Source organism: Doryrhamphus excisus, chromosome 4 (assembly GCF_030265055.1).
Source record: "Doryrhamphus excisus isolate RoL2022-K1 chromosome 4, RoL_Dexc_1.0, whole genome shotgun sequence".
Classification (NCBI taxonomy): Eukaryota; Metazoa; Chordata; class Actinopteri; order Syngnathiformes; family Syngnathidae; genus Doryrhamphus; species Doryrhamphus excisus.
Genome location: NC_080469.1, coordinates 450,838 through 575,376, shown reverse-complemented (window position 1 = coordinate 575,376; position 124,539 = coordinate 450,838). Strand labels below are relative to the sequence as shown.

Here is a 124,539-nt window from a genome sequence, read left to right as displayed (position 1 = left end):
CGTGAAGAGTCATTTGCTTACTTATGGACCCAATCTGAGATTGATTTGGAGGAATGGAGGAGAGGATCTGGCTCTTGTTTGCATCTTCAAAGTCAAACCAGGATTTAAAGTGGATTGACTTTGTTCCTAAAGATGTCAACCACATGGTCTACTGTACGTTACCATATATGAAGGAACCCACACTCTTAATATTTATAACCTTTCTTCGACCTCAAAATTGCTTAAGCATAAAAGGATATTTTCACACATGATGTTTCTGTCTTTGGATCAAGAACATACCAAACGTCTACAGTTTATGGGGGGTTGGGGGGGGGGGCAAAACAGGACAATTCATCAAGTTCATCAAGTCATTGAAGAAGGTTAGCACAATTCCATGGCGATGAGATACTCAAATGATTCTTAGTCTTTACAAAGATGTCTCATCATTTGGATGCATTTCCAATGTGCCACCTGACTGGAACCTTGGTTAAAGTACGCCCTGGTTAGCAGCACAAAAACACAACATATGCTGGTCATGCCGGTAGCTGGTCTCCAGACCTGTTCCTGGCCCTGGGCGGAGCCACAAGACACACCCGCAGCCTCTCTGCATTTGCCAGTTTGTTGCTCCGTTTGAGTCGTGCCGCGCCTTCCAGACCTCTCTTCCTGCACGCCGTCCTCAGTTTGAAGTGTGCTAAGCGTTTGCTAAGCGCTCTTTGTTTTCTCCTTGTTTGTCCTCGACCTTTGACCTGCGGTGCCAGTCAAATAAACTGAATTCAGTGTGCATTTTATGGTGTTAAATGTCGGACAACCAGATGCAGTCATCCAAACAGCCACATCTGGATCTGGAGCTTCCATGCCCTTGGGATCAACGGACATTTGAGGTTACTTTTACCATGAAGACATGATTGTTCCCAGAGACACCGTGTGATAGCGAGATCAACACAGACACCGCCTTCCTTTTGAACTTGGAGATATTTCTGCAGCCATGATCAAAAGTGAAGCAGAGACTTGAGTTGTGAAATGATAAAAATGTGTTTTATGGTTCCAGTTTTGGCTTTCTGGAACGGTCTTGAAGTCAGTTGTGGCACACTCGAAAATATGGCGTCCACATAGATTTAATTTAGTGTTTATTGAGATAATATACAATTTGAAAGTGTAGCGATCATTAATAGTTGTAAAATGTGATGGTTCTATGCATTACTGGCATTGGTGGAGGTGGATTGGCAGTTGGTGTGAGGCGGAACCTTTGTATCTCTCCAGTTGCAGCCGGACTGCTGTACGGAGACACTTCCTGTGTTGCGTCAGACGCAATCATCGCTCATCGTCGTCACTTTGCTGTTCTGGCTGCATTTCTATTCAGGTCGCTAAATTGTCCATGAACAACAGGATAAGTTCCTACGAGTAGTTGGTTCATGTTAGGATGTATAATGTGAAATTAACCGCTGAGTTGATTTGGTGACACAAGTGAACGTTATAGAGAAAGTTTGTTGTAAAAACATCAAAGACATAACCGCCACTCCGGCTCCTGAACTCTTGGTTAGATCGCCACCTAGTGGCAGTGCGGGGTATTTCAATGGTCATACAAATGGTGTGATTTTGTATAGAAGTGTTACAGGAAGTTACCAGGATTTATCATCATATTCTTCAGAATTGTTCCAGTAATTTGTGGGATTTTCAGATATTTCAGCACAAATGTGAACATTTTTGATGACATGTCAAAACGTAAGCATGTTGTAGAATGCCTTAAAAGGTACAGTACTGTACCTGGTAGTCTTCATTGTGGGCGAAATTTCCCCACACAACACAACAGAGCTTTTGCTCAGAGGGTATCGAGCTAGCTAGCTAGCTAGCCGTGTGATGGACGGACGCATGATGTCCTCTCATTCCTGCTCATGACTCTTTTGGCAAAGACCCCCTGGAAGAAGGCTTCCCACCATTTGAGAACCCCTACTTTGGTGTAACCCAAATGGGGAGATGTTCAAGGCATGTACGGTCTGCAGGAGGCCTGGGGGAGAACCCAGGACATCTTGGAGAGACTAGTTCTCTGGGCTGACCTGGGATCCACCAGGAGGAGTCTGGGCTTGTCTGCTGAGGCTGCCGCCCCCATGACCCAACCTGGGATACTCGGAAGAAGATGGATGGAGTATAAATGACCTTAAAGGATGTATGGATGCATCTTGACGATAGCTCCCAACAGGGAAGGGAATTGTTTTGGAACACATTCCTATTCTTCTAGTGAATCATTCCGCAAATGTCCCCATGCGCGTCTCCTTGGTAAGGGGCCCCCACCTTCTGAAAAGTGGCCAGTGAGTGCTCCTTGGTAGGGGGCCCCCACCTTCTGAAAAGTGGCCAGTGAGTGCTCCTTGGTAGGGGGCCCCCACCTTCTGAAAAGTGGCCAGTGAGTGCTCCTTGGTAAGGGGCCCCCACCTTCTGAAAAGTGGCCAGTGAGTGCTCCTTGGTAGGGGGCCCCCACCTTCTGAAAAGTGGCCAGTGAGTGCTCCTTGGTAGGGGGCCCCCACCTTCTGAAAAGTGGCCAGTGAGTGCTCCTTGGTAGGGGGCCCCCACCTTCTGAAGTGGCCAGTGAGTGCTCCTTGGTAAGGGGCCCCCACCTTCTGAAAAGTGGCCAGTGAGTGCTCCTTGGTAGGGGGCCCCCACCTTCTGAAGTGGCCAGTGAGTGCTCCTTGGTAGGGGGCCCCCACCTTCTGAAAAGTGGCCAGTGAGTGCTCCTTGGTCGGGGGCCCCCACCTTCTGAAGTGTCCAGTGAGTGCTGGTGCAAATGGAAGTACTGCCGTGTGTAGCAGGCGTGTACTTCTAGGCCGTGTACTTCTAGGGGTTTTCCCAATGACATCATCACGGCTCTCAGACTCAGCTTGCTCTCTGTGGGTGGGAGGAAAAGTTACTTCATTGGGTTCGACTCCCGCCCTTCTCGTTGGCACCCACGGAGCACTGATGAGGCGTTTCATTAGAACACGTCTTGGAGAGAAACAATACTTGGTAGAAATACCCGTACATACATAATACATACTGTACATGGCCTCTATATGATTACTGATGTCATCATGTATTATATATTTATGTACAGTGACTGAAATACTATATTAACGGACTAAACTGTAGTCCATGAAGGTACCAGCACCACAGACTCCAACCAAGGTCTTTTGGAACCAGAGTGGAGAACGCTGGGTGTGGATCTAAAAACCTGGACTGCCAACTCTCGTGGCTCCGGTTCATTGGCGGGTCCAAGCGGCCCTCTGAGGGCCCCCAATGAACCCGAGATGAACACCCCTGCTCTCCATGCAGACGCGTGGTCTTTGTAGGCTTCAGTAGACAATGTGCAGCTGTTGTGGTCATGTGTTGTGTTACCCGGGGAGGGGGGGGGGTGGTGATGGTTGTAGAACACGTTCCTTCTTCATCAACTTGAGAACAACGTAAATGCCCGTGGAGTTTCACGTCTGAGTTTTTGTGTTTGATGGCTCTTTAGTGAAACCAAAATGTTTTTTCTGAACTGCAAAACCTTTGTGTTCCTCCCTTAATGTCAATTAATACGAAGTACAGAAGTACAGAAGTACAGAAGTACATAAGTACATAAGTACCTTCACCCACCAGAGCAAGAAAATACATAGAATCCATTGGATTGACTGCTTCCTGGTCCGAGAGCTCTCGTTAGCATCTGTTGGAGTGTTTCATGGAGTTCTTCTGTTGACCTCGTCCAACTTTGCTCCTTGGACGTTTTCTCATGAATTCAACGATCTTTTGGAGAGTTTTTGTCCAATTCTGGTGCTGGAATTGTGAAACTGGAAAAGGCAATGAAAGGCAGCATAGCTGGTGGACAAATGGAGCCTATGCAGTAGCCACGCATTATTCTGCATTATTCTACTGTACGTCTGCGCTCAGGTTAGTGGCAGGCAGGGCTGTAGCGGGGAATTCATCTGAAATGATTAGATGACGCAATATCTACCGCAATATCTACCGCAATATCTACCGCAATATCTACCGCAATATCTACCGCAATATCTACCGCAATATCTACCGCAATATCTACCGCAATATCTACCGCAATATCTACCGCAATATCTACAGACATTGCGTGTGAATTCTTAAAAAACTGAACGCTTTGAAAAGGTGCCAAAATGGAACTTTAGAATGAACGTAAAGTTGGACTAAAACGCTCATGAAAAAAAAGGATGGTATTCGTCCAATGTCTCGATCTCCGCTCACTTTTGTTTTTGTTGGAGCAGACTACTTCCTGGAGGAGCTTCCTTCCCTTCCCTTTTCCTCAGCTGGAGGCAAGCGGAGACTGCATGGTCCTTCTGGACCAGAATCCCATGATTCGTGTTGTCGTACAAAATAATCCAACAAACATCGGACATTTCAGATGGAGTTCTAGTTTTACAAGAAAGACCAGTAATAAATTAGAATTGTTTGTGTCACGATGCTACGTTTGCTCCCCTTATGCCCATATTTGGGGGGGGGGCTGGACGGCTTTCTTTGTCGTTCTTTGATCATTTATTGTCCATTTTGTCTGTAATTCACTGTTTTTGGGAGTCGCTATCCTTTCATTTTTCCATTTGCTCTGTTATTACCATATTTTGTCCATCTTGTACGTTGGGTAGGTCGTACTGCTACTTCGTTAGCCTTCTTAGTATATTCATTTCCAAACACTTATTAAACACAATGAAAGTATGATGAATGATAATGGAAGTTGCCATCCGAGCCCTCCAGCCGGGAGACCGACAAAACGTCAGAAAATGTTCTGGCACATGGAGGTTTGGGAGGTTTGGGCCATCTCCTGGACCAGGAAAGCACAGTTGAAGCGGCCGCCGCCAACACGAGGATTGAAATCGGAAAAGTGTCATTTTCTGCCAAACGTCCGTGTGGCCTTGTTGTTGCCACAAGAGGAGCGTTCTCTTCGAACATTCATCATTTCCATTCGTCACTGACAAAGCATCTTCCATCACTTTCACAAGTCTGTGCTGGTGCTCCGCCATGAATGAAGACCAGTGTGAGGGAGGAGGTCTGATTGGAGAAGAAATGAGCCACGGCTTTCATCCTCCAGACAACAGCTGTCTGTGGGATCTGGAGTGGTGGCACTTGACAGAAGAAGAAGATTGAAGCGTGGCCACAATGGCCGTATTCTTCATAGGCTGAGATTGCGGCTGCTGTCACCCGGCCAGCATTCCTCAAAGCTCGGCTGGATGCCAGCTTTGTGCGGAATGTCGAGGACGTCTGTGCTCACATGGGATGATCCAAAGGGCTTTGATGGGAGACCACATGCACCCTTTCTTTCATTTCTTTTCTTTGGTAATGGTAATGGTAATGGTAATGGTAATGGTAATGGTAATGGTAGTGGTTATGGTAATGGTAATGGTAATGGTAATGGTAATGGTAATGGTAATGGTTTTATTTCATTTGAACATGCATCAGATTCCAATTGAGTGCATCCCATAATCAGTTCCCAGTTCCACATGTCCAAAAGGAGTAGGAAGAAGCAAAGCTTATTAAATCCTACCCCTCCATCTGGTACTTTTACAATCACTAACTCTTACATTTGTTCACTTCCTGCTTTCCATAATACAGTTTAACGTTTTTTTTTAAATAATGTACCTCGTAGTGAAGTACTGGGTGATATGAGCATCCAATGCCATAATGTGTACCATAGTGCGTGTCAATATAGTGATATATATAGCACATCATGACTGGTTCAAGACTCTTCATCCTTGGATTTAGCAAACATCAACTGCTTGTATTGTTTCTTGAATTGGCTCATCGTTGTGCATTGTTTGATTCCCTTACTCAATCCATTCCATAGTTTGATTCCACATACTGAAATGCTATGGCTAGCATAACGTAGTCCTAGCATAGAAGTGTTTCAAATGTACTTCTTCCCTGAGATCATATTTCTCCTCTCTTGTAGAGAAGTATTGGATGACATTTTTAGCTAATTGCTTATTTTTAGCCTTATGCATTATTTGAGCTGTTTGAAGATGAACTATATCAGCAAGTTGAAGTATTTGTCATTTTACAAATAAGGAGTTAGTATGTTCTCTGTAGGCGGCATTATGAATTATCCTTACTGGCCTTTTTTGCAGTACATTTAGCCAGTGAAGATTGCTTTTATAGTTATGATCCCATATTTCCACACAATAAGTAAGATATGGTATCTTTATTCTAAACTTGAGGAAAACAGTTTCAAATGGAGTGGGGACGAAGGACAAAGTAGAAAGCCAAAACCTTACCACTTCCACACAGAATGGGAGGAAAACATCTTTTCATTCTATCATGTCTAATGTCATTGTCACGATCGGGCTTCACCCCCTCGTGACAGCTTTCTTAGTTTTCGTCTTTTTTCTCTGTTCCTCATTCGTGCCCTTATTTTGTATTCACTTCCTCTGTTGCTCTGTTCTGTTTTCCGTTCCTTTGCATTTTCTCCCGCACCTGGTTTCAATTTGTGATTGCTATTTAGTTCAGGTGTGCGCTCCCTTCGTTGTCGGTTCGTTGTCTTTGGTTTGAGTTTGTCTTGCTAGTGCGCCATCCTGCTGCACAGCGACAATAAATATATTTTTACCTGCATTTGGGTCATCATCTCTGCATCCTGGGGTCCAACCTTAAAACTCTCAAGCCGCACCGTGACAGTCATGTCTCATTACTGCTGCCTCGTGACCACAACAATCCATTGTTAATGCTAATGCTAATGCTAATGTTGTGTCCTGACAGAGCCATCCTTGCACCCTCATCTGTAAAGGCCTTCATTGTGTTTTGTACAAAGGCTTTCTTTGGCTTGCCCCCCCCCCCCCCCCCCCCGTGCTATCAATAAGGAGTATTATTGAATGGCGGCCAGCTCATAAGAGCAAAAAAATGACAGTTGAAAGTTTGTTGTATTATTATTGAGTTATTGAGTCTTTTGTTTTTCCGTTCAGTATTTTTCACATGACGTTGCATTCGGAGGAAAAGACTAAACTGTCAGTCAAGTGGCGTTTTTATTAGACAGGAAGTTACTGCAGAGTTGTTGTCTTTGCCCGCATCCTGCTCTTTTAAGACCACCGAAGGACGCGGATCACAGCGTCTCAGTTCAGGTCACACGGGTGTTCTTGCAAGAAGACTCCTGCAGCTGCTTTCCGTGCCATGCGTCACGAGGCGGCCATTTCTAGCTACACAAAAACACCACACTGGCAGGAATACACACTAAATACAAATACAATACACACAAAACACAGTTTGTGTATTAGTTGAAATATACCCACATTGTCGTCTGACAGAACCAGTCTCTGTGGTGTTTGGGGGTGGGGGGGGGGGCATGCCAAGCATGGATTGGGCCATGCATGACAGTTCTATGAGCTTGTGGTTGGCTGATGAAAAATATGGTATTTATTCATCCACAGCAAACGAACGTAAGAACAAACTGTTACTGTCCACCACCTTTGGTTGCCATTTGGGTCGTACCAATTTATCCTTCCTGATGCAGCCTCATCGAAACTCATTTTGAAATACTCCAATTTACCGGCAATATCAAATTTGGGGCCTTCACTGTTTTTCGAAATGATATTAATGAATAAATCATTCCGTTTTGAGGTTGAAAACATGCTATTAATAAAAGAAAATGTGCAAATTTGAGCGTTGTTTACACATTTTTCAAGCATAAAAAGTCTTAATTATGTCTTAAATATCTTTAAGTAAGGTAAGTAGCGCGTAGAGGTGACATAGGGGTGTTATTTCACATATGGAGGTCTCTAATGATGTTAAAAAAAGCACATTTCCAAGGTTGTAAACAGGTTTTCGGAAATGAATGGCTAAAGCTCGAGTTTGTGCCACGGCGAGGACATGAGGATGAGGATGAGGATGACACGATGATGAACAAGCCAATCAAGTTGAATGTGTTAAGCAACAGGAGAGCCTTTGTGATGAAGTGAGGCGCTGGGCCTGCGGTGGCGTAGGTCATGTGAATTGTCAGTGTTCATCATTCCAGCTGCGACGGACGCCATTGTTTCATGACAACATGTCAACATGGGTGACGGAGTTCATGAATGGTTGCACCTCCGTGTTATGTTCATCAGATTGTGGAAGGAAGATGGCAATGTGGTCTTTAACCCCGGTTGGTTGCATCTGTGTCGCCATGGTAACGGCTGTGTGATGTTTGTACATCCAATAATGTCTTTCTGAGCCCAATGGATGCCCAATGGTTTCAGAGGTGAAATAAGGTGTGCCGATCCTCATAAATGAAGACCACATGGACGGAGCCCCCACACCCGCCGCCATTCCACTCTTGGCTTGTTTCGTGCCTCTCTCCCGAGTCGCATGGAACGGGATTTTCCAATCCTTTGCCAGGAAATCCCAGAGCCATGCCTGGAAGAGATCCTGCAGTGCACTTTGGATCCAAGATCAAGCAGAGCTTCATGCCAGCTCTTGCAGGGGGTGGCCCCATTCTGGGAAACCCTCGTGCACAGGAAGTTACCCAGCATGCCTTGCAGGTTATAAATTCCAATAAGATAATATTGTTTTGCATCCATAGTCATGTCCACCCATCCGTCTTCTTCCAGCAGCCTCAGACAAGATTCCGTGCAGACTTCCAGCTGCTTTGCTTTTTCGGGAGAAAACCACAGACTCGGACTTGAAGCTGCATCAGGCAGTCCAATGCCTCGTACTCCCAGAGCACCCCCCCCCCCCTCCCGTGTGTCACTGTTTATTTCCATAACAGCATGTTCCACTGCTTGTTATTTTTGGTTGCACTGTGAGCGAGGGAGTCCTTTGGGTTGGTTTGTGTTGTGTGAGTTGGAGTGAAGACGTCAAGCTCATTCACGGCAAACATCAGACATCGTTTGTTGCAGACTTTATTCAAATGACTTGGGAGTAAATGATGGAGAGCTAGCAGAAGCAGATGGCTGACAGCCTTCGAGGTCCGGCGTGTCACGTTCAGGATGAAGCTGAGCGACAAGAACCCTCCTTTGTCCCTGATCCTGCAGGTCCGATGGCTTCTGGCGAGGCAGTCCATGGTCATGGGAACACCGTCCATCCTACACACCGGCCCTTTAAGGCTACACGGGTCTTGACAGTCAAATATTCAATATTTCCAGTCAGCTTGTGTATATACAGTATAATGCCATAAATGCCGTCATACTAAATGTTCAACAATATCATAGTAATCGTCAAATGAATTCACGTTATAGAAAACAAATATAAACCAAAAAACCCATACCTGTACACACAGTTTTTTCTTTTTAGCGACACGTACGGCCCGTTGTCACGTACGGCCAATCAGAAGACAAAATCCTATTGGTGGAGTTCAATTGCCGGCTTTAGAGCCAAAGCATTTTAGCTGTGTGAAATGTTGGCATCCGTTTTAAAGGGAGATTAACGACTCGGCTGCAAGAGCGGCTGCTGGGCCTGACCAACGGCAAAAACGGGATTCCTCCAAATAGATTGTGGCTGGGAATTGGAGAGTGGAAAGTGGAAAGTGGAAAGTGACCTGAAGCCACTGCTTTTCATCATGAAGCCAAGGAAAGGAAAGGAGGAAACATCATTGAAACACCATGAACAATGTAACACATATTGTATGTAATATCACACATCTGACAGTAATTAGTAGCATTTTACAAAAATCATCCTAAATGTATTCCATATACAGTAATCCCTCGTTTTTTGCAGTTCATCGATTCCAGACCTGACCATGAAAAGTCAATTTCTGCCACTGTACGATACTTAAAAATTGAATATTTTTATACTTGCAGCATAGAAATCCTGTTTACAACCTTCTAAATATGTTTTTTTACCTTATTAGAGCCCTCTAGGCATGAAATAGCACCCCTATAGTCACCTTTACACTAATATTAGCCAATACACATCCGTCCATCCATCTGTTTTCTATACCGCTTATCCTCACGAGGGTCGCAGGGGTGTTGGAGCCTATCCCAGCTGTCTTTGGGCGAGAGGCGGGGTACACCCTGGACTGGTGGCCAGCCAATCCCAGGGACAATTTGGAGTGGCCAATTAACCTAGCATGTTTTTGGAATGTGGGAGGAAACCGGAGTACCCGGAGAAAAGCCACGCATGCACGGGGAGAACATGCAAACTCCACACAGAGATTCGAACCCAGGTCCTCTTGATGTCCTGACCGTGTAGCCAACATGCTAACCACTTTTATCATAACCAGGATCAACAAAGTGTCGGTATCGTCAACAACCTTGGATTGGTTCAAACATTTGCCCACCCCCAGTTTTTACTTGGTTGTTTCCATGTGGTAGGTGGGTAGGTAGGTAGGAAGGTATGTAGACAGTTAGGTAGGTAGGTAGGTAGGTGGGTAGGTGGGTAGGTAGGTGGGTAGGTAGGTAGGAAGGTATGTAGACCTTTAGGTAGGTAGGTAGGTGGGTAGGTGGGTAGGTAGGTAGGAAGGTATGTAGACAGTTAGGTAGGTAGGTAGGTAGGTAGGTAGGTGGGTAGGTAGGTAGGTAGGAAGGTACGTAGACAGTTAGGTAGGTAGGTAGGTAGGTAGATAGGTGCGTAGGTGGGTAGGTGGGTAGGTAGGTAGGTGGGTAGGTGGGTAGGTAGGTGGGTAGGTAGGTAGGTAGGAAGGTAGGTAGGAAGGTACGTAGACAGTTAGGTAGGTAGGTAGGTAGATAGGTGCGTAGGTGGGTAGGTGGGTAGGTGGGTAGGTGGGTAGGTGGGTAGGTAGGTGGGTAGGTAGGTAGGTAGGAAGGTAGGTAGGAAGGTGGGTAGGTGGGTAGGTAGGTAGGTAGGTAGGTGGGTAGGTGGGTAGGTAGGTAGGTAGGTAGGTAGGTAGATAGGTGCGTAGGTGGGTAGGTGGGTAGGTAGGTAGGTGGGTAGGTGGGTAGGTAGGTGGGTAGGTAGGTAGGTAGGTAGGTAGGTAGGAAGGTAGGTAGGAAGGTGGGTAGGTGGGTAGGTAGGTAGGTAGGTAGGTAGGTAGGTAGGTAGGTAGGTAGGAAGGTAGGTAGGTCGGTGCCGTGGATGCTTGGGTTTGCCCCGCCCCTCCTCCTCTGGACCGCTTTTCAGACCACCAAACAGCTGAAGCGGCCTTCAGTGGTTGAGTTCTAAAATCCCAGCCTGGAATGGCCTTCAAGCAGCTCATCTCCAAAGGCCAACGTTGCTGTTTATGTATTTATTATGTATAATAAATAATTATGTATGATTGTATTTATCATCCGTCCTTGAACTACTCCTTGAGTTTGCCAGCCTGCTGACATTTCACCAACGAAGATTTACCGACATGAACTCCACCTGTGGACCACGAAGGTGACGTCAGTGAATACGGGGTACTGGTACGAAGAGTTATGGCACATAGTGTTTTGGGTCAAACCGGCGGTCAAACAGGAAGCACCGTGGGTCCATACCAGCAGGACGACGGCGAGCTGACGAGATGTCGTCACTGGTCAACAAAGTTGAGTCGATAGGTGACCTGATGGCCGTTGTCCCAAGCGTATAAGAGCTTCTCCTTGGGGTTGTAGTCAAGCTGCGTGATGAAAGAGTACTCGTTGGTGAAGGCCAGGCGTGGGACGGCCTCCGTGTTGGTGTGCGTGTCGTAAGCATAGTGGACCTCGCCTTCCTTCTGGTTGTACGCGTTGACGGCATACAGGACACCGCAGATGATGAAGCAGTTGCCGTAAGAGTTCCTCTTCAGACCGGTCCTCCAGGTGCTCTCCTTTCTCAGGGACAGGTCTCCGGGGTCCAACTTACTGATGACGATCACTTCCTGCTGGTGATAGTCGTAGTCCACTGAGGGATAGATCACCCACAGTCCGCTTTCATCCACGGCAAAGTCCATGTCAGAGTGACCCCTCCACTTCCACGGGGTGGTGTCCTCATACACCACGTCATGTAACAGCGTCCAGGCTGCCACGTACCGCATCTTCAGATCGTACTTGATGATGTTCTTGGTGAAGGCTCGGTTGTAGTAGAAGGCTCCGTTATAAACCACATGACCGGTGCCAATCCAGTTGTAAGGAAGTTTGAAAAGGTTGCTCCATCGGCCTGGGATAAGGAAACGGGAGAAAAAACACTTCAGGCGTGAACTTTCAACTTTCAACATCAGGATGGACTTGGACGTTTTTGTCATCCGGAACGCCCGATTCTTTTAACGCATTTGTACTTCTTTTAACGCAGCTCAGTTCCAAATGGGAAAATTGGGAATAGATCATGGTCTTATATTTGTAAATAAAATATTATTTGATGTAAAACAACCAATTCTTTGTGTTGTTTATGTTGTGGTACATACTTGAGCTGTCACAAAAGGAAAAACATATTTGTGTAAAAAAAAAAATCAGTTTTTCAGTGGGTATTTCCCAGATATTTCCCTGAAACTTAGCAATATTCTACTGCTCATTACTAAGGAACAGAAAAAGTGGAAAGTCACGTTTTTTCTTCTGAAAGATGGAAGTCAAGCCATTGAACGCAACATTCTGTGTGCCTTGAAAATGGCTGTCTAACATGGCCCGTAATTAATGGTAATGGTAATGGTAATGGTAATGGTAATGGTAATGGTTTAATTTCATTTGAACATGCATCAGATTCCAATTGAGTGCATCCCATAATCAGTTCCCAGTTCCACATGTCCAAAAGGAGTAGGAAGAAGCAAAGCTTATTAAATCCTACCCCTCCATCTGGTACTTTTACAATCACTAACTCTTACATTTGTTCACTTCCTGCTTTCCTAATATATATATACGTATATATATATGATCACATAGCGAAGTACTGGGTGATATGAGCATCCAATGACATAATGTGTACCATAGTGCGTGTCAATATAGTGATATATATAGCACATCATGACTGGTTGAAGACTCTTCATCCTTGGATTTAGCAAACATCAACTGCTTGAATGAAGGTGTCGTCTTTGGAATATGTCTGGGATTGAATGAGTGAAATGCAAACGTTTAATATCATTGTGGAGTTATGGATCATGGCGGCGTCTCATTCGTGTTTCAAACTATTCACTAACTTACAGGCCACTTTTCACTCTTCTCTCTTCACATGCTTCAACAGTTCCATTTGGAAGGAAGGGAAATGTTTTGGAAAATGGAAAATTCTGGTCTTTCCTGAGAATTCCCACCAGCAGGGTAGGGCGGGGATGCAGTGTGGGTCACGTGCGAGGTGGAAGAATACAGTCAGCGCCTCACACCGAGCGAGGAGGGATAACGTCGCTTATTGTGGGACCGATGAGAGGCAACCGCAGTAAATTCCCAAATTTTCAAATTGTGTCATTTGAGAATCGTCACATTCCATTTCATCTCCAGATTGGGCATCAGTCATGGTCTTCTGGCTGGAGTGCCCAAAAGAAAAGCGTGGGATTGAAAATGAATGCTAACCGTTGGCCACACTTGTGGTCTGAACCACTGGGCCGTGGCGGCCATGTTAGGTTGAAGACCCTCCTGGCGACGGTGGTGCAACGCTGTAGTTTTACTGGCGTGCACACTTTTATGTCGTGGGATCACGTGACACTGCCACAGTTTGTTTACCAATATATTATGGACGTCTGGGGACACTTTGGAATCTGGGAGCATCCGGAAGTTGCACAATACAAAAAGTAGTGCAGTGGAAGACCCCCACCACCCACATCACCAAAGACAAGCCACACTCCTAATCCCTTCCCACTGAGCCCCGTTCAAAGGGGAGGCCAGACCACGTCAGAGAACAGCAGGCCTCACCGCCGCTCGTAAAGACAGCAAGTCATCCGCACACAAGCGTGAGCCCTCATCGCCGCAGGACGCTCGTCCACGGAAGTGAATTTCCAGAGCAGATTGTCCAAACAGATCGACGTCAACAAGCCAAATCCCGCAAGAGGAGGTCATCTTGAAGTCTTTTAAAGAGTATAATCCAATTCCCACAATTCCTCAGTTGTTGGAGATGGAAAAGGAGTTGATGTTCTTCCCCCCGGAATTCCTCAGATGCCGCCCCTTTCTATAGCGCCGGCCCAGAGAAGCTGACTTGGATCGTGGAAGTGCTAAACTTCACACACGCTCGCGTTCTTGAGGCCCACAACTGGAAAAAGAAGGTTTTGCTGAACTGGTTGAAGCAATTTAAGTAGAAATGTGAAAGCTGAAATACTGAAGATGAACCAAAATGTGGAATGAACGTTGAAATATGGAAATGTGTTGACTCACCAACCAATATTCACCAACCGAGGATGGAACCAGCAACCATCTATGATCTTAGCCGGGCCGCCGTGAAGATATGCAGAATGTTACATGCCTCATATTAAATGTCAAATTCATTTCCGTCAGTAGGGGGGTGACGTTGAACTTGCGTTCATTTTCACTGGTGAAAATGATGGAAATATGGATATTCATAGATATTCAATCTTGCTAGATTGCCTACTTGTCCTAAATGAGATGAACATTTTGATTTGAAATGCTGGAATGTCAAACTAGAGAATGATTGTTGTAATTCTTAAATATGTTGAAACACGAGAACCGAGAATAGCACCAGCAACCATCCAATGATGGTCATGGAAAATGGAAAATGTTGGCAAGTGAAAATGCAGACTGAATGCTGAAAAGGTGAAAGAAGTTGAGGGAAGTTTGGGAAAGTTGGAAATAATTTGGGACTCAAGCACTCGGAGCCACGTAGAGCAAGCGGAAGGTTACGTCGTGGAAAATGTCAAACGATTGTTGACCAATAGGGGCAGCAAATAACTTGCCCCTCCTTTCCGATTGGATGACTGTCACACCAAAGTGAAATGACAGGAAATGTGGAATGTGGACTCCTGATCGGAAGCCAGCGTGTCCTCAATGAGCTGAACATTTTAACCTTGGATTTTTTTGGAATCCTTTGGAAAATGTCAAAGCGAATTATGGAAAAGTGGGACTTTTTGGAAGGTGGGAAATTGTTAGCCCAATGTCCTGAATGAGCAGTTATGGCTGAACTGGGTGGGAAATGTAGGATTTGGAAAAACTTTTTCCCAATTTGGAATTTGAATGTAAGGAAATGTGGTGTTTTGACAAAACCTTGAATTTTTTGCAATGTGAATCCTTTGAATTTGGAATGGTTGGAACGCTTGGAAAAGGTGGAAAATCATCGGCGGTTCAAAGGGAATTGAGCAAACCAAACACACCTTGCTTGAAGTTGTCCAGGTTGCGGAACTCCACCAGATTGTTTCCATAGTAATAATTTGTGACGTAGATCTTGGAGTCTTTGGCCAGGGGATCCTTCATCCAGGCTCCCTCGTTGCGTCCGTAACTGTGCTGCTTCTCCGGCTGCTCGATTGACGCCAGAGTTCCTTCGCAGCTAAGAATTTTACCTGGCAGACACAAAATGAAGGAAATAATGAACTTTGCTTTGTTTGTGTACATTTTCCAGTTATTGTCAGTGTGTTGTTGTGTTATTAATACGTTGTTAACGGCGTTAGTCTAACATTTGTAATAACGAATAGATTGAAGTCACCAATCAGCTGTCTTACTATTCTTCTCACCTTCCTTAGCAAAAACATTGACTGGATTTGCTTTCCTCTTGCTTCTCTGGAAGTGATGTCATGCACGTGGCAAGGCTCGTTTTCACAACAGGACAACTCATGCGTAGCAACACGGGGGGGGGGGCATTTTTGTAACCATTATTTTGAACAGGAGCGGCCAATCCATTAATCTTCGGTCATTTGGGACTGGTCGATCGCGATGCTAGCAAAACTAAACTCCTGAACACATGGGTGCCTTCCCCTGCGGAGAGACCAACAGCATGTTGACACGCCCGTACGCCTCGCCGCTCACCAGGCACACACCCTGGGCTCACACCGCCACGCCCTCGCCAGCAAGAGCTGCACCTCTAAAAAGAAATTGCGGTGACACGGGTCATTAAGGCGGACTGTTGTAAAACATCAAACTACTCCAAGCGCCATCCCTCACCCTAAACAGTACGCCATCAAGCCGTGTAGCGTTGGGGTTTGCACACAGAGCTGAACCCTGACAAAGAACCACAAAAGCAGGATGTGCTCAAAGTCAAAAAGTCAACCAAAATAGAACAAAAAAGCTGAAATGTTGCAGGTCATCGCGATGCCACATGTATGGAACATGTATGTAGCATGTATGGAAGACAGGGCTTCCCAAGGGTCGATATACGTCAAGTAGGGGGCACGTGAATACAAATGAAAAACAATTAGCGCCTAATACTTACAATTACGCATGCACCTGAACGCCTCACAAGGTGAGGAGCCCGCACAGGAAGGAGTCAGAGTGGTTGTTGTTCCTTTGTGTTGCTTTGTGTGCATCGTATCAACAAATACGTACGTTTGAATCATTACTTGTGTTTCATCTTGAAGATCTCATTTATTTTGGACTTCCAATTCATCCCCGTAATTACCAATTACAAATGAAGGAACCAATCAATTATCAAGAAAATGAACATAATAAAGTTGATGTCTTTAAGTGTGCAGGACTTGGGGTCAAATGTCTGAAGGGGTACGTGACCACTGATCTCAGACCACCAAAACCATCAGACCATCAAAAAAGGTTATTATCATTTCCCAATTGTAGTTTCACATGCATAAAACTATTCTAAATGGATACAAATGATGAATAAAAGGGATGAATTCACGTTTCAGGTCACTTTTACCTTCAGTGGACACACGATGGAGACACCTTGGTGTTTTACGATGAGTTACTTCTTGAATTTAATAACGTTTCTCACCTTCTTCATGAAAATGCTGACTCTTGCAACTTTCTTCCTGTATTTTGGATTATTTTGCAGCCGTGATCACAAGAAAATCAAATCCTCCAGTTGGGAATCACTGCTGAATTCAAGAAATAACTCATAGCAAAACCCCAAGGTGGTGTTCTTATCCTTGCCCGGTCACATTGTATCTTTGGCAACAAATGTATGTATTTATGGATATGCTTTTTGAAATGAATTGGCAGAGGGTCCATCATGGACCTGCGTATTGCCATTCATACAACAATAAGTCACGGCAGGCGTGATGTCAAATATACCGTATGTCAAACTTGAAGGCGGGGAACCCTGTCGGCACGGGATGTGGTCATGTGGTCATGTGGTCATGTGGTCATGTGGTCATGTGGTCATGTGGTCATGTGGTCACGTGGTCTGTGCGCATTCGACACGTCACCTGCTCTGTGAAGAGTCGGCCGACTGTTGTTATTGCTGTTGTCCAGCAGCAGCACGATGGTGGGGGCCGGCCTCTCTGCAGCCGCTGTACTTTGGCTGCTCGTCCATGCCGCGGTCGCTGATGGTGCCGTGGCGGCGTTGGTGGAGACGGTAGGCGCTACGGTGGTGTGGAATGCAGCGGGAGTGGTAGGTTCGGCAATCGTAGCTTCCGCCGTTTCGAGAACCATTTCGGCTCCTCCGTCCTCAGACTGGGTTTCGGTGACGTGATGACGTGCGTATGTTTTGGCTGGGTTGTCTGCAAGGATCAAAAACATCGGCGAGTCGGTCTCGGTGACATAAAAAGACGAGGCCAAGTCGAAACATATTTTTAAAACAGACGAGACGGTCAAGTGAGGTCAGACAAATGTCTGCGTAGTAAGAAGCCACCACTGACTTGAGAACAACCTCCACCTCTCCTGCTTTTTAAACACGACCCGTGTTTAAAAACCCACTGATTGTGGTGGGATCGGTGAGCCTGTATGCACACTCTATAATGCTACACAGGCAAGCGCTTTTGTTCCATGACTTACACAAAATAAACACAGTTAGGACACAGATAAATTGCTATTTACTGCTTGCTCTTGTGACTTTGTGATGTCACAACGAGTGTTAAAAAAAAAAACAGTGAAACCGAGTGCTCAGAGCCCCCCCAAACTTTTTTCAGGGCTCACTTCCAAATGTACAAACCCCATTTGGCATCGTTTATCGTTTAGAATAGAACATTCTGACAACATTTATCAGTTGAAAAAGCATAATAGGTCCCCCGTAACGCTAACCAACAGGAAGTCATCAATCAAAATTCCTCTTTTGCTCCCTCACAAATAACACAAGGTTTTTGTTAGTCAATAACGTTGCACACTACCTACGATTAAGAAGTTTCCAGTAGCATGTTGGGGTTCTCTGCATGGTTTGTAGAGCATAAAGAAGAAGAGAATAAAACAGAATAAAACAATAAGTATGCTCATAAAGCAGATGCTACATGCTTACGTTAAATAGTGGTTGCTGTCATTCTTAATGTGTGCGACACTAAAAAAATCTGCGCCTATCTTCGCCTGGGGCAAGAATAGACCAGGCTGGCAAGCGCACCAGACAGCGCACCTTTGGTGCACAATTGTCACTGTGCCAAGCTGAAAATGTGGGCACCTCCCCTGGGCCGCCGCCACGCCCATCTCTGCGCAGTCCAATTGACCAAATTACCAAATTGGCTGCGCACAATGGTGCGCCGGACCAAACTATTGTATTTGTAGTCGACTTGCATTACTATCGCAACTGTAGTTGATTCAATTGTTGTGAACTATGGCCGACTAAAACTGCAGTCAAAATGAATTCTGCCAGCAACCTTGGAAAAAAAATCCTTTTACTCAAACTGAAAATGTTGGTGTCATAAATTGGAGGGATTTCAGTGTCACGCCCTGTGTGGGTTCCCACGTGGCAGGTTGTTTGAGTTACCTTCTGGGCTTTGGTTTCCGTTTTTGACACTGACTTTGTATTGGACTTCCTGTTTTGCCTCGTCTTCCTTCGTTGCCATAGTCACCCACACCTGTCCCTCATTTGTGTTGGTATTTAGTTCAGGTGTGTGCTTCTCCCCGTGTGGGATCATTATCATCATTATCGTTTGTCCGTCACCTCATGAGTTGCTTTATCCCGCTGCTGCTAATATTGCAAGCAATAAATATTTTAACCTGTATTTGGTCCTGCTGTCTGCATCCTGGGGTCGAACCGTGAAGCAATCAAGCAAACGAGACATTCAGTATATTCATGGTTGAATCAACAACTTGTAGTCAAGTTAAGTGTACACATTTGTTCCAGGTTGGACTTGGCTTTAAAAAAGACAGTGAGGGAGGAACCGGACTGGGAACATGTGACATCTGTCCCAGCTGGATTTTGACCGACGATGATCCCATCCGTGGGCGGCTATAATTTGTGGCAATGATATTTTTATATAGATAGGTAGATATATATAAATATAGCACCACAAATTGCAGCCTCCACTGCCACTAACGTAAATAAACACCTCTGTCCAAGCCCTTCAATAAAAACACAACTTCCAAAGTGCGGCCCGGGGTCTATTTATGGCCTGCAGCTCATTTTTTACAGACCCTTTGCATATTCATTCATTCATTCGTTTTCTACTGCTTTTTCCTCACGAGGGTCGCGGGGGTGCTGGAGCCTATCCCAGCTGCCTTTGCATATTCTAAAATGAAAATGAAATCGTGATTGGTGAGACATATTCATAGATATTACACACGTGCTTTGTCCGATGTAAGACAAAGCTAAGATGTAGATGTGCTCAGATTGTTTAGCATTGGATTCATTTTAGCATCTCTAATGAAAAAAATGTATCAAAAGTCGCCTCCCTGCCTCTTCCAAATGTTCTCTGTCCCGCGGTCGAAAAGGTTTGGACACCCCCGATATAGAAAGTATGTAAAACTACTTGCAACTATGCCTGCGAGCCCCAGCTGTTGTGGTGGCCGTGTGGTCAAACAGATTACTTTGGTCGCGCTTGGCAGCTCTGAGAGTAACAGTCAGAAATAGCTTCTACGCTAACGTGCTTCCAACCTACAAGTTTCTTTTTGCTCTTTGCTGGAGATTATGGACATGCAGGCAAACGCTTGGCTCATTTGACAGACACGGCTGAGCACTTTGAGCTTCATCTCCGTGGCAGAACACCCGCCCTGACAGCATCGTGGCCAGCATCATGGCGGCAACATGGACAGCATCATGGTGGCATCATGGCCAGCATCATGGCGGCATCATGGCCAGCATCATGGCGGCATCATGGCCAGCATCGTGGCCAGCATCATGGACAGCATCATGGCCAGCATCATGGCGGCATCATGGCCAGCATCGTGGCCAGCATCATGGACAGCATCATGGCGGCATCATGGCCAGCATCATGGCGGCATCATGGCGGCATCATGGCCAGCATCATGGACAGCATCATGGCCAGCATCATGGCCAGCATCATGGCCAGCATCATGGCGGCATCATGGCCAGCATCATGGCCAGCATCATGGCCATCATCATGGCGGCATCATGGCGGCATCATGGCCAGCATCATGGCCAGCATCATGACCAGCATCATGGCGGCATCATGGCCATCATCATGGCCATCATCATGGCCATCATCATGGCGGCATCATGGCCATCATCATGGCCATCATCATGGCCATCATCATGGCCAGCATCATGGCCAGCATCATGGCCAGCATCATGGCCATCATCATGGCCATCATCATGGCCATCATCATGGCCATCATCATGGCCAGCATCATGGCCATCATCATGGCCATCATCATGGCCATCATCATGGCCATCATCATGGCCAGCATCATGGCCAGCATCATGGCCAGCATCATGGCCAGCATCATGGCCAGCATCATGGCCATCATCATGGCCAGCATCATGGCCAGCATCATGGCCAGCATCATGGCCAGCATCATGGCCATCATCATGGTGGCATCATGGCCAGCATCATGGCCATCATCATGGCGGCATCATGGACAGCATCATGGCCATCATCATGGCGGCATCATGGCCATCATCATGGCCATCATCATGGCCATCATCATGGACAGCATCATGGCCAGCATCATGGCCATCATCATGAGCGTGTGCCCTGTGCAAACACAGCATACCTATTCACTGAACTAGACTTAAAGGGGGGTGGAAGGAGTCAGGAAATGTTTTCTCTGCGTAGTGGAGGGTCCCTCTGGCGTTGTTGTGAAGAGGGAAGCTGAAGCATGTCCCGGCCGTGGCAGTGCTCCATTGACACGACATTCCATTGGCTCCATTATTTTGTCAATAAAGGTTGGGGTTTGTGAATATGAACAGCATATATGCCACAATATAACACAGCCATCCTAACCTGCCCTTCCTCCATTCCTCCACCAGTTAGTTGATGACAAACTGATGGGTACGTCTTAGTTTTGGTTGTTGGTTGTTTGTCTATATGTGCCCTGGGATTGGCTGGCCACCAGTCCAGGGTGGACCCCGCCTCTCGCCCCAAGACAGCTGGGATAGGCTCCAGCACCCCCACGACCCTGGTGAGGATAAGCGGTAGAAAATGAATGAATGAATAATCGGATACCCCAGGATTGTGCAGTGCTGTGACAGCCCAAATTCATGCAAATTCTAACAATTTTGCCCAATCACTACAAAAAAACAACATTTTTCTTCTATTAGTCTTTTGTGTTATGAAATGATGAAATGATTGATGACATACTGTTGTTGACTTCATTTGCCCACTAGTGGCCCGTGGTGGAAATGTCTGTAAAACTGGTTCACTGAGCTTTCAGCTGACATTGTACGGTTGCGTAGCCGTAGTACAACATATGAATATTGATACAAGCAATGCGTAGCAACCAAGACGCAGCCCAGCTGGAACAAGAGTGGCAGGAAAAACAAAGCAACATTCCAAGCATAATGTTTATTTTAGCTCACAAAGGCTCGGTTTCAATCAAATGAGCGTTCAGGATAAACACTCACCTCCTCTGACCTCATCCTTGTCCGTCTTGGCAGCCTTGTAGTACGTGATGCCCCTTACCACCCCGGGCTGGTGGCCAACCACCTTGCTCTTGGCGGTCGGATTGGGCTTCACTGCTTTTTCAGGTTTAATGATCTCCTTCTTGGGCTTGATGACTTTTTCTTTGGCTTTGGGAGGGGGCTTGGCCACGGGGGGCTTTTTGTTGGGTGGTTTTAAGGCCCCCTTGGTCCTCTCATCGGTAGTGACCTAAACATGAACATTTAGGTCATGTCAGCAATCGCGGGTAAACACGGCAACTTTTCATTTACGTCTCAGCCAAGAGGCATGAAGCAGTCTTAAGTTCCATAGTTCCATCCTTATTGTTATGAATGGTACGCCATCATGAATGGTACGCCATCATGAATGGTACGCCACCATGAATGGTACGCCATCATGAATGGTACGCCACCATGAATGGTACGCCATCATGAATGGTACGCCACCATGAATGGTACGCCACCATGAATGGTACGCCATCATGAATGGTACGCCATCATGAATGGTACGCCATCATGAATGGTACGCCATCATGAATGGTACGCCACCATGAATGGTACGCCACCATGAATGGTACGCCATCATGAATGGTACGCCATCATGAATGGTACGCCATCATGAATGGTACGCCATCATGAATGGTACGCCACCATGAATGGTACGCCACCATGAATGGTACGCCATCATGAATGGTACGCCATCATGAATGGTACGCCATCCTGAATGGTACGCCATCATGAATGGTACGCCATCATGAATGGTACGCCATCATGAATGGTACGCCACCATGAATGGTACGCCATCATGAATGGTACGCCATCATGAATGGTACGCCATCATGAATGGTACGCCATCCTGAATGGTACGCCATCATGAATGGTACGCCATCATGAATGGTACGCCATCATGAATGGTACGCCATCATGAATGGTACGCCACCATGAATGGTACGCCACCATGAATGGTACGCCACCATGAATGGTACGCCACCATGAATGGTACGCCACCATGAATGGTACGCCATCATGAATGGTACGCCATCATGAATGGTACGCCACCATGAATGGTACGCCACCATGAATGGTACGCCACCATGAATGGTACGCCACCATGAATGGTACGCCATCATGAATGGTACGCCACCATGAATGGTACGCCACCATGAATGGTACGCCACCATGAATGGTACGCCATCATGAATGGTACGCCATCATGAATGGTACGCCATCATGAATGGTACGCCACCATGAATGGTACGCCATCATGAATGGTACGCCATCATGAATGGTACGCCATCATGAATGGTACGCCATCATGAATGGTACGCCACCATGAATGGTACGCCATCATGAATGGTACGCCATCCTGAATGGTACGCCACCATGAATGGTACGCCATCATGAATGGTACGCCATCATGAATGGTACGCCACCATGAATGGTACGCCATCATGAATGGTACGCCATCATGAATGGTACGCCATCATGAATGGTACGCCACCATGAATGGTACGCCACCATGAATGGTACGCCATCATGAATGGTACGCCATCATGAATGGTACGCCATCCTGAATGGTACGCCATCATGAATGGTACGCCATCATGAATGGTACGCCATCATGAATGGTACGCCACCATGAATGGTACGCCATCATGAATGGTACGCCATCATGAATGGTACGCCATCATGAATGGTACGCCACCATGAATGGTACGCCATCATGAATGGTACGCCACCATGAATGGTACGCCACCATGAATGGTACGCCATCATGAATGGTACGCCATTCTGAATGGTACGCCACCATGAATGGTACGCCACCATGAATGGTACGCCACCATGAATGGTACGCCACCATGAATGGTACGCCACCATGAATGGTACGCCACCATGAATGGTACGCCATCATGAATGGTACGCCACCATGAATGGTACGCCACCATGAATGGTACGCCATCATGAATGGTACGCCACCATGAATGGTACGCCACCATGAATGGTACGCCACCATGAATGGTACGCCACCATGAATGGTACGCCACCATGAATGGTACGCCACCATGAATGGTACGCCACCATGAATGGTACGCCACCATGAATGGTACGCCATCATGAATGGTACGCCATCATGAATGGTACGCCATCCTGAATGGTACGCCATCATGAATGGTACGCCATCATGAATGGTACGCCATCATGAATGGTACGCCATCATGAATGGTACGCCATCATGAATGGTACGCCACCATGAATGGTACGCCATCATGAATGGTACGCCACCATGAATGGTACGCCATCATGAATGGTACGCCATCCTGAATGGTACGCCATCATGAATGGTACGCCACCATGAATGGTACGCCACCATGAATGGTACGCCATCATGAATGGTACGCCACCATGAATGGTACGCCACCATGAATGGTACGCCATCATGAATGGTACGCCACCATCATGTTTGATCATTTATAGATACAGTAGAACCTCGGTTAGCTTAGGAATCCCTTCCACAATGTTGGACTCTAACCGAAACCTACTCTAACCAAATCCATCCATCCGTTTTCTATGCTGCTTATCCTCACCAGGGTCACAGGGCTATGCTGGAGCCTATCCCAGCTGACCAAAACCACTGCTGAGCAAACATTAAGGCTAATGTCATAGTTGCCAGAATCTTTATGACCCCCAAGACCCTGGAAAAGGTGCCTGGTGAATCTGAGACCAACAATACCTCGGCTTCAGTCATCCTCTGGTGACGTTTTGTTGACGTGAGGAAACAAAATGAAGAAAAATCTGATTGAGTTCTATTTGTGTTTCGAACCTGCACTTTAGTCTCAGAGGAATCTTTTTGAAGGAGCTGCAGACTGAGACCGGAGATCTCCTTCTTGATGCTCATCATAATGTTGGAGTAGTTCTCGTATCGCTTAAACTGGTTGGTCAGCGTTGCCATGCTGTTTCTGACAAATTCATTGTCTCGCGTCAGGTTGGTCTTGATCGTCTGCGAAGGTAAACATTGTTATTCTCTTGGAATTGGCTCATGAACCTGTTGGAGATATTTCTCCTACCTCCTCCAGGGTGTTCATCTGAGAGACCACCTTGTTGATGTACGAGTGGACTTTCATCAGATCCATGCTGTAAAGTGTTCCCTCGAGGAGGTCCACCATGGATTGGAGCTGATGGTTGGTGCCATAAAAGGAGCGCAACCATTAATCATGTTCTTCAAAGCAGAACATTTACATGAGTAGAACATTTAATGGGCCTATCATAATTAAAAACATAATCATTTCAATAGCCAGACGATGGGCAACATAAAACAGTGTCGTCGTTCATATAAATGATGTTATGCTGAGTTATGCATAACAAGATTAATGCACTTGCACTGTTTTGAGTTATTGCACTCATAAAATGTTTTTTGTCCATTATAATATTTGATTTGACTAATATTATCTATAATTATGCACTAACGTACTGTATGTTTTTCTGTTATGATTATCTGCTCAAGAAGCTCAACAAGTCCTCCATGTGCTGTACACCTGATTCAAATAGCTTTTTCCTGTGAGGGCCACACACTGAAAAATGAAAGGATGCAAGGGCCACTTTGGTATTTTGTAAAGCATATGCTAAGTGGTCATATATAGAAAATAGAAAGAAAATAACAGTTTCTAACGCGGTGAGCCAGACTTCCTTATATGGGCGTGTCGGGATGCAAGCGGCTAGCTCAGGGGTCAGCAACCCGCGGCTCCAGAGCCGCATGTGGCTCTCCAGCCTCTTTGTTGCGGCTCCCTTTGCAATGCTTGAATATTTTTTAGCACCCGTGTGGTGAAAATGCACGTCTTTGTTATGAGTTTACAAAAATCCAACTTTGTGTGAGACCATGAATGCATCCTGACTGAGTTCTGACTGGTGACTGAATGAGCAGACAGGATGCTATCCAGTTCTCTCTGACAGGTTAACATGAAGGGAAATGAGTAATACTTTGAGTTATTTGAGTTATTAATTATTATTAATGAGTTATTTGACGATTCTAAAAAATAAATTAGAGCTCATTTAAAAACAAAAGTTTATCTCCAGTACTAGCAAGAGTACTCCAACTCGTCTTTTTTTTTCCCTCCAATGTTGTTTTAAACATACAACGTTTTGCGGCTCCAGGCTATTTTTCTTTAGTGGGCAAGTGGGTGAAATGGCTCTTTTCATAGTAAAGGTTGCCGACCCCTGGGCTAGCTGTACAACTGTGACCAATCACAGTGGAGTGGGCGTGCCTGGAGGCGGGCTGTTGGTGGAATTCATTTCCAAAAATGTACTTTTATTTGTTTTCAAAATATCACTACTTTTAAAAAGTCTTTCTTTAATATTTCAACTTCATGCTTCCTAATAATACGTATGTTATTTTCATAAAATTCTTTACAGGTTTTCATTTCTTCCACTCATTTTTGTGAAATGCATATTTTTGCTGCTGCTGTTTTTGTTTCTATATATTTCTAGAATATGCTGCGGCCAATCAAAATCCAGTCGCCACAAGAGGTTAAGCGCACTGCAATCCTTGAGCATGACATTGTCTGGGATTCGAACTATTGACATCCGGTCGGGTTCATTGGGAGCCCGTAGAGATTTATTAAGCTGCTCTGTAGTTCTTGGTGGAGTCGGGTCAAACATCTGGAGTTGTACTTCGGCTTGTTAGGAGTGAACGTGTGCCCCGAGTATGTTGCATGTCACCGATACACTCCACGAGGAAGATGATTGGGGGACTTCCTCCTTTTCGCCTTTGGAAGTAACAGATGACTGAGTTTGCACGATAAAAAATAAAATAACAAAATAAAAAATGGGTATTTTTCCTGGCAACTACAAAGCCCGTTCACGGAAAACACCAAAATCCCAAATGTCTTTTTGGAATCTTTTCCTCCGTGTTGCCAGGTGTGATACATTTTATCTTCCAAGCTCCACTTTGTTGATGATTTGCGTGACAACTTTCATCTCCTCACCTTTAATAACTCGGGGGCCTGTTTCTTCAGCTTCTCCATCTTCCATTCGTTCTCACAGGGGTTGAGGGAGGACGGCGGCGCGGTGCAGGAGCATTTGCAGTCAGAACCAGAGCTGACGGTTTCTACCGTGTAGAAGTCCTCCACGCGCACGCTGCCACTGCGCAGCCGCAAACACGCATCCCTGCTGAGCGGGCGCATGATGCACTTGCAGCGGCAGTCCGAGCCCTCAGACACCATTCGAACCGGCTCCGTCTCTCCGAAGATCTGGAATGTCAACAAGCAACAATTCCAAATGTGCTCTGCTGTGTGGCAGGATTTAGAACATAACCCTAACCCTAACCCTAACCTAACCCTAACCCTAACCCTAACCCTAACCCTAACTATAAGCAGCAAGGTCTGAGAACAATTAACTATGACAAACAAATTATTACTGTGTTGGTAAATTGTTGATGAATTGTTTTTGTTTCCCATATTATAATAAGGATTAACAAAGTAAATGCAAAATCTTGAAAAATTGTAAGTAAAAAGTATACACATGTTCATACCTATGGTATTTTTGCTGGAAAATAGAATTGGCTTTAGGTTTGTAAAAAAGCATATAAGTCGTGTTTATGATTATAGAAAGAAAAACGTGAAGGCAAAATGTTTGTGATTAAAGCCGATGGTCATGGTATGTATCTTCTAAATATGTCAGCTCTGAGTGTGGTGTATGCTGGTCCTTCTTCCAGTGGTGTCATCACAACCATCTACGTATCTCCTGACTAATAATCCATACTTTATTGAAAGATAACAAAGTCATTCCCGGAGGAAAAAAAGCATGCGTTTCCCTTTTTTGGGAAAATCAACTGAGCCTCAAAGCCTGAAATCAAAATAAAGCAAGATGTCGGACGGGTTTGGCTTGAGTGGTCGTGTGGTGTGTGAGCTGCAGTGACGTGCGTGCAGGGTTGATTCCAATCATTTTCAACTTTTCCTTCAGTCCAAATGATGATTTGTCATGGTCTGCATTGGCCAGTTCCTGTTTGCTCTGTGGTCGCTTCCTCCTCTCTACTCCGTTTACTTCCTGTTGTAGTGTTGCTTGATCGCTTCCACGCTAGACTTTCTTTCCTATTTTTGTTTATTCAGTCTTTCTTTGCTTTCGTATGCTTTGTTGGTGGACGGTTGACTGTTGTTTGGACTGCCTTGTTGTTCCTGTAAATCGGATGCCTCGCCAGCCGTGACGCCCCCAGCACGCCACTGGTGTCAGCTCGGCTTTGGCAGGCCAGAAGGACGGCCTTCTGAACGACAGGAAACATGGTACGGCCGCCTCGCCAAAACGCCACTCGTCTGTCTTGCTTTTTGTCATCGGGAGCAATGAACGGATGGCGCTGACCGCACGGCAGGAGGGCAAACATGATCCTTGGGATGGGGATTGTTTGACTTGGAGAGTAGAGGTGCAACATACAACACAACATACAACATACAACATACAACACACAACATACAACACACAACACACAACATACAACACACAACACACAACACACAACACACAACACACAACATACAACATACAACACACAACACACAACATACAACATACAACACACAACATACAACACACAACACACAACACACAACACACAACATACAACACACAACACACAACACACAACACACAACATACAACACACAACACACAACATACAACATACAACACACAACATACAACACACAACACACAACACACAACATACAACATACAACATACAACACACAACATACAACACACAACACACAACATACAACACACAACACACAACACACAACACACAACACACAACATACAACATACAACACACAACACACAACATACAACATACAACACACAACATACAACACACAACACACAACACACAACACACAACATACAACACACAACACACAACACACAACACACAACATACAACACACAACACACAACATACAACATACAACACACAACATACAACACACAACACACAACATACAACATACAACATACAACACACAACACACAACACACAACACACAACATACAACATACAACATACAACACACAACATACAACATACAACACACAACATACAACACACACACAACACACAACATACAACACACAACATACAACACACAACATACAACACACAACACACAACACACAACATACAACATACAACATACAACACACAACACACAACACACAACATACAACATACAACACACAACACAACACACAACATACAACATACAACATACAACATACAACACACAACACAACACACAACATACAACATACAACATACAACACACAACATACAACACACAACATACAACACAACTTGGATGACTTGTTGAAATACACGGGATTGCTTGTAGCAAGTATTTTTACTTGTGTTTATTTTCTTCAAAGCAAAGAAACAACCGTTTTGTCAAAATTGACACTTAAGTAGTGTCCAGGTTTTCACTCAGTCTTGTTACCCTAAACATGACCCCCCCTCTAACAAATTTGGAATATTCTTACAAGTCACATGGTCCACAGGAAGTTCCATCATTCCCGATACATTTGATTACATATTTGATATATACAGTCCTGTTCCCGACATTTTCTTTACAGGGGACCTAGTGTGCTCATTTCCACTGCTGGTGTTGAGTTGTGGACTCCGATAGAGCAGCTCCACACAATAACTCGCATGGAAACCTTTTTAGATTTTGCAGAATCTGCACCGATTCCTGCTGTATTTCCTTTGCTTTGGGCTTCTTGCCCCTCTGTGACATCACAAAGGTGCAGTTTTACCACACATTGTGAAAGCGAGCGTTTTGAGGCATCTCAAATTTCTTCCAGTGCTGACTTCCAAATGCATTGCAAACGTTGTGTTTTACACAACATTGTGACAATGTGTGGCATTGTCTTCTCATTCATTGTCTTCTCATTCATTCATTCTCATTCATTCATTCTCATTCATTGTCTTCTCATTCATTGTCTTCTCATTCATTGTCTTCTCATTCATTCATTCTCATTCATTGTCTTCTCATTCATTGTCTTCTCATTCATTGTCTTCTCATTCATTCATTCTCATTCATTGTCTTCTCATTCATTGTCTTCTCATTCATTCATTCTCATTCATTCATTCTCATTCATTGTCTTCTCATTCATTGTCTTCTCATTCATTCATTCTCATTCATTCATTCTCATTCATTCATTCTCATTCATTGTCTTCTCATTCATTGTCTTCTCATTCATTCATTCTCATTCATTCATTCTCATTCATTGTCTTCTCATTCATTCATTCTCATTCATTCATTCTCATTCATTGTCTTCTCATTCATTGTCTTCTCATTCATTGTCTTCTCATCCATTGTCTTCTCATTCATTCATTCTCATTCATTCATTCTCATTCATTCTCATTCATTGTCTTCTCATTCATTGTCTTCTCATTCATTGTCTTCTCATCCATTGTCTTCTCATCCATTGTCTTCTCATTCATTGTCTTCTCATTCATTCATTCTCATTCATTGTCTTCTCATTCATTGTCTTCTCATCCATTGTCTTCTCATTCATTGTCTTCTCATTCATTGTCTTCTCATTCATTGTCTTCTCATTCATTCATTCTCATTCATTGTCTTCTCATTCATTGTCTTCTCATTCATTGTCTTCTCATTCATTGTCTTCTCATCCATTGTCTTCTCATTCATTGTCTTCTCATTCATTGTCTTCTCATTCATTCATTCTCATCCATTGTCTTCTCATTCATTCATTCTCATTCATTGTCTTCTCATTCATTCATTCTCATTCATTGTCTTCTCATTCATTGTCTTCTCATTCATTCATTCTCATTCATTCATTCTCATTCATTGTCTTCTCATTCATTGTCTTCTCATTCATTCATTCTCATTCATTGTCTTCTCATTCATTCATTCTCATCCATTGTCTTCTCATTCATTGTCTTCTCATTCATTGTCTTCTCATTCATTGTCTTCTCATTCATTCATTCTCATCCATTGTCTTCTCATTCATTCATTCTCATTCATTGTCTTCTCATTCATTCATTCTCATCCATTGTCTTCTCATTCATTCATTCTCATTCATTGTCTTCTCATTCATTCATTCTCATTCATTGTCTTCTCATTCATTGTCTTCTCATTCGTTCATTCTCATTCATTGTCTTCTCATTCATTGTCTTCTCATTCATTCATTCATTCTCATTCATTGTCTTCTCATTCATTGTCTTCTCATTTGTTCATTCTCATTCATTGTCTTCTCATTCATTGTCTTCTCATTCATTGTCTTCTCATTCATTGTCTTCTCATTCATTCATTCTCATTCGTTGTCTTCTCATTCATTCATTCTCATTCATTGTCTTCTCATTCATTGTCTTCTCATTCATTGTCTTCTCATTTGTTCATTCTCATTCATTGTCTTCTCATTCATTGTCTTCTCATTCATTGTCTTCTCATTCATTGTCTTCTCATTCATTCATTCTCATTCGTTGTCTTCTCATTCATTCATTCTCATTCATTGTCTTCTCATTCATTGTCTTCTCATTCATTGTCTTCTCATTCATTGTCTTCTCATTCATTCAGGTGGCTGTTGGAACGTTTCAGCTTCTTTCCCTGTTTCAGCAACGCTTTTTGAAATTCCTGTTGGTGACCCTAACGATGATGACTGCTGTGGTGTTGTTACTTCCATACATCGGGATGGGATGCGAGGATCTATGGTGTTGATATCTACATCCACATCCTTTTTGGGAAGAAATTGGCTATTTGTTGCTTTGTTGAAAGAACATCCTGGTTCTTCTCTGTTTTGGACTGGCCTCTTTTTTGGAGTGCTGTGATCCATCTTATTAATTCTATCTTTCATTTGTTCTTTTCCTTTGCTTCTTTCTCTCCCTCCAGAGCGGTGCAGAGGACAACGTTAACTTGGAACCTAATGGAGCCTTGATATCATCCTTGATATCATCCTGGATAACCTTAATATCAACCTTGATATCATCCTGTATAACCTTAATATCATCCTTGATATCATCCTGTATAACCCTAATATCAACCTTGATATCATCCTGTATAACCCTAATATCAACCTTGATATCATCCTGTATAACCTTAATATCAACCTTGATATCATTCTGTATAACCCTGATATCAACCTTGATATCATCCTGGATAACCTTAATATCATCCTTGATATCATCCTGTATAACCTTAATATCATCCTTGATATCATCCTGTATAACCTTAATATCAACCTTGATATCATCCTGTATAACCTTAATATCAGCGCATCAAGTTTCTTCCATAGCAATAAAGCAATGCTTCTAACGTACGACACGCCCCGCTTAGCTGTTTGAAAACCATGAAGCGTGTTGGCAATTTGTTGCCTTCCTGTACACACGGGAATCCAGAGACCGTCAGAAGAAAGACTGTTTCTCTCCAGCCAAACTGTATCTGCAGAGCGACAGCAGGCTTAGTGGAGGTCAGGGGGAAAAGTGGTGTTGGGGGCTCATTAGTGAAAGAATGCAGGCTGAATGATGGGGGAAGGTGCTCTGCCTTTCCTCCATTCCTGTACAAATACCGGGGCTCGGGTACATCTGATGCAGGACTGAAGCGGGACTCCGTGTGGACAACCAGACCCAACCTGACCCGTGTCAAGTGAAACCACAGCAGGTTGACAAACGCTACGACCACATGAAAACACAGTGGATTAGCAGATTACGCTTCCTTTGCAGGGGCGATGCCCACAGCCCCGCTGAGCAGTATTGTTTTACCCTAGACAAACATGGACTGCCCCAGCACCTGTTCAACTTGTTTTCATGTGGACTAAACCCAGCTAGGCTTACTAAGTACTTCACGTTTTGTCTCCATGACAAACACTCGCTTAACTTCAACTTTACCGCAACGGCTTGATCCTCTCTCTCCCAACCTTCCAGCCGAGCCCAAACCAAAGCACCCGGTTTGCTTTACTTTGAGATTCACGAGATGACAGAAGCCGAAGAAATATTCGGTATTGGATGCCGTGGCTGTTTTTGTGGGACTCTTTGATCTGACATCAGATGCGATGGGATAATTCATACAAAAATGGACGTGCTGGTTCAGACGGTTGCATTAAATAGTGCTGTGATTGTTTATTGCATTGAAATGTGCCTAACACCTGCGTGTGTGGTTTTGGTGTCCTGCGTCCTTGTCAGAAAATTTACCACAATTTACCACGTTTCGGGTCAAGACCAAGTCGGAGGTGACGAGCTTTCAGCGCACCTGGAGCGCACTGTTTTATCATGTTTTATCATGCGACCCTCGTGAGGATAAGCAGTAGAATATGAATGAATGAATAATGATTTGTTTTTTTTTACGTTTTGTTTTTCAGCTGACCTTTTGGAAAAAGTAAAACCTTGGTACCAGTGGATATATTAAGATAATATAAATATGAGTAGTGCCCTGTGATTGGCTGGCCACCAGTCTAGGGTGTACCCCGCCTCTCGCCCAAAGACAGCTGGGATAGGCTCCAGCACCCCCGTGACCCTCGTGAGGAAAAAGCGGTAGAAAATGAATGAATGAATGAAAATATGAGTAGTTTTGGAGCAACACGTCCAAAAAAAGTGAGTTAGTTCCAGCTCCAACAACAATGTGGATGTGACTTCAGTCACCGTTGTTACACAGGAAGCTAAATAGCAAGTCAGCAGCTCACGCTCATTCTTAGCCCGCTAGCATTTTATTACTGGCTCTACCTGGGATATGGTTCCATGTTGGATTTCACTTCACTTTCACTTCCTTTGTTGCTAAGAGACCCAAATGGCTCTTTTGATACCAACACATTACTCAATTCATTGAGACACCAAACTTCAGCTTTTTACTCCAACATCATCTAAGCAGACTTTGTATTGGCAGAGACAAACGTTGGTTATGAGCTTCTCCATCCCACGGTTTAAAAGGTTAACTGGATGTCTCCTGCCAGGCTGACCTAGCAGCATGAAGACGCTAGTAATGAAGAGTATGGTGTATTTAACACACCCTTTGAGTCTTTGACTTTGACCTCTAAAGTGCTGTCAAGTACGAGGTGAAAAGGAACAAGGCTCAAACGCTCAAACATGAACCGCACAATGGGAGGAAAACAGAGCGCCACAGAGCGCCATGACATCAACTGCTGCACATTTTACCTTTAACATTTCTGACAGCCATGACGGGAACTTCCAATAAACGACGACATGCGTTATGTAATGCATGGTGCATTCACCAGTCAGGAATTGAATTGTGCCGGGCTTTGTCCGTACAACCGTGGTGGTGTAAACAAGCACATCTCGCCTTTGGTGCTTTGCCAACACGTAATTAGGAGGACAATCGAATGGCAAAAGGCGCGTCGGTGCTGCTGTTGGACTGGGACAAAGCTCAAATGCTCTGCTGTGTGAAGCACAAGAGCTTCCTTAAAAGTCACCATCACGTTTTGATGATTGCTTCAGGATTGCCAGAATCCAACTTTAACACTTCTCACAGAAGTCCAGCCCAAGTTTGTCCCTCGCTTGACATCTAAGGATGGCTTGTTGAATGTATCAAATAACCTGGAAAGGAGGGTCTTCTGGAGGAGCCATTGTTGTACCACCAATGCGAAGACAAAGAACTCAGTCATTGACACTGGGATGCTAATTAACCCAACACAAAGTATTTGGAGCCCTTGTTGTATTTCAAAGTACACATCTACATTCCTCTTCTTATTTGCTCCTAACGTTGTATTTATTGCCGATTAAAGCTAAAGCTTGCTTGGCCGCCATATTTGCTAATGCCGTGAATTTGTTATGAAAATGTAGCACCAACGTGTGACAATGTACACGCAGATCATTCATACCGACATACCGCTGGAGATTCTTCCAATGATGAGAAAGTGACATATACAGGTATACAACATCAACGTAAACAACCAAGTTGCTGACTGGGGATATGGTGAGGGGAAGGAACGTTCGTGGGAGAAAGTACCTCCCGACCTAAACGGAAGACAGTGATTTTAATCTTCTTAAAAGATCCTGGGGCTATGGAACGGAAAGGTCAAGCAGTCGACCCCGAGTGTTAACGACATAAAGAGCTGGATGACTTTTTACTAGATAAGTCTTACTAGATAAGATATTTGGTTCCAGATTGCATACATGATTTATATGATATTTTTCCAAAATGTTGTGTGTAATCTAAACAAGCAACACAGATGCATGCATAACTGGTCACCTGCCATTTATGATTGGCAGGTGGTAATGGTGACAATCCACGCTTGAGACAAAGACATCTGCAATGTCCAGCTTGGATAACGATGCTAAAATACACAACCATGAATGTCCACATGGTTTAGTACCCTTGCTGTGTTCTAAAGGATAGATAGACTCCCTTTATTGTCATTGCACAAAAACACAGGAGTGAAATTGCCAACGAAACGTCGTTGCCTGGCTCCCATATAATATATAATATAATAATAACAGACACAAAAGAAGATAAGTAATAATGGGGTCCAATTAGCCATTTGCTGTGTTCAACTGTACTAATGGGGTCCAATTAGCCATTTGCATCCCCGGTGTCATGTGACTGCTTGGTGTTCCAAGGTGTTAGGTGTGAATGGGGAACAGGTGTGTTGGTGTTGGTGTTAGCGCTCGAAGTCACGGGGAATTCAACATGGCACCGAACTCGGGAAGAAAGAATGAAGAATGAAGGAAGAAAAGAATGGTCCTACATAAAGAATGAAGGAAGAAAAGAATGGTCCTACATAAAGAATGAAGGAAGAAAAGAATGGTCCTACATAAAGAATGAAGGAAGAAAAGAATGGTCCTACATAAAGAATGAAGGAAGAAAAGAATGGTCCTACATAAAGAATGAATGAAGAAAAGAATGGTCCTACATAAAGAATGAAGGAAGAAAAGAATGGTCCTACATAAAGAATGAAGGAAGAAAAGAATGGTCCTACATAAAGAATGAAGGAAGAAAAGAATGGTCCTACATAAAGAATGAATGAAGAAAATAATGGTCCTACATAAAGAATGAAGGAAGAAAAGAATGGTCCTACATAAAGAATGAAGGAAGAAAAGAATGGTCCTACATAAAGAATGAAGGAAGAAAAGAATGGTCCTACATAAAGAATGAAGGAAGAAAAGAATGGTCCTACATAAAGAATGAAGGAAGAAAAGAATGGTCCTACATAAAACAATTTGAGGCTATAACAAGATTGACAAGAGCATCCAGCGCTTTAGAAGGACAGTTTCTAACCAGAACAGGAAGGTCGAGGTATGAGCGCTCAAATTGGTCTGTCGCCTCAGAAGGAAGCCAGCAAACAGTTAGCTGAAGATAAACTAAGATAAACATATTGATTGACAAGTGTGTCGTGTTTACAAGAATGCCGACATGTCTTGTAACATACTGAAGCAGAGCATGATGCCTTCCTGTGGTAAAAGGAGGCGCACGGCAGCCAAGCTGTACACTGACTTCTTTACATTGTAGTGTCCTTTCTCTTGAAAAAAACATGTACTCTTATTTATGTGGGAATGTAGCTACTCGCGTTTCACAGTCTAATAATATAACTAAGCATCTACAACATCTCAATACACCAGGGGCCTCATATCTTTCTCGTCCAGTCCGTGACCGAAACACACACTCAAGACAGTTGTGGACAGAAAACCCCCAAAACAGCTATTATATAGCTATTGTATATATATATATATATATACAGCTATTTGGATGATCTAATGTTGACATATAGTTTGTCACGCACATAGCTGTCTCCATTTACAAAGCAGAGCCAAAAGGCCCGCTTCCAAGGTCCACACAGATGATGCCTGGGAGAGATTTCAGGGGATTGAACCATTATTATCCATATTATTATCCATATTATATCCATATTATATCCATACAGCGTGGCCACAAAGTGTCAAACAACGGACAAAAATGTATTCCAAAAGCAACTGATGAGATATGCTCATCAGATTGATGGTTATTAATGCTTTTTAATCACCCTAAAAAATGGCTGCTCAAATGTCAAACTGAAATCGGACATATAGAAGTGTGTTTTTTTCTTTCCAAAAACCAGGACAAAGTGAAGCCGTGAAATTTGAAGCATTCAAAGTGTGGAGGGATGACTGTATGGGAAACACTCATTTCCCATGGCTGACAAAGCATCACGCCTTGGTTAACAACCCTTGACAAGCAACAGAAATACAAAATGTCCTTTCATGCACGTTGGCTCTGATGCCAGGCAGAGGAGAACTTCTCAGTTGGCGTGTTTAATGAGGCCAAGTGTTTGCCGCGGTGCCAAAACACCGGACCAGCAGACTGAGCAACTGTCTCTCTTTTATGCCCCCCCCCCGGCCTGGCACCGATTGTCCTTGGTTTGTTTATGGCCAACCACGAAGCAGGTGCCCGCACTGGTTCCCACAGTGCTCGGTGGTGCCGCCCTTGGGCTTTGTTTCATGTGACCGGCACGAGTACCAGAACCAGCGTGGATCGAGGCAATACTGTACCAGTTGGAATCCCTCAACGGCAAATTGGATTTACTCTCCGGTATACGTTGTGCTGCACACCACACATACCTCCTTTCCAGCACAGCGGACTTAAGTCCTGCTGATGGCTGAGTTGGGAGGTAGAGTCCGGCCAATTAAAGCAGATCACACACGCAGGCATGCAAGGAGACGTGTCAGGTTGAGGGGGCGCACAAAAACCACGGTTTCGGTGCCTTGCTCAAAATACCTTCATAGTCACTTGCGAGTCCTTATATTCTGAGCTCCTGCCACCCCCATCTAATATCTATATCTATATATATATATATATCTATATATTATAGCAATATGCAAATCTAAACTTGTCTTAAACGCTCAGACTTTATCTTTTATTCTTTGTGCACACGGGTGGAGTCACGCTTGAACAAAAAAATCACTGTTTTTCAAAATTGATGAATTCATAAATCATGCTGTTTTGAGGTCGAAAACAGTCTATCGTTAGTCAAAAATGTGCATATTTAGGCATATCTTACATATTTTTGTCTAAATTAAGTGTTTTCAATTGGCTTATTGAAGTAAAAACCGAGGCATTCAGAAGATGCATTGTGACGATATGTCGTATTCTATGCTACTCACGAGGTGTCAGTAGTGCTACTGTAATGTAAGACACACAAGCACCAGACTTGATCGCCGGAACAACAGGCTTTTATTGCAGGTTTGAATGATCTCACAAGCAACAGTACTGTTGCACCTGTAATCCATTGGCAAGCTAAAACTCAACTCTGAAGCCAGATGCCACTTCCTGTCTGCCCCCCCCCCCCACATTTAAAGCAACACACACAAACATGAGTTTTATTTATGTTTTAAATGTTTTACTTTCTCTTATTATGTCTACCATATTGGGTAATAGGAGTGTAAAGGTGACTGTTATTTGCCAAGAGTGCTCAAATAATGGTAAAACGTGTATTTAGAAGGTTTTCTGTACTTTAACTATGAAAATATTCCATTTATAGAAAAGGATTACTACTTCTTACTACATTTTCTGTATGAATCCTGTACCTTTTGGAGATGAATCCCACTACTTGTGTGTTTTTAAAGGTGTAAAGTGACATTTTACACGGTGTTAAAAAACATCAACATGTGTAGCACCAGAGCTATGTGGTAAAAAAACCAAAACAAACACGCAGACCTTTGAAACAAATATTTGCTGGACTGTCCGAGAGGGATTTACCCCCCTGGTAAGTCACAATTAAAAAATGCCAAGAATGCCCACTGCCTTGCATGAAACACTTGATGAGGTTTTCCACCTGGTTCCTGTTTGAGAACACCACCATCCACCTTTTACAGACTCCAGGCTGGAATCTAACATGTTTATGTTTTTAGCACTCAGCAACCATTGGCAGCTAACATTTACACCATTGGCAATTTCAAACGTGGCCTGTGGTGTGAAAGCAGAGGAGCAGGTGCTGTTTGTTGTTTCTGTCCTCCGGCTGTTCCTTATTTTTCACAACACCACCCCACCCCCCACCCCACCAGCATCATAGTCCAACATGGCGCTCCCACAGTTTTAATGTACGGTGGAACCTTGGTTAGCGTCATTGACTTGTTCTAACTCTCTGTATGCTAACCAGATCCTTTTTTCACATAAGAACTCATGTCAATCTCATCAAATTGTTCCAGTTTTACAATTTCAGTTTGCATGAAAATGTAGACGCATATAAATGATGAATGATAAGCATAAATCAACATCTAAGGTTCCTTTCACCTCCATAGAGGACGTGTTTGTTGCCAAAGACGCTGCGTGACAGCAAGCTAGCACGGACACCACCTTCTTGTTTTGCCGTGAGTTATTTCTTCACCTCAAGTTTCTGCTCTTCTTTTGATCACGGCTGCAAAATAAACCCACATGGGGCCAAGGAAAGCGCCGGCATTTTGACAAAGAAGGTGAGAAACACGAAATAATTCATAGAACACCAATGTGCCGTCCGCATTGATCTCGCTGCCACACGCTCTTTGGCAACACATCACCGGGTCTTCGTTGAAGGTCAGCGTGACCTTAAATATTCATTTATTCTGTTCATTCGTCATTTATGAAATGGAGAACACACTACACTAACTGGGCATACACTAACCAAGGTTTGACTGGAATGGAATTGACATTGTTTCCATTTGAGTGTGGTGGTTCTCCATGCTTTGCTGTCATTCTTCTACACGACATGGACATGAACCATGAGAGAACTTTGTGCAGGCTTTGGGTGGAGTGGGAGACAATGGGGTTACTGGAGTCCAACAGCTGTCAGACATCAGCAGCGCCATCCTTCACCCACTCAAGTGCCATCAAGTCTCCACACACTTTAAGGGTTGTATCTTCTCAGCATCGGAATGAATGATACTTGTGGTAATGATGGCTTTAAAAAGGCTTGGGGGGGTTCTTACCTTGCTCTGTGACGCCGCATCTTCACACAGAACCAGCAGGCACGCAAACAACTTGGTGTATCTCCACATACTTCCTTCCGGGAACCGCAGTCAAAGCTCAAGCTAAATCCACAGAGATGTTTGAGATGTGCATCCGGCCCATAAGGTGAAGTCCAACTACTTCATGTCTGTTTCAGACGGGGGGGGGTCACAGGCAGTGGATGGAGGTTGGTGTGTGAAGCCGAGCGCTCCTCAGCACCACGCTGGTGGGGGGCCACGCCTGTTGGTGGACATCACCATCCGTTGTCCTTCTGCTGGGAGGGGCACATACCACAATGGCGGCCCCGGCTGCTCGGCGAATGCTAGATGAGCACTTCGGGTCGGCGTCCGCAACAATAACAACACAAAACAACACAAAACAACACAAAACAACACAAAACAACACAAAACAACACAAAACAGGACAATGGGGTCGCTGTCCTGGAACATCTGAACTGGAGCAGATCACTGGCGCCATCATGTGGTCATTTGTCATATCGCTGGTTCAGATGAGGTCCCAGAAAGACCAGGATGGCCTTCAGCTGTCCATATTTGGATATTATAGGTTCCAGGTGGAAACAACGCTTGATGAAACCAAGTAGCCAAAGTGAGGTGTTGTGTTGTTGGCCCACTGATGCTGATATGCCAACATAATACAGCCCCCCCTCCCACTGATGCTGATATGCCAACATAATACAGCCCCCCCCCCCCCCCCCCCCCCACTGTTGCGTGTTGTTGGCCCACTGATGCTGATATGCCAACATAATACAGCCTGTCTAGAGGACTCTAATAATGATCCCAACCATACATAGCGTTCTTTGGACAGGTAGTTACCCCTCTTTCATCCATATTGTGTATCTAGCTCACTGCAGGTTCTGTGCCCACTATTGCCTTCCCAAACAAAGAGCAACTTCCTTTCCAGCAGCCGATGTGCCTCTGAGCATCTCTTCCCTGACTAAGAGTCTTTTAGTTCTTTTATGAATTGGACGTGAAGGAAACACTGACATCTGCTGGTCACAAAGAGAACAACACCCGTGGCTGTGTTGGCTTACACACTACACATTCACACTACTAGTTTTTTTTATGAAAACATTGTTTTCTAACTATATAAGCTGCACGCTAACCACTCGACCACTGTGCAACCAATACAAGTCTTCATTTGGCTAAAATATGCATAAATCTAGAGGCTTTTGCTTTTCATATAAGCTATTTGTATTTTAAAAGTGAAATGATTTATTGCTACTACGACCTGGAGAAGTCTTGGAGAAGACTTTTGTCAGGAACTGAAAGTCACGTCAAGCTAACTCATTTTAAGGCAAACATTTTCCACTTTGTTTTGGATGGATTCTTTCAAGAAATACAGCGAGAAATCAGGACGGGTGCAGAAGTTTGTCTGTACTACTGAGTCCTGGATCAGATCAAATCAAATGGTAGTATGGTCCTATGACAGGGGTGGGCAAACTACGGCCCGGGGGCCACATGCGGCCCACCAAGCGTTTGAATCCGGCCCGCCAGTTGCTTTTTCCACCATGTTCTTATTCATTGTATGTTGTCTTTTATCTTGTATTTTATATTGGTGTTTTTTTTTATCTTCTGTACAGCGACCTTGGGTGTCCTGAAAGAAATGTATTATTATTATTATTATTATTATTATTATTATTATTTTAACATACAAACTGGCAACATGACTTGCAAGTTGGATGTCTTATTTATTTATATTAGTAAAAAAAAAAATTAAAATAACATAGTTTGATGTGGTGTGATGTTTAAAATGCTCCTGAAAAAAGGGACATTAGAACATACAACTGATATAACACTTTTACAGACAAAAATAGACAAATAATTCAAGGAAAATTATAAGTATGTGTGTGTGTGTGTAAAATATATGTTCTGGCCCCCTGGACAATTTTGTTCAATCAATGCGGCCCACAAGTCAACATATTTGCCCACCCCTGTCCTATGATTACCTGAATTGGTGGCTGGTACGTGACATCCGTCATGTCACCAACTCGGGTCATGTCACCAACTCGGGTCATGTCGCACTCGGGTGGCATCAAATGATTTTTTTAAAACACAAAAATACTGGTCAAGCCTGAGGTGGGATGAAGGGGATCCAGACCTGGTTTGTGACTGACATCATTAGCTGGCTTTGGGTGGAGTTGAAAACCTGCATCAGATTCCTACAACCAGCATCTTAATGAATTAGAATATTTTTGAAATCTTATTTTCCAAAATGCTGGCACTCGCATTTTCCTTGTAGCTGTGAACAAAATTAAATAAAAAAACTATTGGATTCAAGGAATACCTGTCACATGGTGTCTTTGGGATCACATCACAATCATCTTCACTGATGGTAAAAGTAGCCTTCAACGCTCTTTTATAACTTTCATTTGTCATTTAAAAACTATAAACTGTCAAACTATAAAAACATGTTTTTTGGGGGACCAATTACTTGGATTTACATGATTTCTTACTGGAAAATTTGACTTGGTTAGAGTAGGTTTTGGTTAGTATGACTTTCTTGACGCTAACCAGGGTTCCACGGTTTCATAAATCAATGAAATCTGACTCACCATCACCAAGAGAAACATCAGGTTTTTGGTAATATTTGTGGGTGGTTACTTAAACAACCATTAAACAATTTGCTAAGCTAATTACCAAACTTACCAATTACCAATTGGTTCATCAGCTAAAACGTAAACCAGAGTATACGTACGTTCAACAGGAAGGAAAGAGGTAAGTCCGACTATCGCACGGGCCCTGAACGCAGCACGCCTGGGGGTGAAATGGTGAGCTCCCAGCCCGGCCGGCAGCAGTCAAGCATGGGACGCCGAGCACCGAGTAGCCAGGAGGCTCCGGACGGACGCTAACGGTGCGAGCAGCTGCAAAGACCGGCTTGTCCTTCGGCGTCTTTGGACGATTTCAGGTGGCGGAAAAAAGGAAAATCAAAAGCAGCGCGGGAGGATGGAGGTAGAGAAACGGGCCAACGGGTTCGACTACCCGGAGAGAAACAACGCCAAGTCCGTTACCGGTAAGCTAACAACTCCGTTAGACTGGCTGTCATTGAACGCATCTGTCCTCGTCATATTTCCATCTGTTGTCAAATGTGACACTTTGTGTTTATTATTAGGCATTAAAGTTCCTCCCTGTTGAATAGCTGTCAGCCCTCCGGCTTTAGCCGAGAAAATACCCTTTTTGGACATTCTGGAATCAATTCTCCAATAAAAATAGTACATTGCTCCAATTTTTGGAAAACAGCTGTTGACGATAGTGATGGTATTATTATTAATTATTATTATTATTGATGACTTTTACCATGATTCATGTGAATAATTTCCAAACGCCGATGGCCGGTATGTGCTAGTGTTGCTGAACAGAAGTAGGAATGTTTTTATTTGGTGGTCAGTCAGGATCTGGGAGGTCGTAAAAGGTGAACTTTTGAACTTGGAAGAAACACTGGAGCCATTAGTGCTCAAATCCCGTCCTGCAAGCCGCCAAACAAGATGGTCAGGATCTAAATCAGGGCGGACTAAAGTACTCTTGGGGGCACGCTTTTTTATTGAAAATAAATAAAATGGTGACGTATAGTGCTGGTCTATCTCCAGAGTACTCAAAGCATGTATTTGATTATTGGCTATATTTATTATATTTCATATTTCATGAGTGATGTGGACCCTGACTGACTGACCCAGGAGGAGACCACCATTGTTGTATGGAAGTTCTGTGTCGTAACGGATAAACGTCATGGTGTTCAACTTTAGTCTGTTATATATTATAATATATAATATATATCATATTTTCTTGTCCTTCACTTTCTTCCTTCTTTGTACTCGCATGGCGATGGAAGCTCATTGGTAACGTAAGCGATTCCTCAAAGCAGAAAAAAATCATCCAAAACTCCAAGGTACCCCAACTGTTGAAAGAATTGGTTTTAATGCAAGAAACGATGAATCCAATACCAAAATATGTTTTGATTGATTGTATTTTGGACACATTGATGAATCATTGATTTGTGGATGAATGATGGTACAGTTAGCTGTCATCTCCTTTGTGAAATGACACTTACACAGATACTGTACATATTAACATGTCTTCTTTTTTTAACAATACTTTGTCGGACATGATTGATTGATTGATTGATCTGACTTTTTAGGTGTATTGAACACTTGATTGGATCCTGATACTTTTGTCCTTATTGCTGCAGATGTTAAAGTCCATGTGGTTAACCTGTCACTCACATTGTTTTGCAAACAGAGCAGCGACAATCGTGCCCCCCCCCCCCCCCCCAAAAAAAAAAATCCAACTCCTGATGCAGCTTTTCCACTGAGAAGCTGGTTTATGAATATGATTTGTATTGATATTCGTCACTGAGGAAGGACCAGGGTGGGTAGAAGGCTTGCATGTCGTTTGGTTGGCCCCTGGACTGTTTGCGGACGCCATCGTGAGGCAGGCAGGCTGAAAGACAGAAAGTGCTTTGTCAGCTCTTCTCTTGGCTCCGAAGAAGCAGGCTGCAGGGTCTGTCGCGTCCCTCGGGGCAGGATGGACGGGGCGGCTGGCAGTGGGTCGAGCAGGGACAGGAAGCGCCCATCCTCCCTCCCTCCCTCCCTCCCTCCCTCCTGAGATGCTTGAATTGACCATTTAGGGGGAGTACAGTACAAGGGTCGGGGGTAGAGGATGTGGAAGTATTTACTCGGCAGACCGCTGAGTCGTGGCACAAAAACCCACGGACCAATCCCCTCCTAACCTAAACGGGTTGCATTGGCAATAAAGTTGGCTTTACTCACGCTTTGCAAATGTGTCATAGCCAATTTAGCAAACTTGACGATAATGTCGTTATGCCCCCCCCCACTGCTTCACGAGGAAGCAAAGTGTCATTGAAATGTTAATAAAATGCAGCGTTGCTGAACGGATGAAGAGATTTTCCTGTGATGGAGAGGTGCGAAGGTGGAATGTCCTTGGTTTTACGTCTCTGTTTCCTGGCAACACGTTCGTGTGTTTTGCCATAATGGGGTCAGATGGAGGTGTGACCACGACAGCGGCCATACAATGGTGCCTTAAACCAGTTTTTGTTCAAGGTTGTGTTCCACATGTGACACTACTGTGCTAGAACCTCCTTTTCTGCAGTCGACGACCGTCCCAATAATATAATATAATCATATTTTTGAGGTGTGGACTACAGTACTACAGTTTTAACCTGTGGGTTTCTTTAAATCCCAAACTGTACAATATGTGAAACATACTTCTAAACATATAATACAGTAATCCCCCGTTTATCGCAGTTATTAGTTCCAGACCCGGCCGTTATGAGTGTTCTGCTAAGTTGGGTTCCTGATTTAGAAATGGAATATTTTAGTCGCCAAAGCAGAGAGAACCTGTTGACAAGCTGCAAAATAGTTTTTATTGATATTGGGGGCTAAAAAAAACAATATCTGATATATGAAATAGGAGTATTGATATATACTGTATCATACCCAAAATATGATTCAACACAAAAAAGCAGGAAGCTAATAAATAAAAATAAGAAGGGGGCTGTCAATCGATTAAAATAAATTCAATTGATCCTGAAATTTCCCCAATATCCCTAACTCTCTGGGAATGATGTAAATCCTCCTTGTTGTCGTTGTGCGAGATGGGGTGTGACGCGGGGGAGGTGCTATGGAGCGCTATGGGAACAGTGACCAGAGTCGGTGGGATGTTGCTCTTGAAGCATTAATGGCCTGCAGGCCATGGTCTCTGCTGACCTCCATGTAACCCAGGAAAGTATTTACAGCCTCCACTTGATCCATGAGCGACACGCTGCATGGCGGTGAAGCCGCTGGAGGCGTTTGGTCGCTGCGTCCTGGCACTTCCTGAGGCTGGCGTAGCGCCGGAATCGCTGCTCGTGTGTTGCATCGGAAGGAACCATATTTAGCATGAACATTTGGTATCTAATGCTGGCGAGGTGCCGGCTGTGCCTTTGTCAGGCATCTGTGATATTCAACATCTAAGTTAGCCAGAGGCCATAAACGTCCTCAGTTTGGGCTTGAATTTGGGGGAGGATGAGTTCACAGGCACCTGTAAAACACTGAACTTGGTATGTCCATTAGAATCCCTGTGAAGGTTGCTGCACGGGTGGATACACTTCTCACGAGATTACAATGGACCAGCCAGGTCCACATTTTGGCTTTGAAGAAGTGATTGACTTCCAGGTTTTGGTTTCATTCCGTGTAGGTGTAGACACGCGTGTGCCTTACAACACGCCTTGGCAGTCCAAAAAACACTGATTTCAAGATAACGCACACGTCCTTGGTATAACGCCCTGTTGATGCACACGTCAGCTGCGGCTGTACTGTCACTCTGAAAGGCTGTTGGTTGCTGGTTGAAGGCCACGTGTCCTCCCATGATGCCAACTGGCTGGCAGACAGTGGAGGCACCGCCGTCATTCCACAGCCAACAGAAAAGACACACAGAGGACATACATTGACTCTTTACAAGAATCTGCTAAACCATTTCCTTCTAATTGCCGTGTTACACAAACACAAACACACACACACACACACACACACACAGCCATGAGCTCAGTGTTGTGTACTTCCATGAAAGACTAATTAACATGTACAAATAAATATACATATAAATATGATCCATTATTAATGGCACTACATTCATCTTATCAAGACCTGAAGTTGGTTTCCTTATTTTAAAATGGAATATTTTCAAATAAAACCTGTATACAACCTTTACAAATACGCTTTTTAATATTAGAGCCATGTAGACATGAATTAGGGTTAGGGTTGGGGTTGGGGTTGGGGTTGGGGTTGGGGTTAGGGTTGGGGTTAGGTGGGCATGGTGCACACCTCACCCCTAACACCTTAGCAAATACAGTAGACCGGAAAATAAGACATTTAAGACCCAAGTCTCATACTGATGTTAGATTGGTCAAACTTCATGTCTGACCCAACATGACCATAACGCACAACACCAAGTGGCCAGTGTGGAATACTACATGTAGGAATGCATTTGAATGCATCGTCTGAATTTCTTATATTTGTATTTTGCTTCATTTAGCCATTTGTATGCTTTAAAATGCTAGATTTGGGCAGACAATATATACAGTTTGCTTACGCAAATTTGCAGATTTTTGGTCAATTTTTTTCTATAATATAATATATATATATATATATATATATATATATATATATATATATATATATATATATATATATATATATAATAATATATATATTTTTTTATTTATTTATTTATTTATTTATTTTTGACAAAAAGAGGCTGCTTTTTCTGCAGAAACCCAACTCGTTCACCCGAAGTGGGTAGAAATTGAAAACCTAAAGTCAGTATAAAAGTTGTTTGGTAAATCACTGCTTATAGCTTCCTACATGCCAAACTGATAATGTTTATAACAAGTGTGTGAGGCATATTTATTATATTTATGGTATTTATACATGTATGTTGTATTTCTTGGGGATGCAAATGGCCCCCATTGGGTGGAATGACCCAGCTACAGTAAACATTTACTATAATACACACGTCATCCATGTAGGCCTTGTCGATGTGGAGATAAATGTTATTTAATTTGGCTATGTCTTATTTTGGCGAGCCTCTCAAGCCCTGGGTTGAAGAGGTTAACCCCCCCTTGGCCCCCCCCCCACACACACACACAAAGAAAAAAGCTTAAGAGTTGAGCTGTCATGACTCGATGCCGTCACACAATGGAAAGGGATATTCCATTTGGAACAGGAAACAACATCCTCCACACATGATGGCGGGTATTTGCTGTTTTGATGGTTGTTGGGTATGATTGGCAGGTCGGGTATGATTTGTTGGGTATGAACTGATGATTCCAATCATACGGTCGCCGGAGCTTGAGTTTGCACAGCGCTGTATGCTGACTGACTCGGTGAGGTAGTAAAACTCTGACCCCTGGCATGATGAAAGGGAACTTGCTCCTTTGAGCGTGTCAAGTCGCAGTGAAGGAGCCCCCACCCCCGTGACCACAGCGTGACCCTCCGCCGGGACGCCCGCCGGGATTAGGGCAGATAAAGACATACATTCATTAGCTTAACATAACATTCGCCGATGACGGCTGAATGTGTGACTCTGGGGGCTAATAAAGTGGCCCCCATCCCATTGTTTGATCTTGCAGGAATTGTATGAGCTCCGTGGACATGACTGGATAAAGGCCCTCTAAACTGTAACCTGAAGTGGGGGTGAACGTCCTGACACATTCCTCGCCAATGATTTATTTTGCATCGGAACAACACGACAGACATACTTTAGCTGTACTTGTAATGACACACAGATACTGCAATCCTGGAGTAGTTGAATCCCTTTAATGCCACTGGATGATTGTTCCCAATCCCAGTGGATGATTGTTCCCAATCCCAGTGGATGATTGTTCCCAATCCCAGTGGATGCTTTGCGTTCCAGTGCGCTGTGAAAGAGTGGGTGGCTTGGTTTGATCTCCCTGTGCATTAAGTACCGTAAGCAGCGAGCCTGTCTCTGTCCGGGCGGGATACAGTGGAACCTCGGTTAGTGTACGCCCTGGTTAGTGTGTGTTTTGGTTAATGTAGAAAATTCATGCCAGGATATTACCTTGGTTTGTGTACCTTTTCCGGTTAGTGTACAAAAGGCATTTGCGTGTAAAAAAAAATGCAGTTGTAATGAAGTTCTAACGGATGCTGAATTGACACGATGAATGAGGGCGGCGGAGCGACGTCTCCATGCTGTGACCTTGAGTGGACCTGGGATGCAGCACCACAGGGTCAGGGTGCTTTGTCAGCCAGAAGCAGCGGGAAAGACAGAGTAGACATTGTACTGAACTGTGTTACACACTGAGGTCAAGGGTCAGGTGTAGAGGTCAAAGGGATAGCAATAGAGCAGCCCATGAAGCCTGAAGTTCCTTCACAATATATCATATGGGATCCAGATAGGAGCTGTGTGGGTCTGGGCCCGGACCTGCTAATTCCACTGTTCTCTTGAAGAAAACGTTGCTCTGATATCTGGAGTCCTTTTATTTCACTTTATGTGGCTCTGCTTCTACACAAACATCACTCCATCAGGTCTCCATAGGGTTGTTCATGTGTTCATCTTGTTCGTGTTTTCTTAACATTTGTTCCTTCCATACTCTGAAGATTCATCATCTGAGTGGAGTAGGATTTTTTTCCTATTTGAAGGTGACTCAAGTTCTTCGGCAGACTAAGCCGCAGGACTTGGTGGTTCTCCATGGTTCTCCATGGTTCTCCATGGTTCTCCATGGTTCTCCATGGTTCTCCATGGTTCTCCGTGTCCGTGGTTGGTGTTTAAGTGGGCAGACTGCTGCATGACAACCACAAACAGCTTGACAAAGATCCAATGGCAAGGAGAACGGAGATGATTGGGAATCTCCATTTGCTGCATCCACTTTTGAAAGTCAAAAGCCAACAGAAAGCCAATTTTCTGTTTGGTTTGGCTCACAGATGATCTGGGTCTGCCCAGCTAGTGTGGTGCTGGCTTGAACCCTAATAGCAGAGTCATTGTTGGTCTGGTTCAAACGGACTACGGTGGGTGTGAACCAGACAACGACGTTGTCATATCAGGAATAAAAAGTACAGCCGTCGGTTGGCTGTGAAACAGTGGAAAGGTCTTCCCACTTGGTGATGACCCCATCTGCTAAAACCTAAACCTAAACCTCCTTACTGTCATGCATGGGTGTCCCGGCTCCAGGGGGGTTGGATTGAGTGGCGCCTGAGGGGTAAGAAGCCGATCCCGATCCTGACCTCACAGCAACACCAACACGCATTCTGTCCCGCTGTAGCACGAAGACCACCATCCGTTTGTGGCTGATTTCCTCTCGTCCATCTTCCAGTTGGTCACTGGAGTCAAGGATTGATTGATTCCTTTAGCCGAGCGCTGATGTCACACAATCCTCAGCTGTATTGTGCAATCCCACAAAAGATTTACCCAGCTGCCCTTCCTGAGTCAGCTGTTAGGGAAAAGGGAACCTTGTTTTTTAAAAAGAAAAGCAAACTCCAACAATGACTAAGATCTGGACTCTGGCAAGGTCCAAAACACAACAGTCCCACCAGACTCTCCCACCACGACCGAACGTCCTTTTTATATGGAAATCATACAATGGGAATGATTCCATGCAGCCCACATTTTCGAAGTAAGAGCCTGTGGTACTGCACTCAATGACCGGTACTCAATGACCGGTACTCAATGACCGGTACTCAATGACCGGTACTCAATGACCGGTACTCAATGACCGGTACTCTATGACCGGTACTCAATGACCGGTACTCAATGACCGGTACTCTATGACCGGCACTCAATGACCGGTACTCAAATGACCGGTACTCAATGACCGGTACTCAATGACCGGTACTCAATGACCGGTACTCAATGACCGGTACTCAATGACCGGTACTCAAATGACCGGTACTCAAATGACCGGTACTCAAATGACCGGTACTCAATGACCGGTACTCAATGACCGATACTCCAATCACCGATACTCCAATCACCGATACTCAAATGACCGGTACTCAATGAGCGGTACTCAATGACCGATACTCAAATGACCGGTACTCAATGACCGGCACTCAATGACCGGTACTCAATGACCGGTACTCAATGACCGGTACTCTATGACCGGTACTCAATGACCGGTACTCTATGACCGGCACTCAATGACCGGCACTCAATGACCGGTACTCAATGACCGGTACTCAATGACCGGTACTCTATGACCGGTACTCTATGACCGGTACTCAATGACCGGTACTCTATGACCGGTACTCAAATGACCGGTACTCAATGACCGATACTCAAATGACCGGTACTCAATGACCGGTACTCAATGACCGGTACTCAATGACCGGTACTCTATGACCGGTACTCTATGACCGGTACTCAATGACCGGCACTCAATGACCGGTACTCAAATGACCGGTACTCAAATGACCGGTACTCAATGACCGGTACTCTATGACCGGTACTCGATGACCGGTACTCTATGACCGGTACTCAAATGACCGGTACTCAATGACCGGTACTCAATGACCGGTACTCAATGACCGGTACTCAATGACCGGTACTCAATGACCGGTACTCTATGACCGGTACTCAATGACCGATACTCAAATGACCGGTGCTCAATGACCGGTGCTCAATGACCGGTGCTCAATGACCGGTGCTCAATGACCGGTGCTCAATGACCGGTACTCAATGACCGGTACTCAGTGACCGGTACTCAGTGACCGGTACTCAGTGACCGGTACTCAATGACCGGTGCTCAATGACCGGTGCTCAATGACCGGTACTCAGTGACCGGTACTCAGTGACCGGTACTCAATGAGCGGTTGTAAATTCCCATTCTTGTCTGATCTAAGACGAGCGAGATATAAGCTAGACTTTGCTGGGGACCTGATAGAGACGGAGGTGTGTAGGTTTTAAAGGTGAAAGGTTAGAGATGCAGCCATTGTTTGTCAACAACAAAGGGCCACAGCAGACCGTGTATTGGCTGCTTCTTCAGCCTGCTTAGCCTCTGGCTAGCACGGTCAATAAGATGTCACGAGGATTAGCGACACAGACCACACATGTGAACGTGTTCTTACCACACAAAATGACGTTTTAGTACTTTTTTACTACTTTTTGGAACTAAACTTTTTCAGTCATATGACGAAAACGATGGACCAGGACGTGATGTATCGGTCGACCCACTAGACGGGTTGTCAACATAAGCGGGACCAACTTCAGGGAGCATAATTGTAGTGAACAATATTGGTCACAAAATCCAAACAAATGTTGTTGCTAACCTCAGTAATCACGCAGGTTCAACTTTTCAAGTATTTCAATGACTGCTTTGTCAGCTAAGCAAATAAAAAAAATCAATTGAGTAGCACAAAGCGTGCACACGTGTCCGCACGCTGGTGTGTGTCACACGTCAATACGTCTATTCATGCAGCCCACTGAGGCACGTGTGGGTCCAACAGAGCTTGTGTGTGGGTTTATGCTCCAGGGAAAACATATGCTCGTGTTGACTATGGGGACTATGGGACGGGGGGACGGGGGGTAGCGGCGGGGGGCAGCTGGCATGTGCGAGGTCAGGGGTCTCCAGCTGTTGATAGGATGGTACACTGACATGGATAGGGGGGCGCGATGCTTTGAGAGCCCACCCTAAGTGGCCGCCTGGATGTGAGTGATGGAGCTCACCAGGCGGGCATGTAAGTGAGAAGCGGATCCTCAGGTCTCCAGGCGGTGGGTGTGCAGATGGGATGGTCGGGGCTCAGTGGGGCAAATTGTAATTCTAGGCAGCAGAGTGGAACCCATATTGACCTTACGGATTGTTGATCATTGTTGCTTAACGAGAACTCAGATCCAGGCAGTTTTTGCAAAGTTTCTTGACCACTGAAATCTTAGGGATTCAACCTTTGACCTGGATAATTGGGAATCTACATCGACATGCGACAAGATTATGGTTCATGATAATTGCTGACTGTTACTGGTCGGCTGGTCAAATGGATGACGGAGCTTCTACATCTGGTTCGTGTGGTTGGTAATGTACTCTGTGTTTAAATGTCCTCTGCAAATACAGTGGAACCTTGGTTAGCGTTCCCATAATAGAATATGCATCTAATTAGGATGTAATTATGATATTATGATGTGTATCTAATGAATTGATGTGAATATCTTTGCTAACCCACATGTAACGTTTCCTCTAGGCTTTTATGGGGACCAATCATTGGAACCTGACCATAATGACAGCATTGGTAAGTCACAGAATCCATTTTGTCTCACATGTGAAGCATGAGGGTCCCCATAGTCCATTTATCCACTTAACCTCACGAGGGTCCTGGGTATGCTGGAGCCTATCCCAGCTGTCTTGGGGCGAGAGGCGGGGTCCACCCTGGACTGGTGGCCAGCCAATCCCAGGGCACATATAGACAAACAACCATTCACACTCACATTCATACCTATGGACAATTTGGAGTGGCTAATTAACCTAGCATGTTTTTGGAATGTGGGAGGAAACCGGAGTACCCGGAGAAAACCCACGCATGCACGGGGAGAACATGCAAACTCTAAAGCGGAGATTTGAACCCAGATCTTCCTGATCTCCTGACTGCGTGGCCAACATGCTAACCACTTATCCAAATATCTTTTGGAAGTTGGAAGTTTTTCTTTTAAATGAACAATACATCCGCTACCTGAGCTCTGCATGGTATCGAGGTTTGGACTAGGGATCGACCGATATGGGTTGTTTTTGGGCCGTTGCCGATACCGATTTTTTTTCCATCACCCTTAGCCGATGGCTGATTTTGCTTGGGCCGATATTTGTGGCCAATACTGCTTTTGCTCCCTCAATTTATATGAAAAAATGACAATGATAACAAATATTCCAGGTGTCAAGTTGAAACAAATATTTATTGAAATGTAAAGACTGAACACAGAAGGATTCAGCTTTCTTAAACACACATTTAAACGACATTAAAAGGAAGAAATATTCATCCATGTGCAAAACATTTCTGTCGTAGTTTACGTTTTATCTCGCATCCATGTGATGACTGCTCCTCCGCAGTGAGGATATATCGGCCCCCCCATGTGTCGGTCAATCCTGAGTTTGGACTATTTTAGCCCTTTTGTTAGCCCCACGTGTTAAACACGTGCGTCATATTCGATTGTTTATGAACACAAAGGATGCTATATTTCACAACAGGCTATTTACTGTACAACGGAAATAAAGACATCCTTTGTAAAAATGTACTTTTCTTTGCTTCATGACTGTTGGATTGTGTAAGTGGAAACGTGTGATGTTCCTCGATGTTGCGTTGTTGAGCCCAATGTCCAATCGTACAAAATGTATGGTTAAAGAGCCTTCGTTTAAAGAGATGGATTGTGGGTAAAGCTGAAGAACACAGACTGCTCCAGGAGCCAAATAATTGTCAAAATGTGTTAGTATGCTCAAAAATGAAGATTGATCGGTGTAGGCTCCTACCACAAGCCTGGAGTACTTATTTGACATGAAATTGTGTATCCATACCCACTATTAGTGTACAGCAGGGGTGGGCAAACTACGGCCCGGGGGCCACATGCGGCCCACCAAGCGTTTGAATCCGGCCCGCCAGTTGCTTTTTAAGTATTTCAACTTTTAACATACAAACTGGCAACATGACTTGCAAGACGGATGTCTTATTTAGTAAAAAAATAAAAATAAAATTATTAAATTAAATAAATGACATAATTTGATGTGTTCTGATATTTAAAATATGTCATTTTACAGATAAAATTAGACAAATAATTCAAGGAAAATTATAAGCATGAAATAGTGTGTGTGTGTTAAATATATGTTGTGGCCCCCCTGACAATTTTGTTAACTCAATGCTGCCCACCAGTCAAAATATTTGCCCACCCCTAAACTACGGTGTGGGTCGAGGGTCAAACAGGACGTGCAGACGTTCATCACACTTCCAAAAAAATTGGAAAGGAAATTCCCGCTGACAGCCCTAATTATTGAATTATATAAGAATTATGTAAAAGTACCTTTACCCAAACTAATTGCTCTAGCACAGGGGTGGGCAAACTACAGCCCGGGGGCCAAATACGGCCCACCAAGTGTTTGAATCCGGTCCGCCAGTTGCTTTTTAAGTATTTCAACTTTTAACATACAAACTGGCAACATGACTTGCAAGTCGGATTTCTTATTTAGTAAAAATAAATAAATAAAATTAAATTAAATGACATAGTTTGATGTGGTCTGATATTTAAAATGCTCCTGAAAAAATGAGAACATACACCTAATAGTACAAGACTTTTACAGATAAAATTAGACAAATAAAATTATAAGCATAAAATAGCGTGTGTGTGTTAAATATATGTTCTGGCCCCCCGAACAATTTTGTTAACTCAATGCGGCCCACCAGTCAAAATATTTGCCCACCCCTGGTGTACAGTATTTATTTGAATCCCATCTCAAGGCTGGCTCCCCATGGCATTATTAGATGGAGAGCTCCACCTAGTGGTGAAATACGGGATGAGGGCTAACCTTCACATAGTGTCCACTAGAGGGGAGTGTGACCTCCAAAATACACACAAGGTCAAATGAACGTAAAGTACACGGCTGGTTCAGGGATGTAAATGGAATATGGGGACCACGATGGTCGTCCACACGGACCAGCATGAGGGCATCTAAGGGGGCCAGGAATGCGCCCCTATAAGGAGCGGGTTGGAGCAGCGAGGCGGGGTGAAGTGATGGTCCAATGTTAAGGTCCAGGGTCAGGCGAAGTTCAGCGCTGCGGCACCAGGTGGCATGTCGGAAGGGTCGCAGGTCGACCGCAGTTCAGAAAGCGCTGACCTCGCCGTGACTCCGCCGCCCCGATTGTGTGCGGCTCCCCCTCGGCCTTTCTCATCCAGTCCCTGTGAACGCGTGAGCGGACATGGCGGGGGAGGGGGTTACCAAGTGGAAGGAAGTCAGAGAAGAACTATTAAACCTGCACATGCTGTGAATGGCCGCCATTGTTGCGTGCGGCCAGAGGAGTAGTGGATTTATGAGTCCAAACCTGATGGGGCTGTAAACTTGACGAGGTGGGCTTGTGCCGGTGACCACTGGCTGTCCTGGAGTTGGCCCTATTCTGTGCTCGGGACGCCTCGGTGCACGTATCGGGCAAGGGTGATGCTGGGGTCAAGGGAGGCTGAGGCAGGGCTTGTAAATGTCCCAACGGGGGTGGGAATTCAGAGACCCTCATTCAGCGAGCAAAAACCCGGGTCAGGGGCCAAAGAGCTGAGTTAGCAACAGCTGTTTTGAGTGCTACCTTAGATGAAGTTCTAATGAACTAAAGATATTGGTTAAGAGATGACTGCTCTTGTCTGTCCGAGCCAACAATCTTAAGTGGATGCTTTGGAAACCCACTGACAATGTTTGCATCCTTAAAGGATCAAACTTGGTTGGCTTCAGGATTTTGGTGCTGGTGTGCCGTCCATACCAATGGATTCAATAACTTGCTATTTTTGCCATTCATTTGTTGATCCTGATTATTAATTGTTTTGGGCTGTAGCCTTTATGAGGTACCTAATAAAGTGAGATTTGTTTTCATGTCTTGCGAGCTAATGACGGTCCAATAAAAGCATTCTTGATCTGGAAAAAGGCCAGCAGGGGGCGTTAGATGCATGCTGTTAGTCCCTGTTCCATAGGCGCCCACATGCCGCTTGGACCCTATGAACTCTAGTCCATATGGAAGCACTTGGCCTGTGCAGCTCATGGGTTCTCTTTGTCTTCACATGACTGGGCCTGACCTTCTTACGTCCGAGTCCAAAAGTGTTCATTTACTGGGAGCAAGGCAGCAGGACACGCCGACGTTTGACGCCACTGAGGATGCTCCTCTGCTCCTCTGCTCCTCTCTGCTCCTCTCTGCTCCTCTCTGCTCCTCTGCATGTGGATTTTAGTGGAACGTTCCACTGTTGTCCTGAATTAGTTCTCCTTTCCTTGTCTTTCATCCAAAAGACGCACCAGCAGGCTAATGACATCCGAGTGATCCAACCCTCGGCTTTCTGATCGTTTAGCCTTTAAGAATTCACGATCAGCCTAAATTTGATTTGCCCTGCTGAATTGCCGACTTTGTGTGTGTCACATTGGCGTTTGACTCGGGGTCAGCCTGAGGAGGTCAGGGAGAAGTGGGTCACCCTGTTCCCAGTGTCGGTGCCTATAACTTCAGTGTGTGATGACAAAGCCCGACTCCATGGAGATAAACAAGCAGACTTTTGGCTTTGAGATATGTCGCCAACGGCATCTCTTTGCCTCCCCCCTCCACGCCGCCATGTTGGAATGTTACTTTGTCAGGTGGATTGTTTTGCCGCATTTCCATTTATTGGCGGTGATGGCTAACGTCTATCTTATGGCCACCAGAAATGGGAGGTGACAAATGGTAGGGAATTCATAAAAAACTATTAAAAAAAGTATAATAATATATAATAAAAATAATATATTATTTATTTAATATGATAAAAATAATAAAAATACTTTTACATCAAATTTCTGTTGTTTTTTATGGTCGTGGAAAAATAGGTCAACTTGGAATGGTAATGAAATTCCCGGTGTTACACGGCACCCGGTGACAAAATCAAGCAGCGCAACACTTTCATCCAGGTGGCTTTTTCTTTTGCACGACCATCCACCATATTGTTGATATCGATACAGACCGGATTCACGCTGGATCCGCCTCATCCCTGCAGTCACAACGGAGGAGAGGAGGTGAAGAAGGGTTAGGGTTAGAAGCCCAGCGCCTCAGTTGAAGTGACAGGACTTCAGCGTCTGCGGTCAAAGAATTAGTCAGGAAGGAATACGCAGTATCTGGGTAATGTGGGGGTACCTGTACTTTGAATTCAGAGCATTAAAAAATCATTTTGACCAGCTTTAAAACATGGTCCAAACCTCCAATATGAGGAACGTCTGAAGCTGCATGCTGTCCGTTATTCTCCTGTCGCAGTCGTCATCAAAGGGAATTTGCTAAGATGTGGAAAAAAGAGCTTTAAAAAGCGTCTGAAAACGATGGACTTGTGATGTCCCTCCAGCTTTGCAGTCACAATTATTTAGTAAGACGAGCTCTACCACAAAAAGGCTTAGACGGTTGCTAAGCCCGAGTTGCTAAGTTGACAGGTTGGCGTGCCTGGCGGAATATAAGGACTAAAAAGTTGAACTACAAAAATATCCATTTTCGACACAAGGAATCTTACTTTGCGTGAATTCACTGACCAGGTCGGTCGGAAAGCAATTCATTGTGAGATATGAGGGATTATTGTGTAGCTAAATAGATTTTCTCTCTTAGCTTGAATTGAAATTGATCAAAATATTTACTGTATTTTCTGGACTATAAGTCGCTCTGGAGTATAAGTCTCACAAGACCAAAAATGCATAATTAGATAAAAAAACATACATAAGTCGCACTGGAGTATAAGTGGCATTTTTTGTGGGTAATTTATTTTCCAAACTACTTGAACAAAAAAGACATTACATCATCTTGGAAGGCAAGTTGTAACATTAATAAAAGAATAGAGAACAGGCTGAATAGGTGTAAGATATGCTAACACAATGCTTATTCAGCTACACAAATAATAAACATGATCAGAAAAGGTGTCCAGTGTTTATGGAACATAAACACGTTTTTCATTTATAAGTCGCTCTGGAGTATAAGTGGCAGGATCAGCCAACCTATGAAAAACATGCCACTTATAGTTCAGAAAATACGGTAATCATCTGACAGCCACAGATAAAAGACATTATCATCGCTCATCATCACATGACCTTCCAACACAAGAATCAGACGTTGATTAGCTTTGTTGTTCCCTGCCAGTTCTATACTTTTATTGGTTACTTATGGATGCCATGACTATCAATATGTTGTTGATGTATTCTGCAGAGCTCCGCATCTCGGCAACCAAGTCGGGATCTATGAGGCATTTCAACCGCAGTCTGCATTCATTGATCAGTAGGTTATTGTCATGAAACCCACCGACAGCAATGAATGTTTATTGCAGCATTTCCAGATCCAGGAGGCCTCCAATCACTGCGGATTCCTTCCAGTCCCAATGTTTCCCAGGCGACATTGCTGGTCTCACGGGGTACAGTCAACGGTCGATGGTTTTGGCTGAGTTTAAACTCACCGACAGCGTTGAATGTTCACCGTGTGCACCAAGATGGCTGGAGGCAGCTTGGCTTCATCTTCATTGTTCCTCAAGTTCTTTGCTGTTGGGTAACAGTCGTTATTGTAGTTGTAGGATCTCTGTGATTCAAATCTGGATATGCACATTTGATTAGGATGAATTTGATTAATAGGATCAATTATTCTGATTATTTTGGCCGTTGTTTTCCTTCCTTCTGCTGCTTTCAATGACATTTAAGGTAGACCATTTCATGAGGAGATGTGGCTATTTTTTGGCTAATTTGGTTGTTGTGCTTCTTAAAATACAGTTAGGCAAGTTTATTTACAGAACATAGACAATGTTTTACAGAAACAGGAAAATCGCTTCCATAAATCAAAATTATGACTTGAAAATCAAGATCTAAAATTCTGTAAAATGATTGCATCTTTCCGAAGGAGTAATGTGGCAGCGTAACAGGAAATGTGAATTTTAACTAAAGGACACCTGACGCCATGAAAACAATTTTACAGTTAATTTGATGGTGCATTTATCCATTTTATTCCCAGAGATGCCAATGGCAGCGATTCAGCGGAATGGCCCATATCGAGATCCTCCATTTTCCCTGAGATACTGTAGGCCTTCAGATGTGGTGTTCTTCAAAACTACGAACAGCACTCTCATCTGCCTCCTTCAGCCTGCAGCAAAAGGCAAAAGGGGGAACAAAAGAATGGGGGAAACATCTGAAAGGATACGAATAAAAGGGCAAAAAATGTTAGTGTGACTTGTGGAAACGGGCGAATTAGTGCTTGTAAGCGTGATCAGAGAATGTGTGTGTGCCCCACAGCTTGGTGCACCCAGCGTTGTGCTAGTTAGAGATTACTGTTCCCTTTACCCTACGCTGAACCTCAGCTTCGGCTCTGGGAATGCGCCTTCCTGTGTTTGCGTCTTTGAGGTTGGAAAATCATGCAGTCATGTTTTATTCATGCCGCCGATGTCTGTGCTTCACGTTTTCCTCTTTCCCGTGTTTGCCTCAACACGGATGAAACGAGTAGACCACCATTGTCTGTCTGTTCGCCATCTTATTTTGGGAAAACCTTCTTTGATCCAGGCGGTGAAACCTTGCAGGTACCGTCGAGCTGCGGCGGTGATGCACTTTGTGGTCGGGAGGTTCGTTACAGCTCAGCAGGAATTGTGTTCCGTTTGATCACTCGGAGGAAATGGGAGTTGGTGCAATCCGCGGCATGTTTGTGTTGTGCACACAATCTACGTTCATCCTCGGAATGAGGCCGTGGCATACGCCTACTGCCCGAGTTATGTTGGTCAGGGTCCAGGCAATGGAAATAGAGTTGTTCCTTCTTCCTGCCACATTCCCTCATCGTGTTTGGCTGACTGGAGACTCGACATTGTCCGTGGGTGGGAATAAATGGATGAATGCTTGGATTTCTGTATGAGCCATGGCGACCGCGACCGCTAGGTATTTCACACCCCGCCTCTCGCCTGAAGTCAGCAGTGATTGGCTAGCAAGGACAAGCCGTATAGAAAAGGGATGGATGGATTTAGCAGGGAACGTCTGCTTTCCCAGATGAACGTCGTAACTACGCTCATGTCGTCCCTCATTTCCTTCGTCCGTGTATTTCTATTCATAGACGCGTTGAAAATTCACTTTTTTTCAGTCGCTCAGGCAAAGAGGTTTCCCTCCTTGGCACTTGACTCTTTGGATGTTTCTCCCATCTTCAGTTAGGGGCTTCCTCTGTGTCCATCTGCCTGGAATTGGGTGTTTCCTTGCCGCATGGAAATTGGAAAGTGCATCGCTTTTGAGTCCAGTTTAACAGAATACTGATAGGATTCTGACAAAGCTGCTAAAGTGCACCATGTAAAATATATATAAATATATAATATATATAGCTATAATATAAATATAGCTGGGCCAACATGGCGGCCTGACTGGGCTTGAATGAGGAGCGCTACAGTGAGACTGGACTAGTGTGGACTAGTGTGAACTAGTGTGGACCAGTGTGGACTAGTGTGGACCAGTGTGGACCAGTGTGGACCAGTGTGAACCCTGCATGGTCAGCACATTCCTGGGCTCGGACAATGAGGAGCACAGTGTGCTCTGTGGTTGCCTGCGTCGTCGGTCGGGCCACAGCCAGGCTTCCATTCTGCCGTATTCAGGACAGTGCAACATTTCCAAAGGTAATAGTATAATACTGAATATTTGTAAAGTATAAAGTAATACATGAACTTCATGTCAGGTATGAAGCAGGTGTGAAGCATGACGATGGGATAAGAGCTGAGATCGGCTGTGTGGGAATGTCTTTGTACGTACATGGTGGTCTCCCTGGTCTCCCAACATTCATGCTTCTGATTGGACATCAGCAAGTACGAACAAAATGAGCACAGGTCGCTCGGACCAAGGTAGGATGCATGGCAGGTAGGATGCAGGGGGGGGGTGGACAGGAAGTGTGTTACGGCCACAACAGTAGCCCACGTTAGGGATTATTGTGCCTGTTGGGAGATAATTCCAACCTGCAATAAAAGCCTGTTGCTCCGGCCATCAAGTCTGGTGCTTGTGTGTCTCCCCAACATTACCGTGACATTACTGACACCTAGTGAACAGTGTAGAATACTACATACTAGGGCTGGGTGATCAAAAATCCATATCCTGATATATTTAGGTTGAATATCGATATGTGATATATAGCCTGGTATTTTTAAGTACTCACTTTATTTAATTTTCAAACACATATTTTCCCCCACTGTAAATAACTTTGTGTGAATTAATCATTACTAATATTTACTAAGTATGTGTTCATAATTTTGACTTCATTGAGTTTATATTTTTACAGCAAAAAACAGATTTATTTTTTCAAGTTTGAACATTACTTGCATTAAAATGACCAAACAACAAAAACATGTCATTAATATACTGAGCGCCAAGTAAAAATCAATATAAATAAAACATCATCTGTACATAGATTTATACTTGCCTTAATGACAGCATCGCTGATCAAATACTGGCGTCACGTACCTCAGGTTGCTCTTCCTGTGGCAGATCCTGGTGGCCCTCCACTGTTTGGTTCCGCCCCCTGTGGAGAGAAACGTGTTAAGATTTAGTATTCCGACTTCATTCCCAAATACGTGACAGATCAAGTCACCGCATCCCAAAGAAAACACAAACATTGGTCTCAACCCACAGATGTTTTGTTGTTTATGAATTTGACCTTGACTTTTTTTCAATGTGACTTATGCCATTTTGGCCATATCCCTCATGTCCTCATGGTGTATGTGTGTGTGAGTGTGTGTGAGTGTGTGTGTGTGTGTGAGTGAGTATGGAGTTGAACACTTCTTCAAGCCATTGGGTCCTTTTACCGTTCCAGCAGAAACCCGGTTCTCATTGCCGGCAGCAAGTCCAGCCCACTGGAGCCAAGTCAGTCAGTCAGTCATTGGTTCTGTTCCGATGGCTTCATCGGGCCGCGACTCAGCCGGAAAACGTCTTGCCTCAGGTGGAGGAGCTCAAGTATCTTGCCGTCGCGAAGGTTGGAGCCTGAGATTGATTGGCGGATCATCAAATGCGGCTGGCGGTTTTTGTGGTGAAGAGAGAGTCAAAGTCCTGAATCAGTGGATCTGCCCCCCCCCCTCACCTACGGGTGAAAGATGGTGGATACACGTGGCTGAAATATGTGGCCGGGAGCAGGCATGAGGACGGACCCGGGACACTCTGGAGGGTTTATGTGTTGCAGCTGGCCTGGGAATGCTTCTGGTCCTGGGAAGTCTGGGCTTCTCTACTGCCTTTCGGACCTCAACCCGAATAAGCAGAAGAAAATTGATGAATGGACCGTTTGATTGACATGCATGTGTTCCACTTGCCAATAAGGACGGCATGTACATCCACTATGGATTTCTTTATGAAGGTGAGTGCAGAGATTCCATTTTGAAGTTATCAGCTCTGAATGGAATTAGGGACTACTCGCCAGGCCAGTCCGGTTCCAGTCAAGACGCTCCTTCAGGCTGACGGCCAATCCTTTGCAGGATCACTCTGCGTCCACGTGCCGTGGATCATTGAGCCAAGGCCGCAGGCATTCACTCCAACCTTGGCTGGAGCCAAGCCGGCTCCTCGGCTTCTCAGCTTCTCAGCTTCTCAGCTTCTCAGCTTCTCACCATTAACCCTTGATTCTCAACGCCGACACTTTCGTCCAATACACCGTCCACGCATATTCTGGTACCTTTCTCTGCTCGTCTCCTCCTCAGCTGGTCTTTGTAGCAGGTAGTACTCTCAGCTGTTCCTCCGTTGCCCGTCTGTTGACTGTTTTTTGTGTCTGTCTCTGCTACGAACCTTTTTGAACTCAGCAGTGAAGCACTTGATCATGGCAGTCTGGCTCTCCTTGACTTATCCACCCAAGCAGCGCCTGAGAGAACCACACCGCATGTCACCTTCGGCGCTCCTCTCCAAAGCTTTGTGGGCTCGTCTTGTGAAGGCTGAGGGTGATGAATTTGTATTGTGAGCTTTCTTTGCTGCAGTTTGGAGAATCTGTACCAGCGTGGCATAAGCAGCCCCTTAGTGGGTGTCGTCTGCATTGAACCGTGACATCTCCAGTCTGCTGATGATTTGGCTTCTTTTATCTGCAACTTTGACAGTCCGACTATTGGCTCTTCAAACTCCAAGTAATATACTGCAACATCATCTTCCTATATTCCAAATATATCCAAAACCATTCCAGTTGTGATATGAATAATTGAGTCATTTTGAAATCAGCCTGTTCCAGAAGGAAAACCAGACTGAGTCATTGTGCCCACATGCAGGCTGTTGGACCCGACTGCCAGACCGAGCCTGTGGCTCAAACTAACCAGCTTTTCTGGCTAAATAGCGGAGCCAAATGAGCAGTTATACGGTCAGGCCGTGTGGTCAAATGTTGATTTCAATCAAACCCTCCATCTTTTTGGTCCAAATATTACTGTAACGGTCCCCCCAAAATAATGACATAACCACAAAGGACGTGCTCGGACTGGATCGTGCTTGGGCCCGCTTCATGCCTAAAGTCTGGTACGCATGTGCACTCGGATCCCTGTTGGCCACACTTGGAAGAATTGGGATGGGGTTCACTCAAATGAACGCTGAGTCATCAAACGTCTGCAATGCAATCACTCCTCGTAAGTTCTTTATGATAACCAGCACCTTCCACAAGTCAGGGATGGTCCATATGGCTTCAAATTCATATTGCCATAAGAATCCACATTTTTGGTCATTTCTTTGTAGCAGAAAACAGGCGACCGATGAGTTTTCTGTGAAAAAATGTGCCTTCAATGCAGATCACAAAAGCCAACCACCTCGGCGATCACCCCGACCCAATTTCCTTCACATTGCCAAGCCCGAAACAAACATGTCTGCCATGTGGAACTTACCTCCCATTTGCGAGAGCAACGTAAATGTTGCGCCTTGCAAAACGTGCCATGAAAAATATCTCTTCAGGGTGGAGCGTTAATTGAATACTTTAATTTAATACTTTGAAGGACAAGCACAGAGTATGTTGTGTTTTCGATACCCCGACTTGGTATCGGTATCGGTATCGCAATCAGTCACTCATGGATGATTGATATTGGCAGCATAAAACCCGATGAGAACCTCCCTGCTGCATGCGTTCATGACTTGTGGCTTCGTGTCGCTTTGTCTGTCGGCAAGGTTGCATCATCAACATGAATAGAATTTATGGGGGTGCACCAATTTTCGTGGTATGCTCCGATTCCGTCCTGACTTGCAGATTAGATCGATGGACAAGATCAGTTCCTATATGAAGATTGTCAGATTAAGCAAATCGCCGCTAATTTATGGGTAAATGTATATTGTCTGTACCGTATATGATTCATACGCCCGTACCTAATTAGAATAATGGAGTAGTATAGACTTAATCGGACACAAACGGCATTCCCCTTTCCTGCTTTATTTTTCCTTACATTTTCCAACCAAAGGCGTATTCCGTCGCAGCAGGAGAGTATGTTTCTTTAACACGTTTTGAGGTTTGTGTTCTCGTGACCCGGTCAACTCTGCTAAAGTTAAGCTCATTTTTGGTTCCACAGCACGGAACCACACGGGCTCCTGTGCATTATTTTGCTTTAAGTCCAAAGAGAGACTTAAAGGAATACGTGGCAGCGAACGGCAGCGAAAGTCAGCACGCTTGAACTTTGCCACAGTTGAAATGAGCTGATCCTCTGCGCCGCACTTTGATGACTGTTGAGGCTGGTGTTTTTGCAGAGTTGCTCAGAGACTTAACCCTCCTTGCTGGCACCTTCCTCCTCTTTCGCCGAGGAAAATCTCTGCTGAATTCATGTCTTCTTTCACATTTCTAAGAGGCGTTAAACCTTTCTGGATTAAAGGAGGTAATCTGACAGGCAGAAGATTGTATTAGCCAGAGTGTTGGCAGAGCTTTTAATTTCTCTCTTTTCATCCCCCCCCAGCCCCCCCCCCCCCCAGCTCGTCTCTGCTGCTGACCTGCTAGATGGTATTATTGTGTCTTTCTTTTGAGTTACAGCAAAAACATCCACATCCTCGCTACCATTGGCTCTCTCCAACTCTATCCCACTCGCTCTGCTTCCCCTGCGTCTCGCAGTGACAGCATACTTCTGTGAACCCGTGATTTATCATTTGCTAATCCGTGCTGATTACGGAGCTTTCCACACGCTCCTTATCTGTTGCTGAGCCCGCTTTTCACTCCATAGCTGCCAATTATCTTCCAGGCTGCCTGCAAACACTCCAGTCTGTCAGGCAACTCTTCCATTTCATACAAATGCACGTGTTCGATGCTGCCGGGCTTCAGGTATTTTTGCTGCTTGGTATTTCTGGAGATAACACGTGGAGATACCCGATTCCGTCTTTTGTCATCTGCATTTTATCTCCAGCCTTCATCCAAAAGTGGCTCCCAATTAAGGCAGCACAAACGGCACCGCAGACATCGTTAGTCTAATTTACCATCAAATCATCTTTTGCTTCTATTTTGGCCTCCATTTTGACCTGTGAATACGCCCCTCCTTTTTTACTCTGTGTTTCCGTTCAGGGGGGCGCACAGTGCACCTCTGCGCTTCAACATTTGCAATAAAAATGATTGATCGATCGATCGACCACAGACCCGTGTCGGACAATTTCCATGAAAAATCCCAAGATCAGCAAATGACCGATGAATGTCTTTCAACGCCGATCACAAAAACCGATACCCGTGACTCGCACTGTCGCAGCCCTCGACCATTCGCGATCCTTTGGTGCAGTGTCGTCTTCGTCTAACGAACGAGGAAATGAGAACGAGCGTTCTCATTTCCCCGTCAACAAAACAGCGACCATCATGTCTGCCGTGTGGAACTTCACGGCAAACACCGTTCCACGGAAACGATAGCCAGTTAAAAAGCTTGACTACGGCATTTGAGGAACGGTTGATGGCGAATGGTGACTTTCTGAGGCTCAGTGGGCTGTCAGTCAAAAGGCTGCTAACGGACGCGTGTCGCTCAGAAGCTAAGCTAGTAACCTGAAAAAGAGTTGAATTCCTTGGATGCCTTTCTCAGCTGTTTAGCCGAGTAGCAAGCAGGGGTGCAGTCAGGAATTGTGGGTCCCATGGGAACCCCCCCCCCCCCAATTAATGAATTACTAACTTACTAACCTCGGCAGTCGAGGGACTTTGGAATTGTCCTGACTTTTGGTCTTTGTACGGCCCTGGCCAACAGCACTGATTATAAATACATAGAAAAATATATAATGCATGCCATCGGTATCGGCATAAGCTGATTTCATTCCGGGATGATTGCTGTTGGAATCGGCATCGTTAAGGCAGCATCCCTGGTTGGAACGCATCCATAGGTTCCGACTCTTCTCTCTGTAATTACCAGTTTGCTTGGAGGCACACAAACTGTTAAATGATTAACAGTTCTAATCAAAGTGTTTAAATTAATCATGATTAATCACCATTTGCAAATACATCTGAAATACGACAATTTTTACTCCATTTTATTGACAGAAAGCCAACTGAGAGATGAGAATGAGAATCCATGAGAATCAGACGAGACGGAACTTTAACTTTTATTTTTAAGAACGGTACAATGAAACAAATTGACCGGATAAAACTAGTTTATTTGCATGCCTTTTGAAATGTTGATTGTCCTTCAAATTGCAGCTAAGAAATATTACTGTCAACATTTTTGACAGCAAATAAATCACAAATGTTACGATTTATAATAATAATAATAATAAAATATAATAACTTAGCATAATAAGGCAGTATTTCATGTCATCTTTCACACTGGAAAGTGGATTGTGGATTTGACATTTTGTGTTTTTTTAACAGGCAATTCTTACTGTCAACGTTTGGAGCATTTCTTGAAATGCTGTTTTTTTACCTGCATTAAAGAGCAGCATTTATTTATTTAGTGACGTATTGAACGTATTGAACGTATTGAACGTATTGAACCTATTGAACGTATTGAACGTATTGAACGTATTGAACGTATTGAACTAGACCAGGGGTCGGCAACCTTTATGATCAAAAGAGCCATTTTACCCCCTCGCTCACTAAATAAATATAGGCTGGAGCCGCAAAACATAATTTAAAAACAATATCTTATAAACTTTCGAAAGTTTGAATCTTTCTTAATTTTAACAGCAGAATACAGCAAATAGAAGTGCAGTGTACATGTGTAATAAAAGCCAACTCATAGAGTGATTACAGTATCATCTTGGTTAAACCTCAATACTCAATGCCTGAAGAAATGTGTAGCGAAATTCTCACATCCACAACAAATTGCGAGTCTCCCAAGATTTTGATTGACTGTCAGATTCGGAGGGAATTTTATGGTATCAAATGTAGTTCAGAGGAGAAAAAGTGGAGTTGATCAAGTACTCTTGCTAGTATACAGTGTCACAGAAAGTCTGATTTTTTTCCAACACTCAGTACAAAGATGCGTATTTTTTAATTCGGGTGTTAAAAAAATACTTGAGCATTGCGAAGGGAGCCACAATAAAGATGCGGAAGAGCCACATGCGGCTCTGGAGCCGTGGGTTGCTGACCTCTGAACTAGACGCTCTGAACACACAACATTTAATGCTGTTTAGATTTTTATTCAAATGTCTCTTTGAGTGTGAACTGCCATTGGACGTGTAGAGGACACCAACTTTAATAGTAGTCGTTGTTACTTTCTGACCAACGACAGACTTTGATATTTGGAGTGCGGCGGGTCAGTGAATGCACCTTGCGGGAAGAGGTGTCACTCCGAACAGAGAGATGTGGCTGCAATAATTATATGCTGTTGGAATTGAGCGCTGCTGTTGGTGTGTTAAGGAAGAAATAATATTTGTCAGACATTGTCGACAGTTGTTTACAGTTTTATTTATGTATTTTTTTAAATAAACCTTGCAATAGTGGGACACATAAAGCAAAAGACTAAATGTCGTGAGAAAAAGCTGAATGCTCACAAGGATGGATTCATCCGACTCGACACGGCTTCCATGTTTTTTCATGTTAGCATCAAGGTCAACATTTAGCTTGCGTGACCAGCGTACCACAAACACCTTGGACTGACAGCCGCCGTGACATCGCCTCACTGCGACTCACGCCACACTTCCTGTCGCCAAGGTTAGTACATGACAACGATCTAGCGGCGAGCTCGGCTCCGCCCGCAGGGAGGCTGTGCAGATCACGGCGCACTCAGCTGATTTGGCATCCAATTGTCAGAGTAATGGGAAGTGACGTGCACATCACAGCAATGTGGGTCAGGGCGCCAGACGAGTGGCCTGCAGCCCCCATCGGCTCTGTGAGGCGGCCGATGTCTCATCTGCTGGAGCGAGACCCCATGAAGGTCTCTCATCCAGCCTGATGTTGACTGAACGCACGTTAACGTCTCAAGCCATACTCAGAAACACAAACATATTTATATTTATATTCTATCATCCAAAATTCCACCTCTGTTCTCATCCCCGATCCGTTCCGTTGGTCAGATACTTTCTATGCTCTTCAGCTTCTTTTCTGCATTGGAACTTTGAATGAAGGATGTTGAACAATTATCATAGCAAGGGTCCTACTTTTCAAAGATTCAAATGTAGACTGCTTTTCCCGGCGTTCCGAATGTTGAACAATTATCATAGCAAGGGTCCTACTTTTCAAAGATTCAAATGTAGACTGCTTTTCCCGGCGTTCCGATCCAACCCTCCCTCTGAAATCCGTCAGTCATTGATAAAAATGTCTATTTTTGACACATGGATTTACATGTACACTGCTACATGTATGCTGTACATTTGACTTGTATCATCTCATATGAATTATTAAAAAAGTGTGTTTTCCGTGTTAAAAAGGGTCCGTGAATGCTGACTCTCTAATGGGATGGACTTGTACGTATCCGGCTCCTAACGGCCTCAGCACAGGATTCTAGCAAAGTTGAGGCAGTTCCATCATCGTGGACTATTCACAATTTGTCAGCGGGCGAAAGTAGTCTGGATGGACTTTGATCTTAATAGGATTCCCAACTGGTGTCTGAAGGGGAGGAAAAGGGAGGCTTTAAGGACAAACCGGGTCGGGGGTGCCAACTTTTGCAAGTGTTTACTGGGCACCTGTGTACAGATGACGTCCACTGGAGCCAGAGGGACGGGACGTGTTCTGGGGGGGGCCTTGAAGTGTTCTGGCATCTTCTGCTCAAACAGGTTTTTTTATGGCGGGGGGGGCGGGGGGATGCCCCGAAGCAGTCGAGTCTCTGTGAATCTGCCACAACCTCATCAAAGACGGTAATTTCCTGTTCATTTCAGGCCCCATCCCCCAACCCCCAACCCACAGCTCTCGTCTGCTAATCCCACCCCTACGCACTACCCCCACTCCCAATCCTCACCCTGCCGCCCCCCCGCTGCAGTCCTGCTAGCGCCACTCTCAGTCTGAGGACGGAGGTGGGAAGCTCTAGGCTTTGTATGAGTGGGCTTGCAGTTGAGCGCTAACAAATCCTCATTGTCCCATGCGGGAGCAGCGACGGAGTAGACGGTCGATTGTGTTTGTGGATATGGGGGGGGGGGGGGGGGCATCGCTGTCTGGTTTCTATTCAAATCCAGGTAGACACAGGCCTGTTCCTGGGAGGGAAGGAGGCGTGTAGAGTGGCTTAGGGAGCATCAAGCATGGGACCAAAGTTCTTTGAGGACTCGCCCCAATGGAGGAAGGGCCCAGCTGACGGGTCACAGGAGCTGCTTATGCAACCGCTGCCCTCCCTGAACTGAGCACGCTCCTTGACGAGGGATGCTGCAGGATGGCGTCATCGTACAGAAAACCAAGTCTGCAAATAATCTACCTCTGAAAATGTCTGCCAACAACATAGATTAGCCTGAATCCTTAAACAACAAAAATAGGCCGTTTTGATCCGCGGAAAACGCATCTCATTCGCCATAAGTCAGTAATAATTTATACATTCATGATAATACGCGTCCGCACAACCCAAATGAGGATTAAACGGCATACAAATGAATGATAATACAAATAAAACGGACATACATTGAAGGAAAAAATATAGCCCAATATTTTGACATGTTTGTGTGTAGAGATTTCGCACTCTGGTCCTTGAACGCACCGTAGTTGCAGAGTTCCATCAATATTGATCTTCTCACATTATCAACAACCGATAATAAATGTATTATCCAATTAATGGACCCATTTTGGTATTCAAGGAATTGTTTAGGATTGAATAATATTCCATGTTGCCGACCAAACTGCTGGCTGTTTGTTTGGTTGGTGTAGTTTTGGTTTTCACCGATTAACCGGATTAACCCAAACAACAAGCGTCACAATAAGCAGCTCACAAAAGAATACTTTAGCACATTTTGTGTGTCATGTATTTAATAAGTGTATTTAATAAGTGTATTTAATAAGTGTCAGAAGCATATTGAAGAGAGAAATGTTTATCGGAGATGAACATTAACGTGAAGCTAGCAGGAGGGTTTTGGGGCGGGGGATGGAGCCGTGTCAAATCTCAACATTTTTATGGGTTTCTGACGTGTTTTTTTTTGCAGGTGGACCGGAAGCGTTATCCCAAAAAAGCGGAGATCTCTTTACTTTACCCGTTTTCCAAGAAATATTCCCTCATTTTTGGGAAGTCTTTGATATCAGGCACTTTGAATTAGGCTTTGACGTTACCGACAATGCGGGCGAAGATGCGTATCGGGGTGACAAGACTCGACATGTACAGGTATGTATGTCACTTTGAGGTTTGTGCACACTTCCTGGCGCCTCATATGACGACGTCTTTTTCCACGACTCGAAGGGAAAACAGTTTTCAAAGATTTGCGTCCCATTGAGGCGGACATATTTGTACCGCCGCTGTTGTGTCTGCTGGCGCCAAGCCTTTTTATGTACGCGGCAGGCCTGGCGTACATCTGTGATCTTCAGCAACGTTGTTGTCGGCCTTTTGCGGTGGATTAAGAGCTTTGAACAAAAGCAGACCAGCACAAAAAAAAAGCCTGCACAGGAACGGCTATCGCTTGCTACATTCCAAACCCGATGACTCCCCGTGTGAGTTGGTGGGGGAAACCACGGGGATACAGGATGTGTGAAAACTAAATTGGGTCCTATTCTTTGTCTATATTTAACCGGCACCACATTTAGACTTCCTGTCCTGCATTTCTCCATCCTCAAATCAAGGTTTGTTCCAATCCTGTTTAGGAATGTCATACGCTTGATTGGTGCAAACTGCCCACGAAAAGGCAACCGTTAAACCTCAGGCGATCGCCAACGTCGAGGCATCCCCTCCCATCGCAGCAGCGGCTTGCCGGCTGGCCGGCTGGCTGGCTGGCTGACCGGCTGTCTCGAATGGCTGAGCTGCCCCGTCTGGACTGGCCCGTTGCTTTTGTCTACGGTCTGGCTGAGTTCCTCCCAGTCAAACATAGCCCTCGCCTGCTGCAGTTCACATTCCCACAGAGCAAACACACACACACTTTTCATACTCGTACACTTTGTCCAGCCGACACAATCTCCGTCTGCCTTCTCTCTCTCTCTCCGTCTCTCATACATCCTTCTCCAAACTTCTCCCACGTACAAACTGTTTGCTTTCATGCATATTCATATCACACAAACTGTTTGATGCTATTGAAAACATCAAACATGTCTATGTTCATATTTCAGTGACTAACCTGAACAAAGAAAGCCATGCCAAAGTGCTCCAGATCTGCATAATAATCTGCATAATATTGTTAATAATATCAGTAGGTTGTTGAAAAGCAGGTCAAGTAGTTGAAATACTCACCGGCAGCAGGACCCAAAGTTGCCCACAAGGATACACGGCAGCCGGATAGAAGAGGAAAGGCTTCCATATTCGGGGGGAATATAGACTGAAAAGTTGGGTTGAGCACGCCGTCCCCCCCAGACACGCGTACCGACACAATCCTGACACATTGGAGTCCGATCTGCCTGCTGCTCGTGGGACCCCAGCCAGGAGTTTGCCTCACTAGTCTCTCTCTGGTCTTCTTGTCCCTGCATACCTCCCCCCCCCCTCCCTCCCTCCCCCCCTCCCTCTCGCGCCTTCTGCACGGACACATAGATAAACAAGAACCGACATTCCCGCTCGCATCCAAACCCCCCACTCTGCGCACGCACACACACACACGCACACACACACACACAACTTATCGAAGTGCTCCACATTTTCTTGCATGCACTATATATGAGGCGGTTGATTGACAGCGGCACACTGAGTCATGTGTGGCACGAGGGCTGCAGATATTGGCTGAAGGCTTGGGAGCGGAGGGGGCGGCAGGGGGGGCAGGGGGAGCTGTGATTGGTTAGCGCTCGGACCATTAAAAAGGAGAAGGCTTTTTGTTGTATCGCAGCCAGCGTGGGTGGAGTCTTGGTGACTCGGGAAGCAAAAAGTGGGAAAAGGGAAACGCATCCTGAGGGAGAAATGATGGAACCTCAACAATAAACTGAAAACGCTTTCTATCTGTCTTTCATAATAATAATAATAATAATAATAATAATAATAATAATAATAATAATAATAAAAGCTTAAACATTTGGTTTTTGGTTAACAGAAAATCTCCGGCCAAATTTGACCTTAAGAGGACCTTGTGCTTTTTCCACTTTTCTGACCTACAAATGTAGTTAGAATGTTGAACTCCCGTCTTAAACCAGGCCAAAGTTCAGATAATCAGGTTTACGCATTTGGAAGTGAGCCCTGAAAGAAGTTTGGGATGGCTCAAAACGCTCCGTTTGAAAAGGCGTGGTAAAACTGCCCCTTTGTGATGTCACAGAGGGGCGGCCTTCCTTATATGGTTCATGGGTAGGAAGCACTTTGGGCGTGTGGCCAATCCCAGCAGACTGGGCATGCCCGGAGGCGGGTCGAGGGTGGAATCAATTAAAACAGACAGGCCAGAAATACAGCTGGAATAGGTGCGGATTCTGGAAAATCGAAAAGGTTTTCCGTGCGGATTATTGTGGGGACCACAACTTGATACAAAGGGTGGAAAAATGAGCATAAGTCCCCTTTAAAGCAAAGTCTACTCCTTTTGGACATGAACTGTGAACTTATCCTTACTACCTTTTTTGCAGTACATTTAGCCAGTGAAGATTGCTTTTATAGTTATTAGCCCATATTTCCATATTATAGTTATTAGCCCATATTTCCATATTATAGTTATTAGCCCATATTTCCACACATTCAAAAGCAATAAGAAATAATTGCCACATGTAGGAAAAATAAGTTGCAAATATGGGGAAGATTTAGATGAGGCTTAATCTAGTTATTCATGGAAGTGACTTTAAAACGCCATCTATTGATATTTGCATATATTCTGTATTGTTCACAGTAGCCTATGACGAATTAGCAAACATCCCGGCGGGCCTTGCGCTGAAACACCTCTTTGTTGCTGTGTTAATGTGTGATGTGATATTATCTCTGACTATTATCTACCGTATATATTCTTCATGTGTAAATACCCCAGAGGGACTCTAGCGTTGTATGCCGGCCAAGGTTGGGTTATAAGAAGTTGTTATCCGGCGGCACCTGTACCTGCAATGTCTGTTTTCAAACGGCTTGCAGCCACACTAAACCAACGCGTTGCTTGCCCTTCCTTTTCGTCATTGCACTTGTTCCGTCAGTTTAGCAGGATTGGTTCTTGCCAAGCATCAGGAAGGAAGGATTACTTCCATACAGTATATGAAGGGTTAGTGTTGGAGAAAAGCTCTCAGTCTGGGATGTATGGTCTTCCCTTGTTTATCAGGGTTACTTGGTTCCATGGTTCCATGGTTCCAGGGTTACTTGGTTCCATGGTTCCATGGGTCCATGTTTCCATGGTTCCAGGGTTACTTGGTTCCATGGTTCCATGGTTCCATGGTTCCAGGGTTACTTGGTTCCATGGTTCCGTGGTTCCATGGTTCCGTGGTTCCATGGTTCCGTGGTTCCGTGGTTCCATGGTTCCATGGGTCCATGGTTCCATGGTTCCAGGGTTACTTGGTTCCATGGTTCCGTGGTTCCGTGGTTCCATGGTTCCGTGGTTCCATGGTTCCATGGTTCCATGGTTCCAGTCCCGATTGCAATGGAATACTTTGATAGTTGGAGCATGGAAAACCTGTTTATGACTTTTTAACATTATTAGAGAAGTGTAGACTATAAGTAACATCCCTATAGTCATCATACTCACATATAGTAAGCCATAATAACTCAGTGTTGGCATTGGTAAAGTTCCCTTTTGTCGTAGTATACGGGGGATAATGTGGGTCAATCGGATGTCATTTTGGTGGGGCTCGCCGTGGTGTAGTGGTTAGCGTTCTGGACTTCGGAGCGGATGGCTCAGGTTTGAATCTCCACTAATAAGCACCATCGGTATTGGTCGGGAAGGGCATCCGGAATGTAAAGGGCTCAAGCCAAAAAAAAAGATCCGCTGTGGCGACTCCGTAAGAAACAAACGATGGCATAGCATTTTGGCATCAGCCCAGAAGATGGATGGAATTGATAAAGCTGCTGACACAAAACATTTGCATTTTCTTCTTATCTGCATCTAAAATGAACCTTAAAGCTTAAAGCCACAGTGAAGCGTAGCGTTCCAGCCCATCTCCAACCGAAGTGCACACCTTCAGTGTTTCCACACAAGAAGATGGTGAGAAGAGGAGAGGCAAAGAGGCAGAGATCAAAATGGAATTCTCATCCTCGGCTCAGAACCCTTGGAACGCTTTGGAAGGGAGGATCTTATTATCACAGCAAATTTGCAATGTGCAGAGTGGAGGAGATTAGATGCGTCTTAGCCTTTGAAGTGTATTTTCCAACCATTGTGCTGTGGCAAATTCCATCAAGGGAAGCTGGAGTCGGAGGCAGCGGTGATGAATGATGCCGCATTAAAAGCTGTCATTTACTCCATTTGATGAAACACTCTCAAACTCTTGCTAAATGAAAAATATTTGGCCTATTTCAGTGGTGTCGTTCACACTGAGCTATAGATGATCCTCATTATACATCCCTTATACACACACACACACACACACACACACACACACACACACACACACGGCCACTGTGTGTGTATTAATGCCTAGTCCTGATATTACCATTGGGGCTGTGAGGAATGTCTTATTATTATTATTATTATTATTATTATTATTATAGAAGCTGCAAGAACTACACCCCAGCTGTACATTGGGTGTAACAACAACCTAAAATCCGTACTGGAATCATGATGGTTTTCGCTATTTTTTAATGACAACATTTATTACTTTTTTCAATCCATGAAGATAAATAACCATATACGTATAATATGTGTCATATATTTGTTGCTCTTTTAAAAGGCTTTGCCAGGGTGTCCATCATTTTTATTCGCCAACTGAGATCACAGATGCGTCACAGGCATGTATCTTAGGGATGGCTCTGAACGCTCCACTATTTGTGATGTCACAGTGTGCCGACAGTGAGCACTTTGACTCAGTAGCCACGTTTACATGAGGAGGTTTTCTTTTTCTGAATGGAATCTTTCCCAATGAGCTTTCCGAAAGCAATGGTATCCATGGAAAGGAATATTCCAATGGCGTGTCTCCATGCGCCGCTATAATCCACCAGAATAGTCAATGGGGCATGCCCAGTAAAACATAAACACCAACATCATGTGATACCGACTTCCTGGAGTTTTTCTTCCACTTGTCGGAATAACTCCGTATTGCCAGTTTTTCCTTCATCCAGTCTTGGAATTGAGTTGGAATCAAAACCAAACTTTCCTTAGCAGTCCAGTGCCGATTGCTGGCCTCCATTTTTTTTACACGGAAGAACGTCTGGATCTGCGTGTTACGTCATATCTCAGCATTGGCTGAAAGAACGCACCCGGGAACAGGAAAAGATAAAGTTCAATCTTGCTAATGTTTGATAATGAAGCTGGGCACATGTTTTATATAGATATGTATTTTCTTTTGGAATAAAAGTGGACTTGTGAATGGCGTATAGAAGGGTTTAGATTGTGTTCCACAGATGGCGCTAATGCACACCAAAGCTGCTTGCCAACCGCCAATAAACAACAGAAGAAGAAGAAGAACGCAGTCTGACAACTTTCCGTTTGAGCGGGTACAAGATACCTCAATCGGATTGGGGAAAGGAATATTCCACCCCTGGGAATCCCATTATATATTCATTGGGATTGGCACCTTTCTTTGGGAATGAGGTGTATACAAAGGTTACATTCTTTCCGTTGGAGCAAATAACCCCAATGGAATTGGAATATTTGGCTCCATGTATACGTGGCTAGTATACCAGTGTATAGTAACCAGTGTACTGGTTATGCAGACAAGACTGGTAGTTACTCCATCAGGGTGAAAAGGATCAAGACTGAGGTGATGGCATTTCTCCCAGTGCCCCCTCCTCAGTGGGACCAGGATAGCCCTGGAGGGAGGACATTCAGGGGGACATCCGCTGAGGAGTGCCATCCCCAGCCTGTTACCGTATCCGACCAAACCCAATGGGCTCCCAAAAAGCTTTGGAAGACCTGCTGCCGTCCAGATAATACACATCTTGTATGTTTTATAATCAGTAGACATACAGGAAATGAGTTGAGAGGTGTCATACCCCCCCAACCCTGCAGTGACCTCCTAACTCAAATGGTGCTTGTCAGTACCCTAAAGGTTGTGTACCAGATTCCCTGCTGAGTCTGGAAATGTGGTGTGCAGCGGTTGAAGAGTGGCCAAGAAGCGTCATGATTTGTTTCCACTCAACTCAACACGACTGAACGACTCGTTACTGTTTGCCCGACCGAGTGTGACACTATTGTTGCTTGTTAGCGGAATCGTGGCCCTCCTCAAGGTCAAGCTGGCAGGAAGGTTTGGACCGGTCGTGTCTTTGTGTTAGCATTTTCCTAGAAACGCAGTACGTGCTTCTTGTGGTTTTTATGTGGGGTTTACAGGAAAAGGATTATGGCGCTGTGCACGGTCTTATGCATCACATGTGACTTCAGCTACTGGATGTAGCGCTTCTCCGTCTTCTGGCCACAAAGTGCTTTTACTGTGTCATTTCCTTAACACCTAACTAGGGCTGCAAGTCAACCGGGGGATCAAACCCGCAATCATTTTGAAGAGACAACCACTCCATCTCCTCAGCAAAGCCCCCCGGGTGATAGCTAGCCTTAATCTTCCTTCACCATAATTCGGTTGTGTGCATTTATTGGTTACATGTTTTTTAATTTAGCGTTTCTATTGCTAGTGCTACTGCTGTGTATTTAAGATTACTCTTAATCTTATTAAAGATCCACTACTGTGGTGGTTTTACTTTCTATCCTATTAAAACTAATCACGCCTGCTGTATTTATATTTGACAGTCTATCCCGGGGTGGGAAAACCTTTTCACTTGCTGAACAAATGGCTTCAAAAATTTGTCGGGGGGGCGGGGGTGGGGGCAGGCCAGGAGTTTGTGTGAACTCATTACATTTTTGGACTACTTACTTGGACTCCTCCGTCCTTGGATCTGCTGTGTACTGCTTATCTCCAGGCCGACCTTTTTGGATGTTTTCACTCAAACAAAAACGTCACGAGAACACCGAAACAAACAGGCCCACTCTCCTTTGTAAACAAACCCCCACTCTGCTTTGTATCAAAGCCTGATGTGACACAGTCACTATATTGATATTTTGCCGCACTCCCAGGTAACATGATCTCTATATGTTATCATTTAATAGCCTCATATTCATTACATTTAATTGATGGGGTGCAGGACCAGCCAAACTATGACAAACGTGTACTTATACTCTGGAAAATACGGTACTGTGAAACATGTGTACCATGCTAGTCCATCCAAAGTGACCCACCAGAGTCTGAAAGGTGCCGGCAGGAATGGAAAGAGCGCCCGTCCTGCCAATCTGCTCACGCTGAAGACTTGACCAACAATGGAACTGCCAAACTGAAAATGAGGTCTTGGGTCTCATCCACAACACCGAAGCCGGGTCCTGATGAGTCTTCCAGCGATGGCCCGATACATCCGGCCAAGCCAACAGAGGATTACGATCCTGTGGCTAAACCGGTCTCAGGACCTTCATTCATTTGGAAGTGATGGTGACTAAATCTTCCAGGGATCAAGTGGCCGTTTCTGGTTGGTTGATGTTTGATGTGAACAAGGAGACTCCCGAACTACCAGGGACCGTTGCTCTTGGACCATCCTTTGCAGGCAGTCCACCATTATGTGGGTCACAGTTGACTTTGTGTCACCAAGACTACTGAACTGGCAAACATGGCTGCCGAAGAGACCCAAAGCAGCAAGATGACGACATGGGACGTTAGTGAACGACTTGTTGTTCATGAACCTCCTGTCACGTTGTGGTTCTTTCCGTAGGTTTGTACAAGCGGACCGACTCCGGCTCTGCATTTGACAGCTGAAGACGTCGATGGCGGCCTTCTCTTGTTCCTCGCTACTCAATCTCCTGTTTGCACGTTAGCTCCTCCCACCAGACGCCGCCATCAAGGAGTCGGTGGGACCAGAAAATCTGGATTGAAGATCAAATATCCGTACGCTTTCATATACAAGCACGCTGCTGGATGCTTCTGTTGCAGGCTGTGTGATCGTTCACTGGCGCCCTGGCAGAATAATGAATTGGAGGCTTTGATCAGCGATAATGGACCCAGGAAGGTAGACTTCATATGGCCTAGATCTCTTAAGAGAAGCCTGTCCTGTTTTGTTGAAAAGGCCCATTCATTATTTAAATCTCTCCATAATTCATCCATCACCCACAATGCAACTTCCGTTGCTCCTTTCTCTTCTCGGGTAAATTAGCATTCTCTGTCGCTATGTGCATTGCTCACTGAGCAGACAAAGTAAGCCAGCAGAGGGGGGGTGGCGGGCTGGGGGGGGGGGGGGGGGCATCAGTGTGTATTCACTCATTTCTTCAGTCATTGGTGCTGATTTAATCCTGGCTGACATATTGAGTCTAATTTGTAGCCCAAAGAAGCAAACAGCTGTGGCCTATTTTGTTTAGCGGTTATTCGTGTGATGTCACGATCTGCCTCATAAGGCCGCCTCGCTCCTGGCGCTCGGCGGGAGGATGTCACCAGCATTTTGTTCAGATGCTGATGGGGGGCGGGCGGGGGGGCACTGTTCTGTAACCTTGAAGATTTGGGGGATAAATGGCGCAGCATCCTTTGTACAGCTTTTCCACTATCACTCGTTTTTACACTTTCGTACGTGTTTAGCCTGCATACTGTACGTACAGTAGAGCCAACTCCTCAAGTCCTGGTCCGCAGTGTCGTCGTTTAGCTTACTTGATGTCCACATCCACGGTCGACCGCTTTTGTTGACATACAGTAACATTTGAGACATAGATAGATAGATAGATAGATAGATAGATAGATAGATAGATAGATAGATAGATAGATAGATAGATAGATAGATAGATAGATAGATAGACTTCCTTTATTGTCATTGCACAATAACACAGCAGTGAAATTGTTAACGAAATGTCGTTGCCTGGCTCCCGTATAATAATAAATAATAATAAATAATAATGTGGAGAATAAATAGATGACATCAAATATGAACAACAATGTACAGCGTAAACAGTAAAGTGCACAAATAATTTAAATAATTTTGAATAAATAATAATAATTATTATTATATATATATAAGATATAATAATAATATATAATATAATGATTATTATTCTATATAATATAATTTTTATTGTAGAGGTCATTTTTATGAAAAATGTATCAACTTCCTAATTATAACTAAACAGCAACTATGTATATACAGTATGTATACTGTATATGTACTACTACTACACATTACTCAACCTCATCAGAATGTTCAGCTCATTCAGGATATAGGATTAGATCCATTATATCCAATCAGGACAGGAAAAAACTTCCCACCTTAGCTGAATATTCTGTATAGTGGGACATTGTTCCCATTGAAATGGCCAATTTCCATGTTGGGAATGAATATTACATTTAACACCGGATGAAACATTCTGCTTCCTCCGCTCAGGTCAGGTCATGTCCGCTCATGAGCGTTCATCTCTCAACCCGACTGGATCTTCAGTGGCTGAATAGATTCAACACGTAATTCAACATTCATTCTACATTTCACACAATTTCTACTGCTTCATCTCGTTCAATCCCATATTCTATTTATAGTCACCTTGTCACTCTGTACTAAACCTGTATGAGTGCTCATGAGCAAGTCAGATGGAATGTCGGTGCTTATGTATTTCCAAAGGCTTTACCACAGTCGATGTGGAACGATGTGGAACGTTAACACTTGCTCTGACATGCTGAGGCTGGAGGGTCCGTGTTGCTGGAGAGAACATGCATGTTCCGCTTGGAGCAGGAAGGCAGGACCTTGGAAGGCAGGAACTCGGAAGGCAGGAACTCGGAAGGCAGGAACTCGGAAGGCAGGACCTCGGAAGGCAGGAACTCGGAAGGCAGGACCTTGGAAGGCAGGAACTCGGAAGGCAGGACCTTGGAAGGCAGGACCTCGGAAGGCAGGAACTCGGAAGGCAGGAACTCGGAAGGCAGGACCTCGGAAGGCAGGACCTCGGAAGGCAGGAACTCGGAAGGCAGGACCTCGGAAGGCAGGAACTCGGAAGGCAGGACCTCGGAAGGCAGGAACTCGGAAGGCAGGACCTCGGAAGGCAGGACCTCGGAAGGCAGGAACTCGGAAGGCAGGACCTCGGAAGGCAGGAACTCGGAAGGCAGGACCTTGGAAGGCAGGAACTCGGAAGGCAGGACCTTGGAAGGCAGGACCTCGGAAGGCAGGAACTCGGAAGGCAGGAACTCGGAAGGCAGGAACTCGGAAGGCAGGACCTCGGAAGGCAGGACCTCGGAAGGCAGGAACTTGGAAGGCAGGACCTCGGAAGGCAGGAACTCGGAAGGCAGGACCTCGGAAGGCAGGAACTCGGAAGGCAGGACCTTGGAAGGCAGGACCTCGGAAGGCAGGACCTCGGAAGGCAGGACCTCGGAAGGCATTCGGCTAAAGCTAAACGACGTGTTGGCTTGACTTGTTTGGTTGAAGAATCCCGACAGGACGCCGTTGTTGGTGTCGCCGATGCTCAAGCGGGGGCAAACAGCAACACACACCGGGCCGGTAGATGTCCACCTTTGTCCAGATGATGTCCTCCAGAGGCCCTCCAGAGGCTGATATGGTCACCTTAGGTCCTCTTCGGGTAACCCTGCTACTCCTGAACTGCAAAAGACGAGAGTAAAAAACATGGAGCCATACTGTGTTTTTTTTTAGAAATACACCACATAAGCAGAATAGGCGCAACCCTCAGGGAATGAAATATGTGTTCATGAGGAACACATGAGGATTGTGAAAATAAAAAGGCGAACTTCCCCTTTAAGCTTGTTTTGTACGGAACAAGAGCGTTTCCTTGTTCTACCACACGAGTGTCAGTCGCCTCGTCTTGTGGCCTGCCTCCTTGATTAGAGGTCTCCTCTGGTCTCCTCTGGTCTGCCCTGTCAGGGTGTAATGACAGAATTGTGTTCCTGTCAGTTCCTGCGGCTCCAATGGGCTAATAGCCACGTTAGCCCACACAGTATGTCATTAGCTCTCCGCCCGTATCCCGATGACGGGCGGGCCTGTCATTGGAAGGCCTAAATCACAGGGCAGGCAAGCCAGGGATCACGCTGGTGCTCTGAACCTCCAGTGTTTCCACCCATCCTTCCTCGCCACACTTAATATGCAACTTCCTGTTTTACGTGGAGAAAAGATGGCGATGTGGACTCGGGAGTCCAATGGGAGTCAAAGAGGTCTGACTGATTGGATGATTGCTTGTTTTCATTCTGATGCTCAGTCCTGGTGTCCGGGTATTATCTGAGCTGGGGGGTACTTTGACTTATTAAGCTCTAACCAGGCCAGGGGTCGGCAACCCGTGGCTCTTCAACTCGTGGTTCTGGCTCCCTTTGCCAACATACTTTCAGGAAGCGAATGAACGCTCCAAGCTCAACTACAGCTGCTAGCGTTCCGGCTGTTTTGACGGTAAAGGTTGCCGACCACTTCCCATTGCTCCCCACCAGTTGAGCATGATAACCAAGCCATAGAAATAAACCAGTGCGTCATGCGTAATATAATAATAAAAGCATATCATTTAATTGAAGAAATGTCCTCGTGTGAGTCAGCCGTAACCCACAGACATTACTTATCTACTTATTACGCTAGTCTGTCTATTTTTGCCTAAATATTCATTTCATGCGCATCAAATCAAACGTAGGGCTAATCTTTCAGTGTCTTTAATAAGCAACATGCGATATTTGGACTTTTTATGGACCACTTCCAATGCGTTCATGGCCTTTTATCACGCCATCCATAGCGCTAATATGAGGAGTCGAATTCTCCGTCACCGGCTGGGAAGTGTTTGCTCGTGTTTGGGAGATAGTGTTCGCTATCTGGCATTGTTCAGAAGTCCGCTAACCACCAAACAAAAGCAAAGAAATCATTTAGTTCTGCTTTTAAAAGCCCCCAAACGATGAGATGGAGTTTGGAGATAATCAGTTTGGACACGCTAACAGCAAGCTAACAACAACCGCAAATAGAAATGTCCTCTGCTGCTTTGGTCCGCGACTTTCAGGTGTTGACTTTTTCACCTGAAGCACTCAATTTACCTGGGGGCCACTGGGGCTCGGGTCCCGGGGAGCCTGGGCCGCCTCAGGTTTAAAAACAACAAAAATGCATTTATTAAGAACAGAAAAAGTAAAAAAGTGCCTTCACTGCTTTAGCTTCTGCTATAGCCTACACTTTTTCACTTCTTTGGTTCTGGTTTGCCGCAAGAAAAGCTTTGATAAAACATTCCACTGTTCTCAAATATCTTTTCTTTTTCTCCACAAAATAAGATGAAAAAATAAACAAAGAACATCAATCAATCAATCAGTCATAAATAAATAAAATAATAATAAAACCGCAAACAAGAAAAACTTAAGAAAGCACATATGGTTGTTGGGTAGATAAATATATTTTCCGATTCAAATGAACAATATCAACAGTTATTTAACCTTCAACATGAACACTCATGAAACGGAATAATTTGACCCAATTAGCAAGTTAGCATCGTATCTGGGAGCAGCGTTCCCAACTTTAGCCTCACGTGTATTTCCACTTTTATTCCTAATCATTTCCTGCAAGCCCGTAGCTTGACTGCTAATCCAATGTTGGGGTTGCCAGACGGCCCGTGGGCCAAATGCCAAATGGTCTGAGACCCCTGACCTGAAGGGATGTTGCTCCTTCTTTTGGGTACCAGCGTGGTGGTCATGATGGGGTCGCTGACGCTGGCTTGGATTCAATTGGGATGAAGTTAAAGGTGCTGATGTGGAAAATGTTTTCCATGGTGAAATACACGTCTGTGGGGTAGAACATGTCGTATGTACCGTGTGTGCAGTAACCGCTCGCCACTTCCTGCTTTGGATTTCATGGCCTGACTTTGTCACGGTTTTTCAAAAATCTAGGAATGAATAATTATTCACGACATATGAAGCATTTTCATCCATAAATAATCCAAATATGAAGACAATGGGATCATATGTAGTATTCTACGCTGGCTTGGTGGCAGTAATGTTACTGCAATGTTGGCTGAGACACACAAGCACCAGACTTGATTTGCTGGAACAACAGGCTTTAATTCCAAACATGGTTACTGTTGCGGCCGTAAAACTCAATTCCGAACCATGGACATCACTTTTTGTCTAAGCCACTGGAAGACATCTTAAAGTATGTCTACCATATTTGGTATTTTATCTCCAATCATGTTAAAAAGCGTATTTAGAAGGTCATAAACAGGTTTTCTATGCTCTGACTATGAAAATATTCAATCTGATTCAGCGCAGTCCAACCTTTAGCTGGCAGGGGTTTTGGCTAGCAATGGCGCCGAGGAGGATCCAGAGCCTGGAGAACACCTTGGTCCTCCTGGTGAAATCCTTAAACTGGCAAAGACGTGGATAACATGTAGCGGCGTGCCACCATTGTTCCGTGGAGATGGGGAACGGGACCGTGAGCGGGAACTCGTTCAATCGTGAAAGCCATTGAAGCGAAGCAGAACCGTCATCTTAAAATGGAGGACATGCCACCATCTCGCCGTGTTTCCAAACTCGGTAACGTTTGCACAACGTTCACTCTGAGCGTCTAATAGCGGCCACAAGTTGCCCTGACCTGGAACTGCACGGGCTTCAGAAGGAGATAAGAAGTGGATCTGGTTTTTGATCCATGTGAGCCAGATCTTTGCAAAGTGGGTCCATCCTTGAGTCACAGGACGAGCTGATGTGTGAGAGTACGACGCCATCGTACAATCCCGACCATGACCTTCTCCGCTACGTTTCCCGACTTTTGCCCTTTCGTGTGCCCCTTGTATCGGCGAAGGGGCACAACATGACAAACATCGGTATTTGCGCAACAGCCTGTGCCGACCGGGCGCTAACTGGAGCAGGAGAATGGCGCCGTTCGGCAAGGTTCACGCTTGTTATTCCTACAGGCCATGAGCGTGAAAGCCGTTAATGCCATCTGACAGTTCTGGAGCAAGAAGAGGAGGGCTGGACAGAAAAGGAGGAGAGGACGAGGGGTGTTAAGAGATAGAGTGGCATGGTGGGGGTTGAGGGTGACAAAATATGAGGGGGTATGTTGGATGAGCGAAAAATAGAGGATGAGCTGGATATGCACAAAGAAGGGATGAGAATAAAGGAGGGCAAGGCTGGACCCGAAGAGGCTGCGGCGTCCACGGCCTCGGAGACCGATTGCCTTTTAGCACCGAGACCAGAAAAAACAACGTTTGGTTGTCCGCGCATCCAACCAAACGTTGGTTTAATGACATCTTCTCGATTTGTTTTGATGACTTCAGTCACCGAACGAACCCCATCAAGACGGTTGGTGCTTCGGGCCACAATGTGTCATAAAAGACGCCAACATGGCCGTCGAGGCTGATGCGTATGAATATGTTGTTTTGGCCAAACACAAAGATCACGGGTCTGTGAACATCCAGGTCATGCTACTCTCAGGGCCCGGACACGGGGATGCCATGCGTGTCATCTTTTATTTATGTTGCTGAGCCATTAATGCCTTCGTTTCAATATGGAAATATCCTTTCATTTCAATATGGAAGTATCCTTTCATTTCAGCCTGTCACTGTATTGTATTAATATTTTACATTTCCTGAGTCATCCGTGAACGCGGACTTATTGTCTTTGTGTTTTAGTCAAAACAAGACATTTGCACCTACTGTATCATCTATCATCACTAACCATGATACGATATGTTGCAGACCCAACCGCTAACTGTTGGTGTTAGTGTTCCTATTCATTTGGTCCATGATGGGCTAACCCACCACGCCCTCAATTCAAACAACCAGTTTCCACTAATGATCATGATTGTATTTTGGTGTACAGTTATTATTTGACTAAAACTAGTACACAAACATTTAGATTTAAAAAAAAATGATTTACTATTATTTTAACAGAATATTCAATCAGCAACCTGGTGTTTGTCTACATATTTGCTCTGTCGGTTGAAATTAAAAATCAATCAATGAATCCAACAAATGATAGACGGATGAAGCGGTTATTAACATAATTGTTAGTTGCACGCTGAATGATGGCTGAAAGGACCAAATGTACACACCAGGGTACTTTGACCTCATTTGAAGCCAGGATTGTCGAAGGGAGATCAACACAGGAGGCACCTTGGTGGTCTTTCTCCAATTTCTTCAATTGGCAAGGATCTGCTTTTGTTTTCATCACAGCTGCAAAATCAGCCAAAATCAGCCAAAGAAGGTTTAAGTGCCGGCATTTTGCCAAACGGTGTTTTGTGTTAACATTTTAAGACTTGTGGCGTACCTCTGTTAGTTAGCAAAGTACTTCAGAATTGCTGTGTATTTCCATGTATTTTGTGATAACAATACACACAGAAAATAGTTGGACTGTGTATTATTGCAAGCTAACCACAAACCCAGGTAACATTTTGCCGTCAATTTTCAAAGCTAACCAAAAAACAGGTTCACCGAGCTTCCACTCTATTGTTTACTGGTTCACAAATAAGTTTGTTGATGGTTTAGTTGAACATCTCTGGCTCATTTTCTACTATACTATGTCTACTATATTGGGTAATGGGAGTGTAAAGGTGACTGTGGGGGTGTTAGTTCATTTGTAGAGAGCTCTAATTAGAAGGTTACAAACAGGGTTTTTAATGCTATGACTACCACTTCCGTTTATAAAGAATGAATCTTAGGAATCCCACAGTTTGACGTACAACAATCTGGACTGGAACCAAGAACTGCAGTAATTGAGGGATTATTGTATTTGCCCACTACAGAACAGATGAAGTACTATTATTTGAAATGAAATGAAGTGAGGTTCTCCAACGCCTCCTAGACACACGCCTTTCATTCAAATGGAAGATTCTAATCCATGAAATCTCGAACGTGGGATTTGTTTGTTTGTCCAAGTGACGGGATTGTTTGACGGCACACAATTGGAGCGTTAAGCCAAGTCAGAGCCAAGTCAGAGCCAAGTCAGAGCCAAGTCAGAGCCAAGTCAGAGCCAAGTCAGAGCCAAGTCAGAGTCAAGTCAGAGCCAAGTCAGAGCCCTGTATAATTTGACCATCGCCGGTCCCGCTTCAGTCTCAGCAGCAGTTTCTTTGAAAGGAAGCGTGTCCACCTGCTGTCAACCTAGCTAGTTATTAGCAACATGACACGCAGATACCACGCAGATACCACGCAGATACCACGAAGAGAGGCTTTCCGCTCGTCACGCCACGTTTCCTCGTAGCGTTTACATTTGTATCTGCCTGGCGTACACGGCATCTGTTGGGGTAAAAGGAGTACGGTAGAACTCGTTTATGTCGACCCCCCTTCGACTGACCTGGACATTAACGGTTGTCGACGTAGCCAAAATGTAAATTTGTAAATTAGTCATTGCTTGCACATTTACTCATGACCAGCCAGAGACAAAACGACAAAGGTAGATAGTATTTTCAACCTATGGATACTTTGACATGGTTTTCCAAAGGTAGATAGTATTTTCAACCTATGGATACTTTGACATGGTTTTCCAAAGGTAGATAGTATTTTCAACCTATGGATACTTTGACATGGTTTTCCATACACGGTGGACACTCGGCGTACGTTCGGGTTAGCATGTCAAAAATGTACGCCAAAATTTGGCCTCAGTTTGCGTACATTTTCCGGATAGCTCACAACATGGCGCGCTGATGCATGGAAACAGGAAGCTGAGGTCAGCTCTCTCAGCCATCTGATCTTTCTTAACTAACACAGTTACACCACAAGTCTCAAATATGTTAATAACAAACACGTTTTTATACTTTTACAATCATTTTCTCACCTTTTTTAATCAAAATGTTGGCACTTGCAGTTGCATTACTTATTATATTATAATACTATTTAATGAATAACAATGAATTAATACATGTACTTATTAAAAATATACTTATAATATATTTTATTATGATTATTAAAAGAAAGGCAGAGACTTGAGGTGAGAAACATTCATATCACGATATGATGAGTAGCTAAGTAGCTAAGCTTGACAAATTCCTATATTGAATGTAGCCCTGGTATCCCATAATATCTTACAGTGCTCCACTTGAGTCAGTCTGCTAGCATTAGTGAGAAAACATCACTGGAAGCTTCTCAGTGTTCCAATGTTTGTACGACACTGCCCTCTTGTGGGCCTTGTGGGTACTGCAGGCAAACTGCCATTCAAACACTTCCCGCCTCCATGGAGGACAAGACAAGGCACAGAAAGGAATAAGTCAAGCACTTCATGTTTTTGCTGGAACATTTAAAAGCCCATTCAAATTATTTCCTACTACAGTGTATCCAAAAATTGTGTGTATGTTTTTTATTTATTTATTTGTCATATAATTTGTGTCTGAACTTATTGTATTTATGTCTTTATGTAATATCATATCGTAAACGATGTCTTTGGCTATTTGAGTTTACTGTAAAACTCTAGATTGTGTTGACAAATAGATTTTTACAGTGATACAAACTTACGTGAATGAAGTCAAAAAAATCATGTGAGTAAAGTCACAATTACAAGAAGAACATTTGGGAAATTGAAAAAAAAAACAGCTCAATTTTTTTAAAATAATAAAGTTAAAATATCAAGAGAATAAACTTGAAATATTATGATGAAAAATAATGTAATTTTGTAGTATACAGGTAAAATATTAAAACAAAATATATATTTTTCCATTTAAAAAATCACAATTATGATGAGAAATGAAAAACAAATTAAGCGGTAAATTTTTTAGTATTTCATATATACAGTATATTATTGTATTTATTCATTAGTGTTAGTTTAGTGTTTAATAATTACATTTTATTAGTAATGTTATTGTTAGTAAATACAAACCTCAACTCTTTGGCAAATGAGGTTGTTGGAAAAGGTAGAAATATGTGAATGAAGTAAAATGTAATAGTATGGGAATATCTTTTTTTCAGATCCCAATAAAGCTGTGCTTCCCAAGACAGATATGGGACCAATAAGCGGTAAAAACTACTTTTTGAAATTTCAACTTAACTGTAGTTTGTGCACACCTGGAGGTATGGAGGTATTGGGCCATGGAGTACTCTGGCTTCTGTACTTTGTACTACTGGGGTTACTCAAGTAAATAGTTACTCAACAATATGCGTTGGAAAGAGTATGACAAAGTATGAATGACAAATATTCATTCTAACATCTTTATGTTAGCATTGCTTACGTGCTAACATTGGCATAGTTAGCATTTGTATCCATTTTCATAGGTAGACATTTATATAAAGACTTGTCACCATCATGCTCGGTTTTAGCATGCTAATGTTAACATTGCTAGCATTGCAGTAGTATTTTTATACAGTTTTACAGCGAAACAACTTGGCAATATTTTGTGGCTGTGTTTGCTATGCGTTTGTGTTTATAGATGCTATGTGTTTGCATGCTGATGTTAGCATGCTAATGTTAACATTGCTAGCATTGCAGTAGTATTTTTATACAGTTTTACAGCGAAACAACTTGGCAATATTTTGTGGCTGTGTTTGCTATGCGTTTGTGTTTATAGATGCTATGTGTTTGCATGCTGATGTTAGCATTGTGAAGCATGTCACAGAAAATGACAGCCATATAGAATCAAAGTATAGAGAATAGTAATTTTATGTTTTATTCTGTGCTAATTTAGCTTGTCAGCATTCACACTAATGAATAAGTCCATCCTCACAGGAACAAATGAGCAGTTGGCCAAAAATGTCCTTTGGGCCACACTTTGGACACCAGTAGTAACGACTGTAAAATAGATATGAGGTCCAATGACGTCATCATAGATAATAATAGATACGTCCTCCAAGCGGCGATGCGGAATGAGCGTGTGCGCCTGCATATAATGTCCTCTGAGGACGGCTGCTGTGTGGTCTGGTCCTGTTTATCTGGAAGCTCTTTGTCTGGGAAGCGGAGAGGTTTTGTCGTGTGTGACGTGTGTGTGGGGGGGTGGCGGGGGAGGGGGGGGGCTCCAACAAAAGAGATGCCCTTTGTTACTCTGACGTTTAGGGAAATGGCAAAAACAAGACATTTGTGCTGATATTGTAAGACAAGTACGGTTCCATGGAAGAACTGAACGGGCCTGCTGGTCTATCAGGAAGGTCAAGGAACGCCCAGGCCAATTGTTTGCCGGAGGTTTGTTTAAGCGTCCATGTTTACTTGACATACACGTCCAACATGCTAGAGGAGTGTTTTCTGATTATACTACACAAACTACCAAGTCTTTTCAAGTGAGTGATACTACTTCAAACGCTTTCCGCCTTCTTTCCACTTCACCTTGCAAAGGGTCCCGTCTTTTGTTAGACTGATTAGAAGTCCTCCAGTCCCACTCGCTGTATATGGAATGGATACGTATGGAATGGATACGTATGGAATGGATACGTACAGTATGGAGCACATAGTACATCAAGCATGCGGCAGATGTCAGAGTTGGAGGGCACACAAACCATGACTGAAAGGTGCCAACCTGAGCCGTTCATCGTTCTTCGTTCCTCGTTCATCGTTCATCGTTCCTCGTTCATCGTTCTTCGTTCTTCGTTCATCGTTCATCGTTCATCGTTCTTCGTTCATCGTTCATCGTTCCTCGTTCATCGTTCTTCGTTCTTCGTTCTTCGTTCTTCGTTCTTCGTTCTTCGTTCATCGTTCTTCGTTCTTCGTTCATCGTTCCTCGTTCATTGTTCTTCGTTCTTCGTTCCTCGTTCTTCGTTCCTCGTTCATTGTTCATCGTTCTTCATTACTCGTTCCTCATTCATCATTTGGTGGAAACCACAGAAGGAAATGTGTGGAGATTGCGTAATTGCGTGTGAATGCCGAGCTGAAATAGCGCATGGAAAATGTGGAATGACTAGAAAAGTTGCTATTTCTGGAATGTGGAAAGCCTTTGTTAGCCTGGATCTTTTAATTTAACTCTGGAACGCTTTGAATGGGTTAGGAATTCCGGGAAATGCACAGACTGATGTTTGACACCGTTATGGAAATGTGAAAATAGTAGGAATTGTCAAGATGAAAGGGAGTTTCTTTTTGGGAAATATGGTCGTTTGTGAAAAGGCGGATTTATCAGGAAGTGCATTGAATGCTCCGCTAGCACGCCGTGCTACCGTTTAGCTTCTGACTGAACGATGACACAATAAATATACACAATAAAGAGCTATTGTTTAATAATTCCGTCAAGTCTCATCTGAGCCTCGTCAGCCTCATGAGCTTTGTCAACAAAATAATAATAAAAATAATGTTGTAATTGTCAACACTTTGTTGATGTTCAAATATGGCTGTCCAATACATTTCAGCTCAGGTGTCATGTCGCATATTAAAACTTCTTTTCATAGAATGTCCTGACGGGGGGGGGGGGGGTACACTTTGACAATATTGACTTACTTCAGCTTCTGTAGCTTCAATTTGTGTCTTTGTTGGAGTAAACATGCCCCCCCCTCCGACTTTATCTTCTTCTCTTGACAATTTCATGTTGGACCATAATCCTTTACTGATATATTTCAATATTCTATCTGTCTACATAATTGTCTACATAGTTGACCGAAATGTCCAACCATCCATTTTCTATGTTGCATATTTTGCATAGAAATGGAAAATATGACTGTGGAAAACGTTACTATTATTTCCCAACTGTTCCTAACTTCTTACTTCTTTGTCTTAAAAAGGGAAGAGATGGAATACAGGAAGAGAATAAATGTACTGCAGTCATGTGACAAGGATGGGGGGGGGGTAGGATTAAATAAGATATGCTTCTTCCTTCTCAATCACTCAATCATAGCAAGCTAACTGCTAATTTAGCAGAGCTCCAAAAAAAAAAAACAAAAACGGTCAGCGTGATCCATTTAATGGGCGTATTTTGAAATGGTCCCATCATATAAATTCATATTACGGCCAATCATATGGCTAAGATCATTTACTTATGATAACCCTGAGTTTGTTAGTTTTTTGTATTTATTGGTGTTTTTATGTTACTTTTTCAATATCAGCTTCATTGGCAACGTAGTTTTTTTATTGGCTTTGTGACCACCACAGATGAATGAAACCTTGTTGCCCGATATAGTGAACATAGGAAGCGTAAATAAGCTATTTAAGACATAAATATGATTAGTTTGTGTGTGTGTGTTACTGTAAATGTCTTCTGAATGTCTCATATTTGTATTTAAGTTCATGTTTATGCTTTAAAATGCTTCATTTAGATACCAAATATGACATTTGCTTAAATAGTAGGCCGTATTGAATAGCATGATATGGATTTATCACGCATATTACATATGACCATATTACACGCATATGACCTGTTTGGTAACCAAACTGAGGCACGGAAGGCTTCAATTAGTTCATGCGGCCGCGTTGTGTCGGCTTCAACCTGTGTTTATGCTTGGACACGCACTTTGGTCCACCCCACAACTGCTGCAGGCTTGGACGTGGGGGGGGGGCTAATTTGGGCAAAAGGGCGGTGGGGGGTGAAGGGCTTGTATTGTAGGACGGCAGTGAAAATAGGACTATCAGTTCCACTCAGATAACCCCTGGCTGTCATTGGACCTCAAGCCGAGCTGCGACCCCGGGGGCTTGAACTGCGGTCATGTGACCAGGCAGTAAAGTGACCAGTGGTGTTGCTCGGCTCCGGCTGTGGTCAGAGAGGAGCAGGCTGTCGAGGAAGGAGGTTGCCGGGGCAAGCAGAAGGGAGCCATGAAGCCATTATTTAGCATGCTCCATGTTTGAATGGGTTCCAGGCAACCTGGGAGAAGCATGAAATGGATACGTGGGAAGGTAAGACCGGAAGACACTGTGGGAATGTTCTTGGGGAACAACAACATTTTGTACTCGGCTCTGTGTTTGTCTTTGAAGGACTGATGTGTTTAAATCGCGTTCACAACACAGAACGTCTTTGCTAATGTCAAATAAGTCGTTATTGAAGCGTTTGGCCCCCGCTAAGGAGCTCAGTGGGGCAGTCCTAGACCACCAGGGCTTCTATGCGCTGTCTTAGTGGATATTGCGTGTGCTGTGACTTACGGAGCGTACATACGCACGGTCAGCTTGATAATGGATGTCCATAGTGACTACGCTAGTGACTTAGTCTTCCACTCCTTTTGGGGTTTCAGGCTTTCCTTCCGCTGAACCAGTCTTGGACTTTGGTGATGGTGTACTTTTCCCGCTTCTTAAATGAGGATTTCTTTTGATGAAAAGCTGCCTTCTTACCCGCCTCGCTCATCCTCACACTCTGAGATGACGATTTTCATTTGGTTTTGTAGCCGCTCTTTGATTGATTGGATATCGCTTATCTTATCTTAACTCAGCAGCCAGTTTGGCAAAGCCGACGCTCCGTTTGATATCGTCCTCCAGAGACTTAGTGTGGCATGTGGAAGAACCATTCTACTGTATGCATCCCCTCCCCCACGTTAATCCCCCACCCAAGCAGCCATGGCGCTTGTGCTCCGGCTAAGACTTCTTCTACTTCTTCTACTGCTGGAACTCCTTGCCTTGCGATACCTTGAAATAGGCTAGCGGCTCGCGTTTGTCCGGAATTGTGCGCCGTGTTCTGGAAGAGACGGAAGCTGAAGCATCTGAAAGGAGAAGGAAAGGAGAGGAAAGGAGAGGAAAGGAGATGGAAAGGGATGTTTGTGTGATGCAGATGCAGGCGACAGGAGCAGTGAGAAGATCAATAGCGACCGTGGGGGGAGGTCAGGGATTCCTGGGACTCCGTAATACCGGTCTAGAAATAGCAGATGAGCAGCTGCTCATTCATTTTCTGACTTGGAGTGAAACAGAGCCGTCATTCGGGCCGCCGACTTGTCAAACCAAACCGTCAAGTCAATCATGTTGCAGACCTTTGTCTTCCAAAGGTGTGTTATTTCAACTGGATGGAACCCTTCCCCCAGCGCACACAAACACACACACACACACACACACACACAAACACACAACTCTCAGTTGGGCTTGCTAGTATTCCCCATCAATGTAGTTTTTGCCAAGATCATTCATGTTTTCGTAGGAAGGTTGTATGTTTTATGGACAATGCTGAGGTCATGGATGCTCCCATTGGTTGGTAAAAGGATTTAACATTTAATTAACGATTACATTCATCATTTATTTCCAATCACTTTCACTGAAAGACTAACCGCTGACCTGACAAATCCCGAGTCTCGTGTGGGCTGACCAGAATTCTTCCCAAATTCTCTTCTAGTGTTGAATATGGTAGAATTTACAGTAAGAGATTGAAGGTTGATTGCTGCTTGGTTATTCTGGTTGCTTTGGGTCTGTCCTAAATGTCCTTAGACTCCATTTACAGTCCAGTACCAAACATTCACCAGGACTAAAGGTTTGCTTGGTTATTCTGGTTGCTTTGGGTCTGTCCTAAATGTCCTTAGACTCCATTCCCAGTCCAGTACCAAACATTCACCAGGACTAAAGGTTTGCTTGGTTATACCAGGAATTAGCTTGCAAAACAGCAACTTAGTAAAGTGAAAAGAATGAATGTACAACATTATCATATAAGCGTTAGTTTAGTTAGGTTAGACCAAAGGTGTTCCAAAGTGCGGCCCAGGGGGCATTTGCGGCTAGTTTGTGTTTGTTGTTTGATTTTTTTTTTTTTTTAGAAATTAAAGACATCCTGCATCACATTACCAGGATGATGAAGCCCAAAAGTTGTTGCTCTGTTAAAAAAGAAATAGTCAGCAAGAATTATTTCAAAAATGTATACCCATGCATCATCTAGAAAAAAGAAGCACTTTATCCATGACAAAATTGTTGTTTTTAACGTTGACTACGAAACTTTTTTTTAAATCCATTAATTATTTTGATTTGTTTTCATTGTAGACTGGATTTTTTTATTGTAAAAAAACATATATGGGAATTGTAGACTTAAAAATAGTAGATAAAAAATAAAATTTTTAGCTTTTTTTTTGCATTTTAGCTTTAAAAAAAAATATTATTTTTTTAAACCATGCTGACTAGAAAATTGTTTTTTTAAACACACTATTCCAGATATGTTTCATATTTTATTTTAAATAGTGGTCTAGAAAACTTTAAAACATTTTCTAGGAATTTCACAATTTTTGGAAACCTAGAAATTAGAATCCAGATACCTTCTGTCCTGACTAGAGTCACAGGTATGCTGGAGCCAATCCCAGCTGTTTTGGGGCAAGATGTGAGGTACACTTTGGCAGAACTCGCAATTTTTTTAAATTCATTGCCCATGAATTCTTTTTATGTTTTTTTTATGGTAGACTAAAAAATAAAAATAAAAAACATTTTGCAGGAATCATTAATTTTTAACTTGGAAAAATTCCACAGGTAATATTTTTTAACTTGTTGTCTCAAAAAATATTCAAGAATTTTTGGTATTATTTTAGATTTGAACATATTGTAGGAATGTTTTTTTATTGTACCCTAGCAACTTCAGGAAAAAAGTTTTTTTAAATAATTAGTTGATTTGTGTTGGTCGTTCTAGACTACAAGACTTCAGTCAATCAATCAAAAGAATTCCGTGGTCCACTATAATAATGAACTATATACTATAATAATGAACCGTTCCTCCATAGGATGGGTCACGTCCGGGTTACATGGTTTCTGTTGTTTTGAATCCAAATTGTAAGATGAAAAACGTATTTAAAAGTTGATATTAAATGAAAGCACACATTGAAATGAGGCCGAGACGCCAACCAAGACGAGGCAGACCCCCTCCATTATTTAACAAAGGTGACCTCATTAACATATCATTAATATGGAGCCTGAGCTCGGTGTAGTATTACTCAATGCTAATCATTCGGCCTCCAAGCCTGGCTGTATATTATCAAGATGGCCGTGTCAACAGGTCGCCATTGTTTCTTTAGAGGAGCCAATCTACAAGCTCATGCACATAACTTAGAAGATTAACATCACACTGCAATTCTGGATCCTGGTCCCAGAGCGTCTTCAGATGCCTTCAGCCTCTGTGAATGCGTTTGATGTGCGTCCGTGTCATGTACATAGCAGACATAGTCAGGGTGGGAGGACCCCCCAACCCCCCCCCCCCCCCCCCCACCCATAGCATAGCATAGCATAGCATAGCCCCCAGGTGGCTTATGGAAGCACACAAGGTGAGGAGCAGATACTGTATGGAATGTGCAAAATAAGGAAATATGAAGGTTGGGATGGGGAGTCTTGGAAGTGGGGGGAGGAGGAAGGGCGCCCGAAGTGGAAAAGTACAGAAGATTCCTCCAAGCAACCCCCGCTCCTCAGCCTGTCTCAGCCTGGCATGATTGTGATGGAAAGCTGGAAACAAAACCTGGAGCCAAAACCCCTTGAGGAGCAGGCCTTGTTGCTGGGTCAGCCCCTCAAAAGGCTGCTTTGCACGACACCCTGGCCTTTGTGTGCTGGCCGTGGGGACAAAGGAGAGATTTGCCCACCGTACTTGTGTCTTCTCAGCATGATGAAGCTTTCACAAACTGCGGAAACCAAGCGTCGGACAATAGACGTTTAGCCGCATCTCCATTCAGTGGGAACACACCCGGGAACTTTTAGCCCGAGACCCGTGGCCGTCTTTAATGCCTTGCTTTTTAGCCTTTGGGGTTTGGGCTACGCAAAAGTACTACAATAGTATTTACAAATGAATACACAATACTTGGTTCCTTGGTCGATTCATCTGAAGCTCGTTGTTTTGATCATGGATGGAGTCAAATGGGCTGGTGGGTTCGGCCATAGAAGAACCAAACCAACATGAAGGAAACACTTAGTGAGGATGACATTTTTGTATTTATTTTTTTTTTTACATGAAAAACCATGAATGGAATGCTGTTGATTATTTGGATAATCGACTGATCATCAATGAATTGTTATAGTTAGAGAGTTATAGTAATGGTATGATAATAATCTTCCACCAAAAGACTCAGATTTATGTTTTATGGTTTTTCAGATTATTTTAACTAATCTATTTGAGATTTTAGTAGATGGACATCAAGTATTTTTGACCGTGATTTGACATATTTAAACGATTCTAGAGTTGCTTTCTTGTTTTCTTGCCAAGAGTTTAAAGATGCTCAATTTCATTTCCTGGTTTACGTTAAAAGTTTGGAATGAAACCCAGGCTGACCCCTGGGAAACAATGCAGCCTTTAATGGCTTTCGGGGGTAGTAAGAGTGTGTGTGCGTGTGTGTGTGTGTGTGTGTGTGTGTGTGTGTGCGCGTGTGTGTGTGTGTGTGGGAAGGTTCCCTCCTTTATTGTTTTTTTAGCCAGAGAATGACTACAGTATACTACGTCTTCTGGCCAAGCCACCGTTGGTTGTTCACGCCCGAAAAGGAGTAGGAAGAAGCAGCTTTTATGTACTCTAATTTAGTTTGTTCAGTTCCTGTGTTAACATAGTACGCCGCCGTTTCATAACGGCTCAAAAGTAGAAAAAATAGTAGAAGTGGGCGATACTGTAAATGGTGGAATAGTTCCGATAGCAAGTAAATGCAGGATCGGTATTGATACCAATTGATTCCAATCACGATACTGTACACGGGTTGAATGATCTCACAACGGGCACAGTCTCCCACGCCAAGCTAAAACTCAAGTCTGAACCCCTGATGTCACTTCCTGTGGAGACACATTGCACATTTACAGTATTTACAGTATTTACAGTATTTACAGTATTTACAGTATTTACAGTATTTACAGTATTTACAGTATTTACAGTATCCACGATACTGGATGCTACATACTGGGAAAATGATTTGAACAGTTTACAACATCAAATGGGAATTGTGATTATAATAATAATAAATTCAATAGTAAATATAATAGTCATATTCATAATCTAATGAATACATTGAAGGAATGAAGTGCAATAATCTTCAAGCTTGTTGTAAGAAATCAGTGCAGGCGTACTTTTGGTGACCTCATTCCCCGACGTTGGAAACACCCAAGACACCCACACGGTCCCAACGCCAATAATAAGGCAAGGCACTCCACTGAGTTACCTACTGAGTTAAACTGAGTTAAAATAATCAGTATGGAGGAAAATACAAGTGATTCTTGTGGTGTTTGATCTTAAGGTTATTAGTGAGTATTACGTACTGTATGTACATACTGTACTTGGTTAGCGTTGATGTTTGTGTGTACTTTTGGCTGTGCTCCTCCATTAGCGAACATCCGCTATGTAAATGAGTAGTTGTCCATATAACTACTACTACTACTACTACTACTACTACTACTACTACTACTACTGCTTTGTTTCACCCACCAAGGCTGAGCATTATTATCTCAGCTCTGCTTCTTTCTACTCCTTTTTGGCCGGCCACCAACCAATAGTGAAAAACTGTCGATTGATAATTAATAATCCCATAAAAATGTACATTTTCTTCTCTCCTGCTACCTTGAGGTTGACTTTCGATTTCGGATCATCATTTTCAATAAAAGTGACTAATGCAATTGTTAGATCTCCCTTAAATATCCCTCACACACTTAGCATAAAATGTATAGCTACTCACCGCTATGTTTTTCCTCACCGCTAATTATTCAGGAATTAATGGAATCATTTAGAAAATATTACAGCTTATGAATAAATAAGTATTTCAAAATAGGAAGTTACTTTTCAATCACACTGTGTATAAGTTTCACGTTTGCGTCTCATAGCAACTACGGTGCGTTCAAGGACTGCTGTATAAAGTGTGAAATCTCAACGCTTGAGGAAAAAAACATTATGAATGAAGTATTAAGACAATTACACGTAAAAATGCTGGGCTTTTTTTTAACAGTGGTACAAGTATACTGTAAATGTCCCAACTCAGCAGGTACATGTATTCATAAGATACTATTTTGTTTGTTTAGTTTTTTTACACCTATAAGAGCGGCCCGCCTCTTATTGACCACAGAAGATGGAGACCACTCCACAACCGTGTTGCGTACATTTGACCTTATCATGTACCATACTTATAAATGATCAAAAAACTAGGATTGAGATGTCTTCTCTGCAGACAAAATACATAAATAAATCCACATTCTGGACTGTATGATGTATGATGAATGGACTGTAAATAAGATTTTATTTTATGTAAATGACTGTAAGATCTTTCAGCAGCGGACGAGGTATGCGAGGTAGATTGTGTACATTTATTCACGGAATAGCGGCTCCTTTTAGGTGTCCCTTTTAGGAATCCTTCCATTTAGTGTTGTGAACACAGTATTCCCACATACTGTACATCTGTAAAGCTAGGAGAACATCCGCAGTATTTTTGGTGTAAACCAAAGCCAGTCAAAGCTGGAGTCCATTTTTCTCCATCTTGGCCGGGAGGTGAAAGGCACCAGCGAAGCGATAGCGATAGCCCACGGTTCGGAAAGCACGATAAGGAAGTGTAGCCATTGAGTGAACGTCATGAATATTTAACTGTCATGTCCTGAGAAGGAAAGGGAGGAGTCGCAGGACCCGGCACGCTGAGATCAAGTGTGTGAAGGTGTGAATCGGCCCGTTTTATATGGCGGCCATGCACTTGAAAGACGGGGTGATAAATTTGGCAAATAAGCCGGAGTGAAGGCCGCTAGAGCTGTCGGCTTTTTGAAAGAAGGTAGGAATTTCACAAAGGGAGGTTAGTGGAATATATGGTTTCCATGGGGTCCGTCGGCACAGGGCTGGCAAATGGCCACCTGCATAAACGAGGACGCGTCGCCTCATTTATTCCATCTTCCTGGGCGTCTCCAGCAGCCCTGAAAAATACTGAAATCTATTAGTTCGCCCTCAGTACCAACTTTAATCTTGTGCCTTTGCTTCTTTAAAGTACCCGATGACACGTGTTCTTTCTTGTAAAAAATACACAATGCCAAAAAAATTCATTCATTGATTAATTTTAAGAAAGGTTTTTTATAGCTAAAGATATGTTATTGTTTATTTATAGACTAAATAAAACACTAATGTTATGGTAATGTCAAATACTAATAATGTAATATTCCCTTTCATGTGTCATCTTAGAATCTGTAAAGTTGTGGTATTGCCGTGTATGACGTATTTTCTCACAGGCGGTTCACACTTTTGATAAAACCTTTGCAGCATTTCTTGATTTTCTTTCTTGATTCATTTCTTTTCAACTGTTTTAAAAGCAGCATTTCCTTTGTGATGTATTAAACCGACCAGTAAACTCTCTTCCTGCCTGTTTGACGGGTAATAAAGACACACGTTCCTGGCATCAGGACTAGGGGGATCTGGACCAGCAAAGGCCAGGGAGCAGTGTGTGGCCAACAAAAGTGACAGTCCAAAGAGAGAGAGCGATATCCAAAGTTAGCGTCTTCTCATGACTGAGCTTGTTTATTCATCAACGGATGGATGGATGGATGGATGGATGGATGGGTGGATGGATTGTTGGATGGATGGATGGATGGATGGATGGTTCCAGTCTCTCGACTGCATCAGCATCATCACGTATCCTCTGTTGCCTGTTGCGGTTTTAGTAGGGGAAGTATAACGAACGGACCTGAGTGCAGATGGGAGTGCGGTGAAACCCAGTGAAATGTGCCCAAGCGGGGTTCTAACCTTGATTCTGTAATTCCTCAATGGTCTGATAGGTTCATGCTCACTGGTTGCCAAAGACCATCCTGCTTCTTGCTTCTATGTGAAGATGCAGCAAGAATGAATATCCTGCCGGTGAAAGATGGAGATAGCCTATATGTCATAGCTTAACCCCCCCCCCCATGGCGTTAATCAGTCAAAGAAAGAAATAGTCATCTCAGGATGGCGTCACCCTATGATGCCCCATTGTCTTGCATGGGGTGGCAGCAAATTTAAAGCTGTCACCTTTTAAATGCTAATCCATCCCTGGGCTTTTAGAAGTCCTCAGTCCCCAATCAAAAGACTTGATAGCATATGTCCCCCGACCCTACCCGAGTCAACCACCCCCACCCGGTGTCCTTCTGCTTACCTTTAAGTACATGAACCTTGCAGCTTTCCATGAAACCCCCAACCCCCCCCCCCTTCCCAGAGCGGCTTACGCTGGCTTTATGTCTTTGTGTCGTCACAGCAGCGTCCCTCCCACGATGTCCTCACGCTTTCAAAGATCAACGTGTGCAATTCCCCTCCCAAACACAAGGGGCGGTGTTCTCTAGTGTCATCCATCCATGACACTGAACCAATTGTACACGTGCAGGAAATGACGCACTGGAAGCCCACCAGCCCTTTAGATAGCAAGGTTACATTTTGGATACTGGAAATGATCCAAATACAAGCCAAATATACATCCAAATATACATCCAAATACAAGCCAAATATACATCCAAATATAGATCCAAATATAGATCCAAATACAAGCCAAATATAGATCCAAATACAACCCAAAATAGATCCAAATATAGATCCAAATACAAGCCAAATATACATCCAAATATAGATCCAAATACAAGCCAAATACACATCCAAATATAGATCCAAATATAGATCCAAATACAACCCAAATATAGATCCAAATACAACCCAAATATAGATCCAAATATAGATCCAAATACAACCCAAATATAGATCCAAATATAGATTCAAATATAGATCCAAATACAAGCCAAATATAGATCCAAATATAGATCCAAATACAACCCAAATATAGATCCAAATACAAGCCAAATATAGATCCAAATACAACCCAAATATAGATCCAAATATAGATCCAAATACAAGCCAAATATAGATCCAAATATAGATCCAAATATAGATCCAAATACAACCCAAAATAGATCCAAATATAGATCCAAATACAAGCCAAATATAGATCCAAATACAACCCAAATATAGATCCAAATATAGATCCAAATATAGATCCAAATATAGATCCAAATACAAGCCAAATATAGATCCAAATATAGATCCAAATATAGATCCAAATATAGATCCAAATATAGATCCAAATATAGATCCAAATATAGATCCAAATACAAGCCAAATATAGATCCAAATATAGATCCAAATATAGGGTTACATAGAAGCTGCTTTTATTTACAGTTGTCAATTATGAAGTGGTGAGGGATTATTGTACACCAAAAGGATTTTTTCCTGGTATTGAGTAGAATTTGGTAGATATTTAAAATTCAAATTTCCAAAATGCACGAGCCTGCTGGCTGGTTGCTCATGCATGCTCCCTCGTTTCAAGCTACAATATCTTCTTCATTTCAGTGATAGTTGGAGACACAGTCTACCGTGTCGTTTGACCAGTCCAACGACTGGTGACAGTCACATAATACCCCCCCCCCCCCCCCCGCCCCCCAGGTAAACAGCATTAAGGGCATACGCTCACTCATCCAATTGTACCACGCCTCGGCCCACTTACCACATCCTTTGTGTTACATAGCAGCTGCCCTTCTTCTACGTTGATGAATGTGATGGCTCCTCTGTAGAGCAATAGCAGCTGGATTGTAGCATCGCGTGGACATCGAGGGAGATGTCTGTGGATTGGCAAACTGGACTGGTGGTCATCCCTTTTAAGAACGGGGCCCGGAGGAGGGTGTGTTCCAACTACTGTGGGATCACGCTGCTCAGCCTTCCTGGTAAGGTCTAGCAGAGGTTCATCTGTTGGATAGTCTCTCGGATTCAGGTGGACCCGTGTGGGTTTCGTCTTGGTTGTGTAACTGTGGATCAGCCCTACACTCCTGGCAGGGTCCTTGAGGGTGCCCAATGATTCTATGTGTATTTTGGGGACTTGGAGAAGGCATTGGACCGTGTACCTCCAGGAAGTACATCTGGGTGGATGTACAGTAAACGGCTACACGTGGAGGAATAGAAGTGATGGACACGTCACAGAACGAAGGAAAAGTCATCATTTCTGTCCACTAACTTGTTTAGTTAGCATTTTAGAAATGTAAAAAATGGAAGAATAAACAAAAATAAAGTATCTGTAATTTGAAAAAATATAACTAATACTATGGATTAGTTTGAGCCTGTTAAAAAAACGAAAAATATCATAGCAGCCATCGCATCCTTGTTTTCTCGTTTTCCGTTTGCGGCCCTCCGTGGAAGAGGTTTGGACACCCCCGTTCTAAAGTAATGCTCCGCAGGAAAAAGACTCATTAAACAGGCATCGTTATTGGCTTGCCCCCGGGTCCCCTGGGGGGTAAAGGTCCCGCCCGTTTGGAGAGCAGTGTGATAGAGAGTGGTATCCATGTTCATCATCAGCTCAGCAGGCCAGCACATCCAATAAATACGACATACAGGAATCCCTCGCCATGTTGCTCTTCAACTTTATGGCCTGGTGGTTTTTTGAGGCTCCTTTCTGTACTTTTTGGTAAATTCCAGCTTGGCCTTGGTATTCTTCTTTGCATCTTCTGTTGCAGCCATTGTACTTTAATTCATGAATCATGAAGTCTTCCATGATGAGTCGAATGTAAAAAAGCTTCACTGCTGCCCTCTGCTGGTTGTTGCTGATGTCACCAACACTCCTTTTAGGCTCTTTCTTTCCAGCATTCCCAATGTTCCTGTCAACTGCTGATTTATTCCTCCGTCTACCTGCTCCATGTCTCCCACTTCCTCTCTTACTCTACATTCCAAATGGAGTAGTGACCATGATCAATGTTTGTGCGATGCTTCTGATTGACTTTCCATCTTCCCTCATCATTGCTTTTCACCCATAGACGGCTCTCTGGTTTTGTTTTGTTTTTTACCATAAAATGCATTCTACACAAGCAGAACCTGAAACAGAGCATAGACATCAGTGCAATTTATTGATTGAATAAGTTATTGATTGAAATGAATAATTGATGTAGGACACACCTGTCAGGCACATGATCCAATGAGCGACCTCGAAGTTGTGTATCGGCTCCAGATGTAAATACCTGGAAATAAGAGCTGACATGTTGCTCGTCTCTTCATGACTGACCCAAATGTCTTCAGCCCACCACCAAAATAAAGAAACTGACGTCCCTGCTCCTATGCTTCCTATGCTTCCTATGCTTCCTATGCTTCCTATGCGCGTGTTCATCTGTTAGTCAAACACGGTCTGATTAAGGGGTTCAAGACTTGGTTTCACCCCAATTAATGCAATCATTTCATCATTTTTATAGAATTAGAAAATGTCGAGAGGCTGCTGCCTCCTCATCAGAGCTTTAGAATGAATAAAAATATGCAAAGTTCTCTGTCCTTGTACCAAATCCAATTTGACAAACTCCCACTAGACTTGCAAGCGCCTCGCTAGCACTTCAGCCCCAACCACCCCCAGGACTGCAACGGAACATCTGCCCAATAAATCTGTTTTCTATGTGTTTGTTCAGATGATCCAGCTGAGCAGCGTACCTGCCTCATCTGTGGCGACCGAGCCACAGGCCTGCACTACGGCATCATCTCTTGCGAGGGCTGCAAGGGCTTCTTCAAGCGCAGCATCTGCAACAAGCGCGTGTACCGATGCAGCAGGGACAAGAACTGCGAGATGTCGCGCAAGCAGCGCAATCGCTGCCAGTACTGCCGCCTGCTCAAGTGCCTCCAGATGGGGATGAACCGCAAAGGTAAAGTGGAACGCAGCCAATCTCAGCACGGGGGACCATTCCGTACACGTCTCCATGCACTGCCAGCGATACCGTACTTTAACCTTACATGGAACCTTCTGGAGATACCATGACATAATCTTTTAGTTCACATCAATCTGATCTGATATGGTGCAATTTCTTGCCATATGATGTCATTCAACATGATGCAAATAAGGGAATAACTGGAATTCAGGATGGTCCTCCAAAAAGGATTTGGCTTTATTCCTTCTAGGCACTTGGCGGTAAATTCTACTAAAGTACTGTTTGTCTTTTTTACTACGCACCACTTCTTCATCATTCTTTTTGCCATCTTAAAACAGCAACAACTTTCCAAAAACAACTTTCCTCCCGCTTTCCCATCGGCTATGCAATTCCGATAGCAGTGGTTCAGTGGTGGAATCGAACAATTCAACAATAATTACTGCTGTAAAAATACAGTATACAGCAACAGCAAAGTTCAAGTGACACTTTCAATAGTGGAATCTATGTTTATATTCCTGGCTGCTAAACATACTGCTAATATGAATGCGCTAGCAGTTAGGCTAATACAGTAATACACTAGCAGGCTAATACAGTAATACACTGGCAGGCTAATACAGTAATACACTAGCAGGCTAATACAGTAATACACTGGCAGGCTAATACAGTAATACACTGGCAGGCTAATACAGTAATACACTGGCAGGCTAATACAGTAATACACTGGCAGGCTAATACAAGTAAGTAATACACTGGCAGGCTAATACAAGTAATACACTAGCAGGCTAATACAGTAATACACTGGCAGGCTAATACAAGTAATACACTAGCAGGCTAATACAGTAATACACTGGCAGGCTAATACAAGTAATACACTAGCAGGCTAATACAGTAATACACTAGCAGGCTAATACAGTAATACACTAGCAGGCTAATACAGTAATACACTAGCAGGCTAATACAAGTAATACACTAGCAGGCTAATACAGTAATACACTAGCAGGCTAATACAGTAATACACTAGCAGGCTAATACAAGTAATACACTGGCAGGCTAATACAGTAATACACTGGCAGGCTAATACAGTAATACACTGGCAGGCTAATACAGTAATACACTGGCAGGCTAATACAGTAATACAGTAGCAGGCTAATACAGTAATACACTGGCAGGCTAATACAGTAATACACTGGCAGGCTAATACAGTAATACACTGGCAGGCTAATACAGTAATACACTGGCAGGCTAATACAAGTAAGTAATACACTAGCAGGCTAATATAGTAATACACTGGCAGGCTAATACAGTAATACACTAGCAGGCTAATACCGTAATACACTGGCAGGCTAATACAGTAATACACTAGCAGGCTAATACAAATAATAAATATAGAAAAAAATATATATAAATATAGAAAATATAGAAACTTCCTGCTGTTTGCTACGAACATCCATACTGTTTTACTAGTAGTTACCAGTAGTTTATGTGCCCCACGGCTTCCGTCCGTATTCAATACAAAACGTGAAATAACGATGGTGCATTCATGGCACCTGGGGAACAGCATAAGGGGTGAAGTTGAACATGAATAAAACGGCGTTTAATACCCACAAACGCATCGCGGTGAATCTAGTTTTCACCGTCAATTGCATCCATAACCAGTGAATGAGCCATGAAGTCGCATGACGCGCATGCGCATCGATGTATGGATTCATAGCCATTATTTTCCCCAGCCTTAAGCCGCATGTGTGGAATGGATGTTGGGATGTTGGGATGTTGGGATGCTGCCTGCAGCTGCTGGCCCCGCCAAGGAGAGCTTCCCTTAGTCCTTAGTCCTTGGTCCTTGGTCCTTGGTCCTTGGTCCTATACCGCCCCCCGGTGGCCAAGTGGGTGACGCCTGTCAAGCCTGATTTGTAGGAGAACATTTCATTTGTTTTTGTCTCGCCTCATGAAACTGATGGCTTAACTCCCATTTTGAAGAAAACATATTGCAAGAAGTTTTATGAATTCAGCTGACAGACAAACCCTGTCGTCTTGCCAGCTAAAACAGGAAGGAATAAAAAGCAGGAGAAATCCCACATGGCAGTACTTTATCTGAAAGTAGGATTGATGATCGTGCTGAGGTAGAAATACATGACTTAGCATCACTATGCTATTAATTATGATAGTAGCATGGTCATAAAAGTAATATCATAGCGGTGGGAAACAATTCTAACCTGTAGGAAGACTTTAAACGTGTTAATAGGTCTATTACTTCCATGACTGACTATATTCATCACCCAGGCAGGGAACACCCTGGTCTGGTCACCAGCCAATGGCAGGTCACATATAGACAATACATAAGAACTACACTTTTATGAAAGGTAAAAGTTATGCTTATTATAGCAGGGTTATGGTTAGGGCTTATTTGCTGTTTTTTTCCAACTATTTCTCTTTTTTCTTAAATAAGTTTTGTAAATGTTCTTATTTTTATAATATTTTGACTTCATTCTCATCGCTTTTTCCCCAACCCAATTTTTCTTTAATATTTCAACTCTATGCTACTAAAATGACGTCATTTTTCCTCGTGGTATTATGAGTTTATTCCACTAAATAGTGACACTTTTCTTGTTGGAATACATATTTTTTTCCTCACAATATTTTTACTTTATTCTCCTAAAATTACAGGGTTTTTTGTTATTATTATTTTACATTTATCAAGTATTTCAACTCAAAATGATGACTTCAGTCCCATAATATGTTGACCTTATTCTTGTATTATTATTATTATGACATTTTCCCAAACCTATTTTTCAGAAAATACCAATTAGTTTGTTTTTCATGATATTACGACTTGTCTTTCTTTAATATTTTAAGTTTGTGCAAATAAAACTACCTCATTTTTCTTGATATGACAATATTCTCATAAAATTGTGAGTTTTTCTTGGTAGATTTCAACTTTTTCTTTTAACATTTTGATTTTATTCTTGTACAATTACTGAAGATTTGTCCATTTTTACAGTTGTTTTTTAAAATATAAATTTTCAGTTAAACAGTATTTTCTACCAGTTGTACATTATGTACATTACAGTATTTATGAGTTATTACCCACGTTGGGTGAATGAGATGTGTTTTCTACGAAAACTGAAAACGGACTTGCAGGGATTAGAAAAGGGTTTAGCTTCTTTGGGATTGACGATGATCACCACATGGTCCAAAGAACGTAAATGATGGAGTGCTCCTCTACCTTTGCCACGCAGCAATCAGAGAGGACGGCATGCCGGGAGGGAGGAACAAAAGCATCGGACCGGTTCAGGTAAGTCACCTGACAGTCAAATATGCATTCTCCCGTAAACAAACATTGAAATCAGGCTTCCGGCGTTTGATGGAAGAGGATGAGTGAACGCGGCTCCATCATGGACGAGGCTGGTGAAGTAAACGCACGATGCAGTAGTAGGCCTTGACCTCGACTCGTCACTATGCATTAGTCGTCTCCATTCAGCGCTGCTTTGTTTTTGACTCTGGCGAGTGAGCAAATGGTCTGGAAGGAGAATGCGAGACATGAGGCTAAGTATCTCGGGGAACACAACGAGATGTGCTGTAATTCATTCCAAGTCAATTGACTCGCTAAAAGAGAAAAAGCCACACTGGTCCATTGAAAGGCTGCATCATTTATTCCATTATGACCAGGAATCCATGGCTGCTTCACATGGACGCAACGTGCCATATTCATTCCTTAAATATAGCCTTCTGTCCATTTGAATGAGTGGAGTACACGTTGCTAAACACGGGTGCTTGTTTCCTCCATCGACTGTCCTTTTCATTGTGCGGCGGCGTCCTTGCGCCGCAACATCTGAGCGAGGAGCTCAATTCACGGAATACTTTTGGTGACGAGGACATACGCTAAACGTGTGCCATTGTGCGTGTTTTTAGATCACGGAGGAGGAGATTGAACGCATTATGTCAGGCCAGGAGTTCAAAGAGGACGCCCCGGAGCACACGTGGGGCAACAACGGCGACAGCGACCACAGCTCTCCTAGCAACGGCGCCTCGGAGGGCAACCAGCCGTCACCCGTCTCCACGCTGTCGTCCAAGTGAGTCCATTGCATATCTCCGCCTCTCGGCCGTTTGCCCAGATAATGAGCCGTCCCTGACAGTCCAATGCCTCATTCATCCTGGCCAGAGTCCGCTTAAAGTATTCATCGCGTCAAGAACGCCTGCGTTTGCGGCGCTGCAGTCGTCTTGATGACATCAAACAAAAAGAACTCGCCGCGCTATCTGCTCTTCTCGCAGTGGAGACGAGCTCGTTGTCTATCTGTGCTGGGCAAGGACAAATAGCATCTCGCCATATTTAGCATCTAGCCTGATTTTAGAGAAATAGTCTTATCGCCTCGGCTGATAGCTAATCACCAGAATATTTGTCTCATCCAATAAAAGCCGAGACAAAATGAAGACAAATAACGAAATGCCAACGCGGCACGAGCCCTGGCATGCAAGTACACGCTCCGTACATTCTGTTCATTTCATAAAGCCTTCTCTCTACACGCCGTCCTTGGGGTCTCTGCACATGTAATGTACATGCAATTATTAATTACAATGGCTTTACAACTGACTTGACTTGACCTTTGAACTGGTCTGCTTCCAGTCGCTCCATGGAAATGAACGGCTACACGGCAGCCCTCAGGGACCAGTACATCAACACCTCCATGTCCACGCATTACCAGCTTTTACCACATCTCTTCAGCTACGCCGCCCAATCCGGCCTGCTGGCCCCCCAGCCCCGCAGCCTGTACCCCCAGTCCCACCCGCTGGTGCTGCAGCTGGTGGCTGCAGAAGACCTGGCCCCCCTGGCCACGCCGATGCTCATAGAGGATGGGTGAGTCCGCCCGGGAAAACGTCTGCTACCTGGACAAACGTATGGAGGAAGACATGTTAGGGGCGGCATGGTTGCATTTGTGTTGCTATGGTAACTGCAACACTGCACTTCTGTCAACATACGTATGCTGTACGTCCGCGTCACCACGTAAGAATGTGGGCTCTATGGCGTAGATGTTGCATCATGCCAGTCGCTAGATTCCTTCACATGAGGACAATCTAAAAAATGTGAATTAGCATGCTAGCAAGATAGCAAAAGTACCGAAAGGGATAAAGAAGCTCTGTCGTGATATCGCAATATGGCATGTAAGTACTGTATGTACTATGTCAAACGATAGTACTAAGTACTGAAAGAGATTAAGTATGTTTATTTGTCATTTTACATCATCAGTGAACGTATACAACATTTTCAAAAGAGTGAAATGGCTCAAATGCTAACAGTTAGCATTCTGCCACCTCAGCAAGATAGCATGACGCACCAAAAATGTGATGGCATAGCTACTAGTAGTACTACTACTATTTTTTTTCACTTGAGGAAAAAGACTAAAATGCTCACCGTTTTATCGTAGCAAGGTCTGTAATGATATGCCATGGAGGTATCTACTACGTCAAAGGACTAGAAGGCCCAAAATGCTAACGATTAGCATGCTTGCAACTAACAAGATAGCACAAAGTACTGAAAGATATCAGGCAGATCTGTAGTGATTTCACAGTGAATGTATACACCAGTTTTAAATGAGTCAAATGGCTAACATGCTAACATGCCAACAGCAACATAGCACTAAGTACTGAAGGAGATTAGCCATCCAGTAGCTGGAACGGTGAACGCTATTTTCCAAAGAGTGAAATGGCTAAAATGTCAACATGCTAACAGTTAGCATGCAGCACGAGAGCATCACCATCATCTATACCAAGATATGTAAATGTGTTTGTAATACCGCCTGTACCTTGTGGCCCCCCTGCTGGCGTGGCAGCTACAAGGTGACCCAGGTGGAGCTGTTTGCCCTCCTGTGCCGCCTGGCCGACGAGCTGCTGTTCCGCCAGATCTCGTGGATCAAGAAGTTGCCTTTCTTCTGCGAACTCTCCATCGAAGACTACACCTGCCTGCTCAGCTCCACCTGGCAGGAGCTCATCCTGCTCTCCTGCCTCACCATCTACAGTGCCCAGATCTTTGGCGACTTGGCTGACGTCACTGCCAAGTACACGCCGTCCGATGACGAGCTGCAGGGGTAAGTGGCTGTGGAAGACCAACGTACGCTCCAGCGCCGGTTTTTGATGGCAGGTAGCGTTCTAAACCGGTCACCGGGTGTCAGTCATGTGAGATCATCAGACTTGATCGCCACCAAAACAGGCTTTTATTGCAGGTTTGAAAAGCAGGCACAATAATCCTTAACACGGCTGTGAGCTAAAACTCAACTCTGAACCTCCAACATCTTCCACACAGAAGCACAACCTTTTGAATTGTGGGCCTCACTGGCTGAAACAAATTAGCGGAGGGGCTGTCTATATATATATACAGTATGTGGTCATCAAATAGGATGACCCACTTGCTCACGGTGCAACAAAACGAAAACAAAGTTAATGCGTCACATAAATCAACTACTACTACTAGGTGGGTGATAAACAACTGCTAAGCGCGAAACACAACACCGAACTTCAAAGTAGTATTTCCGCAAGGCATGCTGGGTAGTCCAGTGGCAACAATATGAACTATGAATAATAAATGAGGACCTGATGACCTCCTCAACATATTTTGCAATCGAGCAAAACTGCGACAAACATGGCAAAAAGTGAAAGTACCACAAGCTACCCAGCATACCTTGCAGGAGCATATGTGTTGGTTTTTTTGGCATATAGAATTGAGTTAGAAGTCAATCAAAGACTGAATGCCGCATGAGAGCTTGATCCACTGCCCCCACTTGACATGTTTTACGACGCCTGTTATTAGATATCGTTGGAATAATGTTGGATTTGAGATTTTGGGATAATGGCCAGCTAATATTTTACAGAGAATGAAGGTAGACGTTCCGGTCTGTTGGCGCTGTATCTTCAAATACTCGATAATGTACCCTATCATTGGAGGGGAGCGCAAGAGTGGAATTGGCCGGGGGCCAGCGAAGCGGTCCGTGAACAGGAGGACCCGACAAAGCAGAGCAGCGGCTAGCACCGTTCATCCGCCATGTGATGTTATTATCTGGTTATTGGTAGGAAAGGATGTGTGGGGGGGTCGCGCGTGTGTAAATCAGGCTGGGATTATCTAACCTTGTGACACGTTTCCACGTGAAATACAACACAGGCCCGACGCCTCGCTTAGTTTGGATTTCTGGAGCTTGAGGAGTGAATTTGGGATTTATAGCGGCGGCTCCTATTTCAGGGAAGTGAAGGAGACAGAAACGATAATGTTTAGATGAAGTGGCTCTTTGTCTCAAAAGAAGGATGATTAGTAAGATGCTTCTTAACAGGAAGTGTACCTTCCCCGACAGAACCTATGCAGACACGCCTGGCGAGTGGCCATGACCAAAAGCTAAGAGCTTTGTGGTTTGTGTCATACAACTAGTTTTATTTCCTTTTCTCTACTGTAAAGTGTCCTTGAGTACTCTGAAAAGCGCTATACAAATAAAATGTATTATCATTCAAATGTATTATTGTACGGGTTTTAACCAAAGGTGTCCAAAGTGGTTCCAGCGAGGGCCACTTACTGGAAAATCCAAGGATGGGAGGGCCACTTGCATTTTTTTGGTTCCGGAAGTTACCGGTACAAGAAATACCGATACTCTTCCAAGAAAAAGTTGCATCTCATGTTTTTGATACATGTGAAAACTTTTATTATTATTATGAGTTTTGCTCTTTTTCCTCCATTTTTGCTGTTTTTTTCCCCAAAGATTTCAACTTTCTACTTGTATAATTTTGGTACATTTTCTTTTCTTAGTGTGGTTTAATTCCCGTAATGTTTTGACTTTATTCCCACATCTTTCCCCGACTTAATTTTACAAAAACCACAACTGATTTTGTTTTGTTTCAATTACAACTTAAAAAAATACAATGTTTCTTTAAAATGTCAAGTGTATGGAACTCTCCTATACAAACAAGAACATTTTTTTCTCTTTATTTGTAAAATTGAAGTTCTTTCTTTTTAATTTTCCAACAATTTTACTATGACTTTATTCCCATAATATTTTGACTTTACTCTTGTAATGTACTTTTTTCACAACCTAATTTTCCAAAAATGTGTTTCTCATAATATTATGACTTCTTTTAATATTTCAACTCTCCTTAGAGAGAGGTAAAATTAATGAAAGAAATATTTTTTATTTATAAAGTTGTTTTTTCCAATACATTATACTCATACGATTGTGACTTTTTCATATTTTGATCTTATTCTTGTACTACTGCTGATTTTTTTCATTTTTGCTGTTTTGTTTTTCAGTTTTCTTGTAAAATATATTTTCAGAAAAGACCCCCCCGCCCCCAGGCCACACTTTGGACACCACTGGTTTAGACCTTATTGAACAACAGAATATGAAGTTATTGTCTTCATTTCCTGCAGCGGTGGACGGGCGTGTGTACACCCTCTTACATGCAAGAAAAACCCCAAAACAAAAGCAAAAAAGGCCACCATGATACTTCCATATTTTACAACCTACCCTGTAGAACCTACAGAGCAGGTTGCTTAGAACTGCTTAGAATATCTACAGTGTAGATATTCTAAGCAGTTGAATACTTATGTCTTGTAGTCACAATAAGAGAATAGAAGACATAAGTAAGAATAAAAGGTGACCATAGGGGTTGAAGGTTCTAATAATGGTCAAAGTGTATTTAGGAGGTTATTAACTGTTTATTTATGCTCCAATTCACGGGGATAAACAAGGGATTTCTGTGAATGAATCAATTGCTATCAAGAAAAGAAAGGATTGCTGTCACTATGCTGTGTGTGCGATGCTAGTGAACATATAGAAGATGGATGGATGGATGGATGGATGCTGTTTTTGCTGCCATTCCTTCCAAGTATATTTGTAGAAAAGCAGAAATGGGTGTGGGTTCTTCTGGGCTTTGTGGAACAAGGTCTGATGCTGGACTGTCTGTGTGCTCCCTCAGTTTTAGTGAGGACGGCATGGAGGTGATGGAGAGGCTGATTTATCTGTTCCGCAAGTTCCACCAGTTGAAGATCAGCAATGAAGAGTACGCCTGCATGAAAGCCATCAACTTCCTAAATCAAGGTACCAGGAGAACCAGGATATTTATAATATTTTGTCGCTAGGCGCTATAATGTTGTTCCACTTCTGCAGATATCAGAGGACTGTCAAACATCTCTCAGCTGGAGCAGCTGAACAAGCGCTACTGGTATGTGTGCCAGGATTACACGGAGTACAAATACCCACACCAGCCCAAACGCTTCCCTGAGATCATGATGTGTCTGCCAGAGATTCGCTGTATAGCAGGTAAGGCTAGCATGTTTCAAATATCTTTCTTGGTTAACTCATCTGTGCTTCTCAAACTTTCATTTTAGTGCAGACCTGCCAACATGTACACATTTATAGTACTCGGCATGGCATTTGACTCTTGAATATGCTCTCACTTTGTGTTTGTCATTTTCCTGGTTGCAGTTTCAAGTTCAGTCTGTACAGTAAACATAAAAGAATCAATATTGCTGTAGAAGCACAGCATGGATGGCCGAGTGAGAGTACGCCTTCAGAAGAGGGCTTCTAGAGGTCATACGTGGAACGTTACGTTCCAACTTAGCATATGTAGTAGCATCTCTCTTGCTTGTTTGCCGAGCCAGCAAAATCCCAGAGGCTGACTATGAAATCCTTCCATGCAGTAAGACTGGCCTTCAGCGGCTTTGGGGCGAAAGGTAATCTAACACTGTCATCCCGTGTGGTGCGTCCGCAGGTAAGCTGGTCAACGTCCCGCTGGAGCAGCTCCCGCTCTTGTTCAAAGCAGTCTTGCACTCCTGCAAATCAAGCCTGACCAGCTACAGGACTGGCCCGTCGCCCTGCGTGACCACCTCCTCTGGAAACTAGGGGCCGGCCTGACCCCCAGCGCCCCCAGCGCCCCCAACGCCCCCACCGCCCCCACCGCCCCCACCGCCCCCACCCCCTACGGCCAGGGAACGGTCGCCCCTTTTGTGAATGTGACAAGCAGCTAGTTTGTTTTTTTCTTGTGATATTTATTACACGACAGAGCTGAATGTATGCTGATTTCCACTGTGCACACGCTTCTGTCCAAACAAATGCTCATAGATGCATTGGTCTTGGAGTTTACACGTGTGTATCCGGTTTGCTCATGTGTCAGTGTTGCCATTGTTAGAGCTAGACTTAAAAAAAAGAGTTTATTTTATTCAGATGGGGGCAGATAGACACGAGTGGCAAGTGTTTTGAGACTACCTCAGGAAGATGTTATTGCTATTTTTGTGGTGTTAATGAAGAGTCGTCCAGTCCAATACCAAATCCCAGTGGACGCGTCACTCACAGGCTGAATGTTGACCAGAGCTGTGCAAATCAAACATGGATAAAACGCGCTTTTATTCCACCAAACATATGAAATAGAGCTACTTTATCTGCATGGACTTTTTGGATGGTTCTGCTTACACGAGGAAGTCGTGTCAAGGTAACATTCCACGAGTTAAGGTGACAGCTATTTGGATCTTTGGGATCTTAGGAAAAGGAGAATACGGGTATTTTTTACAATCGTAGACTGGGGATGTAAGGTTTTATTGCAAGGGTATTGGAGGGTAGCTAGCTTTGCTGTTTGTTGTCTTGTTTTTGACCAAAGTGTTATGCAATGCTTTTTTTTTTTCTCAATGCCCATCGGCGGGCATGGAGCTTACAGCTCAACAAAAACAACTAATCTTGTCGTTGAAGGATCGGATAAGAAACCAATCAATCTGATGGACAGATGAACATATGCCAGATTCCCTTCCAAATGCCGCTGAACCCGCACACATATTTACATTCAACAGGCGCGTTTTGGGGGGAAGCGACTAACTGATCAGTAGAGCTGCAACCATGTCCGACTATTGCAGTCAGCGTTTTTTTCATTGAAATATGTAAATGTCCTCTGATTTCACACTCTCAAATATGAAGATTTTTTCATTTCTTTCACCATCCATGACAGCAGAACTGAACAGAACTGTCAAAACAATATGAGCTTTGACTTTGGAAAACCGATGAACCCGACCGCCGTTTGTGTTTGATTCATATTGCGACAGACTTCAGATGAACCGACCAGGAAAACAATCATTAGGTCGCGGTTGTCAGGGAAAAGGAAAAGACTTTGGTAGCCTGGGAGCCAAGGATTCAAAGGCACCCTTAGTTTAGAATTTTGTGCCCGATGACGGACTTCACCCAAACAAGGAGCCTCAGATGAAGCCACTAGGAAAGTCTTAGTTAGTAGTTGCAGCCCTACTGATCAGCCGGTTCAATCAACTGTCATGCCGATGGCCTCGTACCGTGGGCACCGTGGGCATGTCAGACTGTGGTCAGGTCCTGCCAGGTCCAATCATGCTTTTGCACAGACCGAGATGCAGATTTAGGTGAGACCTGGCCCAAACTGTCTCAGGTAAAGTTGAATGTGACTAGCAAGGAATGTCCTGCCGCGTTTGCAGATAATCAGTGGAACCCGAGTGGGATTTCTAGCGAGGGATGGATGGGTTCCGAGCATTCTGGTGCTTGCTCTCTGTGACAAATATGCACATTGTTGGAGAATACGGTCTTTATTTTTGAAGTACGAGATGATCGTGTTGAATCGCTTGAAGTATCGTCTTTGATTACTCGACTTTTTTGTGTCGTTTGTGATTATCCGTTGTGTGATGTGCAAGCAGACAAAAATGCAGTCATTGCGACGACTCTCTTTTTTGCACACAAAGGTGAGGTTCAGAGACCTCGGCCGCTGCCCACCCGGTGTGTTCCTCTCTCAGGTCCGACTGGCCTGGATGGAAACAGGGTAAAGTGAGTGTCATGTCTTGCATTCAGGAGTTCCTCAAGACCTGCTCAAGTGCTTGTTGTGTTAGTAGACGTAGGCCAGGACATCGTAGGTCCGCTGTAGGAAAAACATTGATTTGCGTGATCCTGCCCCTTCATGCAGGTGAAGGTTTGAAAGCGAAACGCGAAATTAGTGATGAGCAGCGTTCGAATATCTGCTCTTCATCGCCGTGTTTCCCTTCCAAAGGCTCAGTTAGCCTCTTTTTGATTTTTAGGCCTTTTCATGTACCTATGTAGTTTTTGTGAATGTTTTGGGTTTTTGTTATACTTCATGTATTCATTGTCTTTTTTTCTTGGCACGAGGAGAAAGCCTCAGTTCTCTTTTTTTTTTACCTTTGGTGGACTTGATTTAAAATGCATTCCCGTTGTGCACGGCGAGTTATGAAAGGAGATGTGATGTCAGACACATTTTTACGTGCTGATCCTGGAGTAATACACCATACACCATACACCATGTTCCATTTTTTTCTACTGGTATTAACCCATAAGAACCCACACCCAAATCTGCTCCAAGTAAAATTACACGGAGACCATTTGTGCCGATATAATGAACACGGGACTCGTCACTGTTTTGCCAAATGCTCTGCAAAATAAAACCATGGAGCTTCGCTATGACGCCCAGGGCTAGTTCCTATCACCTCAGCGTTCGAAAAGTCCCAAAATGTTTACCAACGACGACCTGAGGACTAAAGCCATCTGCGATTCCATCGTGGAAATGATGGCGCTGGACGAGCAGACCTTTACCATCGTTGAAGATACCAGCTTTTGTTGGCTCGTAAACCCGAGCGGTTGCGGTACTCTTTTTATGTTTTTATGTAGTAGCGGTGTCGGGGCAAATCTACACGGGCAGTCCAGCCTTGTTTCTGCCTCATAATAATAATAATAATAATAATAATAATAATAATAATAATAATAATAATAATAATAATAATAATAATAATAATAATAGACATGAATAAGTTATCGGTATTGGTCTTGAGAAGCTACTAAATATGTTTCATTGAGCATCCATGGTATACTATGTACATATAGCTATATATATATATATATGTACAAATGTACCATTTTGGCATTTTTATTGTTTTCCGCAAACGTTGACAGGCTTTCCATAGCAATTTGAAGACGAAGAGCCTGTTAGCGATATATCGCTAGCTCGTTTTCTACGACATGATTGATGGAATGCAGTAAGAAGAGTTGAATTTAACATCCGACACCACATTAAAGCAGGATAACAGAAACCAATACTCCGGAAATGAGCTGGCTTACATAATACACTTCCATTTTGGGGAAGCCTTATCCTGGGATAGTCACATGACAACCAGTCCAAAACGTTTCCACGTTCCGTGTCCATTGGGGACTTGGAGTAAGCACAAAGCCGTTTGGCACGTTTGAAGTGTTGGCTTCTTATGGGTTCATTTCTTTCATTTTCTGTGTTGACTCAAGTTAGCCAAATAAAAACGTTAAAAAAAGTAAAATAAATCAAATGTAATTAGCTATCTTGGGGTTTTTCGGAGACGGGGGTGTCCGGACCTTTTATGGAAATATTTAGCAAAACAGGCTAAACCCCATCCAATCTGCCAAGAAGTCAAACATATTTAAAGGAAACAACTTCAAACTATTTCTCCTTTAGCCCCTCCCCTTTTAAAAAACGAGCATAGTTTGGACACCCCTGCCCCCCCGCTATCATTGACTGATCCAGGACTACCTTGGCCAGGACCCAGTGGTCAATGGGGCAAAGATCAGAAGGGGGATTGTTGCCTTAAAACCGAAGAACTGGCCTTCGCTACCTCACTGCAGTTTTGTCAGGATTGGTTTTTTTCAACACACAGGAAACGCCATTTGCAATGTACACGCCGAAACTACCTTTTTGTCATCGTTTTACTGACGCCACATATCACTCAATTGTTTTTTTGTCTTATTTATTGCTTTCTCCATTTCCTCTTCGTTTGTGGCTAATCTCACCTCAGATTCACGAAAGTGCTTCAACCTGACGACCAGCGTCAGCAAGTTGCCTCGTGTACGTCTCTACCTCAGACTCGCTGCTGTGTGTCTGGCAGCAGCTTGAAATTTCTCTTACCTTTGGCTGGAACACACCAAATACTTTGAATTTCACCCCCCCCCCCCCCCCCCCCCCACTTCTGTTATCGTGACAGATGAAGAATGTTGAATAATCGGGGGTGTAACGGTACGCCACAATCACTGCAGTATTTTGGGGATGGTAAAACTGCTTGGTGGCCTTTTGGGAACGACTACAAAAAAGGAAAAATCCAAACTTCTGGCAGTTCATTGAACAAATGAAAAGTGCCGTGTGAATGTGAAAATAACAGAGTACAACCTACTGCTGCCGCTGTACTGTAGTACTTTTATGTACTGGAGTTCATCAAACCAAACGCCCTCATCCTTCCCAGCATGCTTTGTGGGTTGTAAATTAGTCATACACCAATCTAATTAGCTAATCTAATTAATGATATTATTATTAATGATTAATTATATTTGGATAGCACAGTAAAGCTGTTCACCTTCCCAATACTTTCTAACATTAGACATGAAATACCTCTCTTCCACTCCTATTGGCCAATATAGGCGAGCTAGGGGAGCCTTGGGGGGGGGGCAGACAGGAAGTGACATCAGAGGTCCAGAGTTGAGTTTTAGGTTGCCGTGGGTTACGGCCACACAGTATCCCGTGTGAGGGATTGGTGTACCAAAACGGGCCTTTTCAATACCTCAGCCATTTTAATGCTTGAAAGTATTTCAGCTAAAAAAAAGATGATTTATGAATTCATATATTTTTGTGGTGAGGGATTACTGTGGGATGGTATTATTTTGCATGTATATTAGCGTGTAAGCGTCAATACCGGCATTGTCGTGTGGTGAAGTTGCATTGCGTTTGAGTTACTTGTTATATTTGGTCACACCGTGAGTGGGGGTGGGGCGGGGGGGGGGGGATTTGGTTTGATGAACCCATGATAGTTTGTGTTTTTTATCTATAAAAAACTAATCCCACCGTATATTAGTGTTACCGTGTACTATGTAATATTAAATGAGGAAAATTAAAATGAGGAAATGGCCCCCAGGCTGGAGTTGGGACACCCCTGGTTTACAGCGTTTCTTATTTTTAGGAAATGAAAATTCCTCATTAATGATGGAAGGTTTTCAAGCTCGGAACGACCACCATGACGCCTGCTAGCCAAAGCCTAGCCTATGTCGTGTTTGATTCTTTAGATGCATAGCGTGCAGGAAACCGAGTGTTTCACCCCCCCCAAAATTTGTACCGTTCCACCCCAATCAGTGTTTAGTTTTTTGTTCTTCTTTTCTCTGTTTGTATTTTTGGAATGCTTTGCTGTTCACCAGTTTGCCATGGAAGCTAGCGGCGGCTGCTATCATATCTGATGAATTATCAATAATCACGGAACGTAATTGCGGTCACGCTGACATCTCCTTGCGTTGACGTGCTTCCACCGCGGTCGAGTGACCCTGAGACCACGGGCCCGTGTGCCTTTATCACGGGTTTGGACTCCCGCTGCCGCTTAACTTATTGATAAAGATATTAGCATGACGTCGTCGTGGGATATTGGCGGATGTCATTTATGAAGAGCTAACGACGTCCCCTCCACTCGTCAGCTGAAATGTTTTTGTCGTGTTTGCTGCCTGTGGAACGTGTCCAACCTCGGTGGTCTGATGCCGTGGGAGCCTGTAGTACAGGAGTACGAGGTGAGGCGAGTACACATCTCAGGGAATACCTTCATCCAAATACTGTTGTTTACTGTGAACAGACAAATGAAACTGTGTCATGTTTTTTCTCCTTGGGAATCTTGTCTGCTCGTTACTTTGACTACCTGTTAAGAATGTGACCCATGATGTGTTCAAAGCATGTTTAGAATGTTAGGAGATAAAATAAAAAAAAAACAAATAAATGTGAACGTTATGCAAGCGTACCCACGATGTCCTTGATTGATTGACTTTTCAGTTCATTTCTTTTCTTTTCGTCACACGACATGATAAAAGAAACCCATGAGATGGGGGGGGGGGGGGGGTGTCCAAAGTACGGTAAGTACACAATGACTGCAATCGATGAGGGGCAGCACTACACTGGAAGGAACCAAGTACGGGTTCCACGCCTACCAGCGCATCCACAAAGCTAAGATGAATTGATACGTTCATAAAATATCTATATTTGACACACTTTTCTTTTAAATGAATGACCTATGATGTGTTCAAGGACTGCCGACCAAAGTGCGAAATCTCAATCTAAAAAAAGATACCCCAATTAGTTAATTTGCAATGTAGGATTTAATATTAACAGAATATTTTCATAGAAAACCTCTTTATGACTCTAAATATGAATTTGAACATTAGAGCCCTGTAGACATGAATTAACACCCCTACAGTCACTTTTACGCTCCCATTATTCTTTGTTTACATCACATTGCACAGGCTATGGCATCCCTTCAGGGACATAACAGACAGCCGCCGCTTGCATAGAAAGCTACCGAGCTAACGTGTTAGCTTTAGAGCTACTTATTCTAAACTTAAAATAGGGCTGAGTAATATGGACCTTCCTCGATATAGTTAGGCTGAATATCACATATGATATATAAACCAATATTTTTTGCAGAAACTGAATTGAAATATGTGTGCAAAGTTTGAGGAAATCTTATAGAAAAAAAGGCGCTGAAATAAAACTTTTGAAGTGAATATAATAATATAATATGCAATCATGCTGCACACGCGGTCGTCTCTTTGTAGGCGGGTTAACCACGTTAGCTCTTCCATCTCACATCTCACGTTCTCCATGACGACAGACGGTAAACACGGTTGATACCATCTTTATACAGCAACCTTTATACTGTCTTTTTCACTGTTCACTTCTGCTCCAAACTATTGGTGTAGAGGCTGGTTGATACCGTCTTTATACAGCAACCTTTATATTGTCTTTTTCACTGTTCACTTCTGCTCCAAACTATTGGTGTAGAGGCTGGTTGATACCGTCTTTATACAGCAACCTTTATACTGTCTTTTTCACTGTTCACTTCTGCTCCAAACTATTGGTGTAGAGGCTGGTTGATACCGTCTTTATACAGCAACCTTTATACTGTCTTTTTCACTGTTCACTTCTGCTCCAAACTATTGGCGTAGAGGCTGTTGCCGCCCAGGCTGTGCGTTGAGTTGTAGTTCAAGTTTGCTCCTGCATTTGACACTCTGCACTCCCGTTGTCCGCCACTTCAAGGTGCTTAAAGCTAACAGCCGCTCCCGAGTGTGGAGCAAGAATGCGAGCTACAAACGTACAAACGTAGCTGCACTCTTGCTCAAGGGTCCGTATGGCACCAAAAACAATAAGGACCAAAATAACTATTAAACGGTAAAAACGCAGCAGGAGACACGGAGCTGCTGTAACTAGGTTGGACTCGGGCGACGCCATCTTGAAACACGAGACCTCGGCATCAAACCTACTCTATATCGATATGAACGACATGCTTGTTTTTCATATTGTGCTTAAAATAAATCGATATTCAACCCTAACATAAAAGTGTTTCAAATGGAGTGGGGAGGAAGACAAAAACTCACCACTTCCACACTGAATGCGAGGAAAACCTTTAGTTCACTCCTTGTCAGCCGTGGCATGTCGGCTGGCTCGGTAGCCAATCTCCATGCAGCGTGAACGGTCTTTTGAATGGGTCCTCCATCATGACAATGACCCAGAATATACGACCGAGCTAAAAAAAAAAAAAGCATAATTGACAATATTTGATATGGCGACAGGTCTGAAGCTGACATAATCAGGTTTGATGATGATGTTGTGCTTTAAACTTGAAGATGACTTGGATGTCATCCAAATGAGACGTGACCAAAAAGCCCAGGAGTTGATGTGCTTCATGCTTTATGAATATGATGTCTTTTTCGGACGTTGCGGCCACTTTGAATGGCAGTCCTTGAACGCCTCATTGTTGTGTGCTGTGTGACGCAGATTGATGCGTATTATGCGTATAACTTTCTCCGACGCTATTCTTCCTTTCACCCAGTCCTTGTGCACACATGCTAATGTTGCTCTGCGCCGCATTTTATTGGTTGCATAATCTCACTCTAGTTCAAATGTCCATTTAGCTCAGGAATAATCCTCCTGTTGATGCGGAAAAGCATTCACACAATTTTTCATGTTTTTATTCCTCTATGACTTCTTATCAGAATCTCACGGTTATTAACCGATTGGATCAGTTCTTATTTCCTCTTGCAATTTTCCACTCTGTCGGGTGCTGGTTCAACACTTGAGCCCACTTTAATTATTCAACTTATTTATATATTTAACAGTCTGTCTGCATTTTTATGGCTAACATTTCAAAATTTCCCAATTACCCGAATAAACTATCAGGACTTTGCACATTTGCCATAATTCAATATTTCCATGTGACATTTTTCCCATTGAAAATGAATGGACAATTTTAATGTTCTCTATTGGTGGAAGTTCATTTTACATTTAACTTCCATTCTGCTTATTCTGTGCATGGCGGCATGGCTCAGGTCTTAGAGTGGTCGTCCCCCAGCCTCACGGTTGCTGGTTCCATCTTCAGCAACATTTAAAAATATATATATGAATGAATGAATCATGTTTTGTGACTGATTATGGACTACTGGACTGGACTATCCTAGCACAGTCACACGTTTCATCAAGGGGTGCACGAGCAACCATCTCAACCATCATTAATGTCAATAAAACAAAAGTACTGTTCAACCCCCCCCTCACCCCGGCCCCCTACCGTCATAACCAGCCACCAGTGGAGACAGTAAGTACTTTCACGTATCTGGGAATAACTCGTCTTTGGTCAACACCCCACAGACATTGAATAAAGAAGCCAGTAAGAGGCAAACTGAGAGACTACATGTGGGACGCCTCCAATCCCCTGCTTGTGTACTCGTCCACTTGTTACTACTTTCTCTCACCAACTGGGCCAAACTCACACTAAAACCAGCACCCAATCTAAAGAACAGGTCCCCCTTCCGCAAAGCCAATATAACCAATATAACATAGCACATGATATCAGCCACCCATTGGATCAATGCCTCATCTCACGACCTTCAGGGCAAAGACGCAGAACAAAGGTTCAGGAGGGCCCGTGTTGCAAAAAGCCGGGTCCCTTCCTGTCCGCCTCGCACTCTGCTCCCCCAGAGAACACATTGGTAGCAAAAAGCTTAATAATGTTGACATATTTAGAAGTTGACAAACAGGTCTTCTCTGTCGTAACGCCAAAAAGATTCCATTTCCAAATAAGGAATCCCACTTGGCCAAAATTCACTCACCACAGTCGGGGATGTTTTTTTAAGTATCATGAACCAGTCATGATGTGCTATATATATCACTATATTGACACGCACTATGGTACCCATTATGGCATTGGATGCTCATATCACCCAGTACTTTGGTACGGGACAAAAAATAAAAAAAATTAAAAAACTTAAACTATATTAAGAAAGCAGGAAGTGAACAAATGTAAGAGTTAGTGATTGTAAAAGTACTAGATGGAGGGGTAGGATTTAATAAGCTTTGCTTCTTCCTACTCCTTTTGGACATGTGGAACTGGGAACTGATTATGGGATGCACTCAATTGGAATCTGATGCATGTTCAAATGAAATTAAACCATTACCATTACCATTACCATTACCATTACCAGAACCAAGTGCATAAAATCCAAGAACCACCAATACAATCCAACCTACACCACATAGAAATGACCAATCTTAATTGACTTATTTTGATCAATTTCAATGTTGCGATGCATATTTGTGCCTGTTTTAATTGTCTGTTGTTGTCCTAAAATGGGTTTTGTTGACGTAGTTGGGGTTACGTACGTATAGCATGAGTTTATTGATACGAGGTCATGTCGTCAGCACTTACATGCATCCCAGCTGCCCCCCCCCGTACCAGGGTCCAGTGCTTTTAAAAGGTTAACATCCATGTAGCGCTGACAGTGAATGATGGTTGTCAGCAGACCTACATCACGCCTGCGGGTGCAAGCCGGCGGCCCAGGATGCATCACTCTTATTTCCTCAAGGTTGACAGATTGGCTTTTGACAGGCTATCCCATAAACCCCCACCCAACAAGCCTGTAATCAGATCAGGGCCAGTCAAGGCTGTGGATCCCCCTGAGAACAACAACCCCCGTGATGGGCAGGGCTGGGCGGTCTGAGGCTGGAGTTTGCACGTTACTACATTTAAGAGTGCAGGACCTGAGGACCACTATCAGCTGGGCGATAAGCATCGAGCAGGAGATATGACATGTTTATGGACTCGGATTATTTGGCTGCTGTGGTGGTTTCTGCGGTCTCACCTTGGCAACCTTGGCACACAGCAATGCCAACTGCCTCGTTGTTATCTGCGTTGGCCAAATGTATCAGTTTATTCAACCTTTACTCAATAATGAAATGTCACAATAAACACTCGGGTTGTTGGCTTTGGATTTTCATAGTCTTATCTGATTTGTTCAATTTTGTTTGCGGCTGTCTACCAGTCGACTGTTGATGATGTTTGAAGAGCGGAGCTAATGGCGAGCCCGGAAAATAAACACATCTTATTTGCAACATTTTACCCCTCAAAGAAACAAACTAAAATACAAAACCATAAACATGGTCGGTGCGCAAAACAATACCTTTGTTTATTTCACAGCAATACGGACCGACTGAACAGACATTTCAAAGACATTCTTTGACCCCCCCGTGTTGTCAGAATGGTACAGTCTTGATCAAATGACATTGGTAGTCAAATCAGACTCCTCCAAATCTAAAACCTAGCACCCTGTTTTGAATATGGATGTACGGTAAACGAATGACAATTATACAGTAGACTCACTTTTTGTGGAGTTTACATTCCGATCCAAAACCTGCGAAAAATGGATATGTCCATTTACGGTTACAGATTCCTTTGTTTTGATAAACGTTTCCACAATGAAAGCGCCATGCTCACCAGTCCAACTCATGGCAGCAACTGAAAAAGAAACCAAAAACAATGGCATTATGAAGAAACTAAGCAAAATGGCATTATATGTACTTATAAATAAAAACACTTTTTGTTTCTTTACTTTATTTGCGTTTTATTTAACCTTCAGCCCATGCTGAGTAAAACAAATTCATACATACTGGCAGGCACGCCCCCCAGGGGCCTGCCCCCCATTATTTGAGAACCACTGCACTAACATACTGTAACTCTTACTGCAATTTACTGCAAGGAAATACAGTACAATACATATA

The 124,539-nt window shown here is 43.7% G+C and overlaps 2 protein-coding genes across 5 annotated transcripts; one reads left to right on the top strand and one right to left on the bottom strand.

Annotated features, from left to right (window-relative positions):
* Positions 1–7,034: 7,034 nt before the first annotated feature.
* olfml2a (olfactomedin-like 2A) lies at positions 7,035–40,036 on the bottom strand. Of its 2 annotated transcripts, XM_058071775.1 has the most exons (8): positions 39,479–40,036; positions 26,574–26,837; positions 24,660–24,767; positions 24,416–24,592; positions 21,562–21,805; positions 17,036–17,329; positions 15,038–15,223; positions 7,036–11,955 (listed from the first exon to the last, which is right to left on the bottom strand). In XM_058071775.1, exons 1-8 carry the CDS (start codon positions 39,545–39,547, stop codon positions 11,351–11,353), a joined length of 1,947 nt encoding a protein of 648 aa, XP_057927758.1. In that variant the 5' UTR covers positions 39,548–40,036; the 3' UTR covers positions 7,036–11,350. The 2 variants fall into 2 exon arrangements, with proteins under 2 accessions (XP_057927759.1, XP_057927758.1); XM_058071776.1 differs by lacking the exon at positions 26,574–26,837 and having other exon boundaries at positions 7,035–11,955.
* Positions 40,037–42,279: 2,243 nt separating this feature from the next.
* LOC131128188 (nuclear receptor subfamily 6 group A member 1-A) lies at positions 42,280–119,227 on the top strand. Of its 3 annotated transcripts, XM_058070803.1 has the most exons (10): positions 42,280–42,527; positions 52,198–52,245; positions 103,240–103,470; positions 106,707–106,762; positions 107,380–107,540; positions 108,092–108,322; positions 109,296–109,550; positions 112,417–112,538; positions 112,608–112,760; positions 113,212–119,227. In XM_058070803.1, exons 1-10 carry the CDS (start codon positions 42,461–42,463, stop codon positions 113,340–113,342), a joined length of 1,455 nt encoding a protein of 484 aa, XP_057926786.1. In that variant the 5' UTR covers positions 42,280–42,460; the 3' UTR covers positions 113,343–119,227. The 3 variants fall into 3 exon arrangements, with proteins under 3 accessions (XP_057926786.1, XP_057926787.1, XP_057926788.1); XM_058070804.1 differs by lacking the exon at positions 52,198–52,245; XM_058070805.1 differs by lacking the exons at positions 42,280–42,527; positions 52,198–52,245 and adding an exon at positions 91,660–91,818.
* The last annotated feature ends 5,312 nt before the right edge of the window (positions 119,228–124,539 follow it).

Coding starts and splice junctions, on each gene's coding strand:
- olfml2a (XM_058071775.1), bottom strand. CDS start 39,547: ATGTGGAGATACACCAAGTTGTTTGCGTGCCTGCTGGTTCTGTGTGAA. Junction 24,768..26,573: donor AGGCCCCCGAGTTATTAAAG/GTGAGGAGATGA, acceptor ACCAACCATCAG/CTCCAATCCATGGTGGACCT. Junction 11,956..15,037: donor CCTGGACAACTTCAAGCAAG/GTGTGTTTGGTT, acceptor TCCTTATCCCAG/GCCGATGGAGCAACCTTTTC.
- LOC131128188 (XM_058070803.1), top strand. CDS start 42,461: ATGGAGGTAGAGAAACGGGCCAACGGGTTCGACTACCCGGAGAGAAAC. Junction 108,323..109,295: donor CCGATGCTCATAGAGGATGG/GTGAGTCCGCCC, acceptor CTGGCGTGGCAG/CTACAAGGTGACCCAGGTGG. Junction 112,761..113,211: donor AGAGATTCGCTGTATAGCAG/GTAAGGCTAGCA, acceptor GTGCGTCCGCAG/GTAAGCTGGTCAACGTCCCG.